Source organism: Canis lupus, chromosome 1 (assembly GCF_048164855.1).
Source record: "Canis lupus baileyi chromosome 1, mCanLup2.hap1, whole genome shotgun sequence".
NCBI lineage: Eukaryota > Metazoa > Chordata > Mammalia > Carnivora > Canidae > Canis > Canis lupus.
Genome location: NC_132838.1, coordinates 102,825,765 through 102,953,573, shown reverse-complemented (window position 1 = coordinate 102,953,573; position 127,809 = coordinate 102,825,765). Strand labels below are relative to the sequence as shown.

The window sequence follows — 127,809 nt, the reverse complement described above, 5'->3', positions numbered from 1 at the left end:
CATGATAAAGTTTAGAATAGCTGTTAACTCTGGGGGAGCTTGGGAGGGACACAGGGAGGCATTCTAGGGTACTGGAAATATTCAGGGTTGTATGGGGGCAGGGTGCATTACAGTATATGTAAAAGGCATTAAGCTGCTATAAACGCAAATAAAATAAAAAGTTAACATTATTAATTCTCACTCATGTAAAAGAGGGAAAGGACTTTCCTCATTTTTAAATTTCAGTCTTATTGAGGTATAATTTACAGAACTGTAAGATATTCAAGGTATATACTGTAGTGACTAATAATGTATACATTGTGAAGGATTCTCCCCATCAAGTGAATTAACACATCCATCTTGCTTATATTTTGTACATGTGAAAACATTCAAGTTTTACTCAGCAAATTTCAATTATACAATATGTTGTTATCAAGCGCAGTCATCATGTTTTACATTAGATCCTCAGACTTTATTCATCTTACAGCTGAAAGTTGAAGTCTTTACTATCTCCTTGCATTTTTTCCCATCCTCCAATCCCCTGCCACATGATGAACCTGGAAAACATTTTGCTAAGTGGAATAAGCTAGACAAATACTGCATGGCATCACTTACCTGTGTAATCTTAAACTTAAAAATAAGTCAAAAATAATAGAAACAAGAAGTAGACAAGTGATTGCCCCTTCCTTTCCTTAGGGCATCTCTTTAGCAAATCTGTCATTGTAAATTCTTTCTCTACCTCTTCGAGATGCATGGAAAGGTCTTAAAAATCTAACTTGCCTCTTGCTGGCATTATCCCCTCTGAGCTGTAAATGCCAAGGAAGATAGCACCCCTATCCTTTGGTCTCCGGGACACTTTAATTTAGGTCCTGGTTCCAAGTTGTGATTACCTGCCTGTCCTAGAGAAGCTACACATTCTGTTACTTTTTTGGTGAAAGACCATTGACTCACACAAATGACCACCCCAATTACCAGGTACATTTAGGATGAAACACATGTATCAAATGTTGTCAACTCTTGTGCAAGTCCTGGTACTTAAAGACTAGTTATTGTTTATCTTGAAAACATGTATGTAACTGGCTGTATCTGCCCGGCTTTATGAGAAGGGCAAAATATCTATCTGCCTTTGTGTTCTCTTCAGTGAATTGCCTGTGACACACTTTGCAGTCTGACTTAATGCTTATCAATAATAAAACTTTTTTCTCTTTTAATTTTGTGCAGCAGTTTTCTGGGTTGGCAGGAGCTTTTAATTGTTTCCCCCAATGCTGTATACTCGTGATGTCTGTGCTTTACCTTTGATGAGTAATTGGTGAAGTTAAGGGTAGAATCACTAAATTGTACACCTGAAACTAGTATTACACTGTGTGTTAACTGGAATTTAAATAAAAACCTTTAAAAAGTCTGTGCTTTATCCACATTACATTTCAATAAAGAACCAAAGAAACCCAAGATTGCAAGAAGTTTAAGATCATTGTGTGTAACTGAAGAACCACACAGTAAGTCAGGAATAGCCTTGTGCATCTGAGCTTCTCCTCTGCTTTGCAGAATTACTTAATTACCAGGCTGTACCATGTACAGGTTGCCAAGATTCCCACAATTTCATATCTACACAGACGGAAAGTTTGTAACGTTCAACCTAATATTTGAGTGCCTACTTCATGCCAGTTCTGGGAGGCAAAATAAAAGCCCTGGTGCAAGCTCTCTAGTCTACAAAGGAAAACACTAAGATTTTGTCCTGCTCACCATTTTATTGCAACAGTGCCCAATGTACTACAGGCACCCAAATATTTGTTGAACAATGGTTAACACAAGGGGGAAAATATTCAACCTAACTTAGCTTGAATAGTCAAGAAAAGTAGGCAGTTACTCTATAATGCAGCCATTCCACTCCTGGCTATCCACCCCACAGACATGAAGACAGATGCTCAAACACTTGTACACATGTTCGTAGCAGCACTACTCACAATACTCAGAACGGGGAAACAACTGTCTATCGACATGTAATGAGTGAAATGTGGTATATTCATTCAATGGAATATTATTCAATCAAAAAAAAAAAAGAAAAAAAAGAAGGTATCACGGGCAGCCCGGGTTGCTCAGCAGTTTAGCGCCGCCTTCAGCCCAGGGTGGGATCCTGGGGACCCGGGATGTAGTCCAACATTGGGCTCCCTGCATGGAGCCTGCTTCTCTCTCTGCCTCTCTGTGTAGGTGTGTCTCTCATGAATAAGTAAATAAAATCTTAAAAAAAAAAAAGGAAGGTATCAGGTTCAGATACATGCTCCCATGTGAATGAACCTCAACAAACATTATGTTCAATGAAAGAAGTCAGACATTAAAAGACTACACGTTGGGATGCCTGGGTAGTTCAGAGGTTGAGCATCTGCCTTTGGCTCAGGGTGTGATCCCCCGTCTGCAGATCAAGTCCCTGCATCGGGCTCCCCGCAGGGAGCCAGCTTCTCCTTCTGCCTGTCTCTCTCTCTAGGTCCCTCTAGGTCTATCATGAAAAAAAAAAAAAATAAGTAAAATCTTAAAAAAAAAAAAAAAAAAAAAAAAGACATGTTATATGCTTCCATTTATACAAAATACACAGAATAGGTAAATCCATACAGACAAATCAGAGGGCCTGGGGCTGCAGGATAGGAAAACATGGGGTGACTGCCTAGTGGGTTCACATTCCATTTGGGAGTGATGAACAGGTTTAGGGGACCAAGGGGGATGGTTGCACAATGGTGAATGTACTAAATACCACAGAAATGAACACATTAAAATGGTTAATTGAAAAAAAATAAATAAATAATAAAATAAAATGGTTAATTGTAGTGTGAATTTCAGTTCAATTAGAAAAAAAACTACAAGAAAAGTTTGATAGAAAGCATTTCGGATTAGACATTTAAGATGTATTAGTGGAAAAGTGGAGGGTGTGTGGAATAAGGAGGGGGTTCTAAGGCTGAAGAAATGCCCCCGGAGTAAGAATGTGCCAACAAAAGGGCGTGCAAACTACACTTGAATTTATTGAATTTAAAGGAACTTAAATTCACATGCATATTAAGATCACATGAGCAACTTTAAAAAGACAAGATTAGGGCAGCCCGGGTGGCTCAGTGGTTTAGTGCCGCTCTCAGCCCAGGGTGTGATCCTGGAGACGGGGGATCGAGCCCCATGTCAGGCTCCCTGCATGGAGCCTGCTTCTCCTTCTGCCTGTGTCTGTGCCTCTCTCATGAATAAATAAATAAAATCTTTAAAAAAAAAAATAAAAAGACAAGATTAAGGTCTGTTCTGCCCCCACATCCTCAGGAATGCAGATGAAATCGGTCAGGAATGGGGCCCTACTGACAATATTCTCAGACGTTCCCCCCATGAACCAAAGATGCTGCCAGGCCTAAGGGAAGGGCTCTTTGTTGTTCAAATATCTGCTCCCTGAGCACAGGGGAGCTGGAATCAAAAAGAACACTAGAAATGGAGAAGCCACTTGATCTACTCGTCCTCAGTGGTTCATTCCCCAGATGTGAAAAAAGAAAACCATTAGGAATTTCTAAGTCTGTCTCTACCCTGTGAAAGACCCTTGGAACACCCTGAGTAGCAAACCTCAAGGACCCTCGGCTCTGCTTAAAGTTCACTGTCATCCCCTCAACCAGATGACAACCCCTGGGATGTGCAGTGTCCCTAAGATCAGTGATCAGGAGGAAGGAGAGGAGACAAGAGATCTACACACACACACATACCTTTTGTCATTTAAGAAGCAGGCACCTATTTCTACAAGAAAACCAGTAAAATGTCGACAGTACTGGATAACCCAGGTTCCTGATAACCCAAGGACCAATAGCTTTCAACCTCCCACTTAGAACCCGGGAGAGAATTCTGGGCAAGAATAAAGACAGAAGCTCTTGTGGCAGAAGATACTAGACTAGCATTGCCAGATGCAGTAAATAAAAATACAGGACACATATTTAAATCCAAGTAAGTCTGAATTGCAGGTAAGTGAGGAAGAATACTTGGGACATACTTAAACAGAAAAAAACTTATGTGTTGTTTATCTCCAACATTAATTCCAACTGATGCTGATGGCAGTTGAATTTTCAGTTGAAATATTTTCACAAATATTTGGGATATACATACAGTAAAAAAAAATTGTTGATCTGAAATTCCAGATACTGCCAATTCCGATTAAATTTGAGAACAAATGCCTTCTGGAACATAGACAAAAATAAAATTTGTTTAGCTGAAATTCTAATTTAACTGGACATCTTGTGTTTTCTCTGGCAAACCTATGCCAGACTCATGATCTGTGCTCCCATCCCCTCCCAGAAATAAGGAAGTCATAAATACCTGATTTGTTCCCTTATTAAAATAGTTACTCTTGTCCTAGAAAAGGGAGATTCAAGACTGTACTTAAATTCATGAGGTTCACCCTAAATGTGAATTAAAAAACAACAACAACAACAACATTGAGGAGCACCTGGGTGGCTCAGTAATTGAGCTCAGAAGGGTGTGATCCCAGGGTCCTGGGATCGAGTCCCACATCGAGCTCCCTGCAGGAAGCCTGCTTCTCTCTCTGCCTATGTCTCTGCCTCTCTCTCTGGGTCTCTTATGAATAAATAAAATCTTAAAAAAACAAAAAAAACAAACATTGAAGTGAATGTCACAAAGACATTTGAGAGATGGTGGGGGATGGGAGGGAGAATAAGCAGGAAAGAAAAAAAAAAATCAATGCTCAGTTACATCTATTGTGGCCATTGAACAATCACAGTAATTAAGGTCTGCATTAATCACAACAGCCAATAAATATCTTGGAACAAAAATATCAGTGAATGAAGTGTGAGATAAATATATAGATCTATCTATCTATATATATATATATATATATACACACACACACACACGCACTGCAATATTACTCAGACTTAAGAAAATAAATAAATAAAAGGAAATCCTGCTATTTGTGAACCTGGAGAACCTTCCACTAAGTGAAATAAGCTAGACACAGAAAGACAAATACTGTGTGACCTCACTTATACATGGAATCCGAAACCGTGGAACTCAGCAGCAGAGAGTAGACTGGTGGTTTCCAGGGGCTAGGGGAGGGAGAAGGAAGGGTTGATGGTTGAAGGATACAAAGCTACAGTCATGCTGGATGAAGAAATTCTGGAGAGCTAATGTGCAGCCTAGCACCTATGGCTAACAATACTGTATTTTATGCTTACAATATGCTAAGAGAGTAGATCTTTTATTAAGACTTCTTATCACAAAAATAAGAGGGTGGGAGGAAGCTTTGGGCAATGATGGATAGGGTTATGGCCTTGACAGTGGTAATCATTTTACAGGTGTATACCTGTACCCAAACGCATTGAATTCTACATATTAACAAGTATTTACACATCAAAAAATGCCAATATACAGAACAGTGATCACAAATCCAAGCAACAAAAAATAAAGTATCAAAAAAGTAAAAAGGTTATCTATTGAGAAATCTCTCTAGTTCAATTTTGTCAATCTTATAAATGAACCCCCAAATATCTCGAAGCTTATACACATTTATGACAAAAAAAAAAAAACAAAAACAAAAAACAAAGACAGATCTACTGGTATTCCCCTCAGAGCTTGGACAGCCAGCACACTGGTTATCTTAAGCCCCAGGGAGCACTGGAGGAAACAGAAGAGGCTTGAGGCTACTGGTCTGCGGATTTGCCTCTCCCAAAAGGACATCCTTCAGAATGTTATTAAAACCCATCCCAGCAGCTCAAATTCACAGGATTAGCACTGAATGTAGCTGGAAGGAAAAGAGGGAGAAGAGAATGCTGGGAAGGAATTGGGAGCTTCTGGGGAAAAGCCCTATGAGGTATTAATAGGCAGGAGAAAGATCAGCAGGAAATCGGAGCTTTGATCAGCATCAAACTATCATCAAACACCTACCAGGAGCCAGGGGACATGCTGCTGTGAATGAGCAGATTACCCGAGTTTACAAACTCACCATGAAGATGCATGTTTGCAAAGTCTTTGTGTAACTTGTCCACTTCTCCACTAACTCTATTAAACACATACCATCTGCTGTTGTAGGTATAGTCAGTTCTCATTCACAGTCCTTGTGTTCTATAAAGTCACCAAGAACACTGAATTAGCAAATACTAAAGCATTGCTCCTGTAGCAAATACAGGTTTAGCATCCTGTAAGCCTCTAGTCATGGTATTTTTGTCAACCCATCATCATGTAGCCTTCTTTTCTTGGGTGTCTATTTAGGACACCTTATTCAACACCTACCGTTGGTTGATTTATGCTGACCTCATGGCCCACAGTACTATTCCTCATGCCTGAAGGAAAACCACCTAACACAGGTGTTTCTCTGTAGGGTACACAGCAGAGCCATCTTGAGCTGAAGAATACCAGACAGCACTTTGGCACTACACACAGAGGTTATAATAAATAGTACCGTCATCCCAAAAGAAACGCACAAAAATGCAAAAGACATGGCACCAAACAGACCTGCTAAAAGGACATCTACATTGGGGAATAAAAGCTAAAACAAAAAGGCAGAGCACTGGCTTGTCCAACTCCAGCTTGGAGCATTTCTCAAATCTTTCACCGTTCTGTGCATGTCCAAGAATGACAAGGGAAGCAAGACAGGCATTGATTTAGGGGAGGAGGATTACAAATACACTTTAGCAAGTAGGTGAATTCACAGATACAGAATCCATGAATAATGAGGACTGACTGTAATTAGTATTACAGTGTACTGAGTCTTAAACAGGATCCTACAGGGTGCCATGAGATCACACAGCCAGTAGAACAAGCGAGAGAAAAGAGAATGCTCAGTTACATCTATTGTAGTATCATATCTACTGAAGCCTCCATCCTTCAAAGGAGGCTTGGAGAATATATCAGATTGAATCAAGGAGAATGGAAGATAAGGGGCAGTGGTCAGTGAAAACCACAGAGGCAAAAGCCCCTGAAGGGAGAAGATAAAAGGATGCAGGAACCCAGTGGAAGTTCTCCAGGAAAACGAAAAGCTGGACACAGGTGCAACAGATTCCTGGTGCTGAAAAAGAAAGTGCCAGCAGCAAAATACAAATCAAAACCACAATGAGATACCACCTCACACCAGTGAGAATGATGAAAATTAACAAGACAGGAAACAACAAATGTTGGAGAGGATGTGGAGGAAGGAGAACCCTCTTGCATTGTTGGTGGGAATATGAACTGGTGCAGCCACTCTGGAAAACTATGTGGAGGTTCCTCAAAGAGTTAAAAATAGATCTGCCCTATGACCCAGCAATTGCACTGCTGGGGATTTACCCCAAAGATACAGATGCAGTGAAAATACGAGGCACCTACACTCCAATGTTTATAGCAGCAATGTCCACGATAGCCAAACTGTGGAAGGAGCCTCAGTGTCCATCGAAAGATGAATGGATAAAGAAGATGTGGTCTATATATACAATGGAATATTACTCAGCCATTAGAAACGACAAATACCCACCATTTGCTTCAACGTGGATAGAACTAGAGGGTATTATGCTAAGTGAAATAAATCAATCGGGGAAGGACAAACATTATATTATTTCATTCATTTGGGGAATATAAAAAATAGTGAAAGGGAATAAAGGGGAAAAGAGAGAAAAGGAGTGGGAAATATCAGAAAGGGTAACAGAACATGAGAGACACCTAACTCTGGGAAACAAACAAGGAGTGGTGGAAAGGAGGTGGACGGGGGGACTAGGTGACCGGCACTGAGGGAGGCACTTGACAGGATGAGCACTGGGTGCTATGCTATATGTTGGCAAATTGAACTCCAATTAAAAAAGTATACCAAAAAAAAGGACAAACATTATATGGTTTCATTCATACGGGGAATATAAAAAATAGTGAAAGGGAATAAAGGGGAAAGGAGAGAAAAGGAGTGGAAAATATCAGAGAGGGTAACAGAACATGAGAAACACCTAATTCTGGGAAATGAACAAGGGGTGGTGGAAAGGGAGGTGGGCGGGGGGACGGGGTGACTGGGTGACCGGCACTGAGGGGGGCACTTGACGGGATGAGCACTGGGTGTTATACTATATGTTGGCAAATCGGACGAACCGCAATAAAAAAAAAAAAGAAAAAGAAATTAACTATATTTTTAAGGAAAAAGAAAAAAAAGTGCCAGCAACAAACTCTACCCAGCTCCTGGTAAACCACCATTCTCATTCTAGTATCTGCTTCTGTAAGTTTGATTCTTTTAGATACTTCTTAGAAGTGGAATCACGCAGCGTTTGTCTTTCTAGGAGGGGGAGAGACACTAGAGAAGGAAAATTTTGGAGTCACAGAGAGAAGAGACATCACTTACCAATCAGACTCCTAAGCTCATGCAACTTCCCAAGTGCTCAGATTCAGGGAACCTCCAAGAAGTAGCCAGCTGCACCTCCTCCGCAGCCTGTGATAGGTCCTCAGGCCCCTCCTCAGCCTATCAGGTCTCTCTCCAAGCTCCTAGATTATGGCTCACTTCTGACTCCTTCTAGCTAGGTTGAGAAGCCACCCAGGACCCAGCTGCCACACATAATCTCTGACAACTTCTCCAGGTGTAAATCATCACTAGTTGGGAAAGGGGAGGTACAGGTGGGTTTCTAATTAAAACTCATGCTGTCTTGGGGCACCTGGGTGGCTCAGTGGTTGAGCATCTACCTTTGGGCCAGGTTGTGATCTTTGGGTCCTGGGATCAAGTCCCACATTAGGCTCCCTTTGGGGATCCTGATTCTCCCTCTGCTTATGTCTCTGCCTCTCTCTGTGTGTCTCTCATGAATAAATAAATAAAATATTTTTTAAAGTGCTATCCTGACTTGAAGGGAATCTTCCACTCTAGCCAAAGGTCATTAATGTACCTCTTCTACCACCTGAGAGATCATGCAGCACAGTGAAAGAGGAATAAAGAGCCTGGGAGGGCCTAAAATAAAACCACAGACAGAACCACATCTAGTGGTCACTTCTCCCAATGCCAAGAAAACCACCTATGACACCATTCCATCACACATGTGAAGGCTTTTCCGCTGGAGTCAGGAACACGATGGGACAGTTTTAATGCCACTGTTACTTAAGTGTCTGTGGTATTAGCAAATTGAATCAGTGATTTTAACCAACTATTTTAAATTTAAATTAGCAATTTTAAATTGGAAATTAGGAAGCACTTGTAGAAAGGTATAAGAATTGGAAAGGAACAGGTAAAACCATATGTACAGATAACTTTACTGCATATCAGAACACTCAAAAGACTCAATGGAAAAAACTACTTCCAACATATATATTTATGTCATTTTCCTACATGCTGTGTCTCTGGGTCTGTGACAGGATCTGTTGTTTTCGGACCCAAACTGGGTCCTGGAGAAACTGAGACTCCCCTTTTATTTGGTAATATTATACTCCAGGTAGAGGAGATGGAAAATGTACAACGTCATCCAATAAATTGCTCTAGATGTCTTCAAGTGGGAGGTAACATGCTGGGACTGTTTACATGCCCTCTGTGAGTTTGGGAAGCTCTCTAAAACCATAATTTTCTAAGGTTGCTTATTCTTCTGAGTCTAAGAGGTAGGGGGCTATTTCCTTCTCAGATTGAAAGCACCTTCAGGGAACAAGTCTTGTAGCCTATTACCTTGGACCTGGGATGCTAAATGCTTTCAAACCTGTGTGTTGCAGGAGGATGATAGGATGATCATGTACTAGCCAATGGGAGAGAAGATGTTAACTGCCCTGATCACCAGAGCCTATTAGCTTTGGGGGCACGGCAAACCAAGTGCTTTTCTTTCTGTTTTGGGAGGTATACTTGACAGGAAGGAGCCAGGAGCCAAGGAGCCTAATTCCCTTGGGGTGAGTTGTATTTTTTTTTTTCTCTCCTGCCCTTACCTTCTGCATCATTTCACTTTTTTTTTTTTTAATTTTTATTTATGATAGTCAGAGAGAGAGAGTGAGAGAGAGAGAGAGAGAGAGAGAGAGAGAGGCAGAGACACAGGCAGAAGCAGGCTCCATGCACCAGGAGCCCAATGTGGGATTCGATCCCGGGTCTCCAGGATCGCGCCCTGGGCCAAAGGCAAGCGCTAAACCGCTGCGCCACCCAGGGATCCCTGCATCATTTCACTTTCTACAAGGGCACACTCAAATTCACCAAGTCCTGTTGGCCCATATCTAAAATGCAAAGCAAAGCTAGAGACTCACCTTTAAAAAACGATCAGCTCTGTCATTGATAAAATCCTTACTAATCTCTGAAGCCTTCCTGTCCCTCAAGTCCCCTCAATCTTTTTTTCCCAGCTCTCAGCATCTGAGGCCAAGAGACTGTCAGAGCTAGCACAATCCTGAGACCTGAGAGAAATATCAGAGGGTGTCCAGGGGCTCCAAGGTCTACGGTGGCCATTAGCTGATAAGATTTTTAAAAAATCACTCTTGTGACATTTAAAAAACAAAGCAGATAAACATAGGGGAAGGGAAGGAAAAATAAAATAAGACAAAATCAGAGAGACAAACCATAAAAGGCTCAACTCTAGGAAACAAACTGAGGGTTGATGGAGGGGAGGTGGGTGGGGGATGGGGTAACTGGATGATGGGCGTTAAGGAGGGCCCTTGGAATGAGCACTGGGTGTTATATGCAACTGAATCACTAAATTCTACCTCAAACTAATAATATGCTATATATTTATTTTAAATTTTAAAAGTTAAAAAATCAAGAAAGCTCTCATGAAGGAGAAAGATTGAGGCAGAGGAGTACAGGAGACAGCTACAATTAAGAAATGCTCTGACGCCACTTCACTCCAAGTATTCCTTTTTGATGCAGATAATTATCAGTTCAGCCACGTGGTCAGCACACAGGGCTTGGAATGAGACATGGCTCCAACTGCTGGTCTGTGTCACAGCTTTGGCTGAATTTAGTTAACCTACATAAACTTCACTTTTCTCCTTTGTAAAATGGAGGAGTAAGGATCTATGTGATGTACTATAGTCACCATGCTGTGTGTTAGATTCCCCAGAACTTATTAATCTTAAAAAAAAAAAACAAAGATTTTATTTATTCACAAGAGACGCAGAGAGAGAGGCAGGCTCCCTCTGGGGAGCCTGATGCGGGACTCTGTCTCAGGACCCTGGGATCACGACCTGAGCCAAAGGCAGATGCTCAGCCACTGAGCCACCCAGGTGCCCCTTATAACTGAAAATTGGTACCCTTTGACCAAAATCTCCCCATTTCCCGTAACCCCAACCCCAGGTAACTCCCATTCTACTCTATGGTTTTATGAGTCCAACACTTTAGATCCCACAGATAAGTGAGATCCTACAATTTTTACCTTTCTGTATCTGGTTCATCTGTATTGTTGCAAATGGCAGGACTTCCTTCTTTTTAATGGCTGAATGATAATCCATTGTATATATACCACATTTTCTTCATTCATCCATTGATGGGCACTTAGATTGTTTCCAGATCTCGGCAATTGTCAATAATGCTGCAATGAGTACGGGGATACAGATATATCTTCAAGACACTGATTTCATTTCCTTTGGATGTGTACCCAGAAGTGGGATTGCTGGATCAGAAAGTAGTTCTATTTTTAATTTTTCAAGGAAACTCCATACTGTTCTTTATACTGGCTGTACCAATTTACATTTCCACCAACAGTGCACCAGGGTTCCCTTTTCTCCACATTGTCGCCAACATGTGTTGTCTTTTGTCTTTCTGATGATAGTCATCTTAACAGGTGTGAGATAACATCTCATAGTATTGTTAACATTTCCCTAGTGAGTAGTGATGTTGAGCATCTTCACATATCTTTTGGTCATTTGTACATCTTCTTTGGGAAAATGTCTTCTTAGGGCCTTTGCTCATCTTTTAAAGAAAAAAAGATTTTATTTATTTATTCATGGGAGACACAGAGAGATAGGCAGAGGGAGAAGCAGGCTCCCTGTAGGGAGCCCAATATGTAACCCAATCCCAGGACCCCGGGATCACACCTGGAGCTGAAGGCAGACACTCAACTGCTGAGCTATCCAGGTGTCCCACCTTTGCTCATCTTAATGGAGTTTTTGGTTGGGGTTTTTGTTGTTGCTGTTTGGTGGGTTTTTTTGTTTGTTTTTTCATGATTGAGTTGTATGCTTTCCTTATATATTTTTTATGTTAAACCTTATCACATATGTGATCTGCAAATACTTTCACCTATTCTGTAGGTTGCCTTTTTGTTTTGTCAGTTGTTACTTTGCTGCACAGAAGCTTTTTATTTAATGTAGTCCCACTCGTTTGTTTTTGCTTGCCTGAGATTTTGGTGTTATGTGCTCTAAATCATTGCCAAGATTAATATTAAGGAGACTTTCCCATATGTTTTCTTCTCAGAGCTTTACAGTTTCAGGTAATACATTTAACTGTTTAATCCATTTAGAGATAATTTTTGCCTATAATGTAAGATAAGAGTCCAATTCCATTCTTTTGCATGTGGGTATCTAATTTTCCCAACATTCATTAAAGAGATTATTCTTTCCCCATTAAATGTTCTTGGCTCCATTTTCAATTATTAATTGACCATATATGCACGGATTTATTTCTGGACTCTTGATTCTCTTCCACTGGGCTCTGGGTCTGTGTTTATACCAGTACCACACTGTTTTGATTACCATAGCTCTATAGTATAGCTTGAAATGAAGAAGTGTGATGTCTCCACTTTGTTGTTCTTTGTCAAGATTGTGTTAGCTATTTAGGATTTTTTGTGGTTCCATACAAATTTTGGTATTGTTATTTCTATTTCTGTGAAAAACACCATTGGAATTATGATAAAATTGCATTGAATCCATAGATTGCTTTGGGTAGTTTGGACATTTTAATAATATTGAGTATTCCAATCCAAGAACATGGGATCTTTTCATGTATTTGTGCTTTCAGTTTTTTTTCAATGCTTTTTCAAATGCTTTTTCTGCATCTATTTGAATAATCATATGGGTTTTACACTTCATTCTGTTGGCGTATTTTATCACGTTTATTGATTTATGTCGAACCATCATTGCATACTCAGAGATAAATCCCATTTTTTCATGGGGTATGATTGCTTTAATTTGCTGTTAAATTCAAGGGACACCTGGGTGGCTCAGTTGGTTAAGCGTCTGCTTTCAGCTCAGTTCTTTTCTTTTGGGGGAGGTTTTTGGTTGCTGATTTGATCTCTTCAGTTGTTCATGTATTCCATTTCTCCATGATTCAATCTTGGTAGTTTGTATGTTTATAGAAATGTATCTATTTCTTCATTATCCAATTTGTTGCTGTGTAATTATTGATATTGATTATCAGTTATTGTAATTGATAGTCTCTCATGATTCTTTGTATTTCTATGGTATCAGTTATAATATCTCCTCTTTTATTTCTGATTTTGAGTCTCTTGTCTTTCATGGTTAGTCTAGTGGAAGGTTTGTCAATTTGTTTATTTAAAAAAACAACAGGGCAGCCCAGGTGGCTCAGTGGTTTAGTGCCGCCTTCAGCCCAGGGTGTGATCCTGGAGACCCAGGATCGAGTCCCACGTCAGGCTCCCTGCATGGAGCCTGCTTCTCCCTCTGCCTGTGTCTCTGCCTCTCTCTCTCTCTCTAATGAATAAATAAATAAAATCTTAAAAAATAAAAAAAACAATAATAAACCAACTCTTAGTTTAATTGATCTTTTATAATGTCTTTCTGGTCTTTATTTCATTTATTTTTCTAGCTCCTTGAAGTGTAAAGTTGGGTCGAGATCTTTCTTTTTTTTCCTTAAAGTAGGGTTTTTTTTTTTGTTTTTTTGTTTTTTTTTTTTGGTTCACACATCAGGAATAACAGAATCCAAGAGTGGAGGTGAAGGTTGAGTGCTTACTTAAGTGGTGGTTGTCATCCACACACGGACCTTGCAATTATCCAAAGCATTGCAATAAGTCGAAGGAGATAAAACTTTAAGCCAGTGTCCAATACGTGATGACTTAAGGGAGGTATACAGGAAGTTCTCAGATGATGGAGATGAGAATTAAAAGATGGTAACAACAAAAAACTCAGGGAAGCAATTGTATGTGAACAGCAGGTTGACCAAAAAGTGAGACCCTCTGCTGCCAGTGACATCATTGTTTTCTTTCTTCTTCTCCACATTCCATTTCTTGCCCATGATAATCATGATGGAAGACAAAGGAAGGATGAGACAGTGGAGGGGATGGATGAAAAGGAATAATAAGCCTTTGATTCCAAGCACTTTTATAAATTCCCATTGAGTCTTTAAAATAACTGTGGTATAGATGTAAGCCCCAAATAATTGTTAGCTATGATATGCCAGGCATAGGTCCAAATGTACCTGTAGATTTGTCTCTGAGAAACCTCACACTCCCATCAACAGGTATGCTCTGATCCCAGGATCAAAGATGAGAAGAGAGGCACAAAGAGGTGCTGTGATTTGCCTATCTACCTTGCTAATACATGGCAACAATTATAGAAACGACAAAATGGATTTGAGTCCAAACACTAAGCCTGAATACTAGACAGGTCCCTTGGTTTTTCCATAAGGGAAAGAACATCATGGGGGAGGGGGGAAAGGAGCTAAAGAGAGTATCTGATACATTATATGCTATATCAAATATTAATTAAATAAATCTGTCCTCTTGGGTGAGTTTTCATTTTCTTATATCTTCATGCCTTCACAGGTCTGGTCTGTTCTCTTCTAATTGGTTGTCTTGATCACTGGCACTAAGGTTCTAGGTCTTGAGTGAAGATAAGTGAAATGAATCAGAAATCTGGCCCTTCTCCATCCGGCTCTCCTTCCAGATCTTCCTCCTGTTCTTCCTCTTGCTCTTCTTGCTCTTCTTCTTCTCCTTGTTATTTAATCTCATCCTTGATGTCCTCTGCCTCCTCCACCTCCCCTTTTGAAAATGGGGTCATGCTGTACATGGTCTATTTAAGCAAGGAGGAGCTACAAACATTCAAGCAGCTTTTAGTGGATGAGAGACCCAGACCTGGCTCTGTCCAGATCACCTGGGACCAGGTGAAGACTGCCAGATGGGGGGAGGTGGTTCATCTCTTAATGGAATACTTCCCTGGACGACTAGCTTGGGATGTGACTCATGACATCTTTGCCAAGATGAACCAGATGGAACTGTGTCTTCGGGTGCAAATGGAGCTAAATGGTGAGTAATAATCTAATATACAAAATGGGGATGGGTTTGAGTGTTAAAGAACTAAATACTTTACTGGCCACCCATGTTAGTCTCCTGAACAAGAAGGTAAATAGTAGAGTGTGATGATACCTCTGACCCCAAAAGGCAAAGACCATCATGTTAGCATGGTTTAAAAAACTTAACCAGATACTGCTTATCTGCTATCTCTATATAGTCTATCTTCATTAATTATGGATTCCATGTTTGAGAATCTGCCTATTCACTAAACCTTACTTGTAACTCCAAAATCAGTGATTGTGGCACTTTCATAGTCATTTATAGACATGAAGGGTAGAGAAAAATTGAACACAGATGTTCCCAGCTGCAATTTAACAAAGCAGTGCTCTGCCTTCTTAACTGTGCACTCATCCTATAAACAAGTGTCCTTTCCACGGTCTATTTGGTGCCACTTTTTTTTGTGTTTTTGTGTATCTTGTTGATGACATTGCTATTTAACCTGCCTCCAAGTGAAGTGGTGAAGGGCTGTTTAGTGTTGGAGGCACAAAAGAGCTATGCTATGCCTTACAGGGAAAATATATGTGTTGGGTAGGCTTCATTCAGGCCTGACTTATAGTGCTGTTGATTGTGAGTTCAGTGTTCATGAGTCAACAATATATAATGAATAAGATTTCTTTAAACGAAAACACACATGGACCATGGTTATGTATTGAAGATTTGAAAATGTAAGCAGAGGCTACAGGAACCTAACCCTGTATTCATGGGGGAGCAGAACTGGCTAATTGAATATTCACAGTAATTTTAGAGAACATAAATAACATGAGTAAGAAGAATCAATGATTACATGTGTATGTGTATACACATTATTTTCATATACATATAAATTTGCACATAAATAGATATATACATGTACACAGATATGTGCACATGCATAGATATTAAAGTCTGCATATATTTTACAAATATATATGCATGTGTGAGTTTGTATATATTGCTACCTCTGTGTCCGGATGAGCTATCAATTTGTATTATTGAATATTCAGTACATTCCTAAAAGAGCACCATTTTCTCACTTCCTAACATGATGGAGTCTAGACAATTTTCTTCTCCCTGGACTAAGGTGGTGAGAGAATGGGACTCTTGGATGGTGTGGCTGCTCCTATCCTGAAACAATCATCCCAGTGGAACAGTCTACTTTCCTGTCTATTCCAGACATTCTACCCAGCCTGGAGCTAGAGGACTCAAACCCAAGAGAAATGCCAGTGAGTTTGGAGGAAGGAGAATCTGGTATGTGCTGGCATTGTGACAAAACCTGGAAGAAAGTGGGCTGTGGGTTGGGGTGAGAAGCTCAATTCCTGAGGCAAGGCAGATTATAAATTACTATGTCAGCATCTCTTTTATGAATCAGAATTTAAGAAAAAAAAGAGTTGTTGTGGATGTACCTAACTCAGAAGTCCAGCCACCAACCCAGCTGGCAGCATCAAGTGATATCAAGACATCACTTCTGTCCTTCTCCTGGCTCCCTTTTCTTCTGTAGGACTCAGTCTTGAGTGGTCTCCCCTGCCACACTGACCATCTTGACCACCAGCTACCCTACATATACATTGTACCTGCTTAGCATCATCAGCAGAAAGAGTATTTTGTCATTTCTCTAGCATTCGTCCTAGAACTGATTCAGCTGAATGAACTGAGGTCACAAGTTCAACAATGAATGAAATGATGGAGTGCTCTGGTTGGTTAAGACTGGCCCATGCATACTTCAAAGAGAGCTTGGTGGTAGGCCAGCCATAGTTCAATTTAAAAACCAAGGCCTAGGGCAGCCCCAGTGGCTTAGCGGTTTGGCACTGTCTTTGGCCCAGGGCGTGATCCTGGAGACCAGGGATCGAGTCCCATGTCGGGCTCCCTGCATGGAGCCTGCTTCTCCCTCTGCCTGTGTCTCCGCCTCTCTTTCTCCGCCTTCTCTTTCTCTCACCTGTCTCTCTTGAATAAATAAATAAAATCTTAAAAACAAGGCCTGGCAAGGGGTAGTTCACCAAAGAATCACTGGAGTGCTATGCCAGAATGGGAATGGTTAGTAAGCAGGCAAATACAACAGATACCTTAATCCATCCTCTTCCCTGCTCTACCTCCTGGAACATCAAAAATTGGATTCTAGAAAGAACTCAAATTATGTTCATGTGAACTGAGTTTGCATTTCCCAGTCAGGTTGTGTGAAGAGATAAGGTCAAAAGGAGCCAAGAGCCCAAGGGCAACACTCAAATTTGTTGTGAAAGCACACAGGAAGTGGGATGTGGGATCCCCAGTTCCAGCCTTAGCACAGTTAGATTTCACCTGTTCAATAAATACTGGAGGGCTGATGGTTCTGACACCATAGTCTCAGCCAGAGTCATAAACCCCGCTTTATTTTGGAGATGGCAGGCTGGAGGCTTAGAGGTTCTATGACTTGCTTACCCTCATGAAGCTAATAAGTAAGTTGATCTTGAACTTGTAGTAAGCACCCTTCTACTTATCAGCTAGAGGTGGAGCAAATAAAGTTGGAGCCAGTCATCATGTCTAATTTGCAGTTTCCTGTTGAGGGGAGGGTGTAGTGGATCACAGGTTGAGATGAAGGTCATGACAGCTCCTTTTAACTCCCTACTCCATATCTCATGTGCTGACAGAATCCAATTTATTTAGGGGTAAAATTTACATGGCCCTAAGTGAAATACTTTTTTCCTAGGTTTCCTTAAAGTTGGGATTAACCATCTGATGGCTCTAGACCATCGGATATAAGTAGAAGTCTCCTGAGTGCTTCAGTTTGTACTGATGGAAGTAGACATGAGCTCTGAGCATGTCCCTCCTCCCCACTATTTCTGCTCTGAATACAAATATAACTTACTACGTAACAATAACAGAACTACAACAACAATCTCCTATTCATGAGGCAATAAGCATAAAGAACAGACTTATAGAAATGTGTTAATTTTTACATGTCCCTCCCCATATTTCTTTTTTTTTTTAAGATTTTATTTATTTATTCATATGAGAGAGAGAGAGAGGGGCAGGCTCCACTCAGGGACCCCAATGCAGGACTCGATCCTGGGACTCCAGGATCCTACCCTGAGCTGAAGGCAGGCACCCAACCACCAAGCCACCCAGGTGTCCCTTTCCTCCCCATATTTCTTAAGTCAAAAGTAGACCTTCTCTGTTTAAACCACTTCAAGCTGACTTCTCTGTTTACTCACAGCTTCTTAATTGGTGCAGAGCTGTCTGGAAAAGTGCATAATGCATGCAGGTGTGTCGTGGGGCCTAATGTAGACATCAGGGCTAGTTTTCCTTTTGTTTGACTGGTTCTTACAAATAACTCTGACACTGTACCCTGTATTTCTCCCACCTTGCTAATCTAGATAAAATACAGGAGTACAAACTGTATATGATAGATGAATATTCCATGATACGGAGCAAGACCACTTGGCCTGGGAACCATATGGACTTCTTCTACCAAGACATAGAGAGACACGAGAGATTCTTACCATGTATTTTTCTTCCCAAAAGACCTCAAGGTAGACAACCCAAGACTGTGGTCCTACAGGGAGTGTCTGGAGTTGGTAAATCAAGCTTGGCCAGAAAGGTGATGTTGGAGTGGGCAAAAAACAAGTTCTACAGCCACAAGTTCTGGTATGCTTTCTACTTCCATTGCCAGGAAGTGGCCCAGGTAGATGAGCAGAGCTTGTCAGAGCTGATTGCTCATAAATGGCCCAGGGCACAGGCTCTCATGTCCAAGATTATGTCCAAACCAGACCAACTTCTGCTCCTCTTTGATGGCTTTGAGGAAGTAACATTGACCCTCACGGATAGACCAACTGACCTGAGTGAGGACTGGAGCCAGAAATTGCCTGGGTCTGTCCTTCTGACCAGTTTGCTGAGCAAAATAATGCTTCCTGAGGCCACCCTACTGATCACCCTGAGGTTCACATCTTGGAGGAAACTTAAGCCCTTCCTAAAACATCCCTCTTTTATAACACTTACAGGGTTTAGTATGGTGGAAAAAGTCAAGTATTTCAGAACATATTTCAGAAACAAGAGGGAGGCTGATGAAGCCTTGAGTTTTGTCATGGGAAACACGATTCTCTTCTCCATGTGCCAGGTCCCTGTGATTTGCTGGATGGTGTGTTCTTGTCTGAGACAGCAGATGGAGAAAGGAGTAGATCTTGTGCAGGCGTATCCAAATGCCACAGCTGTATTCGTCCAGTATCTGTCTAGCTTATTTCCAACCAAGGCTGGAAGCCTTCCCAGTAACACTCACCAAGAACAACTGAGAGGTCTGTGTTACTTGGCTGCAGAAGGTATGTGGAACATGCGATGGGTGTTTGACATGAAAGACTTTGAGCAGGCCAAGCTGGATGAGACCGCTGTTGCTACTTTTCTCCATGTGAATATTTTTCGAAGGGTTGCAGGTGACAAAGACTACTATGCTTTTGCCGACTTGAGCTTCCAGGAGTTTTTTGCTGCCTTGTTGTATGTTCTCTGCTTCCCACAAAGACTAAGAAATTTCTGGGTGTTGGACCGTGTTCAAATCATATGCCTCATAGCATATCCTGGAAGAAAGAAAAACCATCTTGCTCAGATGGGGCTTTTCTTATTTGGCCTTTTAAATGAGAAGTGCAGTTTAGCCGCAGAGAAGTCCTTCCGATGCAAGCTGTCCTTGGGTAATAAGAAGAAACTGCTGAAAGTTGCAGCCTTGCCATATGAATGTGGCCCACCAACCCTGCACCATGGCATCCCACAGCTATTCTACTGTCTGCATGAAATCCAGGAGGAGGCATTTGTGAGTCAGATCCTAAGTGATTGTCAGAAAGCTGCTTTGATCATCAGCAGGAACAAAGACATGCAAGCATCTGCTTTTTGTCTTAAACACTGTCGACATTTGCGGAATCTAGAACTGACTATTACCCTGACCATCACTCAACTGTATGCACTCAACCCGGATCCCCTCCAGTCCACTGAGTGAGTGCTTGCATCCCTCCTTGGGCAGCCTATCCTTCCCAGGAACCTTGTCTACCATTCCCCCAGGCATCCAGGATGGCCAGCTGTCCTGAGGTAGTCCCTTACAGAGAACACTTTCAGTTTTAAAACCAGGACGGGGGGTGCTCCTAGGATACAGAGTTTCATGCTAAAGCTGGGAGAATCCTGGAAAAGCAAAATGATTTGCTTACCTTCCTTATCTCTCTTCTGCATGCCCTCCCTTCCCTTAAATGAGGGGACCTTGCTTCACTTGTCACCCCCACTTCTGTGTATCACCAGCTTGTTAGTCTCTAGGGAAGTGCTGTCCAATGGGACTTGCTGTGATGGTGGAAATCCATTAGCTACGTGTGACTGCTGAACACTTGGGAATATGGTTAGTGTGACTGAGGCACTACATTTTAAACTTTATTTAACTTTAATTAATTTAAGTTTGGATAGCCACGTATAGCTGTGGTCACCATATTGGGCAGCACAACTCCAGGGGAGCTTTCCTTTCAGTGTAAAAACATCACTTCCATCTTTAATTAGGGGGAAAAAAACTGAAAACTACATGGCCTCATGAAGGGACTATTACATCTCCCTCCTTGTTTTCCTAACAAACATCTTGAAATCACCGTTTCTGTTCACTGTTTCTTCCCTGTTCCCCATTGTGATCTGAAGTGGGTGTTCTGGCTTCCTGGGCAAGAGTTTGGTCCAGCTCTTCCAGGGACCAAACTGTGTGTCTTTGGACAATTCCTAAATTTTCTGGGTCTCTGCTTCTTCATGAGTAAATAATTTTTAAAAAATAGTACATGCCCCACAAGGTTTTTATGAAGGTTAAATAAGACCATATGTATGACACACCAAACATGTCCCAGCCTTTAGTTCCTACCAATAAATATGGCTAGAATTACTATATTATTCCCACCACCCAACTGAAACTCTCTCAGAAGATCTATACTTAAATATAGTGGATATACTTTTCTTAAGTGACAGTACTGACTACTCACTTTTTCAGACAGTTTTCATACTGGTTAATATTTGTTTAGCTTTTTCCCTGTGCCAGACACAGTGCCAGGTATGTTTACTTGATGCGAATTGTGGCTTTCAACATGGCTATTGGACACCACGAAGCACTGGAGGTCAGATAGATTCATAAGTTGTCCAAGGTCACACAGCTGGTTGAAGCTAACACTTAAACTGAAATGGGACCTCTGCTGGCTGTGATGAACAGCCAGAAAACTAGACTGACCCCTGGGATTGGAGGCATGGGAAAGAGCACACTTTTTTGCTACAAACTTAGAGTGCTCCCCTCATTCCTTCATTTCTCTGTATAAAGGAGCCACAATCTCTTCCAGCTGCATTTTTTTCCCCATGAAAGATGGCATAAGTCTTAAGCATGTTGATGGGTTGTTGTCAGGTTCCTTTGAAATGTCATACGTCAGTCTGATGTATGGCTATATAAATAAAGGGACCTCTTCTGAAGTTAGGCAACATCTCGGTTCTATGTGATGCGTCATCACATCAAACAATGCCCATCTTTCTCCAGCACATGTGAGTTTCTCCAGGGCAGAGGTAAGCAAACGCAGCTTGCTGTTCATTATTGTAAATAAATTTCAATCAGATCTCAGCCACGCTTGCTTGTGACATTGTTTCAACTGCTACCATACTGCTGTGGCCAAGTTGGGATATATCCACAAATTGTTTGATCTATGAAAGCTGAATATTTGCTAGCTGACCACTTACAGAAAAAAATTGCCTAGTGCTGTGCTAGGGTATGTTTTTAGAAAAGGAATTGCCAGATCACAAGGTGGACACATCACATCTTAACTTTGTATCACAGATAGCACCAAATTGCTCTCCAGGGATTCTTAGTATTTTATGGATGAGATGACTACATAGGACAGGCAATTCTATGTCTACTTCCAACTTATAAGAGCAGCTCCAAACAGCTCCACAACATCACATCTGACTGGCCCCTTTGCCCCTGAGTACTTTCAACTGGGGAGGAGAATGCATGCCAAGAGCTTGATATCTAACTTGCTATTATTACATATTGGTCTTCCCAACAAAGACCTCAAAAGTCTAACCATAATGTCTTGATCTAAATCTGAATTAATCCTAAAACTTAAAATTAGCAGAACTCTTAAAAGATGAGAAATTTCTTTTGTGTTGGTCAGTCTGTGTTGATAACTTCTGTGGCAGTTCTTGAAGAGAGTTGGTATGTTTAGCCCAGCTTTTTTGGAGCTATAATTGATGTATAACATTGTGTATGTTTAAGGAATACAACGTAGTGATTTTGTTTTAAGATTTTATTTATTTATTCAGAGAGAGAGAGAGGCAGAGTCACAGGCAGAGAGAGAAGCAGGCTCCATGCAGGGAGCCTGACGTGGGACTCGATCCCTGGTCTCCAGGATCACACCCCGGGCTGCAGGCGGCGCTAAACCGCTGCACCACCGGGGCTGCCCCAATGTAGTGATTTTATATATGTATACATTACAAAATGCTTACCATGATAAGGTAATTTAATATATCCATCACCTCACCTAGTTACAATCTGTGTGTCTGTGAGTGATGAGATCTTTTACTCTCAGTGACTTTCAGGTATAGTATTGTTATTGATAGTCATCCAGCTGGACATTACATCCCCAGAATCTATTCATCTATAACTGGAGGTTTGTATCCTTTGACCACCTGTATCCATTTCCCCCACTCCAAATGGAGTTGGTATTATTTTTATGTGTTTGCATTTAAAATGGGTGTGAAAAGCACATGGTTTTATTATATGGGATTTCATTTTAAACAAAAATAACATGCTAGCATAAGTATTCTGAAATTTTCCTTTTTATTCTATGTCTTAGAAATATTTTAATGCTTGTGTACACCTTCTTCAATGAGGTCTACTAAAGTCTTCTAAATATAGGTGTACTGGAGATTATGAAATCAGTTCTCCCTTCATATGCTTTTGAGTTATTTCCAACTATCTAATACAAATAGTATGAAACAAAAAAACTCATGGGAGTCTCTTGATGAGCCTCTTTGAAAAGATTGCACAGGGGAAAATCAGCAGGTGCTTCCCGAGTCAAATTATATCACATATTGGTCCAGCTGTGGATTTTTTTTTCCTGCACTCACTATGCCGAAGGAGATTAATTTTTCCCTTATTTTGCTTCTGTATAGAGTTTTTTATTTTTAATAACAATTTTATAAGCAAAGACTAAAAATATAGGCTACAGATATAATTTAATCTCTTTCCCCATATAAATCCTAAGTGATTAAAACAATTTTCTTTCTTCCAAAGTCATAAGAAAATCTAGGTGTCCTTCCCAAAGGTCATAAGTCTTCCTGAATTAAAATGAGAAATCTTGCAGTAGTTCTCCTGGGCATTTTTTTTTTCAATGGGGGAGTCTTACTGGATCATTGTGATCACAACCAGGGTCAGGAACACCAGCCCTGAGTTTCCAAGTGGATTTTCTCAAGTTTAATCTCTGATGACAAGCCATGTTCTCTTTTCTCCCTTGCACACAGACCAGGAAGCAGCAATCAGTGTTTTCTCTGGTGGCAAGACTTCTGCTCCGTGGTTAGGACCCATGAGAATTTGGAAGTCCTGGCTGTGACAAACACTGTTATGGAAGCTGATTCAGTGAAGGTCCTTTCTGCGGCTCTGAGACATCCTGGGTGTAAACTGCAAAAACTAATGTGCGAATAAAACAGACACTGGTTGGAAAGGATTCTGTGGAAATAGTCTATTTCCCATCCCGTTTTTCTACCCCCCTCTCTGCTCATGTATACTTGCAGAAAGCATCCATGTTTATCATTTCCCCTCCTTCTAGTCTTATTGAGAAAGAATAGATAAACATTACTGTGTATGTATAAGGTGTTATAGCATCATGACTTGATATACATATATTGCAAAATGATCACCTCAGTAACTTTAGCTAATATTCATCATCTCCTAGAGCTACCAAATGTTTGTCTTCCCTGTGGTGAGAAAGATCTACTCTCTTGGCAACTTTCAAATACACCATCCAGCCATGTTGACTGCAGTCCTCAGGCTATGCATCACATCCCCAGTACTTTTGCATCTTTTTTTTTTTTTTTTTTTTTACTTTACTTTTGCATCTTCTACCTGGAAGCATGTACCTCTTGACCACCCTCACCCGATTCCCATCTCCTACCTCTGATGACAAACAAAACAAAAAAACCTGATCTATTTTTCTGAGTTTGTGGGTGTTTTTTGTTTGGGTTTTTTTTTTTTTTTTAGATTCCACATATTAGGGAGATCATTTTTCCAAAGAGGACATACAGGGATGCCTGGGTGGCTCAGCAGTTGAGCATCTGCCTTTGGCCCAAGGTGTGATCCTGGAGTCCCCGGATCGAGTCCCACATCGGGCTCCCTGCATGGAGCCTGCTTCTCCCTCTGCCTGTGTCTCTGCCTCTCTGTCTCTCTCATGAATAAATTAATAAAATCTTAAAAAAAAAAAAAAACCAGAGGACATACAAATGGAGTAGGTTTCCCCATTTCATGGATGAACAAACTAGAACAAACTGGATATGCACTTAAAATACAGATTTTAACTGAACATCTTGGCTCTAGAGTCTGTTCTTAAAGCCACTCCACTATACTCTCGCTCCCTGTGGATTTTAAGATCCAGAAACCCAATAACCAAAATTCCTTGAAATAGCACACCAGACATCATGTGGCCCCCTAGCCAGTGTCTGACCTATTTTTTTCTCCTGTTATTATGGTGACTGTTATTAGCTCCCACTTGTTGGGTGACTATTGTACATCAAGCACTATGCAGAGCCAGTTATAGGTGTCCTGTACATTAATTCCCACACCCATCTTAAGGAGAAGGCATCATGCTTTCTCGTGGACTCGGAACTGAATTTTGGAAGGTAAGTGACCTACGTTAAGTCACCCAACTGGGGAGGCCAGGCTGAGCTGAGAACCCATTTTAGACCTCACAGAAAGGCTCTCATGTATTCAAAGATTAATCGAATCTAGAACTGATTAGCAAATAGGCAGATATTGGTCAAAAGATACGAACTTCCAGGTAGAAGGCGAGTAAGTTCTGGGGATCTAATATGCAGCATTGGGACTGTAGTCAACAATACTATATGGTATACTCCAAAGTTGCTGAGAGTCCATCTTCAGTGTTTCCATCACAAAAAATGATAATTTTGTAATGGGGTGAAGGTGTTACCCAATGCCTAGGCAGTAATCATTTTGCAATATACTGGAGTATCAAATCAACATGTCGTACACCTTAAACTTAGATGTTGTTATGTGTCAATCACATCTCAGTAAAGCTGGAGGACTAATTAGCCACTTTGTGGCAATGGTTTCATGGGTATATGCATATGTCCAAACTCACCAAGTTGTGATCATTAAAATGATAGATGCATTTATTGATATCTTATTTATACCTCGATTAAGCTGTTTTTGAAAAAAGAACTTATTGGCTGATGAGATCTTATCGTAACGAGGCACTGCTTACCTCTCTAGCTTTAGACGTGTGAATACTTCCATGTTGAATGAAGACTTACTCCAAGTTTTGATGGAAAACTGGTATCTGAGATGCTTGGAAATACAAGGCACAGAAGTGAGGTGTGAGGCCATGGAGTTTCTGTGCACAGCCTTAAAATACCCACAGTGCTATCTCCAGTGTCTGAGGTAAGATGGGCCTGAGATTGAGAAAAGATCCTGGCAACCAGACTGTTCTTTCAGAGGTAGGATTACATGTGCAGTCTGCCTGTTATCTTTTTTTTTTTTTTTGGTCTCATTATTGTTCATTTTATATGGCTTTTTTTAAGGTGTTAAATGTGATGATTTGATGTACATACACATTGAGAAATAATCATCACCATCAAGCTAATGAACACATATACTACCTCACGTAGTTGCCATTTATGGGGAGGAACACTTAAGACCCACTCTCTTGGCAAATTTATATATTTATATATATACTACAGTATTGTCAACCACAGCCACCAAACTGTACATCAGTTCCCCAGAATTCATGCATCTTACAACTGGAAGACCATCCTCTCACCATTTCCCCCACATTCCTGCCCTTGGCAACCACCATTCTACTCCCTGGTTCTAAATATCACCTTTTCATGCTCTACAACTTGTTTGGTTTCTTTTTAAATATTTTATTTATTTGTGAGAGACAGAGAGAGAGGGGCAGAGACACAGAGGAGAAGCAGGCTCCATGCAGGAAGCCCGATGTGGGACTGTATTCTGGGACTCCAGGATCACACCCTGAGCTGAAGGCAGGTTCCAAACCGCTGCCACCCAGGGATTTCCTTCATGCTCTACAATTTGGCTGTGTCCTAGATGTGTCTGAGATAGAGAAACTAGAGCCTCGATGGTGACCTTGACCTACCTCACACCGGCTCACAAGAAGCGATTGCTAAGAATGCAGGAGTTTGTGAGCCGATTGTCAAACAGCATTATTGAAAAGTTAAATTGTACAGACTTAAATAAACCATATGAGAAAACAAAATCTGATAGATTTTATATATATATATATATATATATATTTTTTTTTTTTTTTTAACACCTGTGTCTCCCATATCTGCTGTGTCCTGGTTTTCTTTTTTTTTTTTAATATATATATATATATATTTTATTGGAGTTCAATTTGCCAACATATAGCATAATGCCCAGTGCTCATCCTATCAAGTGCCCCCCTCAGTGCCTGATACTCAGTCACCGCATCCCTCTGCCCACCTCCCCTTCCAGTACCCCTTGTTTGTTTCCCAAAGTTAGGAGTCTCTCATGTTCTGTCACCCTCTCTGATATTTCCCACTCATTTTCTCTCCTTTTCCCTTTATTCACTTTCACTATTTTTTATATTCCCCAAATGAATGAAACCATATAATGTTTGTCCTTCTCCAATTGACTTCCTAATTTATTTTGATGCCAGGGGTGCAGCAAACTTTTTCTATGAAGGGCCAGATAAGAATTTTCAGCTCTGTGGGCTATTCAGTCTTTGTCGTGACTTTTCAATTCTGCCATTATATGGCTAAATTTTCCATCAGTATGTAAATGAACATATGTGGCTGTGTTCCGATAAAACTGTATTAATTTATTGAGCACCCACTAATAATACAACTTATTAATATCTATTATTAATAATTAAGAAATATACAATTTGTTAATAACTCTACTGTATAATTTGCTGATTTAAAAATATATATTTTATTATTTATTTGAGAGAGAGACAGAGACAGAGCACAGTGGGGGAGAGGAAGAGGAAGAAGCAGGCTCCCCATTGTGTAGGGAGCCTGATGCAGAACTCAATCCCAGGACCCTGGGATCATGACCTGAGCCAAAGGCAGATACTTAGCCAACTGAGCCACTCGGGTGCCCCTAATTTGCTGATTTTTATTATGAGCATTGGGATTTGAATTTCATTTAATTTTCATGTGCTACAAAATATTCTTCTGATTTTTTTAACCATTAAAACTTTTTTAAAGATTTTATTTATTTACTCAGGAGAAACACAAAGAGACAGAAGCAGAGACAGAGGCAGAGCGAGAAACAGGCTCCATGCAGGGAGCCAGATGTGAGACTCAATCCCAGGACCATGGGATCACACCCTGAGCCAAAGGCAGACGCTCAACCTCTGAGCCACCCAGGCATCCCCATTTAAAACATTTTTAAAATTCTTAGTTCACAGGTTATACAAAACCAGGTGCCAAACAGACTTGGCCCACAGCTATAGTTTGCCAACTTCCATTGTGTGTTCCTATAGTTGTTGCATTGGTGAGGTGCAGTGCTTCTGCTGTGCATTCAACAACCTCACATCATAAATCAACCACCGGAGGAGGATTCACACTAGACATTGGCAAACACTGCGCATCAGGGCATTCTTCTCCAGAGTCCATAAACATTTACCAGCACCCAAGTGCTTAGCATCCCCAAAGGACTTTCCGTGGGTTCCGTTGTGGCAACAAAACTTGCGCAGCCTCTTGTTCCTGCCAGCTCTGCTCCTTCACATGGGTCAGAGCTGAGTGGAGCCTGGAAGGTTCAAGTGGCCAGACCTGGAGGTGGAGCAACATGGTAGTTGGCTAAAGGTCAACTTCAGATGGAAACCTAACTTGACAAGACAATAGCTGTGACATGTGACTGAAATCTCAGTTCTTTGTCATGAAGATTGCTTGGCAGATAAATGTAAAATGAAGTTATATTTATTTCAAGGGCTGAATTGAGTTCTTGGTTCATAGTTAGAGCCCAGTTGTAAACCCATGCCAGTTGGTCATTGATACTATTGATACTTTGGGACTAAGATGCTGAATTTGATGCAAGATTACCAGCTGGAGAAGATGGAAATCTCCCCTGGAGTCATTCTTGTGTGAAGAACAAGGATGTTGGGACAGTAGATGGGATCTATGTGGCTACACAGGTACCATTTTCCCCAGGAGCTCAGGCTCGGCATTTTTATGTGGCCTCCATAGGTTGGAAGACTGCGCAGTTACCCCTAAAAGTTGGGTTGAACTTGCCAGGGATCTTGGAAGTAACAGACACTTGAAGACACTAATGCTGAGAAGTAGCTGCCTGGAGACATTTGGGGCATATTACCTGTCACTGGCCCAACTGGAAAGGCTGTTGTAAGTCTTGTTGTTGTTGTTGTTGTTGTTGTTATCATGACTTTGTTTGTTTGGTGAACTGAGTGCTTCTGGGAGGAGAGTAATAATGGAGGAAAGTGTGCCAACTTAAGTCTTGTGGCTGGTATGATTACCTAGATGGGTCCATGGAATACAATGAGCCCAATGCATCTGTCCTCCAGCTGATGACCTAGAACCTCACCAACAGTTTTCTTTCCTCATAGGTTGTAATTGATCCCTGCCCCACCCCTCACGATAGCCAGCTTAAAAGAGCATCACACAGTTTTGCATTGATTTGAATTTCACATAAGTGGCCTTAGCTAGTTCTTTTTCTGATCAACTAACATTTTCCTACTTAGTTGGTTCAGAAGCCCATTCCTTTTCACTGATGAATGATCACAGTTGTATGAATATGCAACAATGTAAGTATCCATCCTACCTGCCACTGAGGTTTAGGCTGTCTATACGCACACACATGCACGCAGCCACATGCTGTGATGAACACTCCAATAGTGGGATCTCTGAGTATAGAGAGCACCCATCTTCCATTTTACCAGCTTGTGGCCAGCATATTTTAAAAAATATTTTATTTATTTATTCACGAGACATAGAGAAAGAAAGAGAGAGGCAGAGACACAGGTAGGGGAGAAGCAGGCTCCATGCAGGGAGCCCGATGCAGGACTCGATCCTGGGACTCCAGGATCATGTCCTGGACCAAAGGCAGGTGCCAAACCACTGAGCCACCCAGGGATCCCCAGTGGCCAGCATCTTTGCACCAGTTTGCAGTCCCACCAACGGGTGGATACCAATTCCCATAACTCTGAGTCCCCATCTGGGCGTTGTTACTGGCCGTATTCTCACTACTCTTTTTGCCAGTCTACTGAACAGGTGATGGTATCTCATTATTTTAAAGTGTATTTTCTTCATTACTAGGAAAATGTTTTCATGACCTTACTATTCATTTTGGTTTCTCCACTATAAATGCCTGTTCCTGTCTTTAATGCATCTTTTTAATAGATATCTATAGATAGATAATTTGAGTCTTTATTAAGCTTGTGAAAGGCTATCTTTCTTGGGCCACCCAGATGTCTGTTATATATTCTTTAGCCTTTGGTGGTCTCTTTCCTTCTAACCCCTATAACTGTCTTCTTGACCCACATCTTCTCCACTCCCCTAGCCTCACAGGAAGGCTGCTACTTTCTTCTTTAGGACTTGGAAGCCCTAAGAGATGATAACAAGGGTGTGATGAGGCTTTGACACTGAAAAAGAAATCCCAGATGGCAATGTTCATCTCTCAGTATGAAACAAAGAAAATCTGGTCATGGGCATGAATTTAAATGCATCCCATCTGTGTGTTTCTGTCCACCAGATTGGAGAATTGTGGCCTCACGGTGCTTTCCTGTAAAAGTCTTATGTCTTCCCTCATGAGTAATAAGATGCTGACCCATCTGAGCTTGGCAGAGAATGCCTTGAAGGACGAAGGAGCAAAACAGCTTTGTAGTGCCTTACAGCATCCTATGTGTCCTCTACAGAGGCTGGTGTGAGTTCCAAAATGCCCTCTTCTTGGGGGCTCCCTAGAGTAGAATAGAGTGTTTGAGGAAACCTACTGTATGTGCATATGTGTGTGTGCGTGCGTGTACACTGATCTCTATTATGAATTCTTTATTTTTTTAAAAGATTTATTTATTCATGAGAGACACAGAGAGGCAGAGACACAGGCATAGGGAGAAGCAGGCTCCATGCAGGGAGCCCAATGTGGGACTCGATCCTGGATCCTGGGGTCATGCCCTGAGCCTAAGGCAGAAAGCAGATGGCAGACGCTCAACCACTGAGCAACCCAGGCATCCCTATTATGAATTCTTTAAATGGTTTCCCTTAGGCGTCAGGATGTGTGATATTATGATTTATAACATAAATATGTATTTGGTCTTCCTGTTTCTGGCACAGAGCTCCCTAAACCCTTGGAAATACCTAAGTGGTGAGAGCTATAAAGGTGTTTTTGTTATGTTAATGAGGTGACTTTTGGAAAGCACCCAAGATTGGGTGCTTGTAGCCCCAAGAACCAGCTTTGGGATTAAAGGGTTAGAAGTGTAAGTCCTTCCCCCTAACTTCTGGGAAGGAGACAGGGGCTGAAGATGGAGCCAATCACCCATAATCAATGATTTAATTAATCATACCTGTGTAATGAAGCTACCTATAAACTCCGAAGGACAGTATTTGAGAGCTTTTGGATGGGTAAACACATAAAGATGCAGGGAGAGCAGCTCATGTGGAGAGGACTTGGAAATTCTGTGTCTTCTCCCCATACTTGGCTCTATGCATCTTTCATCTGTTGTTCCTGAGTTCTATCCTTTTATAATAAAATGGTGAAGAGTAAATGGGTTTCCTGAGTTCTACGAGCCACTCTAGCAAATTAATGGAATCCAAGGAGGGGGTCATGAGAACCTGACTGGTGATTGGCTTCCTGGGTTGGAGGAGGCACTGGAAGCTCCAGGTTATAGAAGCACAGCCGGAGCTTGCAGCTAGTGTCTAAGGGGAGTGAGGTGGGAGGAGTCTTGTAGGACTGAGCCCTTAACCTGCACAATCTGATGATCTGTAGGTATCAGTAGAATTGAGTTGAATTCTCAGATCCTATTGGTGTCTGAGAATTGTTTCTTAGTGTGGGGGACCACCCCATTTATGATGAAACTGGTCTCAGAGCACAAATGTAAGGTGCTTTTATCTATCATTAACAGAAAATAAACTCAGATGGTTTTAAACCATAAAGTTGCTGACTCATAAAACCAGAAATGAGAAAGTGGCACAAAATATCCCCTGAAGAGAAGAAATGTGTGGGAAATATCAGAAAGGGAGACAGAACATAAAGACTCCTAACTCTGGGAAACGAACTAGGGGTGATGGAAGGGGAGGGGGGTGAATGGGTGACAGGCACTGAGGGGGGCACTTTACAGGATGAGCACTGGGTGTTATTCTGTATATTGGTAAATTGAACACCAATAAAAAATAAATTTATTATTAAAAAAAATCCCCTGAACCCATTATACTTTTAGCTTCCCAAAGTTAAGCAGGAAGTGGTCCAGGTGCTTTGGAAAACAGTCTAGCTGCTCCTTAAAAGGTTAAATGTAGACCTAACATATAAATCAGCAATTCCACTGCTAGATACATACACAACAGAAATAAAAACACTCTCACTAGAAAGTTGTACACAGATGTTCATGGCGGCATTATTTATAACAGCCAAAAAATTGGAAATACATCAAGTGTTGATAAACTGATGCATGAATGAAGAATGTGGTGTATCCATATGATGGAATATTATTCAACCATAGAAAGAGTCAATATATTGATACACACTACAATATGGATGAACCTTGAAAATATTATGGTAAATGAAAGACACCGTTTTTTTTTTTTTTAGATCTGTTTGAGATCCTGATTTCAGTTCCTTTGGATTAATATCCAAAACCAGATAGTGGTTGCTGGAGTTGGGGGTGGGCTGAGGAACAAAATTGGGAATTAGAAGAATACAGGGTTTTCATTTTGGGGGTGATGAAAATGTCCTAAAATTGTGGCAAATGTGCACCTCTGTAAATATACTAAAAGACATTGATTTGTACAATCTAAATGGACAAATGATAGGGTATGTTAGTAATATCTCTAACCCTGTTATGCCAAAAAAAAAAGGGGGGGGGCAGGAAAGGAGTAAAAATCTAAGGGTTTTTGGTTGGTTTTCTTGACACATGTTTCTTTGCAGGCTAAGAAACTGTGCCCTCACCTCGGACTGCTGTCAAGACATGGCCTCTGCTCTGGGTAAAAATAAAAATTTAAGAAGCCTGGACCTTGGCTTTAATAGCCTGAAGGATGATGGAGTTACTCTGCTCTTTGAGGCCCTCAAGAAGTCTGAGTCTGGCCTCCAGATCCTGGAGTAAGTTACTCATGCTCCTCTTGCAACAATGGTATGTAAAATTCTCTGAGCAGAATATGGGAAAGGATTTTTGCACTTCCAGGTTTTTCCCTCCATTTAGTTGGAGGACTGGATAGTTTCAGTGCAGTGGTTCAGAAAGTGGTTCCTCAGATTGGGAACTTCTTTCTCCCAGGAGTTGTTAGAGATGCAAATTACTGCAGTGTTTGCCTTTCTATGTCTAGCTTATTTCATTCAGCATAATGCCCTCAAGATGCATTTATGATGTCACAAATGGCAGGATTTCCTTCTTTCTTACAACTGGATAATATTCCATTGTGTGTAAATACGTTTTCTTTATCCATTCATCTGCTGTGGGCATGAAAGCTGTTTCTGTGTGGTAGCTATGGGGGTAATGCTGTGGGGAATAAGAGTGCAGGTGTCTCTTGGAGATCCTGGTTCCAGTTCCTTGTATGGGGACACAAAGGTGGTGCTGCTGGGTCATGTGGTGCTCTAGGGGTGAGCCCACAGACCACTCAACCTGCATGTCCAGGTGGCTCCCATGTATGCTGCACTTGAGGACTACAGTTCTAGGGAAGAGTCTTCCATTCAGTAAAAGACAGAAGAGTTTATTTGTTAGCTATGGAATGATGACTGAGATAGCTGGTCTTCTGAAATAGATGTTTGTACTTAGGGATTCTTTTTTACATATAATTTTCTTCTTCTTCTCCTAAATGGTCTCTATGCCAACATGTATGCTAGCCAGCAATTTGAGAAGCATCATCCTATTTTTAATTCATATTATGGTTTCATTGAGTATTTGGGAAAGATTTGGAAACAGCTCTGGATGTTGTGGATCCAACATGTGTGGATGAAATGGTTTTGCCTCTTTTCTGCCCACATTTTCTCCTCTCTATTAGTATAATCTGGGTTTGAAGTCTAGGTAATTAAAATCATTGCTTTATGTTACATCTCTAATTTCTTAGGATTAGTCTTGATAATGGACTTAATTTTTGTTGATAATTAGCTAGTCCAAGGAAATTTAGTGTTCATTATAATCCATGGTTGGTTGGTTGGTTGGTTTGTTTGTTTGTTTGTTTGTTTGTTTGTTTGTTTTTTAAGGCACCTGGCTGACTCAGTCAGTTAAGCACCCAAATCTTGATTTCAGCTCAGGTCATGATCTCAGAGTCATGAGATCAAGCCCCATGTCAGGCTCCATGCTGGGTATGGAGCCTGCTTGAGATTCTCTCTCCCTCTCCATCTGTCCCTCCTTACATGCTCTCTCTCTCTAAAAAATATCTTTAAAAAAGAATTTTTATTTTAAATAATCTCTACACTCAACATGGGGCTCAAACCCATAACCCTGAGATCAAGAGTCACATACTCTACCAGTTGCGCCAGCTAGGAGCCCGAGCTCCTAATTCTTTTTCTCCAGAAATTTAATCTTGGCTTTAAACATTGATTTATCTCTTAGACTGAGCAAAATATATTTTCAAGAATTAAACAAATTTCCAGATGAGAATTTATGTAGTGTTCTGAAAGCCTTTGCATGTGTGAGACTACTTTTTTTAAATCTACTTTCACAGATGAGCAGCAACTTGGCTGAGTATAAAATTCATGGACCACCCCATCCCAAACTTCTTAATCTAAAAATCCCCTAGATTTAATTCTGTGGCATTAATATCTTTATTTTTCCCAAGAAGAACCCAGACTTCTATTGCTTATTCTCTTCATTAAAAAAAAAAGTCCTCACATACCTGTGAGTCTTATTTATAATTAGAATTATTTTAGAACAACTCTCCTTCTATTGTTGAAAGGAAATTATTTATGTCACTGTAACCAAGGTTAAGGAATGTTTTGGTTGGTGCACTAAGGGAGCACCAGGTGCCTCCCTGATGAAAACAGCATCGGTATTTTATAAACCAATGCAAAGCTGAATGCATGCCCTTGTACTTTTGGCTTGAACAGCAGTTTCCAGCTTGTCATTTATCAGCTAGTGGAAGTTCACAGGGCAGGGGAGGCAAGCCATCAGAAAGAAAACAGAGGATGCACAGGTAGGAGACATAGGGCCCCCCATGGCTCTCTGTCCTGTCTCTTTTGCCTTGCTCCAGGGGAGATTCTACTCTTCATTCAAAATTGGGACCCTGGGAGGCCTGGGTGGCTCAGCGGTTTGGCGCCTGCCTTTGGCCTAGGGCGTGATCCTGGAGACCTGGGATCGGGTCCTGTGTCAGGCTCCCTGCATGAAGCTTCTCTCTGCCTGTGTCTCTGCCTCTGTCTTTCATGAATAAATAAATAAAATCTTTTTAAAAAATGGGACCCTGGGGCTCAGTCAGTTAAGCATCTGACTTCAGCTCAGATCATGATCCCAGGGTCCTGGGATCAAGCCCCCCATCAGGCTCCCTGCTCAGTGGGGAGTCTGCTTTTTCCTCTCCCTCTGCCCCTCCCCCTGCTTGTGCTCTGGCTCTCTCTCTCAAATAAAAAATTTTTTAAAAATGGGACCCAAGGGCAGCCCCGATGGCCCAGCCTTTTGGCACCACCTTCAGTCCAGGGTATGATCCTACAGTTCCGGGATTGAGTCCCATGTCAGGCTCCCCGCATGGAGCCTGCTTCTCCCTCTGCCTGTGTCTCTGCCTCTGTGTGTGTGTGTGTGTGTGTGTGTGTGTGTGTGTGTGTGTGTGTCTGTCATGAATAAATAAATAAAATCTTTAAAAATAAAAAAATAAAAATGGGACCCCCAAATCACCCCCTTTCTGCACCTTTTGCTCACCTACACAGTACTACTTCTTTTATGCCTGTTCTAAATTTATGATAGGCATCCCTTCTATGATGCAGCTCCTTTCTAGAACTTCCTCTCCAGCTTTGCCATAAACACTGTGGGGGCAGAGGGATCTATTTATGGAGGAACCAGAATGCTGGCACACTGAAATAGTGAAACCATGCTCTTCTTTTTTTTTTTTTTTTTTTTTAATTTTTATTTATTTTTTTTTTTTTTTTTTTTTTTTTTTTTAAAGATTTTATTTATTTATTCATGACAGTCACAGAGAGAGAGAGAGAGGCAGAGACACAGGCAGAGGGAGAAGCAGGCTCCATGCACCGGGAGCCCGATGTGGGATTCGATCCCGGGTCTCCAGGATCGCGCCCTGGGCCAAAGGCAGGCGCCAAACCGCTGCGCCACCCAGGGATCCCCTTTTTTTTTTTTTTTTTTAAAGATTTTATTTATTTATTCATGACAGTCACAGAGAGAGAGAGAGAGGCAGAGACACAGGCAGAGGGAGAAGCAGGCTCCATGCACCGGGAGCCCGACGTGGGATTCGATCCCAGGTCTCCAGGATCGTGCCCTGGGCCAAAGGCAGGCGCCAAACCGCTGCGCCACCCAGGGATCCCAACCATGCTCTTCAAATACATTTATTTGGGGACTTGCCTCCTCCCCTATCCCCAATCGACTATGAGTACCAGGAAGCCAGAGATGCTGTCTTCCTCAGTGTTGTGTCAACAATGCCCAGGGCAGTGCCTGGTACACAGGTGGTGCTAAATAAATAGTGTTTGAATGAACAAAGCTAATCCACTGTGACAATCCGTTTCTGAAAGAGGTTATATATCTCATAACTTCTTAGAGTTAGGACCTACAGCCTACCCTGGACAGTCGCCTGAAATGACACAAAGAATCTGATGCACACATAGCAGGTTCTTAAAAACATGTTTAGAATAAAATGCCTCATTCCAGTGGGTACGATTTCTGGGGTTAGGATTGGCTGAGCTCTCCGGTGTGGGGCATGGTGACTTGTCTCCTGTCTGCTTCCACCCTGCAGGCTGGAAAGGTGCCTATTCACCTCTCTCTGCTGCCAGGCTATGGCTTCCATGCTCCTCCACAACCAGAGCCTGAGGTACCTAGACGTGAGCAAGAATGACATTGGGCTCAGGGGCATATTGCTCCTGCGGGAGGCCTTCCAGCAGCACAAGTGGAAAAAGAAGGTTGTTTTGTAAGTTTCTACTGAATTCCCATGCAGAAACAGCAGCCCAAGCAAGGCTTTTTGTAAAGAGGGAGACTCTAGACCCAAAAAGCAAGTGCAGATATTGCTAATGTCCATCTCTCATTTCCTGAGGACTTATACTCACCTTAATGTGACTGATCATACCCCTAGGCCCTGCCTGTGCCTAATGGGAAAACTGACCTAGAGTCTCCCATCTGATTTTAACTTCTTTCTATCCTTCACCTTCTACCCCGGTTCTAACTGATTAATCACCACTTACCAGCTGTATGACTGTGAACAAGTTCTCTTACCTTGTTGAGTCTGTTTCCCCATCTGTGAAATGGGATGGCAGCTTCCTCCATGGAGGTGTTATGAGGATAGAAGGAAGTTTGTCTGTGAGGACGTGGCACAGTGCCTGACACCACGATGTCCTTGGTCAGCAGTGGGTTCTGGGTGGAGGTTGTAATATGAATTTCTTTATAAAATTTCTGAAGGTCAGAAATCTGGGAGCAGCTTGGCTGGCTCTAGTTCATGGTCTCTCCTGAGGCAGACCAGAGAGAATGCCTCAGACCTGAGGCAGAGAATGGCCACTCATCAGATGAACCACCAACTAGAGTTTGACGGAGACTAGATCGGTTTCGATGCTGAAACCATGTGGCTGTTGGCAGGTCACCCCAATGCTCCCTGTAGAGCTGCTTATGACAGAGCACCTGGCTTTCTCCGAGAGAGAGAGAGAACCCAAAAAAGACTCCCTAGTCTTTGATTACTTCGTGTAGAAAGTGGCATCTACCACTTCTGCCTTACTCTCTTGGTCACGTAGACCAACCATAGTGAGGGAGAAGACTCCACCAGAGTATGAGTAACAGGGCACAGAATCACTGGGCTGGTTGAGGCTTCATACCACACTCAGTAAGTGGTTGAACTGCAGCCCTCGGACTCCATCTGTGACTCCCAGGAGCAGCACCATTGATCTCAGTCTGCTGTATGGGACCAGAGTAGTCTCCAGGGTGGGGAATTTCTGTCCTCGAGGTTCTACATAATTCTCTAGAACCTCAGAAGAAAACCAAACATGAGAGAACAAAACCTAACTCTTACTATTCACAGGGAGACGAAACAGAATTATGCCCCAGACATGGTGATGAGGCTGGAGGGCCCAGCTGTGAAGAATGAAAGCCTGAGGATCATACAAGACTGGAGTGCTGACTGCTGGGATGAAGCAAGATGGATGGAGTGATCTGGTGCCCCCCTGGCTGTTTTATTCCTTGGGAAATGTTGGCGTATTGTGGACCATTCTCAGTCTGGAATGGCCCAGTTGGTTCTGGAAAATGGTTGGGGCATGACCTCTAAGCATCTCTCTGAGATGTTGAGGCCATGTGTTAGGTGCAGATTAGTTATTGAGTTGGGAGCGCCAGCCCATCTCCATCCCTGGCTTCCAGATATCTCTGAATCTGTCATGCTAATATTGTCTCTGGGAAATATCTGACTGGCCTATGAAGATATTGGAATAATTTAATTAAAAATGTATACATGAATGCAATCTGAAAACTTTTCAAGTGTTATTTATTTACCTGTAGACTAGTATATCAAACTGTTTAGAAGGAAGGATCTCAGGGGCACCAGGCTGGCTCCATTGGTGGAATATGCAACTCATGATCTCAGGGTTGTGGGTTTGAGCCCCATGTTGGGTGTAGAGATTACTAAAATCTTAAAAAAAAAAAAAAAAAAAAAAGAACTCTGTTCCTTGTCTGAAAAAAGTGTCCAGGGGACATTTCCAAGGAAGATACTACAGCAAGAAATGGAAAAGGAAAAGCACCTCATTTTTTAAAAAGATTTTATTTACTTCCTGAGGGAGAGAGAGTGCACTTGAGGGAAAGAATCTGAAGCAAGCTCTGTGCTGAGTGCAAAGCCTGACGGGGCTCAGTTTCATCACCCCAAGATCACGGTCTTAGCCAAAACCAAGATTTGGCCATTCAACCAACTGAGCCATCCAGGTACCCCTCATTTCATATTTAAAGAACTCTCTTTAAAAATTAAATATGACTCCTAGCTTTTTTTTAATGAGTTTAGTGCATTAATGCAATAGAATAAGTTCAAGGAGAGGTTTCTTGGACACACAGGAGGCTGAACTAGAGCCTTGCTATGGAGATTGGTCCACGGGATGTCAAGAAGCTATAGGAACATGCAAGTGATCTCCCCTCCAACCTCATGGGGAGGGATTGTACATCACAGACTAAACTCTTTCAGGTCTAAACTATGCCATTCATGATTGAAGTAGTTAGAACAGCATTTGGAACTCAAAGATCTAGAAGCAGTCATATAATCATTTTTCTTTTGAAAAATCATCTTTTTCTATGCTGTATAATGATCAGGTATCACCTGTGTTGGTTTATCTGCTCTCCAAAAGGGTTTCATTACAAAAGTCAGAGCAGTTGGGATCCTCAACCCCTCACCCATCCCTATGTCAGGAGTAGAGAAAAATAAAGGTCCATCAATGTCAAACAGCTGGAGCCAATGGTGAGCTACCACCACTACAGTCTACAGTGAATGAGGCTCAGAGATGGGCAATAGAAAGCCAGAGAATCCACTCACTGACACGTACCCCATAAGGCCCTGGAGACACTCCTTTGCTAAAGCAATAGGGGAATGTACCTTGGGAAGAGCCGGGCTTGAAGGTATGACAGTGTCCCCAGGCTTTGTGGTACGGTACAGTGTCTTAGCTGGGGAATGGGGGCTTCACACCTCCAGACTCAATTGGAATAGTGTGTGGCTTAGGCAACGGGTTTTAAAAATTCCCCCTGGGATTCTAACCTGGGGTGAAGTTTGGGAACAGCTGAAGTAGGAGCTATCTGTTAGCATAGCTGGGAATCACTTTGCAATGAATCAATGTCTCAATATATTCTCTAGCTTAAACTTACAGTGTTGTCAATCATATCTCAATAAAGCTGCGGGGGAGAGGAAAAACTCTAGGAGACCACCATTAATGTGGAGACTCATGGCACAAAGTGGCTCATATTTCTGTCACCCAAGATGGACACTTTTGAAGGCAAGAACATTGTTTCAGAAAACGTTATTCTGACAACAGACAGGAATGCTTACTATGAGTTCACAGGGAATCCAGATAAAAGTTCTATGGAGAAAGTAGATTAAACAAAAAATGGCAGTGTGGCATCAGACTGTGGTCAGTAAATGCAGACTGTGTAAAATAAGGACACACGCACAATTATCATTGTGGGACAGCCTGCTGAAGGCTGGGCGCAGGTGTGCTACGGGGAGGCAGCATCTTCACCAGTAGCATAAAGATAGGCACAGAAAGCAGCTGTTCCACATTGTACGCTGGGCCTGGCCATTCCAAGCCCAGGGCAGCCAATGGGAAGCAACAACGTCACTGGCCCAGGATTCCCAAAAGACCATCACTAGCTTGTGGTTGCCCATGAGCCAGGGAGCAGGCTCTGGTTTGGGAGGCAACTCGGTGAGTTGGTGAGTATTTTATCCCATCTTGTTTCTAGTGCCTTCCTCTCTCCTTTCCCTGTGACTGATTAGGATCTATTATTTGAGCTTTGCTCTGTTCCCCCACACTCACCATTTTGACTAGCCAGAGCCCAAGGACCAAAGACCCTTTTTGAAAGAATGATGTGTCCCATTGCACCCATTTGAATAAAGTGTTTTTCACATTTGCTTATGGTACGTTCCTCAATCCTTTCCAGTCTCTAGGTCTAAAATAAAGAACAGAGTCAAGAATGCTATGGTTTCAAGTTCAAGACTGGCTGATGTCTGGGGGGACACCTGGGTGGCTCAGCAATTGAGCAACTGCCTTCAGCTCAAGGCGTGATCCTAGGTTCAGGGATCAAGTCCCACATCAGGCTCCCTGCGGGTAGCCTGCTTCTCACTCTGTCTGTGTCTCTGCCTCTCTGTGTGTGTGTCTCTCATGAATAAACAAAATCTTTTTAAAAAGTCTGGCTGAGGGATCCCTGGGTGGCGCAGTGGTTTGGCGCCTGCCTTTGACCCAGGGCGTGATCCTGGAGACCCGGGATCGAATCCCACGTCGGGCTCCCGGTGCATGGAGCCTGCTTCTCCCTCTGCCTGTGTGCCTCTCCCTCTCTCTGTGTGACTATCATAAATAAATTTTTAAAAAAATTAAAAAAAAAAGTCTGGCTGATGTCTGGACTTGGGGAAGTTCAGGGGTATTGCTGTGTTCATCGTGCTAATTCTGTGTTATAGGTTATGGTTATTGAAATGCTATACGGTCCTTATGATCTTTGTCAAGTGAGGAAACTGAGTCACAGATTAATTAAATGGCTTTGCCTGGGGTAGCAAGGGAGGAATTCCTATTCAGGACTGCATGTGACTAATCCCCAGCCCTGTAATCTTGACTGCTTCTATGGCATCATTCAAGACCCCTGTGCAGAAAGCTATTGCAGGTAGAGGTTATAAAAGATAGAGACTAGAGGGCGAGCACTTTGGTTAGTCTTTCATTTCCAGAAAATAACCTTAACCACCACTCTTAATTTACAACCTTCCAACCTACAATCTTGCCTCTCTGAGAATAATGTCCTTACCTTCTCCCCAAACCCTCTTCAGGTTTATAGGAGAAGGTGTCCATCTGCCTATCCGAGGCGAGTCCTTCCAGCTGGGCTCCTCCCTACTCAGTTGGGTTTGATTATCAGCTCCCTCTCTGGGGTGTATTGGAAGAGGTGGAGCATTATGATCAGGTGTGCATTAGGACGCTTTTTCCTAACAGCTGTTCAATTTTACAGAACCTCAGCTTTCAACTCTGTAAAGCGAACGTAATAATACTCTTGGTATGTTGACATTACTTATGGGAAGTTCAAAGGAGTTGCTATGAGGTATCTAAGAACGGATTTAGGGAAGTACTCATTTAATTTTTTGGTTTGCGACTTGTAGTTTTACTTACTCTTTGCTCTGAACATATAAACTTTGTCAGTCATCTCATCCTAAAGATAATCTTCCTGAGACCACTGTGATTTTTGTGGATGTTTTTTACAACCTTGATTCTCTTGTTTATCTAATCCCTCTAGTGATTGCTTTGTGCCATATAGCAAATGTTGAATTCAAATTGTGTCTGTATCAGTGTTCAAGTATGGCAATCTGAAGTTCATTCTCTTTTCATTGAGCTTCCCATATTCATTTAATCATTTAACCAAACAGTTGGGAGATTTGGGGTGGGGGGTTATTTTGTTTGGTTTTCAATCCCTATGTATCCAGGTTGTTTTATGTTGGGAGGGAAAACTAGGAATTTTTTGTTTAAAATTGCAATTTCTCTGTGGTTAGGATGTAACTGTTTTTTAAGGATTTATCTATTTGAGAGATCACCCCTGAGCAGGAAGGAGGGGCAGGGAGAAGCAACTCCTCACTGAGCCTGGAGCCCCAAGAAGCGGGGGGGAGAGGCTCCATCCAAGGACCCTAGGATCGTGACCTGAAATCAAAGGCAGACACTTAACCGACTGAGCCATGCAGGCACCCCAGGATGTAACCTCTTTAGCATGTTCTTAGAAATAAGTATTTTTCCCTTTTTCCACCAATATGGTCAGTATTCTTCATAAATATTATATACGAATGTGCAGAAAAGTGGATGTTCTTTAAAGTAATCACATAAACTTCTCCCATTGTCAGTAATGTTTACCTGGCTCACTCTCTCCCTAGTCTTTTTTTTTTTTTTTTTTCTTTTTTGGCCCTTCATAGATGGGTTATGGTAAGAACTGTGTTGTTAAAATACATTTCTACTAGCTTCTAAAATTCTTTTTTTTGGGATCCCTGGGTGGCGCAGCGGTTTGGCGCCTGCCTTTGGCCCAGGGCGCGATCCTGGAGACCCGGGATCGAATCCCACGTCGGGCTCCCGGTGCATGGAGCCTGCTTCTCCTTCTGCCTATGTCTCTGCCTCTCTCTCTCTCTCTCTCTCTCTGTGTGTGTGACTATCATAAATAAATAAAAATTAAAAAATAAAATAAAATTCTTTTTTTTCTAAAATTATTTCTAATGGTGGTAGTATTTTGAAAATGCAAACCGTATGAGAAGGCATAAAGTGACAGGTTTAGGGTTTTTTAATGAGCTTTTTTGCAGAACTATCTTAGCAATCAGACTGTGGTGAGTCATGTCAATCAGAGCTTTAGTGACGTATCTACCTATTAGGTTACTGTCTACATGCTGATGGTCTTTTTTTAAAATAATTTATTTTTATTGGTGTTCAATTTGCCAACATACAGTGCGCATCCCGTCAAGTGCCCCCTTCAGTGCCCGTCACCCATTCACCCCCACCCCCCCGGCCCTCCTCTCCTTCCACCACCCCTAGTCCGTTTCCCAGAGTTAGGAGTCTTTATGTTCTGTCTCCCTTTCTGATATTTCCCACACACTTCTTCTCCCTTCCCTTATATTCCCTTTCACTATTATTTATATTCCCCAAATGAATGAGAACATATAATGTTTGTCCTTCTCCGATTGACTTACTTCACTCAGCATAATACCCTCCAGTTCCATCCACGTTGAAGCAAATGGTGGGTATTTGTCATTTCTAATGGCTGCGTAATATTCCATTGTATACATAAACCACATCTTCTTTATCCATTCATCTTTCGATGGACATCGAGGCTGCTTCCACAGTTTGGCTATTGTGGACATTGCTGCTATAAACATTGGGATGCAGGTGTCCTGGCGTTTCATTGCATCTGTATCTTTGGGGTAAATCCCCAGCAGTGCAATTACTGGGTCGTAGGGCAGGTCTATTTTTAACTCTTTGAGGAACCTCCACACAGTTCTCCAGAGTGGCTGCACCAGTTCACATTCCCACCAACAGTGTAAGAGGGTTCCCTTTTCTCCGCATCCTCTCTAACATAACATTTGTGGTTTCCTGCCTTGTTAATTTTCCCCATTCTCACGGGTGTGAGGTGGTATCTCATTGTGGTTTTGATTTGTATTTCCCTGATGGCAAGTGATGCAGAGCATTTTCTCATATGCATGTTGGCCATGTCTATGTCTTCCTCTGTGAGATTTCTGCTCATGTCTTTGGCCCATTTCATGATTGGATTGTTTGTTTCTTTGCTGTTGAGTTTAATAAGTTCTTTATAGATCTTGGAAACTAGCCCTTTATCTGATACGTCATTTGCAAATATCTTCTCCCATTCTGTAGGTTGTCTTTTGGTTTTGTTGACTGTATCCTTTGCTGTGCAAAAACTTCTTATCTTGATGAAGTCCCAATAGTTCATTTTTGCTTTTGCTTCTTTTGCCTTCGTGGATGTATCTTGCAAGAAGTTACTGTGGCCGAGTTCAAAAAGGGTGTTGCCTGTGTTCTCCTCTAGGATTTTGATGGAATCTTGTCTCACATTTAGATGTTTCATCCATTTTGAGTTTATCTTTGTGTATGGTGTAAGAGTTGTCTAGTTTCATTCTTCTGCATGTGGATGTCCAATTTTCCCAGCACCATTTATTGAAGAGACTGTCTTCCAGTGGATAGTCTTTCCTCCTTTATCGAATATTAGTTGACCATAAAGTTGAGGGTCCACTTCTGGATTCTCTATTCTGTTCCACTGATCTATGTGTCTGTTTTTGTGCCAGTACCACACTGTTTTGATGACCACAGCTTTGTAGTACAACCTGAAATCTGGCATTGTGATGCCCCCAGCTATGGTTTTCTTTTTTAAAATTCCCCTGGCTATTCGGAGTCTTTTCTGATTCCACACAAATCTTAAAACGATTTGTTCTAACTCTCTGAAGAAAGTCCATAGTATTTTGATAGGGATTGCATTAAACGTGTAAATTGCCCTGGGTAGCATGGACATTTTCACAATGTTAATTCTTCCAATCCGTGAGCATGGAATATTTTTCCATCTCTTTGTGTCTTCCTCAATCTCTTTCAGAAGTGTTCTGTAGTTTTTAGGGTATAGATCCTTTACCTCTTTGGTTAGGTTTATTCCTAGGTATCTTATGCTTTTGGGTGCAATTGTAAATGGCATTGACTCCTTAATTTCTCTTTCTTCAGTCTCATTGTTAGTGTATATAAATACCACTGACTTCTGGGCATTGATTTTTGTATCCTGCCACGCTGCCAAATTGCTGTATGAGTTCTAGCAATCTTGGGGTGGAGGCTTTTGGGTTTTCTATGTAGAGTATCATGTCAGCTGATGGTCAGTTTTGGCTGACCTCTGGGGGCTTATGTCTTAAGTGCTCCTTCCCCATGATAGTGACAAATGCTTTGTGGTTGACTTGTCTTAATTTAGGACATTTTGCAAGAAGTCATTTTTGCAAAGGCTATAAAGCCATGTTAGTGAAGTCCTGTCTAAGCTGCAAAACAGGATGTCAGTGCTGTTTTAGCTGTCCTGAATCCCACATTTACTTGTTGGGGAACCCTGGCCCTGACTACCGAACTGTCCACCTAATTCCTAACACTTCCCATGATCCGGTGAGATTACCCTCCCCAGCACAACGCACTTTCTGCTCATCCCCCAAAATCCTGTGTGTGGATTGTGTTAATGTCCTACAGACCAGGGCACCATTTTGTGCTGACTGAGCATTTTTAAGGATGCAGAAAGCTTAATTGCTTAAATTAACCCACCTGTTATGGATCAGTGGTCTTTGGTCTTGCTGTTACAAGCCTTTGTCTACTAACATTTGCATTTAAAAAATAAAAATCAAAAAATGCACAGATCTTGCCAAATTGTCCCCCCAGAGAGATGGCTCAAGTTTATACTTCCACCAAAAATGTAGGAGTACCTTTTTCCTACACTGTATGGAAGCAGTGCAATGATGAAACATTATGGGCACTGCCATAACGTCAAACATGGGACAACATTGAAATTTTTATTGATCATATTATACCATTGATTTCAAGTACATTTAAAAGCCATATCCAGTTTTTTAAGCTATTCATATCCTTTGCTCATTTTTAATAAATTGAGCTATTGATCATTTCCACTGACCAGAGAGCACTCTCTATAGAAACACATGACAATGGTTTCTTTGTCATGTGTTTCATATTTATTTATACCAGTTCATTTCTTAGATGAGCTTTAAAATGGCTTTTTTCACTGAGTGTCATAGGTAATTGATGAATTATTGAAAACTACATCTGAAACTAATATGTTGGCTAACTGAATTTAAAATAACCAAGTGGCTTTTTGGTGGGGGGGGGGTAGGGAGGTAAGTGAGTTGAATGAATTTTTGTCATCTTATTTGTCTTATTTTTACTCTTAAGAACTTCTGTTCCATCTGCAAATTATTTTGTTTTAGGAATTCACAAACCTATACATTTTAAGATGTAGCATAACTTGTACTGTCTTAGACCTTAGGAAACCATAACCTCTCATGGAGGTCCCCACCTAGCTGAGACATCAATGAAGTAATTTTCCCCAAAAATGTTCTTATCCATTTTTGGCTGCTTCTAAGAACTTTAATGAGTGTCTATTACCATAAATATATCAGAACTTCTGGGGTGATATATTGATGACTTTCAGAAGTGGTATTCTGAAAATATACAGTCTGTCTTTTCCCATCAAGGGTTTTATCATGAACATGCTAAAGCTTTCAAAACAGACACTTCACTTTCCTAAATAATACTCGTTTTTATCTCTGTAGCTAATCTGATGGTTCATTGTTTCCTGACTGGCTATTAAGATTAGGATGAGGTTCTAGTGCTCCTTCAATAGCACATACACTAAAAATAGGATTAGGGTGGGGATTTATATCTCGGATTGAATACCAACTCAATTCAATGATATGATTTATGGTGGTTTTTCAACCCACCTGCAATGGTTACTATTTTACCTTTCTTTGCCACTTTTATACTTCCGTAGCAAAGCAATTGGATAAAGAAAGGAGAATATAGTAAATGCTAGGGGAGAGTAGAAAACTGAGGAGAAATGCTCAATCTCCCTCCCTGGGAATCAGTGAACTGCATGCCACCTGAGAGCCAAATCCAGCCCATCACCTGTTTTATTGGAAACAGCTTTCCCACTTATCTATCGTCAATGGCAGCCAAACTGAGTGATTGAGACCGAGAGCTAATGGCCCACAAAGCCAAAAAGAGCCAGCCCTTTGCAGAAAGTCTGCTGACTTCTGCTCTGACTTTTTAGGTTTCACCAATAATATTTGCTGGAGCTTTTACTAGCAGAAAATAGTTTGAAGGATGTCTAGTTCTAGTTTGCAAAGTGTGTCTTCATACTACTTATGCATTTACGAGACCATGTGATTTTTGCTGCTTAATTGCTTAATTTTTCTGGGAATGTGGAACTCTGTTGTTAAACTAACATTATCGCTCAGTTTCATCAGGATTGAGCTTCGTTCGCCTATGTTTGGCTCTTTGTCTCTACTCTGCCCTAAATAGAATCTGTTTTCGAGTGCATGTGTGTGGTGGGTTTTTTATCCTTTTTCCAAATCCTAATTCTCACTACTCATGCTCACCCCTTTATAGAATAAAGCCTTTCTACTAGGGGATGATAGTTGATTTCCCCAAATAAAGGAGTGTTTTCCTCATGCCACAAAATACTGGTAAAAATTGATTACAGTGTAAAGAGATGCTACAAATATTTCAAACCTGAGGTTGCTCAGATATGCGAAGAGTGGTACAAACACAAATGAAACTTCCTTAGTAAAAACTGTAGGATATTGGGCATCTGTTGGCCACCCATATCTTTGGAGAAATGTCTGTTCAGGTCTTCTGCCATTTTTTAATTGGATTATTTGGAATTTTTTTGTGTTGAGTTGTATCAGTTCTTTATATATTTTGGATACTAACCCTTTATCTGATGTCATTTTCAAATATCTTCTCCATTCCTAGGTTAGTCTTTTAGTTTTGCTGATTGTTTCCTTTGCTGTGCAGAAACTTAACTATACTGAAATTAAAATTTAAAACAAACTGTAGGCATTTATTCTGTCTATAGAACTAAGGTTTCTGTTCCAGACTAGGAAAGGGAGTGATTACTAATCACTCTTATAAAGGTTTTAATTGTGTGAATAACAAACATAGTAGCACAAAAAAAAATTTTCCCCAGAAGGTAAGTAGGTTAATAGAAATCTTGCCTCATTTGACAAAATCAGGAATTCCAAAGACTGGATTAGAGTAGCCTTAAGTGTCCTATGTCCTAATCTCTAGACATTCTGAAATTACCAAAGGATAAAGCTATTTTAGCCTCACTCACATGCACAAATAAACAATTAAATCCTAAATCTAACTGCCCTGAGCAGTTGTTAACATATACTACTTTGTTGGGGACGTCTTGTTCCCAGCATGGGATAATTAGAGCAGATGGTACTCAGGATTTCAGCGCATGCTCTTGGCTGGTCCTTATGCTGACTCCCCACTTGTGTCACTTCACAGAAACACCCAGGAATATGGGTACCAATTCCTATCTTCCAGGGGAGACAGTAACCACTCTGAGGCTGTTACTTGCCCCAGGAGACACCTCATGAATGTCATGGAAGCAGAAATTAAAGTTGGAGCTCTCACTTCATCTGGGAGCCTGTACTCATAATCACAGAAGTATACACTTTTTAAAAAAATATTCATGAGAGACAGCAAGAGAGAGGGGTACAGAGACACAGGCAGAGGGAGAAGCAGGCTCCATGCAGGGATCCCGATGTGGGACTTGATCCTAGGACTCCAGGATCATGCCCTGGGCCGAAGGCAGGCGCTAAACCGCCGAGCCACCCAGGGATCCCCCAAGTAATCACACTCTTAACATCTAATTACCTACATGGACTCTTCCTCATCTTTATGGAGATATGAACAAATTAAAATTATATATCTAAGTTATCTAATGTTTTAATACAGTATACATTGTACAATAATCACCAAAATCAAACTGATTAACCTATCCATCACCTGTGTGTGGTGAGAACATTTAAGATCTAATCTCAGCAAATTTCTATTCTACAATACAGCACTGGTATCTATCATTACCATGATGTGCATTAGATTCCCCAGGACTTATTCACCCTGTAGCTGGAAGTTTGCCCTCTGCAAACCACCACATTTCCCCCACACCCAGCTGCTGGCAACCACCTCTCTACTCTGCTTCTGTGAGTTCTGCTTTCTTTCTTTCTTAAGATTTTATTTGCCATCACAAGCAGGGAGAGTGGCTGACAGAAGGAAAGGAATAAGTAGGCTCCCCACTGAGCAAGGAGCCCGATGCACACTTGATCCCAGGAGCTGAAGGCAGATGCTTCACTGACTGAGCCACCCAGGCACCCTGAGTCCTACTTCCTTAGATGCTTCCTCTGTGCCAGCTGACCCTTCAGACTTGGCACACGAATATACAGATCTAGTCAAGTCCATTAGCTGCCCTCTGCCACAATATTATCATTAGCAATTCATCGTAGCAGAACTCTCTCTGGGATATAAAGGGAAAATTGGAGAATGCAAGAGGGGAAAACCTGTATTAGCTTCTCTAGGCAGCTGGTCAATTCATGATAATGGTCTGAGGGGTGCTACCTCTGAACTGTTTTTGAGAGGCACTTCCCATAAATCGGGCATTTGTGATAACCTATCTCCTGTATACTGAGGAAAAGCTTGTGCCCATGTAGGCCACTTCATCTCTGAAAGCAGTGTTTGAAATACTCAAGAAATCTAAATTGTCACAATGGCATCTCTATGTCCCCCTCTTCCACCAGCACAGAGCCCTTCTGAGTTTCCTTCCATGTATTTTACAATCTTCAATTTCTTTAACCTCTCTCACACAGTAAATTGAAATAATCTTAGCAACCCCTCCCTTAAAATTACATGTAGAAAACAGCAGGTGGAGGGACAGAGAGGAACTAATTACCAGGAACCAGTGTGTGGGTCAAAGGAGCAAAGAGCAGATGCCCTTATTCTTTCACAGGCACCATTTGCTCCATATTTTAAAGAATCCACTCTTCCATCAAAACTCGAGCCCTCAGCCTTGTACTAAGATGAGAGAAGCCAAATTACCCTGTTTTTCCAACTACGGACTGCAGTGGTATTTCAAGCAGCTAAGCAAGGAAGAGTTTCAGACATTTAAGGAATTGCTCATGGAAAAAGCTTCAGAATTGGCAGTGTGCTCCTTTCCATGGGTTGAAGTGAGCAACGCCAATGTGGAACATCTAGCCTCCCTCTTGCATGAGCATTATAAAGAATCTCTTGCCTGGAAAATATCCATTCACATCTTTGAAGAGATGAACCTGTCCACGCTCTCTGAGAAGGCAAGGAAAGAAATGAAAAGTGAGTAAGATTGGGGGCAAATATGGGGGTGGGAAAGAAGGGAGGTGACTTCAAGTTTACATGGGAATGGGGAAGTTATCCTTGTTCCCTAGTTGGGTCCACTTCCATGGCATGAGTCTGAAATGTGAGAAGTCACTTGTTTGTTTTCCTTCCTGGCTGGAAATTAGAGTAGTCTCCAGCCTGTGGAACAGTGAAGGAGAAGAAATGAGTAGATGGACCCTCTACCTGGACAAAATTTCATTGAAGTTTGCAGACAGAATTTGGAGTCATAAGTGCTAAGCTTGAGCTCTGGACTTCAACTTGTTCTATGTGTGACTTTGGGCAAATCCCTTTTTACTCTGACCCTCGGATCCATATCTTAGAACAGTAACTGTGATGCTTACCTGTGCTGTTGCAGAGGTTCAGTAAAATAATGTATATAAAGTGGTTAACAAAACTTCATTCGTTTATTGAGAATACTATGGTGGTTGTATGGTGGGTGTCTCCCATATTTCTCACCCCAGCTCAAGGAACCCTTCTAAAGACTGACCTGGGGAAGTAAGAGCCGCGGGTGGGGAACATGTCGATTCAGAGCTCGGCAGGAAGTGGGACTGGTGCATGGCGGATGCAGTCATGAAGATAGGCACTGGTTTTGGATTAGGACTTGTTTTCTCACTTACCTTCTTTAAAGAAGAATGTGGCCATTAGCCTTTGGTTCTGGCATGGGATTGGGAATGGCCTACTCCAACTGTCAGCATGATTTCCAGGCTCCATATCTTCTACATGGAAAATATGTCAAAGAGCAGGAGCAGTGACTTACACCTGAGAACATCCTAGTGGGAGGAAAAGAAAAATCCTGTTTATTACTCAGGAATACTGAAGTACCCTGGAGTAAGCTGACATTCTTCTGTAACAATGTTATCAGTAATGCTTTAAACTCCAGAACATTGTTTATGTATTTGAAATGAAGTCTGTTTCTTTTTTAAAAATTTTTTTTATTTATTTATGATAGAGAGAGAGAGCCCCACGTGGGATTCGATCCTGGGTCTCTAGGATTGCGCCCTGGGCCAAAGGCAGGCGCCAAACCGCTGCGCCACCCAGGGATCCCCCGAAGTCTGTTTCTTGTTTTGTATTTTCTCTCTGGAAATTGCAAGGAGGTGGTCTTAAAGGAAATAAAAATAGGCAGCCCCCCCCCCCAAAAAAAGACTGATCTTGTCAGACTGCCGGTGTCCCTATTATAGCAATGTACTCAGATCAAATTGGGTATGTGATGAGCTTAGGGTAAGTAGGAGAAAGGTAGTGTGGGGAAAATAGCTCTCTTTTATCAGGAGAAATTCTCCTGTTCAACTGTGGACAGAAAATTTAGAGTCCCAAGGGTGAGCAGTCAGACTGGCCCCAAAGACTACAGGTATGACATTCCTAGATGTAACTCAGCATCTACAGCTGCAAGGGACCATAAGAGAAGCCATCTCTTCTGAGCTTTTTTTTTTTTTTTAAAAAAAAAAAAAAAAAAAAAAACCTGTATGGGGAACATGTTGATATTACTCACAGGAAATGAGGGTTATAAAATTAAAATGATAGCTGATATTTACTGAGTCAGTACTCTAGGTGAGGTACTATGTTGAAACTGCTGCAATGAAGTCCCAAACCCAGCCAATGAAATAGGTTCCCTACGGCAGAACTAAAACAGAGGCTCTACCAAGTTATAAAACTTAACCAAGTTCATGAGCTAGTGGGTGACAAAGATGAGATTCACTATTTAACATATATTTACATTTTCATGGGTAATGTACCAAAGATTTCTAGCTCCCAGTGCAGAAGGGAAGAGGGATTGATGGCAATTTTCTTTTTAAATGGTGTAGATAAACAATTTCCTCTTTAAGTGGTCCCTATTCCAGACCAGAGTGAAGACTAGACTCCCTTTCTAGAAGAAGTGAAGTTCAATCGAACAAATATTAAACAAAGAAGCTAGCCATGCTAACTGGACATGGTAGAGAATAACATGATGAGCAGCAGAAATAGCTTTATGAAGGCTTTTAGCAGAGAGTATGGTTAGACCATGGAGAACAGGAGGGAACAAGTCAAGAGATTTTTTTTGGGGGGGGGGGGACTACAAAGCCAACAACACAGAATCTTAATAACTTTAATAGAAAAGGATAAACAATTCATTTAAAAAGGGGTGGGGGATAAAAATAATCTAGTTGGCATTTCAGCATTGTTGCTGAAGTGCTGTGTGGTCCAGAAAGAGTCTTGAGTAGAAGTGAAAAGACAAGCTATGAAGCCATTCTAGTATCCCACGGAGAAATAGAGGTGTCTTGGGCCAGGGTGGCAGTGGCCATTAGAAATGTAATTGGAATAGGTTTCAAAAGCAGACACAACAGTTTTATAGGACTTAATGCAGAGAGAGGATAGACCATCAGCGATGGCGCCCGTGATTCTGGCATGAAAAACTGGGTGGATGAGGTTCTACTATCTCACCCCAGGAAATACAGGAAGAAATGTTTTGCAACAACTAGACGAGAGAAAGAATGATTAGTGTTAGAACTCATGAGTTGAACACCTCTATTTGGATAATTCACAGGCCTCTAGTGAGTACTTAACTAGTTGAAGTTCCAAGAAAGGCACTGAGAATGACTCTTGAAAATGAACTCCTGATAACTGTAATATACTGCCTCGTCATGTGAATTACCCAAGGTCATATAGCAAAAATGGGACTAGAATTTACCAGTTCAAGCTCCAAGCACACTTTATGACAAATCTTTGCTGCTTCTCTGTACTGATGGTACTGGAGGATCTGACTCTACTCTCTCCATTATCAGCTAGTCATGGAATTAACTGTGCGATCCTGAGGCTTTCTTGATTCCCCTCAGTAATTTGGCCAGGAGATGTTCTCATCCCTAGTCTCAGTAACTGTTACGCCTTTATTGAGACTAATATGTCCTCTCCTTGTTTTTGCAGAATATTCACTGACTGAAATACCAGAAAATTCTACACCAAAGAAGAATGACCAAGAACCAAACATGAAAGAAGGGCCAGGTCAGTGTGAATGCGTTGGAAAAATGGATGTGTTGAAAGCCACATGGGACTAGTTAGTGACATGTCCAGGACTGGAACTTGACACCTGATAATCCAGTGTTCTTTCTAGTTTAGCATCCTGTTGTTAGCTGGTTGTATGGGTTCTGAGTACCTAGTAATCAGTCTTTCTTATTCTAAGTCCAAGAGAGTTCTGTGATCTTAAAGCTTTCTTACAACTTTGGGTTCCCATCTTCAGTTTGGGCATCTTCAAGACCTTAAAACTTATACTTCAGTGGAAGAAAAGGGAGAGCAACAAAAGGGGTCAAAGCAGTGAAGCCAAAACATAGAAGGAAAGATGTAGGTTTGCATAGTCGGCATGCATTCCCCACTGTTACTCACGCTACCGCTTGTATATTGCTAATCTTCCGGCATGGGCATTGACCATGAAGTCTAATACCTCAAAAGAATCAGGGTCAACTTTGTGTTGGGCAGCTTGGTCCAGGCTGTGGATAGGATATTTTCTTTCTCTACTTTCCAGGCTATTTCAAAACTAAAGTCTGAAATAGCCAAACTGTGGAAGAAGCCTTGGTGTCCATCGAAAGATGAATGGATAAAGATGTGGTCTATATATACAATGGAATATTACTCAGCCATTAGAAACAACAAATACCCACCATTTGCTTCAATGTGGATAGAACTGGAGGGTATTATGCTGAGTAAAGTAAATCAATTGGAGAAGGACAAATATTATATGGTCTCATTCATTTGGGGAATATAAAAAATAGTGAAAGGGAATAAAGGGGAAAGGAGAGAAAATGAGTGGGAAATATCAGAGAGAGCGACAGAACATGAGAGACTCCTAAGTCTGGGAAATGAACAAGGGGTAGTGGAAGGGGAGGTGGGCGGGAAGATGGGGTGACTGGGTGACGGGCACTGAGGGGGGCACTTGACAGGATGAACACTGGGTGTTATGCTTTATGTTGGTAAATCAAACTCCAATAAAAAATATACAAAAAAATAAAGTCTGAGAAATTGATGAGTCAGTCTCATACTACCAGAAGTTATAAATTGTTCCAATTTTAATGTAAATGTGGGCTTAGCGGGGTAGTCCTATATATCATCTTTCCGTGGATACAATTATGTCTTATGCATTTATAGATCACTAAATAGGAATGTAGCAAAGGTATGAAATAAAGACACTGCCCGGCTAATCTTGGTAGTAGGACCAAAACTGACAACAGCAGGGGTCTTACCCTGCCACATTGGGGAAACTCCTCTAAATTACCATTGTACACAAGAACTACCACTTGTAGAGACCTTATGGGTCAAGCATAGTGCCATATGCTTTAATCTCCTAAATCTCTGGTGTGATGAGCACTGGGTACTATACTATATGTTGGGTAATTGAATTAAAGAAAAAAAGAATAATCTCAGAAATCTCATCAGGATCCTGTGTGGTAGTAACTGTAATTCCAATTGTCCAGCAACAAAACAGATCCAGAGGCTAAAGAATATGCCCAAACCCTATGGGTGTAGACACACTAAGCACTGCTTTATCTGTATGCCAGAAGTTTTGGGATGTTGTTAAATCCTCACATTATGTCTTGTGGCCCATCTTGGAGAAAGTTACATGTGCGTTCCAGGAGACCATGCATTTTTGTGTTATTGGTGTTATTGGTTTTCTATATCTGTTTTCAATATTTTCTATTTCAGTAAATGGCACTGTTATCCACTGGGTTATTCATTCCAAAAGCCTAGTCCCTTTTTAATCTGACTTAGACTTTTTCTTTCTCTACTTTCCATCCAATGAATCAAAATCCTATAGCTCTACATCTAAAGTATGACCCATTTCTATGCTTTTCTATCCATATCCTGTATGCAAGAATCATTACCTTTGAAGCTCTTATCTGTTTCTGCTCTGCTTATATGCAATCCATTTGCCACACAATAACCAAAGTGATCTTTTAGAAATTTACATCTAATAACTTCTTTGCTTCAAAATGCTTAAGTCGTTTTCTGTTATATTTTTGTTCATTTATTGTTCATTTATTGTATTATTTTTTTTAATTTGCAACAAACACCACCTTATGACTATTCCTTAAATACCATAAGGTCATTCTCACATCCCCTAAGTCAAATATGTACTTAGTCATGTTAAGGAACTAATTTTTATTTTTTATTTATTTATTTATTTTAATAATAAATTTCTTTTTTTTATTGGTGTTCAATTTGCCAACATACAGGATAACACCCAGTACTCATCCCGTCAAGTGCCCACTTCAGTTTCTGTCACCCATTCACACCTACCCCCCGCCCTCCTCCCTTTCTACCACCCCTAGGTCGTTTCCCAGAGTTAGGAGTCTTTATGTTCTGTCTCCCTTTCTGATATTTTCTACCCATTTCTTCTCCCTTCCCTTATATTCCCTTTCACTATTATTTATATTCCCCAAATGAATGAGAACTAATTTTTAATAAGCAGACACCATGGTTATTCTTGATAAGTTGTACACACCAGAGGCTGTGCTGTTTCTCTACCAAAACACCCAATTTTATCTTCAAAGCAACTCCACAACATAAGAACCATTATCCCAGTTTTATAGATGAACATACAGAAGCCTGTAAACTCAGCAAGTTAACTAAGACCTCACAAGCAGAAAGCGACAGAATTCCCACTTAAATCCTGTGTCTAACTCCAGACCCTTGGTTCTTATCCACCACGTTCTATCCCTCATTTTAATGACTGCCTAAAGGTCTCCAAAGAATTAAAAGCAAAAATGAGACCAGAACCTCATATCTTCTGACTTTTGAATCAAGTGCTCATTTTATAGTTAATCTCTCTAGCTGAGCCAGCGACTGCCATGTTTCAAACTGGTCCTGAGATGTGGGTCTGTACCATCTCTGATTCACATACTCCTATATGAGTGGGGGAGTTTATTCTTCCCTCTCTTCTTTACAGAAATTTCTCAAGCTATAGAACAAGATGGTGCCAGAGCAGCAGAGACAAAAGAACAAGGTAAAGAAAACTGATTCACTTTGTTTTTTTTCATCCTGGAATAGAACTTGGTGAAAACCAGTCTATGGAGTTTGCCTGGCAGAGGAGTCCACTGCCCCTTTGCTAATCCACATTTGTCTCTGATGCATCAGCCTCTTCCCCAAGAGCTCCTAGAATCATCACCAAGGACAGAGTCATGTATGCTCACTGTGATCATCTACAGTCACTGGGTATGAAGATAAATTCCAAAGACCTGTGATTCCAGTGAACTTGGGCATCAAGCACAAGCTCATTTGATAGGCACTAAATATAGAGATGAGTAGTCAAGCACTTTGTTCAAAATTACTTGGCTAGTGGTGATCTTTTTTTCTCCATTCTGTCAACCTTTGTTTCGTGAATACGTACCATTTAAAGAACTGTGACAGGAACACAGTGGTAAAATATCTATATATGGCCATGTAGAATTATATGTTAACTAAAAATACAAAATGAAGATGAGATACCAGGTGCCATGATTATATGACATGGCAAACAGCCTGTCAAGGAGGTGACAGTAGGCTTTCCTGAGGAATATTACTTGTGTCTTTTTTATTGAGCTATAATTCATGTTCCAAAAAGCTCACCCTTTTAAAGTGTACAGTGGGGTTTTTTTTGTATGTTCACATAGTTATGCAACTATCATCATTCTCTTATTCTCTTCCCAAATAAGAAATTCCAAATTTTTCTCTTCCTGAAAGAAATTCAAAACCCATTATCACTTTACATCTCTAATTCCCCAAGCCTATGCAACCACTAATAGACTTTCTGCCTCTACAAATTGGCCTAATCTGGACTTTTATATATGGATGATAGATAGATGATAGATAGATGGCATCCTACAAATGTGGCCTTTCATGACTGGCTCCTTTCATTTAGTATAATGTTCATCCATGTTGTAGCGCATACCAGCACTTGGCTCATTTCTACTATCCTATTGTGTAGATAGACCACATTTTCTTTATCTGTGCATCAGACAATGGACATTTAGGCTCTCTCTGCTCTCTGGCTATCATGAATAATGCCACTATGAACATTCATGTACAAGGAAGTGCTGATGGACAGAAGTGCTTTGATTTCATTTTTTAAAAATTTTATTTATTCATGAGAGACAGAGAGAGAGAGGTAGAGACATAGTCAGAGGGAGAAGCAGGCTCCAGGCAGTGAGCTCGATGTGGGACTTGATCCAAGAACTCCAGGATCTCACCCTAAGCTGCAGGCAGACGCTCAACCACTGAGCCACCCAGGCATCCCTAGTGCTTTGATTTCTGAGATATTTAATACAAGTTGGTGTTTGGGGTTTCAGAGGGGGAAAAAAGGTTCAGGAATGCTTCCTGCCCTTCTAATTAGACAACCTGAAGGATGGTGATGCCCAGAGTCAGTGATTTATGTGCCTTTCAAGCTAGGCTTTTATTCTACCTCTACGACCCAACCTATGTTAGCCTTAGGTGTGTTATGTAATCTTTCACTGGACAAAAGCTTGAAGACCTAGTGGTTGCCAGAATTGTCCATTTTCATTTGGGATGAGTAATAATAAATGCCAGTATTAACGACCTCTCAAGAATAATTGCCACAGACCAGGTGCTGTTCTCCACATCTTACAACTATGCTGTGGCATCCTACAGCAGTCTCATAGGGGAGGTATTAATATCCCCATTTTGTAGATGAACAAACCACCATTGAGGGCGAGATGGGGCTAAAATTAGGCTTATGGAGAAAGCAATAAGCAAACATCAGTTCAAAGGAAGTTCATGAAGAGAAACTTTTGTAATTATCACTTATAGGAAATGTATAAGAAGGAGTTTCTGGTTGGAGGTAAAACATGAGTTTTTGATGCATTGAATTTGAGGTTCCTGTGACATGTTAAGGTGATGAGTTTGACACATGAGCCTGGGACCTTGGGAAAGAAGTCAGCACCACAGACAGAGATTTGAAACTCTTGGTCACAGGTGTGACACTTGAGTCCGTGGGAGGAGAAGTGGCCAAGGAAGACCTGAATTCAACTGCAGGCTTACCTTTCTGGGGCTGCCTTACCTCTCTGAAAACCCACAGCCCAGGAACATAGTCTGTCCTTTGAGGGTAATGTATTGGTTTGAGCTCAGCAAAAAGAAGTTGTTCATATCTCAAGATCTTCTTCCTGTGGTTTTGATACAGGTCTCTTAATATCTGTCTCTGATACAGGATAATGGAGTTTAAGATTTAGAACTTCTCTGTAGAGATTTTATGTACAGATAGCAATTGCCTTATACACAAGAGAATCTTGCTGACTTTTAAAATATATATATATTAATAGTACTACCAGCAAATGTAAGGACCCAGGATTGGAGGGTTGGGTTTTTTTTTTCCCCCATATTATTGAGTACCTAGCAGATGTCAGAGATTATTGAAGAGAGGCTGGAGGTATGGAGGTAAAGTGCTTTCATAGGACTTAAATCACAATCTAGGAACTAGACAATAATATGCATAAAAGAATTACTGTTTATGACAAGTGCTATGATTAAAATAATGTGAAAGAATTATGGTTTGTAATGACGATAGTGGCTATTGATCATTTTTGCTAGGCCCCATGCTAATGAATTTTGAAGGCACATTCTCCCTTAAAGGTTTATGGCAACACTTTAAGATATGATGTTAATCCCATCTCAGAGACAGGGAAACTGAGGCTCAACTGACCCTGTACAGTAGAACTTGGAATTTCAAGTAGGATCTGGCTGACTTAAAAGGCCAGGATTGCCTTTTTATGCAGAGCTGGATTCCCCATGACTGGAGGTGTTTCTCCACAGCAGCCTAGAGATGCCCACCTGTCCTGCAAGCCTAGAATTCAGGGCCACAGTGCACACATCCTCAGCTTCCCTAAGCCTATCTGTCTTTCAGAGACCACATAGGAGTGTTTGTTATATATTATTCATTTAACAAATACTGGAGTGTCCACAGAGTGCCAGGCATTATCATAAATAATGAAGACATGACAGTAAATAACAAAGTCCCTGCATAGTCTACTGAGGGGAGTAGGATAGTAAGCCAAAAAAAATGTAATGTGTCAAGTAGGTAGTAAATGCTGAGAATAAAGATCAGGCTAAAGTGACAAATACTTATTTTGTAGGATATTCATAAGCATTGCGGAAGTGACCTTTGAAGGATGGAACTTGTTATCAGTACATTGCTAGGAAGGAACAAAAGAACCATGTGGGTAGCCTGTCTGACTTAGGATCCTCTGATTCTACATCCAGGATTTGGGGTTTGTTCTGTTTGGGTTTTTTTCCCTAAATTCCAGACTTTCTTCAAACATTGTCTCCTGTTTTTCTTCTCCCTTCCCCTGTCCAACTTGGGCCGTGGAGGTAACACATGGAACTACAAGGACTATGTGATGACAAAATTTGCTACAAAGTTAGATGAATACCATGGTTCTGAAAACTTTGCCTCAGACTATCCAGAAATGCAAACATTGCTTGGTGCTTTTAATCCAGACCAGAGGGGCTTCCAGCCTCGCACTGTGGTTTTGCACGGAAAATCAGGAATTGGGAAATCAGATTTGGCCAGAAGGGTCCTGCTGTCCTGGGCACAGGGTAAACTCTACCAGGGCATGTTTTCCTATGTCTTCTTCCTCGGTGCCAGAGAAATGCATTGCATGAAGGAGGGCAGTTTTGCAGAGTTGATTTCCAGGGAATGGCCAGACTACCAGGTCCCAATGATGGATATCATGTCCCAACCAGAAAGGCTCTTGTTTGTTGTTGATGGCTTTGATGACCTGGACTTTGCCTTCAAAGACAATGACCCGAATCTCTGTGAAGACTGGACAGACAAACAACCCACATCTGTTCTGATGCATAGTCTGCTGAAGAAAGTCTTGCTCCCGGAGTCCTCCCTGATGATCACTGTCAGAGACACGGGCATAGAGAAGTTAAAATCCATGCTCACATCCCCCCGTTACCTATTAGTCAGGGGCATCTCAGTGGAGAAAAGGATTCAGTTGCTTTGTCAGCACACAAAGAATGAGCATCTAAAGACACAAGTCTTGCATTCAGTGGTAGACAACCATCTGCTATTTGAGGAGTGCCAGGCTCCCATCTTGGGGTCACTCATCTGTGAGGCTCTGAATCTGCAGGAGGCATCAGGAAAGAGCCTTCCCCCTACCTGCCAAACTCTCACGGGCTTGTATGCCACTTTTGTGTTCCATCAGCTCACTCCACGAGATGCATCCCGGCGCTGTCTCAACCAGGAAGAGAGGGCCATCTTGAAGAACCTGTGCCTAATGGCTATGCGGGGAGTGTGGAATAGGAAGTTTGTGTTTTACAGAGATGACCTGAGTGTTCACAGGCTCAGGAAGTCGGAGCTCTCTGCTCTGTTTCAGACAAACATCCTCCTCCAAGATGGCAGCCATGAAAGGTGCTACACGTTCCTGCATGTCAGCCTCCAAGACTTCTGTGCTGCCCTGTACTATATTCTAGAAGGACTAGAAACGGAGTGGGATCCCTACCCTGTGTTCATGGAGAACATGAGGAGTTTGGTGGAGCTCAAACAGATCAGCTCCAATGCCCACTTGTTCCAGATGAAGCGTTTCTTGTTTGGCCTCATGAGCAAAGAGGTGATGGGAGCCCTAGAGGTCCTGCTTGGATGTCCTGTCCCCCTGGTGATGAAGCAGGGGCTTCTGTGCTGGATCTCTTTACTGGGTCAGCAGGCCAGCACTGCCACCCCACCAGACTCCCTAGATGCCTTCCACTGTCTTTTTGAGACTCAGGATGATGAATTTGTTCTCTTGGCATTGAACAGCTTCCAGGAAGTGTGGCTTCCAATAAACCGGCGTATGGACTTGATGGTGTCCTCTTTCTGCCTTCAGCGTTGCCAGTATTTGCAGAAAATTCGGATGGATGTCTGTGAAAGCTTCTTAAAGGATGAATTCACTGAGGCACATCCCCTAGCTCCCCAAGGGTGAGTCCTTTACCTCTGTCATTTTATTCTTTTTTCTTCCCGTCTTTATGGAGTTATAATCAAATAAAAACTACGTATTTAAGATGTACAACTTGGTAAAAACAATCCCCACGATTAAGCTAATTAGCATATCCATCACCTCACCTACACCTCACATTTTCGTGTGTGTTGCTAGTACTTAAGACCTATCCTTCTAGCAAATCATAAATATACGATACAGGATTGTTAACTGCAATCACATTGCTGTACATTAGATAACCATCTTGAGTAACTGAAACTCTGTACCCTTTGACCAACATTGCTGCTTTCCTGCTTCCCAGCCACGGGCAAACCACTGTCTTCTGCCTCCATGAGTTGGCCTATTTTAGATTCTGTGAGATCATATGCGTCTTCGTGTTACTGGCTTATTTCACTTAGTATAATGTCCTTTAGGTTCATTCATGCTGTTTCAAATGGCAGGATTTCCTTATTTTTAAAGCTGAGTATGGGCAGCCCGGGTGGCTCAGTGGTTTAGTGCTGCCTTCATCCCAGGGTGTGATCCTGGAGACCCAGGATCGAGTCCCATGTCAGGCTCCCTGCATGGAGCCTGTTTCTCCCTCTGTGTCTTTGCCTCCGTGTGTGTGTGTGTGTGTGTGTGTGTGTGTGTGTGTGTCTCATGAATAAATAAATAAAATCTTTTTAAAAAGAAAGCTGAGTAATATTTGCTGACATGTGTGTGTCACATTTTCCTTATTCACGCTTTAGCCATCAGTGGACACTTAGGTTGTTTCCATATCTTGGCTGTTGTGAATGACAGTGCACACATCTCTTCAGGATCCTGATTTCAGTTCTTTTGTATAAATGCAATTATTAGATCCTGTGGTAGCCCTATTTTTAATTTTTTGAGGAACTTCCATACTGTTTTCTATAGTGGCTGCACCATTTTACATTCAAGGGAGAGCTAGAATTGCAAGGCAAACCTGATCCAAGAGCTGGTGGCTCTATATCATCTTCATACATTCCCCCTGGCATAAAAAAAAATATTCAGGAGACAAGGTGGGTGTGAGAGTGCACAGTCCCAGCACAAAGCGACAATATTAAATTGTCCGGAGAACCTCTAAAGCCATCCCTATCTTGCCATAATAGACTTATTTTTCTCTTCTGACACTGCTACGGCAGTTGCTTCTGTTAAACTCCATCCTGTGGAAGTGTTTTTCCTTCTCCAATATAGGATGCCGATTAAGACCCTTGCTGATGAGTGGTGGGAAAGTCTCTGCTTGGTGCTTAGCACCCACCCGAGTCTGCAGCAGCTCGACCTGAGTGGCAGCACCCTGAATGAATGGGCCATGAAGACCCTCTGCATCAAGCTGAGACAGCCAACCTGTAAAATACAGAATCTGATGTAAGGCTGCCCTGGTACATGCCCCTTTGCATGGCTATGTTACCACGGTCCTCTCCCAACTATGAGAAAATATCCATCTAAGCATTTGGAATCAGAGGGGATAAGTGCTGTGGAAGATACAGGAGATAAATTCCCAAAAGCATGCAATAGGGAGTAACCAAAGACCCTGTGAAGGGATTATTGAGGTGGGTTCATTTACTCTAGGTATTGAAGGATGAATAGGAGTGCTAGCAGGGTTTTACTCTGGGTATTGAAGGATGAATAGGAGTGCTAGTAGGGGCAAAGGTAAGGGGGGCTCATTACAGGCAAATGGGTAGAGCATGAAGCCATTGCAAGATCAAAGTGCTAGACTTTGGCTTTAAATCAGTTCTTAATGCTTTCTGGTTCATTAACGTAACAAATATTTGAATTCACAGTAGGTGCCTGGGTCTGTGAGAGACCTCAGGAGTAGATGAAGGGCTAGTTCTGCAGACAAAGCTTCTATTCTGGACTCTTTCCTACAAGACCAAGAGAGAAGCACATGTGACACCCAAGACTAGGGCAAGTCAACTTCTCCATGCAAACATCTTCCCTTTCTTGCCACTTCCATCTCCTAAGTAGTTTTCATAAGCTGCACCGTGCCAGGGAGCCTGGCAAGGCCAGAGTCTTTGCAATGTTCTGTTCTCCTCCATCCTGCCCCAAACCCCTCTGTCGGCTTTACCTTAGCATTTCCCCCCAGGAACCCCCCTTCCCATCAGCTGTCCCTGCTCTCAGCTCCTGCTACACAGTGAGGAAACTGAGTCTGTGTCATCACTATATCGTAATACAGCAGTAAGGCATCATAATGGTCACAAGATTCGGACATTGTAAGGGTTTTAAGTAAATTCTCTAATGCCTCTTCAACTTCCTAAACTTCCTATTTCCCTAATTAGCTTTCACATCTCCTAAACTTTCCATGCCATTATATCTATATATTGGCAAATAACTTTTTTTTCCATCCAAGTGGTGTTACATTATACACAGTCTTCTGACATTTGACTTTCTTCAGCCTGAACTTAACCACATCTGTTTATAGTTCTGTTTTTTTTTTTTTTTTTTTTTTTTTTTTTAGTTCTGTTATTTTTTTTTAAGTAATCTCTACACTCAGCATTGGGCTCAAACTCATGACCCCTGAGATCAAGAGTTGCATGCCTGGGGCATCTGGGTGGCTCAGTGGTTGAGTATCTGTCTTTGGCTTAGGCCATGATCCCTGGATCCTGGGATGGAGTCCTGCATCAGGCTTCCCACAGGGAGCCTGCTTCTCCTTCTGCCCATGTCTCTGCCTCTCTCTCTCTCTGTGTCCCTCATGAATAAATAAATATATTTTTAAAAAGTTGCATGCTCTTCAGAATGAGCCAGCCAGGTGCCCCTATAACTCTGTTCTTAATGGACTGACCATATTTCATTCTCCAGCATAACTTTCTTATTCAGCTCTTTAAGTGTCTCCCCATAAGATCAGGCTCTATGAGAATATGTAGCATCAGTGTCACTTAATACTATTTCCAGTGCCTGATGCATCATAGATGCTCAAGTATTTGTTGCTTTAAAATTAAATAACTGTAGAGTGTCTGGCTGGCTCAGTTGGTGGAGCATGCAACTCTTGATCTCGGGGTCATGGGTTTGAGCCCCCATGTTGGGTGTAAAGATCACTTTCAAAATTTTTAAAAATCTTTAAATAAATGGGGGATCCCTGGGTGGTGCAGCGGTTTGGCGCCTGCCTTTGGCCCAGGGCGCGATCCTGGAGACCCGGGATCAAATCCCACGTCAGGCTCCCGGTGCATGGAGCCTGCTTCTCCCTCTGCCTATGTCCCTGCCTCTCTCTCTCTCTCTCTCTCTCTCTCTCTCTCTGTATGACTATCATAAATAAATAAAAATTTTTAAAAATCTTTAAATAAATGCAAATAGTGAAAATAAGAGATTTGGGATGGGAGAAGAGGGGAAAAGAAAAAACTGGGATACAGCTATCACCTGTGTCTCATGCATATTTTCTGCTTTCTCTTGTGTAGATTTAAAGGTGCACAGGTTACCCTGGGTCTTCGTCATCTCTGGATGACTCTCATCACCAACCGCAATATTAAATGCCTTAACTTGGAAAGCACTCACCTAAAGGATGAAGATCTGATGATGGTGTGTGAAGCATTAAGACACCCAAACTGCTTGCTGGAATCTCTGAGGTATGTTCTGCTTATGGCTTTTATGGCTTTGGTTTTTCCTTTCTTGTCTTTCCTTTTTAAAGAATTGTTCACAGCAAGTTGCAAATGTATCAGAGAAGAGGACAATCTGGAGATGGTGGTGGTGGTTGTACAGCAGCGTGTATGTACTTCATGCCACCCTTCTGGGTACTTATAAATGATCAAGGTGGTAAACTTTGTTATGCATATTTTACTACAAAAAAAGTAAATTTCAAAAAGGTATTCAAATTGGCAAAGAAGAAGTCAAACTCTCCCTCTCCACAGATGACATAATACTGTATGTAGAATACCCAAAAGACTCCACCCCAAGATTGCTAGAACTCATACAGCAATTCGGCAATATGGCAGGATACAAAATCAATGCCCAGAAATCAGTAGCATTTCTATACACTAACAATGAGACTGAAGAAAGAGAAATTAAGGAGTCAATGCCATTTACAATTGCACCCAGAACCATAAGATACCTAGGAATAGACCTAACTAAAGAGGTAAAGGATCTATACCCTAAAAACTACAGAACACTTCTGAAAGAGATTGAGGAAGACACAAAGAGATGGAAAAATATTCCATGCCTATGGTTGGAGGAATTAATATTGTGAAAATGTCTATGCTACCCAGGGCAATTTACACATTCAATGCAATCTCTATCAAAATATCATGGACTTTCTTCAAAGAGTTGGAACAAATCACCTTAAGATTTGTGTGAAATCAGAAAAGACCCTGAATAGTCAGGAAAATATTGAAAAAGAGAACCAGAGCCAGGGGCATCACAATGCTGGATTTCAAGTTATACTACAAAGCTGTGGTCATCAAGACAGTGTGGTCCTGGCACAAAAACAGACACATAAATCAATGAAACAGAATAGAGAACCCAGAAATGGGCCCTCAACTCTATGGTCAACTAATATTCGACAAAGCAGGAAAGACTATCCACTGGAAAAAGGACAGTCTCTTCAATAAATGGTGCTGGGAAAATTGGACAACCACGTGCAGAAGAATGAAACTGGACCGTTCCCTTACACCATACACAAAGATAAACTCAAAATGGATGAAATACTAAATGTGAGACAAGAATCCATCAAAATAAAAAACAAACAAAAAAGAATCCATCAAAATCCTAGAGGAGAACACAGGCAACACCCTTCTTGAACTTGGCCACAACAACTTCTTGCAAGAAACATCTATGAAGGCAAGGGAAACAAAAGCAAAAGTGAACTATTGGGACTTCATCAAGATAAGAAGCTACTGCACAGCAAAAGAAACAGTCAACAAAACTAAAAGACAACCTACAGAATGGGAGAAGATATTTGCAAATGACATATCAGATAAAGGGCTAGTATCTAAGATCTATAAAGAACTTGTTAAACTCAACAGCAAAGAAACAATCCAGTCATGAAATGGGCAGAAGACATGAACAGAAATTTCACAGAGGAAGACATAGACATGACAACAAGCACATGAGAAAATGCTCTGCACCACTTGCCATCAGGGAAATACAAATAAAAACCACAAGGGGTAGTGGAAAGGGAGGTGGGCGGTGGATTGGGGTGACTGAGTGATGGGCACTGAGCGGAGGGCACTTGGCGGGATGAGCACTGAGTGTTATGCTAAATGTTGGCAAATTGAACTCCAATAAAAAAATTTAAAAACACACACAATGAGATATCACCTCACACCAGTGAGAATGGGGAAAATTAACAAGACGGGAACCAAGAAACGTTGGAGAGGATGTGAGGAAAGGGGAACCCTCTTGCACTGTTGATGGGAATGTGAACTGGTACAGCCACTCTGGAAAATTGTGTGGAGGTTCCTCAAAGAGTTAAAAATAGACCTGCCCTACAACCCAGCAATTGCACTGCTGGGGATTTACCCCAAATATACAGATGCAGTGAAAAGCCAAGACACCTGCACCCCAATGTTTATAGCAGTAATGTCCACAATAGCCAAACTGTGGATGGAGCCTCAGTGTCCATCGAAAGATGAATGGATAAAGAAGATGTGGTCTATGTATACAATGGAATATTACTCAGCCATTAGAAATGACAAATACCCATCATTTGCTTCGACACGGATGGAACTGGAGGGTATTATGCTGAGTGAAGTAAGTCAATCGGAGAAGGACAAACATTATTTGGTTTCACTCATATGGGGAATATAAAACATAGTGAAAGGGATTATAGGGAAAGGAGAGAAAATGGGGAAAATCAGAGAGGATGACAGAACATGAGAGACTCCTAACTCTGGGAAACGAATAAGGGGTAGTGGAAGGGGAGGTGGGCAGGGGGAATGGAGTGACTGGGTGATGGGCACTTGATGGGATGAGCACTGGGTGTTACTATATGTTGACAAATCGAACTCCAATAATGGAGTGTAATGGACAGTATATGTAACTATAGTATAGTGTCAAACTGTGGACACTAACCAACATGTGGATGTCCTCCTGTGTCGTTTATCACATGTGCAGGTTCATAAAAGCATGCCATCCCCAAGATCCAGAAGTGCCACCACTCTGTTCCCTTTTCCAGCCACACCATCCCTAATCACTGAAAGTAACTGAGGTTTCCCATCTCCATAATTTTGTCATGTGGACAATGCTTTATCAGTGGAATCACACAGTATGTCACTACCCTCAGATTGGCTTGTTTCCCTTTTTATTTTTTTTAAGATTTTATTTATCTGACAGTACAAAAAGGGGAGCAGCAGGCAGAGGGAGAAGGAGAAGCAGGCTCCCCAGTGATCAAGGAGCCTGACTCAAGGCCCGACTTGAGCCAAAGGCAGATGCTTAACCTACTCAACCACCCAGGTGCCCCTCTCTATTTTTTTTAATTTGTATTTTTTGAGAGAGCACAGCAGGAATGGGGGGAAGTGAGGGAAAGGGAGAGAATCTTAAGCAGAGTCCATGCTTAGTGTGGAGCCTGACATGGAGCTCAATCTCATGACCCTAAGGGCATGACCTGAGCCAAAGAGTCAGATGCTTAACAAACTGAGCCACCCAGACACCATGAGATTGGCGGTTTTCAATCAGCAAATGCCCTCAGATCTATCATCTGTCCTGTTCTGTGTATCACATTCATTTTTAGTGCTGAGTACTATTCAATAGGACGGATACACCACATTTGGTATAGCCATTCACCTGTCCAGGGATGTTTTGGTCCTTTCCAGTTTGGGGCTATTACCACAGTTCTGTAGATCCTAAGCATGTGTTTTGCCAATTAGATTAACTTGGGCTAAAGACACTGCTACTGGATGCTTTTGGTATGCTGAGACAGAGAAACATGAGCTCTGTTTTAAGCTTTAATTGACACACAGCAACTGTGGAAGAGTATTTTGCTTTGCACCACATGAATATTTTTGCTCTGTAACCTGTGAGCTGCCATCCCAAGCCAGGTGCCTACCCTCATCGAGATGACAAGATGACTTTCTAGAGAACAAAACAAATACCATATGGCCTCACATACGGAATTAAAAAAAAAAAAAGCTGAACTCATGCCTGGGTGGCTCAATTGGTTAAGCATCTGCCTTCAGCTCAGGTCATGGTCCCAGGGCCCTGGGGATTGAGCCCCACGTCAGGCTCCCGGCTCAGTGAGGAGCCTGCTCCTCCCTTTCTATCTGCTTCCCTCCCCGCTGCTCCTTGCTTGTGATCTCACTCTCTGTCTCTCTCATTCTCTCTGTCTCTCAAAATTTTTAAAAAGCTAAACTCAAAAACAGTAAAATGGTGGTTATCTGGGACTAGAGGAGTGGGGGAAAATAGAAATATACTGTTGAAAGGTACAAACTTGCAACTAGTAGGTAAATAGATCCTGGAGACCTAGCACACAGTATATATATAGACAAAGATACTGTGTTACAAAACTCAAACTTGCTAAGAAACTAGATCTTAATTATTCCCACCACAAAAAAGAAATAATTATGTGACCCAATAGAGGTGCTTGAGAATACTACAATGGCGATCATACTGCAGTATATAAATGTTTCAAATCAATGTGCTTATACCTTAAATGTATACAGTTTATAGGTCAGATATATTTCAAGTTTTTAAGTGCAAATGTGTGAAATATTGGCTGGTGATCATTGTTATGCATAAAATAATGCTGGAGACCATTGCTACGCACAAAATAACGCTGGAGGAACACATGTACAAGGGAAATTCATGCCTTGTTTTTAGGCAGATAGGGATTTGGGTAAAATGGGGGTGGGGCAGGCACAGTTAGGTAAGGTTTTGAGACTGGCTAACTCAGAAGAGGGGATGTTCCAGAGACTTAAATGAAAAACTGAACCACATAAAGATATGGGGCTGGGGATGAGGAGGGATGTTACAAACAGAACAACTAGCAAATGCTCAGACCTTGAGCCTGGAGCAGTGTCCAGAAATCAGCAAAAGGGCCAGAGTAGCTGGAGCACAGGGAAATGGGTTGCTCTGGGGAAGAGAGGAGAATGTATTTCACATTGTTTATCTCTGCAGGTTGGATCACTGTGGACTAACCCCAGCTTGTTGCCTGGTGATCTCCCAAATCCTTGTTACATCCATCAGCCTAAAATCTCTCAGCCTGGTAGGAAATAAGGTGACAAACCAGGGCATAAAGCCTCTCTGTGACGCCTTGACAGCCTCACAGTGCACGCTGCAGAAAATGATGTGAGTTGCACTTCTTTCCACCCAGGGTTCCTTTCTCTTAACTGACATGGTCCAAGTGGTGGGGAAGGAGAGAGTGGAATCATTGGGTACCTAAGCCAAGGGTTAGAACGGGAGTTCTGACCCTATGGGAGTACCCCAATATTGAGGCATAAAAAAAGACCAGTAAATAACATCTGTGTCTTTGCTACCAAACTCTGAACAATATATAAAAGTCTAGGAGAGAACCCAAACTCATAGAACCAGAGAGTAGAATGGTGGCTGCCAGGGGCTGGCAGTTAGGAAAAGAAATAGGGAGAAGTTGGTTAAAGGGTACAGATGTACAGTTAAAGAACTCCTGGGGATCTAATATACAGCATTCTGCTTATAGTTAGCAATGCTGTGTTGTATACTGGAAAGTTTCACCAATGCCCAAATCCCGGAGAGTCTTAGCTTATGGTTGGAGTTGCCATCCCTGGCGTCCTTGAGCACCAAGCTCTGTGCTGTTTATTCCCATTAATGCCAACTTTACAAACAACCTGCTAGGTAGGAATTATTTTTACCTCATTTTCTGATAAGGAAAACAGAATCCAGAAGAAAGGAAATCTCTTATCTAAGGCCATATAGGGAATAAGAGACAAAGCTAAAATATGACCCCTGGCTTGATAACTAAGGCTTAGAAATCTCCCCCTTGATGACCTACAATCTGGGCAAAGTTGCTTCCCCCACTATTCCCAAAACGTGTCTTGTCAATAACCTACCTCTTTCATGAGGAGTTTGATTCTAAAGTCATAACAAAAATTGAAAACAAAATGGCACAAATTACCCTTTAAAGTCCTGAGGTGGAGGGTTGGAGGCAGGAAATCGCATTAGAAGCCAACATATCTTCTCTCCCTCAGTCTATAGGAGAGGGGGAAAACTTTCCCTCTATCCTCTTAGGTTAAATATCTGAGGCCTGCAAATTAAATTGATGATTGACAGGAGAAAAGGCACACATATTTTATGGGTACTACTTTTTTTTTTTTTTTAATGCATGGAAGCTTCACAGAAAAGATGTGAGAAACCCTAAAAGTGGTTAGAATCAAGCTTCTATATCATTTTAACAAAGTTATGCTAAACTGTGGAGAAGTAACTAGACAAAAGGAGTTTGAGGCTTTTAGGGACTGATAAATTGTGGGTAGGCAACTAGGAAATATGAGGGGTAAAAGTTATATGCTAATTCATCTCCATGTCATGTCCATTTCCAGTGACAAAAGTCATTCTCTTGTACCAAAGGGGGGGATACATGTACAAGGGTAGTTCATGCCCTGTTTTTAGACAGATGGGAAAAAGCAGAGAGCCCTTCCTGTGTCTGTTTTTCCTTAGTTGCTTTCAGCTCAAGATAATCCTTACACTAAAATGGCGTATTTCGGGCTTACATATCCTGACCCCCTTCTAATCTGACCCAGCCAGTATTTCTTCATCCAAACATCTCCATCAGTAAATGGAGTAAATGGTTGCTATATGCACTTCTCTATGCACTTAGATGGAGTTAATTTATTTAACTTTGTCACAATGAGAGTAGTACTATTAGGCTCTTAATTTCAAGTGCTATTGCATATTAATCTTTGAAAAACAGGTGGAAGGTCACCTTCTAAATAGGAAGGTCCCTAATCTTGGCAACACCTCACACCATAGTACACACGAGGAGCAAAGATACCTGGATGGAGAACAGGTTGACTTTGTCCATGTGTTTCCCATTATGGGTGATGGCTAATCTAGTCACCTACACCATTTAGACTATTAGGGTTGGGTTTGCAAGTTCAATGCAGACACAGTGTGACCTCAGCATATGTCTGCAAGACCATGGTCAGCCATGGGGGTGGTATTTCTTTCCCGTCCTTACAAGGAGGGAGGGGTAGAACCTTAGGAATAGACCTTCATCCTTTCTTTCCTGGGGGCTCTCTCCTTGCAGACTGGGGAAGTGTGGCCTCAAGGCTCCCGACTGCCAGGACCTGGCCTCAGCCCTCATCAGCAACCAGAGTTTGACACACCTGTGCCTGTCAAGCAACAGCCTGGGGAGCGAAGGCATGAATCTGTTGGGTCGAGCCATAAAATTCCCCAACTGTGGACTACAGAGGCTGATGTGAGTCCAGCTCACTTCCCTGGGTGGACTGCATTGTTTTGTTACAAACAGTATGTACCACTTGCCACACACAAAGTAGCAGGAACAAAGCTGTCATGATGAAGGTAGCTGATAGGAGCTGCATTTTGTCCCCGCCCATTTCTTCCTTCCGTGGAAAATTCTATCTCTGTTCCCATCTTCTTACAGTGAGAAGTCATCCTTCATCCAGATACAGACGTTTCTCGTTGTTTCCTGCAGTTATGTTCTGTAAAGTCACCACAAACACTGAACCACTTCTCCCTGGGTAAACACAGCATTAGGTTCCTGTGAGCCCCTGGTCACATTTTCAACCAACCAGAACCTAATCTTACTTTGTGCGTTTCTGTTTAAAGACTCCGTATTTAATACATAGTGTTGATTTATTGACATTGAACTCGCGGCCAACAGCACCACGACTCATGCCTGAATGAAGCTCATCTATGACGGATCTTCTCCATCTACACAGCACTGCCTTCTTGCACATGGAAACACTGGACAGCACTCCAGCTCTGCACATTAGTGCCACATTTTATTTTTATTTATTTATGATAGACACACACACACACACACACACACACACACACACAGAGGCAGAGACACAGGCAGAGGGAGAAGCAGGCTCCATGCACATGGGACGTGGGACTCGATCCCGGGTCTCCAGGATCGCACCCTGGGCCAAAGGCAGGCGCCAAACGGCTGCGCCACCCAGGGATCCCTAGCGCCACATTTTAAACAGCAAAGTCATCAACAAAAACCACAAAAATGCAGAAAACGTGGCAATAACTGGACCATGAAAAGGATACTTATTTATGATGAATTTGAAATGAGGCCAGCCTCAGCTGGGAACGTGTGCATTGGGGAGCTCAAATATTTCTCTGCTCTGCCCGTGCACGCATGTCCATGAACAGTCATGAGCACAAGTATGGATTTGGAGGGCAGCAAATAAATTTTAGCAAGCAGACAAATGTGCAAACACAGAATCCATGAATGAGGATCAACCATACTCACTGAACACCTAATGTAGGCAAACACATAGTTGGTAGGGATGCACAGGCAACCAATGTGGTCTCTGAGTTTACAGAGCTTAGGTTTTGGTAGGGAGAGCTGGGTAATTGAGATTTTTAGATGATGGTAATGGTGACACAGGGTTGGTAGCCACAGGGGTGATGCTCCACTACTCCAGACAGTACCATGCACATGGCTAGGGGATGCTGTGTACTCTAGCATACAGCAAGATGTTTCAGTAAGTTCTTTAAAAGTACCCCATCGCCAGATTACCCTTCTAGCCTACATCTTTCATCTTTCATCTGAGATCAAAGGATTATTACATCTGTTCCACACTGTCAGCTTGCCTTGCTGGGGCCACTTTGCTTTCAGCCATTTTACCCCGTTGACCAATTAGTTCACCAATAACCCTATAAATAATTTTTAAAATCAACATATGTTAATGGTATACCTGTAGCCAGAAATTCTGTTAAAGAATATAACTTTAATATACATGTCTACTTTGTGAGTTGCAAGGTGCCTCAGTGAATAAGTGATGAGAAGAGTCTGAACTCTTCCTCCTTCCCACTTTGGGGAGGGAGTATAGTGAACCCTCCCCAAAATGTTCATGTCCTAATCCCTGTAAATATGTAAACTCACATGGCAAAAGGGACTTTGCAGGTGTGATCAAGTTAAGGATCTTGAGATGGGGAAATTATCTTGGATTATCTGAGTAGTCCTAATGTAATGAAAGGGGGCATTATAAGGGAAAGAGAAGCAGGAGAGGAGGTGTGATAACAGAGGGTAGATATAATTGCTGACTGAAGACCAGGAGTTAAAGACTATGCGCTGCCTACTATAAAAGCTAGAAAAGGCAAGAAAACCAATTCTCCCCTGGAGCCTCCAGAAGGAACACAACACTGCTGACCTTTTGATTTTTACCCCAGTAAGATACTGAACTCCATAACAGTAAGATCATAAATGTGTATCTTAAGCCACTAAGTTTGTGGTATTTGTTACAGCAGGAATAGGAAAATAACACCTCAAATATGAAGAAAAATTAAAAAGTGACAATATCCTTTTCATGGTCCAGTTAGTATCACATTTTCCACATTCTTTGGTTTTCATTGGTGATCTTGCTGTTTAGCACATTTTTTTTTAGCACGATATTTTAATGTGTAGAGCTGTAGCGCTGTCCAGTGTTCCAATGCACAAGAAAGCCATGCTGTGTGGGTAGAGAAGATGCTTCATAAATGAGCTTCATTCAGGGACAAGTTATGGTGCTATTGACCCCAAGTTCAATGTTAATGAATCAACAATATGTATTGAATAAAGAAATGCATAAAGCAAGGTTAGGTACTGAACAGCATTCAGCCACGTGCATTATGTCAGGCATTGTGCTAAGCACTCCATGGTTGTCCTATTACCCAAGCCAAAACCTTCTTAAAGTCCTCCTTAAATAATCCTCTCCCAAAGGAGGAGCAAACTGAAGCTAGCAGAAGTGGCTTACCTGAGGTTACACCAAGTCATGAATATGACCTCTTTCCCTTGTGTGTGCCCCACAGACTAAACGAATGCAACCTGGATGTTGCTGGCTGTGGCTTTCTTGCATTTGCACTTATGGGCAACAGACATCTGACACATCTGAGCCTTAGCATGAATCCCTTGGAAGATGATGGGATGAACCTTCTGTGTGAAGTCATCATGGAACCATCTTGTCACCTCCAGGACCTAGAGTAAGTTTCAATGGTTGTTGGGGGTCAGCTCTACTATATAGGGGTTTGGAGTTCCTAGAAAATCCAGAGATGTGAGCAGGAAGACTGGTACCCAAGATTAGTTCTTAGGTCAGATGATGCTCGTGTTTTCCAGGGGACACTGCAATGAGTGTGGGTAGAACACGAAATGAGTCCACACAGGAGCCCCGTGGCAGGATTTTTGGAGCTTAGGTCACTCTTGATTTCTAAAACCTGTTCACTTCTCAGAAGACCTCTTTTTGCCCTGAGTTACTCTTCAGCTGTTCATTCTATACAGAATGAGGGTAGAGATGGAGGGGCGCTTTCCTGACACCTTTTCCCTCTGAGGCTCAAATTTCTTTACCTTTTATTGGACTGTTCTACTCAATAAGAGTATTCCATCATTGAACAGACTATAGGAAAGTTAACAAATATCAATGAGCAGAAATAAATCTCCAATCTAACAACCAATCCATAAATGCTGTTAATACTTTGACAAATTCCTCCTGCAGTTCCACTGAAAGCATTCTTGCCACATGGCAGGCACAGGACTTTAAATATTTTACACGTTTAGACTCATGTAGTTCCCTACCAATCATTTCCAGGGGAAACCAGAACTCCCTAGAACCCAAAACCTTGCCTTTGGTCTCACGTTCTGTCCCTTAAGGATCGCAGACCATAACAGTAAACAAAGTATGGCATGGTATTCCACTTAATGATGCATGGTAACTTTAAAAATCCCCTAAAACTAGACACTGAGCTTGTGCCCAATGGTTTGGTCATGTGTACCTTGTAAATATTTGTGTACTTGGTACCCCAAACCCATCTAGCATTTCAGCACCTTCTGTCATCTTTCCTCACCCTCTCAGGAACTCTATCAACTTCTCTCGTGTGTGTGTGTGTGTGTGTGTGTGTGTGTGTGTGTGTGTTTCTTTCTGTTCGTCCACTAAGGAGAATCTTTATCCCATCTCCAGGTGGGAAGCAAGCTCTGATGTGCTTATTTCTTTTTCTAAAGATACCTCCAGCCACATCACATGCTTTCCCCACCTACCACTATCATCCCTCCTCACCTGAACCACTGGATGCTGCACAGCCTAAGCCATTCCCAGGGATAGACAAAAAGGTTATCAGTGAGGAAAGAGTCAAGGAAAGCCCCACCGATGTTTCTGGGCACCATCCCCCTCTGGCACTCTCCTCAAATGACACAGGTTCTCCTCTTGCAGATTGGTTAAGTGTCATCTCACTGCCGGCTGCTGCAAGAAACTGTCCCATGTGATTGTGAGGAACAAACACCTGAAGAGCCTGGATCTGGCCGTGAATGCCCTGGGTGATGATGGCGTCACAGCCCTGTGTGAGGGGCTGAAGCACAGGAAGGCTTCTCTGAAGAGGCTTGGGTGAGTTCCCGGGGTCCCCTGTATGAGGCCTGGGTGACAAGGGAGATCAGAGCATGAAGTTGCTGAACAAAACAGCGTTCCAACTCTCACACCTCCATTTGAACCTGCCTTTGTTCCTCCTGGTGCTTAAGAAAGGACCTCCCCCCCCGCCCCCGCCCCACTTCTAATCAACCTTAAGACATTGCATAGGATAGCTCTGGGCTTTCTACTGTGAAACCACTTATATATTCCTTCTGAATATTCCCTTCCTTCTGAAACAATAAAGGAAGAATCCCTACATCTATCAGATTAACCTCATTCATGTTGGGAATCTATGAACTGCCTTACACTATCACTGAATTACTTCCCCTTGCCTCTTTCCACAGCCTCCCTAATAGAGACTTCCTGTTTTCATAGATGCTTAGATATTATTTTAGAAGCAAAACCAATAATAATGTTTATTCAATCCCACCTTACCACCTAACTATAGGCAGTTATACCTACTTGAGCTATGTCCCACGACTTTTTACTCTATCACAAGAAATTCCCAAATACACAAAATCTAGAACAATTGGGGCACTGAAAATCTTATGCTTACCACCAGGTTTAAATGATTCTCAATATTTTGCTCTATGGCGTGAACCATTTCATAGTGAGTTATAGTTGTTCTGCCTCTGAATACCTCAACATGCATCTCCAACATAGGGGAACATGGCTACCATCCAATTACTACATCTAACAATATTGTTTCGCCCTCAGTGCTCTTAGGCTAAAATCCTAAATCTTAATGTGACCTAAAGTGGCTAGCCTCCTCTCACATGATGGCCTCTGGCTCCCCTGTAGCCATCTGGTTCACTCTCCGTGTCTCATATATGACCCACTCTTCCTTCCACAAGAGCCAAGTACGTGCAATTTCCTAAGCCCTCCTTGCTACTTCCTGCCCTGGTTCCTTTTTCTCTTGGGTTTCGGGTGAAATGCAGGTTCTCAGCAAGTCTTCCTCCATGTGCCTTCTCTTGTTCCCTGGTTACAGGCTCTCTCACCTTTGATCTTTTATTCTTTTCACAACTGGAATTAAGTTACCCAGCAGCTCTTAACAGGAGAACCAGCAGCAGTGGTAGCACCATCCTTTGGGAATCTGTTAGAAATGCAAATGTCCTGGTTCCTCCCCAGAATTGCTGAACCAGAAATGCCAGGGGTAGAGCCCACCACTCCATTTTAAGCATTAATGTGAAAGTCCAATGAGTTGAGGGGTCAGTCACTGAACTTTGGAGGCATTTCTTGTGTTGACCCTGCAGGTTGGAGGCATGTGGACTGACTTCCGGCTGCTGTGAGGTCCTTGCCTCGGCTCTCCTCTGCAGCCAGCGCCTGACCAGCCTGAATCTGATGCGGAATGATTTCAGCCCCATGGGAATGACGAAGCTGTGCCCAGCCTTTGCACAACCCACATCCAACCTGCAAATAATCGGGTGAGTACCTGGCGATTGTCTTCCAAGATGCAAACCACCTTCTGCTACAGGCATGCTGGTTGGTGGAGAAACCCAGAAGCTGATATGGTGGCTTAGCAACTAGGTCCTTGTTTCAACCACTAAGTGCCCACTGTGCTCCGGGCACTGTGCTGGGGATACAGGGATAGAGATGGAGGTGTGAGGTTCCTGATATCATGGGGCTTACTTTTGGATGGATTTAGGAAGAATGGAGAGACCACATACACATCAGATGTTTATCCTTAAAAAGCTAATAATAGAATTGCTATATAATCCAACAATTCTACTTCTGGGTACCTACCCAAAAGAATGGAAACCAGGATCTAGAAGAATTATTTGTAGACCTGTGTTTATAGCAGCACTATTCACAGTAGTCAAAAAGTAGAAGCAACCTAGGCATCTGTTGTCAGGTGAAAGGGTAAATGAAATGTGGTATATCCACACAGTCCAATCTCATTCAGCATTGGAACAAAAGGAAGTTCTGATACATGTTACAACCTGGATGAACCTTAAGGACGGTTATGCTCAGTGAAGTAAGTCTGATGCAAGAAGACAAATACTGTGATTCTACTTAAGTGGGGTTCCTAGAGCATCCAAATACATACAGACAGAAGGTAGATGGTGTGGCACCAGGTGCTGTGGGAGAGGGATGGGAAGTTGGTGTTTAATGGGCAGAGTCTTAGTTGGGAAAGATGAAAAGTTTACAAGGATAGATGGTGGAGGTGGCTGCACAGCAGTGTGAGTATGATAAATGCCACCAAACTACACACTGAAAAACGGTTAAGACGGACAGCACATTGAGGTTGGTTTTCCCATATTTATTTCAATAGCAAACTTCCCTGAGAAACTCTTCTATGTGACCCAGCTTCCAGTGGTTGGGTTTGTGCAGGAGCCAAGTGTCAGTATATAGATGTAACAGGGTGGTTGTAGTGTGGGATCTGAGGAGCAAAATGGATTGGAAGGCATGGCTCAGTGGATTTGGAGATCCCAACATGGCCAAGGAGAACTGTCACAGTGATCTATTTTGCAAATGAGCTAGAAGGGCAGAAGATTGGGTTGAAAGAGCATGTTTGGACAAGTTCAGCCTGTGACCATGGAACTTAGCACTTGAACCTGCAAAGAGGAATCAGACCTTGATTTTACTAATGGACCTTTCAGAAGCCTATTTCCCTATCCACAAAATGGAGATGATTCTGTGTATCTATTTGAATACCTGTTTCTCTCTCTTGTCCTAGAATATAAGCTTCATGAGGTTTAGGGACTTTGGCTTGCTCATCACTGCCTCAAAACACTATTATAGGGCCTGGCACAAAGTAGGTTCTCAGGAAAGAGTTCATGGATAGATGAATTATCACACCTGCCTTTTAGGACCATGGTGAGGGGCAGATGCCTATAAAAGCTCAGTGTAGCACCTAATACATCTAAGCGTGCTTTTACAGGTAGGGATTTACTCTTATTCTATGGAGCACCTCAAGAGTACAAGAAGAGGTTTTAGATCCTTGATGCACTAAGGAAATTTTAAGGAAAGGAGAAGTAGTCAGAAGCAAATTCCCAGAGTAATGTATCTCTCTTCTCCAGGCTGTGGAAATGGGAGTATCCCACTCAAATAAGGAAGCTGCTGAAGGAAGTCCAGCTAGTCAAGCCACAGATTGTCATTGGTGATGATTGGTATTCTTTTGACGAAGATGACCGGTACTGGTGGAAAAGCTGAAGACTCCTCCCACCCCACCCACTCTGATGGAAGAACATTAAAAATAGTCTTCTGGGGTAAGCTGTCCCAGAAACTCCCTCTTGGGGATAGAATATTAGTTCTGGTTCTCACAAAGCCCTCAGTGACATAGGCTGTGACTTTCAAATCCTAGGATCTCAGTATCTGTGAAATGTCTGTCCTATCTTGGAGCATATAGAGAAAATTGAATAAACATGGAGAGCATTCAAGGAATAATTACAATGTGACCTTCTTGGGTAGTTCCAAGAGAAGAGTGGGAGGGCTTAGTCCTAAAAGTGGCCCCCAAATGTTGATGACACAACTCTGCTGGTGTTAAAAAAAAAAAAATCAAAGTACAATCTGAAAGTCAAAGGATGGTGTGACTATCATTATCTAAATATAAACACAGGGATAGGGATCCCTGGGTGGCGCAGCGGTTTGGCGCCTGCCTTTGGCCCAGGGCGCGATCCTGGAGACCCGGGATCGAATCCCACGTCGGGCTCCCGGTGCATGGAGCCTGCTTCTCCCTCTGCCTGTGTCTCTGCCTCTCTCTCTCTCTGTGACTATCATAAATAAATAAATTAAAAAAAATAAATAAATAAACACAGGGATACCTGGGTGGCTCAGTGGTTGAACCTTTGGCTCAGGTCCTGATCCTGGGGGCCTGGGATTGAGCCCTGCATCAGGCTCCCCCACGAGAAGCCTGCTTCTCCCTCTGCCTATGTCTCTGCCTCTCTGTGTGTCTCTCATAAAAAAATATTTAAAACATGTATAGAAACACAAACTGAACATGTTTCTTAGTGTAGTTAATGAACTGCTCTACCACCATCGCTGAGAAGAGCAGACTGCTGATCTTATGTAGGTAGGGATGTGGGAGAAGCATGGAGTTCAGGGATTGGTGAATCTTCGGAATGAGTTGATCTGTAGTCTCTTCAGTAAGGCTGCTTAGCAGTCACAGGTGTGTTTACTGGGGTGAATCTCTTCCTGATTGGCTGAATCTCAGAAGCTGAGGGGAGTCCTTCGTTGGCTTGTCAAAGCATGTTCACTGGGGTAAATTGTCTTGGATCCAGTTCATGGGTTTACACCTGGTTGGTTAACTACTCTTTACTATGACTACAGAACCATCAGTCTCCTTCTAGGAAAGAGGGAACACAAATTCTTGTGTTCTCACCAATGTGTACTTTTTATTAGTCCTTCCATTTATTTCTCTAGTCTATGATAATGATAGCTAACACCGCCCTTACTGTGTGCCAGGCTCTACTCTAAGCACAATCTACAAATTAACTCACTTGGACTTCAAATTAAAGCATTTTTCAAACCTGGAAATGTTTTCATTCTCTGATCTGCCTGCCTCCTCTTTACCCCTGTAATGTGCTGCTTGAAAAGTTTATGCCAGGCATGGGGAAATGCCAGCCCTGTAGTTTCATTGGCCTTATGTTACTAGCATCATCTTCAATCTTTGGTGTCTCTGAAGGAATACTTTTTTAAACCCATGTTCTGGGAGTATTCACCTTACATAATGCTTGTGCATTGGACCAGTGGGGCATGGTGTGTGTGATGTGAATGGGGCAGAGGTGTCACAGTTACACCTCCTAAATTAGAGATCTCAGTCTTCAGAATACCTGTTCTCTGGACAGCCTGGGTGGCTCAGTAGTTTAGCGCTGCCTTCGGCCCAGGGTGTGATCCTGGAGACCCAGGATCGAGTCGCAGGTTGGGCTCCCTGCATGGAGCCTACTTCTCCCTCTGCCTCTCCCTCATGTGTGTCTCTCATGAATAAATAAAATCTTTAAAAAAAAAAAAAAAACTGTTCTCCCACATGGGGCACATGACCATCTGGTCCGGTGAGGCAGCACCACTGATGTGTGTGTTAAATACTAATAAAGCATTACTATTTTAGTCTTTTTAAAAGGATATCACCTTACATAGAGCTAAAAATACCTAATCCCTTCCTTCTGTGTTTCATGGAGTCTCTTGAACACTACATGTCCCCCATCTCCCCTGACAGTACATATGTCCCATTTTGGAAAATTGCTGCCTGAAAAGGAAGATCAAAGAGAAGGCACTGTCTTTTTTATTCAGATCGGTTGGTGTCCTGGCCCTCTTAAATGATTTTTATGTGACATGAGACAAATGTCAACCTCCATCAGCCTTTATTTCCTTATCTGTAAAATAAGGAAAATACCTACTTCTTATGGGCAGTTTGAAAAGATGAATTCCTGGAAAGCTCTCAAAGCTAGAATATTCATTCCACAAATATGTTCTTGGATACCTATTTATCTGTGGCAGTCCACGATATTGACACAAACTCAGCAACTTAAAACACATTCCCTCACAGTTTCTGTGGGTCAGGAGTCTGGGTGCGGTTTAGCTGGGTCCTCCACCTCAGTGTCTCACAAAGTCACGATGTGTCCTGTAGGGCCATGGTCTCATTGGGGATTCAACTGGGGGAAAGAACCTCTTTCAAACTCGTGGTTCCTGGAACCGTTCATTTCTTTGCAGGCTATTAGATGGAGGGCTTCAGATTCTTGTCGGTTGTCAGCCAGAGGGTATTCCCAGCTACTTGTGCTGCCGCTCTATATAACAGGTTGCTTCTTCAAAGCTAGCAAGAAAGAGAGTCTCACTGCAAAGCAAACTTACAACTCCATGTTACACAGAAGTGAGATCCCACCATCTTTGCCATATTCTATTTGGCTGTAAGTCACAAGTCCTGCTCACATTTGAGGGGAGTAGACCCCACAAGCGCATGAACACCAGGATGAAGGGATCATGGGGCCACGTTATAGTCTGATGCTCTGCTCTGAGCTCTAGCTCTAGAGGGAAACTTCTCTCAACTCCTCCATGTTGGAAAGGGCAGCTAATGTCTTGTTCCCCCAGCTATCTCCAAGCCTACAAAAGAATTTACCAAGTTGATGAGGCCAGAAGGAAGACCCCAGGCCTGTGTGGCTTAGCGCCTCTGGGCACTCCTTCTAAGCAGCCTATCCTTAGGACATGTGTACTCTTTCCTCCTCCATGCCACATGCTTCCTGGGGCTCTGATGAAGGCAAAGTGTTAGGAATCTGCAAATACAAGGGCACCTGGGTGACTCAGTGGGCTAAACTACTGCCTTCAGCTCAGGTCATGATCTCAGGGTCCTGGAATCCAACCCCACGTCAGGCTCCCTGCTCAGAGGGGAGTCTGCTTCTCCCTCTACCCTCCCCTCTGCTTCTTGCTCTCTCAAAATCTTTATTTAAAAAAAAAAGGAACCTGCAAATACAGGCCATAGGACCAATGAAGCTTTGAGTAATAGAGGCAACATCTTGATCTATATCTAACTCCTGATTTCTCATTTGATTCCAAGTTCCAAAAGGAGGCGATGAGGTGCTTATTATTCTTAGAAATGTGCAGCCCCCATGCACTGGCTGCTGGGCCAGAGCTGACAGTTCAGCACACAACACCATATGTTGGCAAATTAACTTTTTTATTAAATTCAATCTAAAGAAGAAAAAAAAAATGCCCAGCCCTTGCCAGGCCAGAGCTGGCAGTTCAACAGCACACAAGACCAGCAATGTCCTTGCTCTCTCAGAGCTTATTACATTCTTGTGGTGGGGTGGTTTCAAGTACGAGCTGCAAATGTCCAGTCAATACATCCTACAAAGAGTATGTTAGCAAGAGAGGGCCAGCTGCTTTTAAATTTGGAGCATGAGAAGGCTACGTTTTTTCTGCATCGTTTGTAATTTTCAAGTTGGTTCTCAGATATGATTTACATACAGTAAAAATTTCCCTTTGTTCAGTGTACAGTTCTGAGTTTTGACAAGCAGTTGGATAGCCATCACCAAAATATACAGAACACTTCGTCCTCCAAAACAAAATCCCTCATGCCCATTTGTACCCCCACACTTCTTCCCCACAACCTCCCGGCATTGCTGAATTCACTAAACATGAATTAGCTAACCGCCAAGTCATTATTGAGTGCATCCTAAAGCATCACAATGGATACAGCTTGGGGTGGGGATGCCCCACCTGCCTTTCTGCGGCTGTGCAATGCCCTCCAATGTCCCTCTGATGCTCACTAGATGGCAGTAGAGCACCATCCTTTCCTTTATACAGCTAAACCAGCCAGTAGGATCTGCTCACACCTCCCAATACTGCATTTTCATCCTCAGTATTGTTAGCGTTGTTGTGGGAGAGGGAGCTGTCCTGTGCATGCTAGCATGTTGAGCAGCATCCCTGGCATCTACCCACTAAGACGTCAGGAGAACCCGCCTGCCCCCCAGTCATGACAACTAAAAATGGCTCCAGACACTGCCAGATGTCACCTGGGGCACAAATGCCCTCATCTGAAGACCACCACTCTACATTACACAGGGAAACCTCCTTCATTGGCATCCCCTGAACCCCGATGCATCTGACTGATCCATAGGCAATCCAATGTCAGCATGCAGTGCCGAGACTACCACCACTTTTGGCTGCTTCTATCAGAGAGGGACAGCCATGGACTGGACACCCAAGAGGGCAGCTGCATTATCCACAGTTGCCAAAACTGCAGAAGCAATCAAGATGCCCTTCAGGAGTTAAATGCATAAATGAACTGTGGTTGGTCCAGATAATGGAATATTCTCAGCACCAGAAAAAAAAAAAAAAAAAAAAGCTATCAAGCCAAGACTTAGAGGAAACTTAAATGCCTTCACTATTCTGTGTGAGGCTAGAATGATAGATACATTATATGTTTGCCAAAACCAGTAGAATATAAATACCAAGAATGGACCCTAATGTAACCTATAGGCTTGGATGATAATGATGTGTCTTGCAGGTTCATCAAAGGTGACAAATGTACCACTCTGGGAGGGGGGATGTTGGTAGTGGAGAAGGCTGTGCATGTGAGCAGGTCAGGCAGTAAGTGGGAAATCTATGCCTTCCACAAATTGTGTGAACCCAAAACTGGGTTCACAGGGATCCCTGTGATCACAACCTAAGCTAAGGCAGACGCTCAACCACTGAGCCACCCAGGTGTCCCAAGAGACTCTTAATCATAGGTAACAAACTGAGGGTTGCTGGAGGGGTGAGGTGTGGGAGATGGGGTAACTGGGTGATGGGCATGAAGGAAGGCACCTGATGGAATAAGCATTGGAGGTTGTATAAGACATGAATCGCTGAACTCTACATCTGAAATCAATAATACATTACATATTAATTGAATTTAAATAAAATTTTAAAATAAAAGATTTTTTTTAAGTTGAAGGGAGAGAGGAGAGACAAAAATCCAGAAAACTTTTTATTAAAAAAAAAAAGAACTTCTATAGCTGTTATGGACTGAATGTCTAGGTCCTCCCCACCCAAATTCAGATGTTGAAACTCCCAATGTGATGGTATTAGGAGGTGGGGTCTTGGGAGGTGATTAGGATATATGAGGTTATGATGAGGTCATGTACACATTTTATAAAGTGAAATTAATATGGTTTAGGATATTTTGTTCATCTTTTGGTTAAACAATTTTACCAAGTTTTAGAAAATTGGTTAGTTTTGGGTTATGTGCATTTTGCCTCAATAAACCAAACAAGGTCCGTCTAACTCAGACTCATGCATTTAAATGATGTGACATAGGGGCGCCTGGGTGGTTCAGCTGGTTAAGCCTCTGATTCTTGATTTTGGCTCAGGTCATGATCTCAGGGTCGTGATCTCAGGGTCATGAGATCCAACCCCATATCAAGCCCCAGGTTGGGTTCCCCACTCAGCAGGAAGTCTGCTTGATATCTTCTCTCTCCCTCTGACCTCCCTCCCCATCCCCCATCATGCTCTCTCTTGCTCTAAAACAAATAAATCTTTTTTAAAAATCAAAAAATAGGGCAGCCCCAGTGGCTTAGCTGTTTGGTGCCACCTTCAGCCCAGGGCGTGATCCTGGAGACCTGGGATCGAGTCCCATGTCGGGGCTCCCTGCATGGAGCCTGCTTCTCCCTCTGCCTGTGACTCTGCCTCTCTCTCTCTAATAAATAATAAAATCTTTTTTAAAAATCAAAAAATAAATGATGTGACATAAAATAACACTCTACTGCTCTTCATCCTGGAGCCCATCTTTTCATTATTTCACAGACACTGTGCTGTTCTCAAGAATCCAGACAGTGGCAGCAGAGACCAGCGTTTTCCTCGAGGACCCTAGGAAGCCTTGCCAGATTGCGCAGAGCATTTCTGCAGTGTGGAAGCCTATTGTTAAATTGTTCTGAGGGCGCCAGGGTGGCTCACTCCATTAAGCATCAGAGCCTTGGTCTGGCTCAGGTCATGATCTCCCAGTTGTGGGATAGAGCCCACCCTCATACCCCCTACCCAGGCCAGGGCTCCGTGCTCAGCCAGAGTCGGCTTCAGATTCTCTCTTTTCCTCTGCCCCTCCTCGCCTGCTGCCCCTCCCCCCTCTCGCGCAGTGTTCTCTCCCCCTCTCTCTCTTTCTCTCTCTCGCTCTCTCGCTCTCTCCAATAAATAAATAAAAATCAATTGTTCTGGATTTATTCACAGCAGTGATCGCAGCTAAGAAGAAGGAGGAGCCTCTGAGGTCCAGGACAAGAGGGGCAGGATGGAGGAAGCTGCCAAACTAGGTGGAGTTCTGGGCAGTATTTCCACCCCACCGGGAATGATAATGGATCACCAGATCTTGGACCAGTGGATTCACTTAACAGTAACAAAATCTAGCTGCGTCTGTGTGGGGCATGGCAGAACCCAGTGACTGACACCCAGTGTTACTACGTCTCCTTATAAATTTTAGGATATGTCACCTTACCTCTCTGAGGCTGCTTCTCTGTCAAGTGGAAAAACTAGCTCCTGCTTCCTAGTGTCCCTGTGAACATTAGGCAAGATGATACCTAAGAAGCACCAGTTGCACAGTAGGTGCACCTGAAATTGTATCTCCCTAGTATCTCTCAGATAATGGCCATCTCTAAACCCTCACCCATGTGTTCCCTTGATGAGGGAGGAGAAGGCCAATTGAGGGCCAAGCACAAGCTGACACCCCCACAAACCACCCCCCTGGCCCTCAGGGATGTGTGTGACGTTCCTCAGGCACTCCTGGCTGCCCTAAAACTAAGGGAAGAAAAAAAAAAACAAATGGTTAACTCATAGAGATCACTATCCTGTAGGACAAGAGTCTCCATCAGTTTACAAATGTCTTAGTGATTTACAAGAAAAAAAGCATTCTTACCACTAGCCTAACTTCCCATAGAAACCCATAGACTCCATTTCTTGGAGCCCTTACATCACCTGCCTCTCCATAGTGATGTAAGAAACAAAGACAGAAAGGAATGTAAATAAAACTAAATTCCCTTAAAACCTGCAGCCCATTGATAAATACTTGAGATAGGCAGAGTATAACATTCCTCCAGGAAACTCCCGACTGTCTCAATGCCTTATTAGAGGGAAAAACAACCTTCTTTTGATCATAACCAGGCCTCCAGTATCCGGCAAGTCTCTAGCATGTCAAAGTCCTCTTGGACACCTCCTCCATCTCCCAATGTATAATCAGTCACCCCTCACACTTATAACGCAGCTCTTTCAGTCCATGGGTCCTGTCCCTGTGCTTTAATAAAACCACCTTTTTTTTTTGCATCAAAAACCTCTTAGGAGTTCTTTCTTGGTGATTGGCTCTGGACCCCAACATCCCAAACCACATCACCCTTACTGGGGAGGGCAGGCAGAAAGAGTCACTTGGTACACTGTTGAGGACACAATCATCAAACCTCTGAGGGGACGCTGCAGCTGACAAAATTCACACATTCCCCTTCATGCTATTCCTGGATGTCAGGAGAGGAGAAGTGACTTTTGCTGGCACATTGTTATAGCAGAAGACAAGAGACACTCTAACTGAACTACTAGGTAATAAAATGTGAAAATATTGAAAGGAATGAGATGATCTATATAGGCCTCTCTGGAACAATCTTGGATACATAGGTAGGTAGGTAGTAGTGGATAGATAGATGACAGACACATACATACATAGATATATAGATACAAGGATAGATACATAGCTGATAGAAACATAGATACACGGAGTAGATGCATAGGTAGAAAGATATATCATTTATACATACATAGGCAAGTGGCATAATAGTATGCATGATGTGCTCCCATTTCATAAAATATTTTTTAAACATTTGTATATTCATTGAGTATCCCAGAAAATAATATAGGAAAGGAATGAGGAATCTAGGAATTGGTGTAAAAGAGACTTGTGGGGGCAGTGCCTGGATGGCTCAGCTGGTTAAGCATCTGCCTTCAGCTCAGACCATGACCTCTGGGTCCTGGGATTGAGCCCCACGTCGAGGTCACTGATCAGTGGGGAACCTGCTTCTCCCTCTTCCTCTGCCACTCCCCTGCTTGTGTGCTTGCTTGCTCTCAAATAAATAAAAACTTTAAAAAATAATAAAGACACTTGCTATTTTTCCTCCAAGTATCCATTTTTTTAAAGATTTTGTGATCAAACATATATCAATTCCTGACCCAAATTCCTTAGGTGTAGCCCCCAGTAGCCATAACTGCCCATCGACATATTCATTGCTTTGCTAGCTGATGACCACATCTATTTCACAAATATTGCATGAAGTATAGATCACTGTGAGTATGGGTATTCAATTTGGACTAGTAAGTTCTGCTACTTACTAGCTGGGAGAGTCTGGGTAAAATACCCCCCTGAACCTCTCCTTATCTGTAAAATGGGAATGATACTTCCTCATTAGGTGGTTAGGAAGCCTGAGGAGATGATGCATGTGGATTAAGCTGAGCTCCAACACCCTAGACCCGCAATGGGGCCCTGTCCGTGGTGCTGAAGGATCTAGCCGAGAGATAACAATGAGGTTTTGTGGATAGACTTCTTTGTCCTTTGAGGCCGGAGAGGAGGCGAAATCGATGCAGTCAGAAACAATCCCCTCCCACCTATAGCCCCTTTGGAAGGTAAGTGGAAGAGAAAAGATGAGGGACACCTGGGTGCCTCAGCAGTTGAGCGTCTCCTTCGGCTCAGGGCGTGATCCCAGAGTTCCGGGATCAAGTCCCACATTGGGCTACCTGTGAGGAGCCTGCTTCTCCCTCTGCCTATGTCTCTGCCTTCTCTCTGTATCTCTCATGAATAAATAAATAAAAAAAAAGAAAAGATGAGTGGATGTATGTATGATACACACACAAATACATAGAGACACAGACACATACAGATACACAAACACACATGCATATACAATAACACACACAATGACACAGACATGCAGAGATAAAGACACACAAGGACACACATACATGTGCATATACACGCACACACTTACACACAGCACCCACCTCTCTAACGATGGCTTGGAGCACACTAGCCCCCAAGATGCTCTATTAGTGGAAGGTTTCATGATCAAACATGTTCAGAAAAGACAGCATAGCACCTACCATGTACCCAGCACTGCTCTATGTGTTAGAAAATTCAAATACTGGGGCACCTGGGGGGCTCAGTCCATTAAGCGTCTGACACTTGATTTCGGCTCAGGTCATGATCTCAGGGTTCTGGCATTGAGCCCCATAGTCTCTCCTCTCCACAGGGAGTCTGCTTGTCTCCCTCTCCTCTGCCCCTTCCCCACCTCTCTCTCTCTCGTTCTCTAAAATAGATAAATCTTTTTTTAAAATTCAAATACAACATTTTCCTGAATTACTTGAACATAGGATCCTGTTTTCTCCAAACACCTCATCAACATTCCCTGGAACCTATTCCCCAGGGCACATTTTGGAAAGGGTGGTTCCAGACCTTAGCTAAGACTGGTCCATGAAATTGTTGCCTCAGCATCCCTTCTGTGTAGCCACGTGGCCTGTGGGAGCAAACCTGACATTCGCCCCTCCCTTGAGCACATGTCCTAGTGTCATACGCAAAGGCAAGTCCTGGTAACTCCCACAACCACCCTTGTGAGTAAGTCTCCCCGGCCTCCTAGCACTTATATCCCTTATATACCCCCTCGGTTAAGACCCCTGGGGGGCTCCCCAAAACCCTACTCCTTTGGTTTGAATTGGCCACTCCAGCCCCAGCCCAGGAACCCCAGGGCACTCCACCCACAGACACCAATAAAGGCAAATGCCCCAGGTCCTGCCTCTGCACTCTGCCTTGACCTCCCCATGTGGCCCCTTCAGGAATGCGTTATCCTTCCTCCAGGACCCGTAAGTAATAAACTTCTCTATTTCAGTTTGTCTTGTGATCTGTTGAGTCACAGCTCACCTTCTGTGCTCAACTTAATAAATATTCATGTAACAGTCCTGATGTAGGGATACATGGAGCACACATTCCCAGATCATTGCATTCACAGAGGGAAGTTGGACATAGTCATCTCATAATAGTCTGACTTCCACATGTTGAGACCTCACCTCTCCAGACAGCCTCCTATTCCACCTTCCTGACCCCAGGACCTTCTCCACATCAATCCTTGCCTGTGTGTCACTCCCCTCCCCACCACACACATACTAGAAGGTAGCTCCGAGGGGCAGAGTGTGCCTGTCACATTCACTGACAAGGCTCCAGCGTTTGGCAGGGTCCCAGACAAGGAATAAGTGCTCGGAAAACATGAACAAGGAAGGAGACATGGACACAGTAGGAGTGTGAAGTTTGGGGCTTTGGGCTCAGATCTCAGTTATACTGCTTTACAGACCATGATCTGGTAGCAGTTCCATCACCAACAAGGGAGAAGTAATCCCAACCACATGGGCCTTTGTGAGGATTGGGTTAAGTGAAGGACAGGAAGTCAGCCTTGCACCAAAGTGGGTGCTAAACTACATGGTAGCAAATGTGATTTGAACCCACTAGGGTTCATGTGATTGGAAAGGCTGCCCAAATTCACCTGCCCCTGATTTCTTCAACTTTGCCGTGGGTGAATGGCTGCAATGTAGGCTTAGCGTGAGGACTACATGGCAAGACCCATGAGAAGAGAACAGGCATTTCTTTCTTTACCCGAGCACCCAAAGCAGTGCCTGACAGTTTTGGTAAATACTTTCTGGGTAAGTGAAGGGGTGAGTAAATACATGCGTGCACTGACAGATAGATAAGCAGCACAACTGGCGTGAAAGCATAGGTCAGGTGCCCGGTGCTGGGGAGGCCAATGCCACCCACCGATTTGGCTGGAAATCCAGGACTTGTGGGTTATCAAGCCCTGGGGTGCAGACACTGAATACAAACCCCCAGGGACAGGTCCCAGGCATCTGCCTGATCAGCAACACCCCTCCACACCATACGCCTGTCAAAGCTCAAGGACAGCAGACACAGACAAAGACAAGTGTTCCTTCCCAGTGGAGAATGTCTGAGTTTCTTCTGGGGCAGGCAGCTTCCCTACTAGGGCAGCCATCAAAAGCACCCACAAAGCTCATTAAGCACAGTCCCGGGGCAACATGGCCACCATAGCTGTCCCCAGTTGCAATGCAGAGTGTTTAACCCAGAGTCAAAATCTTTGATCTCCAGAACCAATTCCACTGGCTCAAAAGGAAACTGAAACATATGGGTCAGTACACTATAAGGACCTGCCCAGGGATCCAGTGACCAAGCACAAAGGCTGTCCCTAACCCTGGGTTTTGGGTGTGCAAAGGTGTGTATCATACACACACTACACATATACCCACACCTCCAGCCAACCATCTCCACACAACATTAAGACCTGGTGTTGCCAGAACTTCCAAGAGAAGCCAGAAAGCCATTGTTTTTACATGATATGTTCCAATTTAAAATTCTGGCTCAAGATCATGAAAAACGAGACAAAGGTTGCTGATATAGGACTCCAAAATCTTAATTCCCCCTTAAAAAAATTTGTTTCCAGCTCTTAGGTAAAATTGACAAGTTGTAAGATGTTTGAAGTGTGCATCCTGATTTGATACACATGTACACTGTCAAAGAGTTCCCACCACCTCTTAACACATCCCTCACCTCTCCCGGTTACCTCTTTTTTGTTTGGGGGCTTGTTTTGTTTTGTGTTTGGTGAGAACTAAATTCTTTTGAGTCGATGCTAAAGAGAGGATTAGAAACTGAAGCCTTTAAACCCAAATTGGCCACCAATGTTTTTAGGTTGGTTTACGCTGGGTTTTATTTTTTTTAATTAGTTGCTAACATTTAAAAAAAATGGAGTTCCCTTTTTAAAAAATCCTAATTCTGATCTCTCCTGGAAAATCAGGCCTGGCCAAGCCAGATCCACATTCCACAGGGCACATGCCAGCTGAGCTGAGAGGCGGCTGCCCACTCTGGACTGGGGACAGGCTCTCTGGGGGACTGTCTTCCCAAAGCCCTTTCTCACTTCTGTCCCCTGCCTGGCCCCTACAAGAATCTTGGCCCCTACAAGAATCTAAGCTTGCAGCTCGCAGGTGAACCTTTTAGGAGACTAGGAGAATGGAAACACACTGGCCCTAGCATGACCTGAAGCCGAGACATCAAGCATGTGGTACAAGAGGCAAGAAAGGCAGTGTTGGCTGCAGGAAAGAAGGGGGTGGAGTGTTCCCTCCATGGGAGGAAAAAGCTGCTAAGGGCTGTGAGGTTTCTTTAATTCAGTGATTTTCAACAAGGGATGACTGTGCCCCACAACCAGAGGACCTCTGGCAATGTCTAGAGGTATGTTTCACTGACACAGGTAGGGGGAGCTACCGGCATCGATTGGGTGGAGCCCAGAGAGGCTGCTCAACACCCTACAGGGCACGAGACGGCCCCACCACAAAGCATGCCCCCAAAAAACAAAATGTCATCAGTGCCAAAGCTGAGAGGGCCTGATCCACTTGGTGCAGGGCATTAGTTCTCCACATGGGCAGAGCTACACCAGTGTTCACATCTGACAGAGCGTGTGCACACGGAACAGATGAGGGTGACATGAATGAGCACTTACATTGTCTTTTGGGATGAACAGACGTTGAACCAATGGCTTGAGATGCAGCCCTCAACCGCTGAGCCACCCAGGTGCCCTGATGATAATATCAATATCGAAGGGACACATGTCTAAGTACATAGTCATGTTAGCTCACCAAGTTTGGCATTAAGTAAAAAGAGTGGAGTCTCAGAGCAAAGCAAGTAACATTCCTAGGGAGAACCCAGATGTGAACCTTGGCTTCTAGACATTGCAGTAAGCTCCTTTCCAGGAAAGGTACTGTCAGTGAGTCTGCACCAGGCTTGGACAGATGCCCCCAGGTATCCCTTCCAGTGAGACAGTCAAGATCTTTGCAGAGGAACCGGAGGGTCAGAGTTCACTTGCCCAGGGTCACACGGCCTGTAGGTGACAGAGTGGAAACTAACGTTTAATTTTTCTTGCCCTAGGTGTCAGCTCCTGCCCCACCTCCTGGGGTAGGGAGCAGAAGAGGCAGGCCCGAGAGGATAATACCTACCCTAAACTGGTACAAGAAACTCAACTGCTGGGAGGTCTGGGTGGCTCAGGGGTTGAGTGACTCAGAGTGTCACCCCTGAGTGGGGTGCTCAGGTAGTGATCCCGCTCAGATGGAGTCCCGCTCAGGCTCCCCACAGGGAGCCTGATTCTCCTCTGCCTATGTCTCTGCCTCTCTGTCTCTCATGAATAAATAGATTAAATCTAAAAAAAAAAAAAAAAAAAAGGAAGGAAGGAAGAAACCCAACTGCTTACCTCCACCCGAGTGACGGGGCACCTGCCACCACTCAGGCTCCCACAGCTCCTTTCCCTCCCACCCCTGCCTCCCAAGGCACCCAAGGTTAGCACCTCACAGAAGGGACCCAAGAGCGTTAGGCAATGTTTTCTCAACTCTGCTTATGTATGTGCTCTCTGAACAAACAAGAGCTTCACACCTCTCCCTCTTAAAGTGATCTGAGATTTCAAACCAAATTGAACCACATTAACCAATTTCCAAGGAAACGCCACTTGAGAACATGCTCATCTGACCTGCAATCACAACCAAGAAGGTCTAAAGGATCCTCCCAGGAGGAAGATTCCCACATCCATGACCTTGGTTTTGCACCCCTCATCCTCCAGATAAGGACCTGAGGCTGGGGTGGGGTGTGGAGGAGCATGACCTGCTCAAGGACAGGGGAGCACCTAGTGGCAGACTGAAGGCAGATTTCACACTGGAAACCTCGCTTCCTCCTTCAGCTCCCTGATGCTAATAAGCTCTTTCCCCAGAGGTAAAAGGACAGAGTCCAGCCGTGGCCAAACAGCCAGGCCAAAAATACCCCTTGGTGGGGATCTTTCTTCCTCAGGAACCCCCCTGCAGCCTCTCACAAACCCAGGGACAGGGGCACCCAGGACTCTGGCCATGGATCCCAGGAAACAGGAGCTGGCATTGGGGACCCTATCCTGATGGGCCGCCTCCCAGCAGGCCTCACCTCACAAGACTGTTGCAATGATTCTGTCTAGTGTCTGTCAGTGCCTAGGGCGTGGGAAGCACCCCAAAACTGTCAATATCCTGGTCTTCATCCACCCAGCCCCTCAGCTGGCTCCTGTACATGGACCCCCATAGGCAAGACAGTTACCCACCAGTCCCTCTTCCACCCCCCACAGTAGAGTTCTGTCACTGGGAAGTAGTGGTCTGGCCAGGGACATTTCCAGCCTCCTCTGCAGTGGGACATGACCCTGTGACGCCCCCTCCCCCACCCCGCCCACACACACACACACACATATACATACACTCAATGAGATATGAGCAGGGGAAGACATGTGTCATCTCCAGACCAAGTTTTCCAAGAAGCTGGATGCAGGAAGGGGCTTCAGGTGCTGGTGGCAGAAGCCACAGTTGGAGCACCGGCACCTCATTTGCTGTGTAAGACCACCCACCATCCCAGGAGTGCAGAACGGCCCTGTTACCCAAGACAATGAGATTCCTCCTAAAAACAGCAGGAAGCAGGTCCTGCCCTGAGCCACCCCCCCAGTTCCTCACAAGCTGGTGGAACATTCCCAGTGTGGTGATCTTCTGTCTGGAAAGCCCACAGCCCATGCAGGTGACCAAGTGGGGTCACTCTTTAGGACCACACCATCTACACCCTGGCGAGGGGTGGGAGGCTGCTCAGCCCCAAGCGGCTCTCCTGGGGCCCAGCCCAGGGCTGGTGTCCCCTCCAGGACTGCAGGGTGGGGGCCCTGCATTCTTGCTCTAGCCAATCTCCCTCCCAACTCAAGAAACACGCATAGCAGAGATAGTCAGATAGTGCCATTTATTGCCCCCACACCCTTCCTTGGCAGAGTCCAGGCCAGGAACAGACAGGACCCCAGTCTCCAAGGGGTACACTAGAACTCCTCCATGACCCCAAATCCAGGGAAGGGCAAGGACGAGGGCCACGAAAAATAACAGGACCCGCAGGAAGAAGACAAAATAATGGAAAGGTGCAGTCGGGAGGTGGTGTGATTAAAAGAAAACTCTAAAGGAGAAAGGGCTGTCTCCCCCTCCCTCCCTGCAGCCCTCCTAAAGAAGAGCCAGGCTGCTCATTCCTCCCAAGCACCCAGGGTGGGCGGCAAGAGAAAAGGGGGCCGGAGGCCGGTCTCTCAGTTGTGGGCTCCGTCCTCTCTCTGGCTCCCCGAGGCTCTCCAAGAACCAGGGGGGCAGGCCAGGCCAAGGACAGGGGGCAGGGGTATGGCGGGGCGCAGGAGGGCCCCGGCGGGCCGCCGCCTCTGCACCTCGCGGACCATGGGAACCATGTGGCGGCGCAGGGGAGATGATGAGGCCGGCACCGGCCGTCGTGCCCCTGTCCGTCCCTCTCTGGGTCTCTCTGGTCCGGGTCTCTCTGGTCCAAGTCTCTCCGGCGTCAGGGTCCTGCGCCATCCTCCCCGCCAAGCCCGAGGGGCCCTGCCCGCACCCCCCCCCCCCGGGCCTCCGCCCCTACCGGCCCTCTCCACCGCGGCATTCGCTGCAGCGCCCACCAGCTGCCTCATCATCATCGTCCTTGTCGTCCTCCCCGCCTGCCCCCGCCCGGTAGTAGCTCTGTCCGCAGTGGCTGCAGACCGACGGCGCGCCCACGGCGTGCACCTTCTTGTGTCTCCGCAGCGCCGCGCCCTGCACGAAGCCCTCGCCGCATTCCACACAGATATGTGCGGGCTCCTCGCCCCCCGCCGCCCCAAGCCCGTCCCCGTGCTGGGCGCGCTGGTGGGCCAAGAGCCCCGCCCCATGCCCGAAGCCCTTCCCGCACTCCACGCACACGTACGGCTTGGGGGCCGGGGCACGCCGCGAGCGGGGCCCCGGAGCCTTGGCCCCCGTGCCCGCCATGGCTGCAGCTGCCGCGGCCCCCTCACCTGGTGCGCCCACCACAATGATGCCCTCGCCATCGCCCACCGGGATGGCAATATCGCCGTCCGCCGCCGCCGCCTCCTCGGGCGCCTTGGCCCGGCGCACGCTGGCCGCCAGCACCTTGGCCGCCACACCAGGGCCCGACAGCTCAGGGTGCAGCCGCAGGTGGCGCGCCAGGCTCTTGGGTTGGCTGAAGCCGCGGCCACAGCGCGGGCACACGAAGGGCTTGAGGCCGCTATGCGAGCGCCGGTGCTTGGCCAGACTCTTGCTCTGCGTGAAGCTGCGGCCGCAGTCGGGGCAGGCATACGGCTTCTCACCCGTGTGGATGCGCTGGTGCTGCATGAGGTTGGAGCTCCAGCTGAAACGCTTGCCGCATTCGGAGCAGGCGTAGGGCTTCTCGCCCGTGTGGATGCGCCGGTGCTGCACCAGGTGCGAGCTCTGTGAGAAGGTCTTGCCGCAGTCGGCGCACGCGTTGGGCCGCTCGCCCGTGTGCGTGCGTTGGTGCCGCGTCAGCTTGGACCAGTGACTGAAGCTCTTGCCACACTCGTTGCAGATGTAAGGTGCCGGTGGCCTAGGCCGGGGTGGGGGGCCAGCCGGGGGCGCCGACTGGGGCGGGGACAGCTTGGTTGGGGGCCAGCTGGGGACGTCGTCATCATCCATGATGAGGATGTCCACTAGAAGGCAAAAGGGCAGGAGAGGAGGAGAGTCAGAGAAGCCCTGGCTGCACACAGTGCCAGGAGCTTTGAGCCAGCCCTGCCACTTGTCACCTGCCACATTCCACAGGGTGTGTGCACAAAGCCTTGGGCATCTCACACAGCCCTGCCCCCTTAGGGTCCCCTGTGGCACCCACCTAGGAGGACAGCTAGGTCGGGTCAGCGTGAAGCCCTTACACAGACAGGCAGTCTGCAGATGCACCTGTCTCTCCATCTCTTCACCTGCCCCGTTTTCCTCAAAGCATTGCTCACTCCCTGGCATTTTACTGAACATTCATGTGGTCATTACCCACCCCTCAAGACTTTTTCCTACCCAGATGCTGCCCCCCACACCTGTTACAATGCCTGGGACATAGCAGGGACTCCAAAAATGTCTGGGAAATAAACAGCATCAACATAAATGAACACAACACAGATGCGAGCTTAGGAAAGCTTGGAGCCCAAGGCACCAGGGTGGGGCAGGGAGGGTCCAGGGAGAACTCCACTGGTGGGGACAGGCCGCTCACACCCTGGCCCAGGAGCAAAGACAAGCCCAGGAGTGATGGCATCACACCTGGGCTCCAGAAAGGCTATCTTAGTGCAGGTGGAGAGGAGGAGAGGAAGGAGGAATGGGACTCGTTAATGGGATCACCGGCTGGCACTGGATCCCACCTGCCCCAATAACTGGGAGTGCGACCCCCACATTGTGGAGCCTCTGTTACAGACATCCTCAAACCTGTCCCTGGTCCCTGTCTGCCCAGTGCAGATAACAGAGGATCATGTGGCCCAGTCTCACCAGCTATGAGATGAGGATTCAGCCACATGCTGGCTGCCCTCAAAGCCTGTCCGGCATCTGCACCACACTTGGCCCTAAGTCATCTCCCAGGGTAAATGAGCGACGCACTGCCCCCCAGCCTACTCAGCTCAGACTAGCCTGTGTGCACCTGGCTCCCCCAATCTGGCAGGGCCTGAGCCTCAGCTGGGAACTGCTTCATGTTGCCCAACGGCCCAGGGTGGCCCCCCATGGGTGCCCACAGCTTCCCTTCAACACATGCAGAAGCCAGGCCCAAAACACTCACACTGACCCAGGTAACACAAATACGCAGAGGTGTTAGGATGTGCACCAAGGTTGGCACTGAGTAGTTAAGCCTCAATGTGTTTACATCCTGTCAGAGTGGTGCTTTGGAACTCGGGTCTTTACAGCACAGAACCCCAGGCACCAGAAGATGAATCACAACCTGGGAGAGGCAAAGCCATGAGCTACACAGCAGTATGGGTCTCAAACCAGCCACCCCGAGCCACCCCACAGCACCTTACACTAACGGAACACTCCTCCAAGAGGCCCAACCATCAGCATCAGAATCCTCAGGGAACTTGGAAACGCTCTTGCTTGGCTCCCCAGACCCATCCAGTCAGTAGCTCTAGGGCCGGAGACCAGGACTCATAAGAACCACCACTCAGAGGGAAGACTACTGAAGAGTGGCCTGTACTGGATATGGAATCACCTGGAGCAAAACTACACGGGGAGGAAATCAGGCAGGTGCAGGGCTTCGGAGGAACTGGCTTGGAGCCCATCTGGGGTCAGCATAAACCAAGAAAGCAAAGAGAAAAATAAAACAGACCTGGAAAGTGATATGCCCTGGGTGGCAGGGTAGGGAAATAAGCCTCATCACCCCACTCACCACCAGTGCTCACACTCCTTTCATGAAAATAGTTTTGTTGAGGATCCCTGAGTGGCTCAGTGGTTTAGTGCCTGCCTTTGGCCCAGGGCATGATCCTGGAGTCCTGGGATCAAGTCCCACATCAGGCTCCTTGCATGAAGCCTGCTTCTCCCTCTGCCTGTGTCCCTGCCTCCTCATTCCTCCTCTCTCTCTCTCTCTCTGTGTGTCTCTCGTGAATAAATAAATAAAATATTTTAAAAAGAAAATAGTTTTGTTTTCAAAGTTGTCAAGAAAATTAACAACAGACTGTGTTCACTACCACTTGTCAGCCAGGAAGAACATTTACACAGTTGCCATGTGAAGTGGTACCACCAAAGCTCCAGAGACCCAGGGAACCCATTCAGGGCACATCCTCCCCTCCACCCCAACCCCCACAGCAGCAAATGGCTGCATCACTTGGAGCCAGAGGCCTGGGTGCCTGGTCTAGGATCAGGGAGAGGGATCCAGACAGGTGATGGGAACTGCCTGGGGTAGGGGGGCAGCTGGGCTGGGGACACCTCATGCTATTCCACCAGGCCTGTGTCTGGTCCACCATGTGTACTACTACTTTTTAAGCAGGTGCTACACAAACTGCTAAGTGGAGGTGGTTTCCTGGCCCTCCACAGACCTTCAGGGCTCCAGGTCTCTGCTTCCAAGCACTGGTTGGCTCTGGGCTTGGTGGAGATGGAGAAGGGCCGGCCTCCTGCTCAGGCAGGCAGGCAGTCAGCAGCTTCCCTGTGGCCGGCCCCTTCCTCACAGGGGAGACAAGGCTAGGGACCTTTCTGCCTCACGGTGTTAGCACTCAAAGGGTTCAAGGAACTGCTGCAGAGAGGAGCCCAGTGACCATGAGCACAAAGCCTTGACTCAACAGAAACAAGAGTAACTGCCCTTCAAGGAGGAGGGAGGGGGTCCCCTGGCACTCTCATGCTGGGCAGGAGGGGCTCCCCACCGCACTCTCACTGTCCTCTCACTCAGGGTGGGCCCAGCTCCAGGGTTCCCACCACAGAGCCCCTCGAGCTGAACTTCTGAAGCTAAACAGGAATATGGTTTAATTCCACGTTAGCCCTTCTGTTGCAAAATACATGACAGGTTCAGAAAGCCCCAGGTGGAATGCAAAGCCGGCCGTGGTAAATAGAATCCACCCAGATGGAGACCCAGAACCTAACCACCCACCAGGTAGCCCCTCCTCCCATCCACCCTCCCTCCCCCCGCCACCCTGCACGCCCCTTCCCTGGGTTCTGGTGCCCACAGGCACACCCCCAGATGCTACGGGGTGGCCCTGGTCCGTTACTTTTTCATTCAGGGTGTCTGAAAGTCTCTTTTCATCCAGATTTCCCTGTGCCTTGCCAGTCCACCTGGCCTCTGCCCGCTGCATGTGGTTTGGGGGATGCCTCTGTGTCCGCACCGGCAGCCAGTGTGCAGCTGGGCCTCAAGGCAACATCAGGCTCTTGCTCCATCGATGGGACACACATGGTGGCCATCATGCCTCTTTCCGTGGTGCTTACGCTGGCTGATCCCAAGGGGCGCAGGACGGAGCTGCCCATGGCCCTGGCAGCTGGAAGGGTCCCCAAACACTCCCCATCACCACAGCAAACACATGTGGCCATGGCAGAATACACGCTCACTTCCCCTCATGGGTCCAGTTTTCAAAATAATGAACTGGTCCTCTATCATACTCCAAATACTGTCCCCTTTCTTAACATCGCTCTGAACTCCTGGATTTAAACATATTTGGTGGGTCTCGGTCCACTGCTGTCATTATGGTTACTGGAGCTGCAGGGGTCCCATCACTTCCATTTCAGGCCCCCCTCTGCCCTCCGCATCCTTGGGGCAGGACCCTGGTGCTCCTGGAGGCTTCCCCACTATCCAGCCTCAGGATGCTCCAGGTGCACCTACATGGGCTGCCCAGACGTGCAATCACCCCTTCCAGGAGGCCCTGGTTTCTTCTGGTAAAAAGTACTTCAAGACCAAAATCTGGAAATGGTCACTGTTTTTTTTATTATTATTATTAATAAAATTGCTCCAAGTTCACTCTGACACTTCCCAGACAAATCCAGGCCTACAGGTTTTTTCTTGAGTCCTTTGTATGTGACGTCTGCCATCTCCCCTCTAGGAAAGGAAGAGAATTTGAATACCCTGTAATTATTCATCTGCGGACTCCCGTAACAGGTTTGAGATAAGCACCCTAACACCACGACTGCCAGCTACAATTTCTGAAAACACAAAGCATGGCTTTGTGCACGCTTTGCATGCACTAGTCCATTCACTGCAGGACCCCCACGGGCTGCATGCAGTCTAACCTATGGAATCTCCCGTGGCCCCACAAGGCCCCACTCTGCTCACCCACTAACAGACCCCTGGGAATGATTAATGTGCCCCGATCACCCCCTCTCCTGGCATTAAGCATGGCTGACACCATGTCTGCCTACTTGCCCCAAAGATCGGCTTCCTTCCTCACTGTCCAGTGACCCGGACAAAACATGGCTTGTTCATCTGAGATATTTTCATTGGTGATTTGCTCTTTCAAGACCTAATTTTTACATTTCAGGAAGGTCTTTTTGGCATGGAGTGTTTACTGTTTGTTCTCCTCCTTTGCTCTGGATTTCTTGCAAGGGCTTCCCGGTCTACATGGAAAAAAAACTTGAAAAAAAATTTAACTCTGTTTTAACCTTTCTTTCATTTCTTTTTGATTTTATTTTATTTTTTTTTTCTTTTTGATTTTAAACATCCCTCCTTGATACCTCCAACTTTCCTTAGGGAATGTGTTCTTTTTATTCCCTCTGGAATTTTTGCCTTCAGCTTTCACTGGAAAGTGACTTTGCTCCAATTTTTGCTGAGCCCCACACACCCTAGCTCCTTGCTGTGCTGCTTCTGTGCTCCCTCCCTCTCTCTGACCTGGCCTCCCTGTTGGGGGTAGCTGTTATCTGCCCATTTTCTCTTTTATTCTAATAGCTTTCAGGGTGGGGGAACACGGTGTCGAGCAAGCTTGTTCCTGTTGCTTGGTTTCGTGGGCAAGTGATCCCCAGTTCCCGGGGCACAAGGTTTGCAGAGCTCCCTCCTTGACATTCTCACATCATAGCTGAGAGTCCGTGACACTCTCCCAAGAATCCTGGCTCTGCAGCCACTCTGTTTTTATCTGTACCTGCTCCTTCCTTCCTCCCTGTGGTCAAGGACAGGGGTCCCATTCAGTTTGGAGTTCCCTCCTGGAAGATTTTGCTCAGAGTGTGTCCTGTCCTGGCAGAACGCTTGACCTGGTTGGCACCAGAGCCCACTCCAGCCCCAGATCTTCCTGTGGCCCTAAGCTCCCTGCTCCCAGTCTGGACAGAACACCTCCAATCTCAGACGGTGGCCTCAGTGGGAACCTCAAGTGAACCCGAGGGCTATTTGGGTCTCTTCTTGCTTCCTTCCCTCCAGCACAATGCCAACACCACAGAGGCCTGTGGCCATTGGTTTGTCCCCATCCGACTGTATCTTGGGGTCACAGGGGCACCATCACACCTACAGTGTATGGTCATCCGTGTGGCCCTAGGGATCTGGGTTTTTACATAGGGATCTGGGGAGGTTTAAGGGCTGCCATCATTCTGGATGAGTTCTCCATAATGACTTGAGAGCCAGAGCCTGGCAGAGGGAGGTCAGAACCCTGTCCTCCAGGGAGTGACTTCCAGGACCCCAGCTGACTATTTCCTGTGGGGAGAGCTACCTCCTGAGCATCACGATGTCATTTTTATTTATGTATTAATTTTTTGGATTGCTTCCCTTTCAGAGTACCCTGTACCTAAAGCCCCAACACAGGCCTAGATAGCTCTCCCACCTCGCCACCGCCTGACCCCAGGCCTCTGACCGCTCCATCTGGCCGGCCAGCCTGGGGCCGTCAGGAGCCACACACAGCAGGGTGGGAAGGGCCACCCTTGCCTGGGGACAGTGCAGAGCCTGGCTGTCCTCCCACAGCCACCTTGGCCCATATGGGTGGCCTGGCCTCTCCACTCCAGCTCTCTGACCGGCAACCCAGCCGCACAGGATGGCCCAGTGGCTGGAGAGGAGCATGGGGCAGCCAGGAAGTGCTTCTGAAGCACCCGCCACTGCCAACAGCAGCACCAGCTCGGTTTGCACACCATTCCCCAAAACATCCAAGCACAGGGGGAAAATGAGAAAGTTCCTGAGGTTTCACAAAGGCACTGGAAAGGAAACATGACTCTCTGGGTCTCTTTAGTCCCAGGTATGTAGAGCCACCTGCTCTCTGCAGCCGCGTGCTTCCCACTGGGTCACAGCCTGGCAGGGTCAGTTCGCCACAGAGGAGGCAGGGCAGTTGCCAAACCAACAGGCAGCAGAAGCAACCACAGAGCAGGTGCTGCCAGCAGGGACAATGGGTCTGAGACTTTGACCTCAGTCCCCCATAACACATGCGGGGCAGGGGGCATATTAGTGACAATGCAGGCCCTGATAGCAGTCAGAAAACAGGTCACCCTCTGCCATATGTCTCAGGGTATGTCTTCATCGTGGGGTGGCAGGAAGGCTAATGCTCAGGGGACAGAGAGGGCTGGAGTGTCCGTTAGACAACATCCTATACCAGGGCCCACCACCCAACCTGTGCAGTCCACGGGACTCAGGGAAGGAAGGAGCCTCGGGCCACAGCCACCAGAGCTTCTAGGAGTTCGCTGCCTCAGGGAAACAGAGTGCCACGGGGCTTGGGGCTACTGCCCCCATAACAGGCCCCAGAAAGCTTTCCAACATACCCGAGCCCCAAAGGAACGCTTTGTCCCTGGGGTGACATTGCCGGGGGCTGCCCAGTCAGTGCCCTCTCCCTCGCCAGAAAATCCCAAGCACAGGACTGAGCTGGGACACAGCAGACATGGTGAGCCTGAAGCCACCTCCTACATCATACGCCCCCAACCAGGCCAGCAGGACCCAAACACAGCTGCCAGGCAGAAACGCCAGAGGAGCCAGTTTGGCCTCAGCCCCACCCCCTTCCCTGACCTGCAATCCCTGGCAGGTGCCTGGGAGGACTCAAGGGCCAGAGCGGATATACCACCTCAGGAGTGCAGGGATGGCCAGGACAGCACACAGAAGGCCACCAAGAACCAGAAGGTTGGTGGCTCACAGAGAAATGGCTGCACTAACCAGCCCTGGAACCACCATGCCTGCAGCCCGCTGTCCCAGGTAAGGCTGCTGTCAAGAGGGCTCTTCTAGTCCAGCCTCACTGCCCCAGCCCCTGCCTCCAGCTGTCCACAGGGCCCCTGCTCCACAGCCAGCTGCCCTCAGTGGGCAGGCCCTTCCTTGGTGAAGCCAGCCCTGCCCCCATCAGACAGGCCCTCTGGCAAGGTGGTCTCTAATGGAGTCCTCTCCATGACAACTGGCAGCCTACGGGCCTCATGGAGGCAGGGACCTCAGGCATACAGTCCTAGCCCCCAATCTAGCCCCCCCACCAACAGAAGCGGTGACCCAGGGGCACCTGAACAGAGCTGAATGCAAGGCGGGAGCAGCTATGGGAAGAAGGCTCTGGGGCAAGGGCATGAGGCAGGCTCCCAGAGGGCATAGCTTGCATCCGCGCTGCAGACGGCGGGCCAGCTAACTCCAGGCAATGTATGTGGTGCAGGATGTGGGACCACTCTGGGCAAGCCAGGACCTCACATCCATCTCAAGAAGTTGGTGGCTGTGGACAAGGAGGGATGCAGGAACCATGTGGAGGTCAGTGGCAATCCAGGTGCCAGGCAGTGGTGGTGGTTGTGACTGCTAGGGCCGGGAAGGCTCTGTGGCCACATCCAGAATGTATTTTGTGAGTGGGTGCTCAACACACCAAAAGTCAAAAAGGGGATGGGGCAGACCCTAGGGAGCCTCCATGGTCGCCTGTGCCATGTGGATGCAAGTCAGGGCTCCAAAAGCACCTTCTGTCCGCCATCTTCAGACCCTGGGTCAGGTGGATAAGCCCATCCTGCCTGCCTCCCCACTCTGCCCCACTCTCAGGGGGTCAGCACAGACATCAGCCCTTGCCCTGCAGGCCAGAGCTACCAGGGCATCAGCCCAGGGTCCCAGGGCAGGAGTCTAGCACAGTCACCCCACAGGCAGGCAGGACCTACAGTGGCAGGCCCAGAACAACGGGACACACAGCAGCTTAGAAGCTCCAGGCACACAGCCTGTGAACCGAGTGAAGGGGTGTCACCATGTGGTGGCTCCACAGCAGTGGTGGCTGGAGCAGGAACTTCCAGTAGATTCCCATGAGGAAGAACAGGTCAGGACAGTGGGCTGGACAAAGAGGCCATGAGCACTCACCCATACATTTTACAGGTTTTCTAAAGAGAACAAGTTAGCAGAGGACTCGTTAAGATTAAACCTGACTTACTCCATGGCAGATGTATGTTTTGAAGAAAACTGGGGTTGTTAAGGTAGCCTGGATGTTTTGTTGGGTGAAGTAATAAGCATTTTGTAGTTGTTGTTTCGTGTGGAGGACCTAGGAGTACAATGACACAAATCTGAGATGTTCTTTAAACTCTCTGGGAGGAGAAGAAGGCATGAGTGGGAAGGAGGACTGGTGAGGTGTCTCTAACCCCAAAGCTGAGGGCAGAATCATGACATTACCGAGGTCTGACATTCCCACAATGACACAGGATTTTAAGTTAATTCTAAAAGGCCTGGGAGGCCAAGGACGTGTGTCAGAGGGAGGGGATAGCGGGAGCAGCAGGGAAGGACGGTCATGGTCCCCCTGCACAAAGCCCTCAGTTCTCAGTTCCCTCCTCTGTAACCAAGGCTTCATAAACTACCCCCATCACCATGCAGATCCCATGGGCCTTCTTAAGGAGGACTATGGCATGCTGGCCTTGGGGCTGAACCCAGCAACTGTTCTGTACGTCAATTTTTGCTGGCACATGGTCGCACCCATTCACTTCCATCCTGTCTGGCTGCCTTCCTGCTGTAAGGGCACATGGTCTGCAAACCAGAAGTATCTCCCTTCTGGCCCCTTACAAAAAAAAAAAAATGTGCTGATTCCATACTGGCATAATGCCTGGCACAAAAACACACCAAGAGCAGCATGAAAGCCAAGTCCATGCTTTATTTCTCGAGTGCCATATGGGAAAGTAGAGTCTCGGCAAGCAAACCCCGGCCCCATGAGATAAAGGTGAATTTTATTTAGCCCAAGGAATGCTTTATTCAACCCAAGGAATGCTTTATTCAACAAAACAGAGCACCAATACTTAAAATGTGAAAGATTTCCCCTGAAAACCCAGATGCAGGCTTTCCCCACAAAACTGGCACATGCATGGGCAGCCCCGGTGGCCCAGCGGTTTAGCGCTGCCTTCAGCCCAGGGCGTGATCCTGGAGACCCGGGATCGAGTCCCACGTCGGGCTCCCTGCATGGAGCCTGCTTCTCCCTCTGCCTGTGTCTCTGCCTCTCTCTCTCTCTGTCTCTCATGAATAAATAAATAAAATCTTTAAAAAAAAAAAAAAAAACTGGCACATGCCACACCGTCCTATCGTGCTGTCTCCCCAGCCCTGGGATGCCCACCCCACTCTATGGCTTCTTGCTTGAGAATGCGGACTGCCTAGAAATAGGGCAGGGGGCCCAGGACGCTGGGGAGCGAGGGCCTGGGCCAGGAGTTGGGGGAACAGAGAGACAGAAGCGACCCCCAAGGGCACCCACAACCCTCTGGAGGAAGGACACATCAACCCTGAGCCATGGGACAGGGAGGAGAAGCAAGCTGGGGTCCAGGGCTATGGGATCAGCTAAGCCCCGCCGCCCAAGGTCACCTCACCTGGGTTCTCATGACTGGCCATCTGCTGGTCCTCAGAGTCCAGCGGCCCCGGAGACCAGGCCTCCTCCCGCAGCTCCATGTCTGGGTCCCTGTTAGAACGGGAGGAAATGGAAATACAGAGTTTATAGGATGCCAGACTCAACGGAGGGCCCCAGGAAGGCAGGTCCCACGTTGGCAACCATCGGTGCCCAAGCTCCGAGCTCCCAGCTTGGCCCTGGTAGGCAGACGGTCATGGCAGGTACCTGAGGGACAAAGGCGAAATGGCCCTCACCTTCCCCCTGGATGGGGGACCAGCCCAAGGTCATGCACAGTCTGGGCAAGGAGAAAGCACTGGGGAGCAGCCACCCAGGTATGGATCCTAGCTAGAGCCCGGGGAGAGACTCCATGTCCCTGCCTCATCTTCCACAGCCACCGCCTGGCACCTGGATTGTCCGATGTGCCATGAGATCGAACAACAAAGCACAGCAGCAGCTCCAGCCCCGGAGCAAGGAAACCGACCCAGCTCCTCCTGCCAGTGCCCTGGAAGCCCACCCCCACGGAATGATGCAGCAGACAGACAGGCACACAGGTCACCTATGGGGTTCACGCTTTCAGGTCTCCTCAAGCATGCGTGAACTGAACAATTCCCTGAATCAGGGTCCTGGGGGACAAAGGCGCTGATCGCTGACCCTCCAGAGTGCCTGTACAAAAGGGGTGGCCAGACAACCCTGGCATTTGGGGATGGAGGGCCATCCATTCTGCTCTCTGCAATCCTGGCCCTCTCACTGTCTCTAAGGGGCTGCCCATTCTGGAGGTCTCGTTACCGGCACACTACATTCCTGGGGGCCGTGTCTGCGTCTTCTCTCCCTCAGCGTAACGTTTTCAAGGCTCGTCCACACCTTGGCATGTGTCCAAGCTTCCTTCCTTCTCGTGGCTGAACAACACTCCACCATACGGAAGGATCGAACACCTTGTATGCCAGCCCACCAGCCGACACTGACAGGCGTCTGGATTGGGGCCAAGGAGTAAAGCCACAATGTGCATCTGAGGGCATGTACTGTAGGGGACGTGTTTTCACCTTGCCCAGAGAGGAGCTGTTGCACAGCCCACACTCACCCCATGCCTACCCCATGCTCACCCCATGCAACAGGCCATGCTGGGGAGAAATCCTCCACCTCCTGACTGGCCTCCATCCACTCTGCCCCATGTTTGGAGTCGGCTGGCAGGGGAGGGAGAACCGGGCAGGCCCTGGGCCCAGGCGGGCTCGTCAGTCCTGTGCTGCACCAACACCCAGCACTGGGGGAACCTGTCCCTTGGTGGGACAGCACTCCCTGACAGGAAGCCTGCAGGTGGGCCAGATTTCTGACAGGAGGTGGTGCAGACTTCTGATAGGAGGTGGTGCGACCTGGTCCCCCTGCCCTATTTCTAGGCCTCACACTATCAACCTGGTCCCTTGAGTTGAGTGCTTACAGCTCTAAGCAAATCTCCAGAGTCCCTCCCCCCTCACTGCATATGTGGACCTCACCATAGCACCTGTGAATCATGGCCAACTGCCCCCTGGCACAACATGCCAAGCCCACTTCTCTTGAATCCCCCAATGAGAGGGGGTCACCACCATCCAGGGACCAAATGGAACCCATTCCACTGCTGGGAAGCATGAGGCCGCCCCTCCATAATCTCTACTAACCTCTGTGAGGAACTCCAAGAACCCATGAAAAGTTAACAAACATTTGCAGATACAGTAAGCAGTTCCTTCAGCCAACATTCCCCGGGTCTAGACCCTGCTCTACGTGGTTTAGATGCCATTACCGTAGCCTTCGATTCTGGCACAGCCCTCTGAGCGGGCGATATTGTCACTCAGGCTCCAATCACCTTCTGTCTTCTGCCCTAGCCTCACCCTGCATTACCCTGCACTGACATGCTCTGAACGGCCCCCATGTCACAGCAGAGGACATGAGGTCATCAAGGAGCAGGGATAGGACACCAACGGTGTCACTGCAGAGTCCTCACTCCCAAACGCTCTGCCATCCTGACACCTAACAAGGACACAACCAAAGACAAAGACTAGGGGATCCCTGGGTGGCGCAGCGGTTTAGCGCCTGCCTTTGGCCCAGGGCGCGATCCTGGAGACCCAGGATCGAATCCCACGTCGGGCTCCCGGTGCATGGAGCCTGCTTCTCCCTCTGCCTGTGTCTCTGCCTCTCTCTCTCTCTGTGACTATCATAAGTAAATAAATAAAAATTTAAAAAAAAAAAAAAAAAGGCCAAAGACTAGCCTGTCTAGGGGGCCAGGAGGCCAAGATGGGGTACACTGAACAGGAGATGGAAAGCGGCCATCTCAGAGGCGCTGCTGAGTGGACTGGAGGAAAGCAGGGCTGGGGGGGGAAGGCTGGCTGGAGGCTACAGCCAAGGCCAGGTCTCCTCACCACCCACCCTGCCACCAACCTCAGCAGGGAGCTACCACGGGGTCAGGCCAGGTCAGTGAGGAAAGCATGCAGAGGGTGCCCTGTGCAGGTTCTCACTCACAGACATCATCACAGCACCCGCTATGAAATGGAAGTACCCACCACATCACAAGCTCCCCCTCTACACATGGCCCCTGTCTCACTGGATCCTCACTTGGCCTAACGAGAAGATAAGGCAGGAATGTCAGCAGCTGCCCAGGTGCTGGTGTGTGCTCAATGGCACACGCCTTTCCTCCCCACCTGCCCCCGTCACCGGTACCCCACAGGCGTGGGTCTCCCCAAGGGGCAGATGTTGCTCTGACACGGGCGGATGTTATAGTGAATGGCCACAGCTCCAGCCACATAGGAGAGCCCTGCCAGTGATGAATGAGCACCTGAATGAAAAAGGTGATTTCAGACAATGAATTCTGTGAAGATTCGTGTGGGGGGTGAGGGGGGAGCCAGAGATCTCCCAGGAGGAGGAGCCACAGGAACCAAGAGTGGCCCTCATGAGAAGTGTGGAGAGGGAAGGATGCAGGCAGCAGGGAGAGCAAGTGCAAAGGCCCTGAGGAGAGGCTAGAGATGCAGGAGTGGGAGGGCTCTCTTGCAGGGCTTCTAAGGCCAGACCTAGCATTGAGGAGTTGTCTGAAATGCGGTGACCTCTTTGAGGTGGGCCCCAACACAACACATGTTTTATAGAGGACATGGGCTCACAAACATGGGTGAGGCCACATCCTAGAGGGGCCCAGCACCAACAGCAAGGCGCATCGGATAGCAGCAGCAATGGCGGGCAGCCGCAGCAACGCCCAGAAGCTAGGAGGGCAGAGCAGTCTTCATCTCTGTCTGCCTGAGGCATCACCCCCTCAGAGGCCTCCCAGCCCCCAATCAGCCTGACCCTGGGACCACTAGGTACACAGCACCCACACCAGCGCTCAGCACCCACAGGGCCTATGATGGGCATGTGATGCCTGCATGAAGGGTCTGAACAGAACAGCGGCTCAAGAGATAAATGCAACGCAACTCTGTCCCCCCTGCCCACCCACACTTTCGGACCCCCAGGAAGCCCGAAGAGCCCCAAGCCACAAGGTGGTGCCACACACAGTCCACACAGAACCTGACAGCCCGGGCTACTCAGGCACAATCTGGCCACACAGTTGTGGAGCCGCAAACAGGTGCTCAGGGCTCTGACCAGGCCACCCCCTTCTCCAGAAGCTCATCTGAGGGGAAACCCAAACCTCAGAAAATATTTCTTATGGGAAAAAAAGAAGTTCATCACAGCCAGATTTAGAGCAGGGAAAAAACTGGAAAGAAGCCGTCAGCACCACGTGGTAGAAAGCCTAAGAAAATCCCACAGAAGCGACAGCCTCAGAAACAGGGGTCATAACGCCCCCTGCTGATAGCAGGAAGAATGCTTTTAACTTTTCTTCTCGTTTATCCTCATTTTCTCAACTTATTAATTTTTCAGAATAAGTAATTACTTCTGTAATAAGGGAAAAAAGACTACACGTTGATTCTTTCTTGGATCGCCATAAGGACTGTGCACTGCGATGGGAAAATCACTGTGTTAAGGGGGCAAGGCAGGGACACCATCATTTGGCCCTCGGGTCACACACAGTAACCGTGAGGCACAGAACCCCCAGTGCACAGCTGACGAGCATGTGGAACGAGCCGAGCAGCCGCGGCTTCTCACACGATAAACAGACCTACCTTGTGACCCGGGAATCCACTCCCAGGTACACAGCCAAGGGACATGTACCCAAGAACAAGTGTCCACAAACAGGTTCAATCTCGAATGTTTCCAGCAGAGCTGCTCACAGTGCAAACACCAGAGGGAGAAGGCAGTCACAAAGGGCCGCAGAGAGCAGATTCCATCTCTGTGAAACGTCCAGAAACGTCCAGGACAGAGACGGTGGCTGCCAGGGGCTAGAAGAGGGGATGGTGAGGGACTGCAAATGGGTGCGGAGGTTCTTTTGGAACAATGAGAGTATCATGGGATCAGATGGTGGTGATAGTTGCACAACGTTGTTGATGTGTTAAAAACCACTAAATTGAACACGTTAAGAGAGTGGACCTCACGACATGTAAGTTACATCTCAATTAAAAAGTAAACAGACGGGGATCCCTGGGTGGCTCAGCGGCTTAGTGCCTGCCTTCGGCCCAGGTGTGATCCTGGAGTTCCCAGATCAAGTCCCACATCAGGCTCCCTGCATAGAGCCTGCTTCTCCCTCTGCCTGTGTCTCTGCCTCTCTCTCTCTCTGTGTCTCTCATGAATAAATAAATAAAATATTAAAAAAGAATAAAGGTAGAATGCTTTAAAAAAGATACAAGTAAATTAAAAAAACTGACTTAAAAAAAAGTAAACAGACTTTAAAAAATTGCATGGGGGCCCTCTGATTACAAGGCCACCAACACTGAAAATGAGGTGCGTTCCCCCATTCCCCCACTTAATAGAGCCAATTACATCTTCAAGGAAAACAAGAAGTGCCTGGACGGCTCAGTCGGTGAAGCATCTGGCTTCAGCTCTGGGTCCTGGGATGGAGCCCCATGTGGGGCTCCATGCTCAGTAGGGAGCCTGCTTCTCCATCTGCCCCTCCCCCACTCATGCACACATTCTCTCAAATATAAAAAACTTTTAAAAGAAAAAAAAAAGGAGACAGTGCTAACAGGGCTGTGGGACAGCGGGGCTAAGGAGGTGTGCTGGGAAAGCTGGCTCCCCTACCCTCCTCTGCGTGCGGAAACTTGTTTGCCAAGTGGGTGTGCTGTGCTTCCCCCACGGACATGGAAGTCACCGGACATGGAAGTCACCGAAAGCAGGGACTTCCCAGACCCGAGTCTCCAGCTCAGACCAGTTTCCTGCAGGAGGGCCTTGGCCTTCACTCCATCACCACCACCCCCTTGTCCCTGTCCTCTCCTCAAAACACCCATGGCCAGGAGGCGGGGTGCAGGGGCACTCCTTAAACATCTGCAGCCAATGAGATTCCCACGTACCCAGCCTACCCAGCCGGCAGCTAACAACAGCCCCTACAGAGGCAAGTGAGAGGGCCCATGGCTGCAGAGCAGTGCCCGGTCTCTCTCAGGTCGCCTTTCTTCCTGAGAGCACATGAGAGCCACACAGCACAGGGCCCTCCCTGGACCTGGAGAAAGCCGCCTGCATGAACAGACCATCTCCTGTAGAGCCCCCAGGCCGCATCCACTTCACACTCCAGGTCAGAAGGGTCAGAAGCACTTCGTGAAGGTCTCTCTTGCTCAGGCTCCCATGTTTGTGGAAATACAATCTGTGTGCTTCCCTCCTGTTAATCTGTTTTAGTCAGTCCCAGCCGGAAACCCGAAGAGGGCACAGGAAAACCTGCCCTCCCCTCTGGGAACCAGCTGGAGCTGTGTAAGCCACCTCTGCTCAGAATCGGTTTCACCTGTGTGTTTAAACGGTCACACTTTAAAAGATAACTAAGTAGCTACACTAGATCCTCCGTTTTGCCCCCAGGCCCCTAAGGCCCAAAATACTTGCCTCCTGGCCTGTTACAGAAAACATATGCTGACCCTAACATAAAGCAGGAAGGGCTGCCAAGATGCAGGGGAAATGTCCCAGGCCAAGCAGACAGGAAAACCTGGAGGTGCTGAGCCTCCAATGGGCAGGAAGGGAGCAGAAGGAGCATGCACGGGGGTGGTGGGGGCCACAGCAGGGATGCCAGTCAGGAGGCAGCCCTGAGCCTGGGGGTCGGTGCCCTGCAGTCACCTCCTGAAACTCCCAGTAAAGTGACCTTCCATCTGTGTTCTGCACACAAAGTGTGACAGGACAAGGGGGCAGGCAGCGGGGCCTGGTGCCCAGCCATGCACAGTCCTTCCTCCCCCAGCATATGGCTCCCAGTACCTGAGCAGAGAGGGCCAGTGGCTCCATGGCAACCCTGGGGGCAGCCCCGCACCAACAAACCACAACATGAAACACTAAGCAAAATCACCCTAAAAAGATCACAAGAGACCCCAAAAGAAGAAAAGGGTTTTTTTCTTTCTTTTTGCACAAGGTGCTCACCTCTTCATTTTGCAGAGTCCGAAAAAATGAAGGCCCTGCGGGTCACAAATGAGGCGTAAGAGGCACTGGGTCCAGAGCACAAGGTCACAGAGGGCCCTGGCCAGAGTCTGCACGTGACTCCAAACACAGTGGCACTTTACAGAGGCCTTGGAAAGGCAGAGATGCATCCTTTCCTGTTTTGACCCTCGATGGGTCAGCAGGGTCTCCCACCAGAGCTACCAGGCAGGGGCCAGGTGGCATAGGGCACACTACCAGGTTACAGCACCTCCCAGGGAGATTTAAACCAACCATCTTGGTGAGACCTGCCCACAGCAGAGCTACCCTGGTTTGGAAGCTGGGCTCTGGCTTGGCAGTGGCTCCCCACAAAGCCCAGCAAGTACCAGGGCCCAGGGCCAGGGGACAGTCAGGAGAGCACTCTGGTCAGGGGTTAACCAGGGTCCTGATGAAGAGTTGGGAAGAGTGTTCCCAAAATGTTTCCCAGGTCCCTTCCTGTCCCATTACTCATTCACCACTCAAGAAGCTGCTGAGGCCTCCAGGCTAGCCCTGTGGGCCTCTGGGCCTTGCACCCAGGATCTCTGAGTTGTGGGGGAAGCACTGCAGGCCCCACTCCACAGAGGTGCGTGCAGAGAGGAAGCACAGTGGGGTGTGGCCTCAGACAGGCCCCCAACCATCTCCCACAACCAGGAGGCCCCATACTTGCTCTGGACCAAGCCTGACTTTCCATCCTACACATTCAGAGGCCCTACCTCCCCCCATCTTCCCTCCTGGCTCCTCCCCACCCTCCCCCCCACCTCACCCAGCTCTGACCTCCAGACCCCGAGATGAAGGGCAGGCCTCCCTCAGCCCACCCCAGCCAGGCCCTTGAGCGATCCAATTAGCAGAGGAGCTGACAAGGCCCGGCTGCTATTAAGCTGGAGACAAATTATTGTTATTATTGTTGTTATTAGATCCCGCCCACCTCCTCTGGATGCCAGCCCACCAATTAGCCCCTCTTTCTTCTGCTGCCAATCTCACTGCCTCCCCTCCCCCGCACCAGCAGCCAGATGCTCCAACAACTCCTGCAGAACAAAGGCCTCTCCTGAGCCCCTGCCCTAGGCCCTTCCCTCTAGGACACCCCTCCACGCTCTCTCTGCTCTGCCTAACTTCACCGTCGTGTCCTGTCCTGTCCTCTTCCCTCAGAGCTGAGCCTGTGCCTTCCACCTCCTGCCCTTACCTCCCACCCAGGCTCCAACTCCCCCCATCAAGCTCTTGATCACCCAGGGGTCTTTAATGCTGGCAGGAGTAGAGTCCAGCACACACTCCCCTCCCCGCCCACCCTTACTCTGCCTTCCTGTGCCCACCCCCTCCCAACAACCTCTGTAAAGTCTGTTCCCCACATCGCAGACCAACTCATCTCAAGTCACTCAATTTAAACAGCCCAACTAAAGATGGGCAAAGGATCAGAACAGACATTTCTCTAAAGAAAAGCTGATAAGCATGTACCAAGTTTCTTGACCTCATCTGCCATCAGGGAAATGTACGTCAAAACCACAATGAGATCCAGGGTATCAGGACGCATATAACAGAAAATACGAAACAGCACTGGCAAGGATGTGGAGAAAGTGAAACACCCATGTACTGCTGGTGGGGATGTGAAGTGGGGTGGCCACTGTGCAAGAGAGATGGCAGCTCCCCAGAAGGTCAAGTACAGAATCATCGTGGGACCCAACAACTCCACTTGTGGCTGTGTACCCAAGACAAATGAACACATGCCCGCGCAGATATCTGTACACACGTTCAGAGGCGTAAATCACCATAGCCAGAAACTGGAGACAACCCAAATGCCTATCAAATGGACAGACATATACATTGGCCCGATCATCGGACAGAATGTTACTCTGTCACACAGGGGATGAAACATGGACTCATGCCACATGGTGGACAAGCCCTGAGAACATCACACTGCATGAAATCAGACAGAGACAGAGACCGCATCAAGCATGACTCTGCATGAAATATTCAGAACGGCAAAGCCACAGAAACGAAATATAGATGAGTGACTCCCAGGGGCTAGGGGCAGGGAAGGGCAGTGGGTGCAGTCTATTCTGGGGGTGCTGCCAATATTCTTTGAGCACATCAACCACAGCTCCACATGCACTCTGAAGGGGGTGCTGTAGGCTAGGGGACTCACACCACCACCCTGCTGAACCCCAAATCCACACCCACTCTTATAACTTGTCCAGGCCCTCAATCCCACTGCCCACTTCTGACCTGCGGCCTATCCTCCAGCTGCCTAGTAGCACTTTCTCACCTGTCAAGGGTCCACTTACCTATCACACTCACCTATCACCTCAATGGCCCAGCTTCCTTCCTCCCCAGCACATATTGCCACCCAGCACCCACAGCTCACTAAAGGGAAGCAGCCTGGTGCCTGCAGGCTTGACTGGACAGGGGCCACTTAGACCTCAGACCCTTCTTTGGCCCACCGGGGTTGCAGGCAGACACCCGCCCCCTCCTCAGCAGCTTCTACCCACTTCCCTTTCTGTGGATGGCTTCATCCCTTGCTCCAGGCCTGAACACCCATCCGTTCCTTGCTCTGCTCCCCACCCAGACCATGTCCCGCACCCACAGCTGGTCCTGCCAGCTCTCACCTGTGCTTTCGACACTGAGGGCCAGTCTGCAACGCCATTGGAAGCTTAAGCCCTTTCTCAGGGGGGAAGGGGAGCCCTTTGTCAACTTATCTCACGTCTTCCATAATGATAGTGTGTTCAGATCTTTTCCATCTTACTGGGAGTCAGGTGGGTGGGTCATACCTCCCCAGAATGCAACCTATGCCTCACTCAGATTTTCCAGTGCACTGAAAAAGCTGAGCAAAGCAGTCCCTTATGATCCTGCTTCCCTGTGCCCCCAACCCCACTTTTCTTCCTCTTTTCCTTGACTAGGCTGCCTCAAAGTAAGCCTACTTCCTAACTTTCACTCTTCTGGCTGCCTCCCACCTGGCCAGGCATGCCTCAGCCACCCTCACCCTAGCCTCAGGGGCACTGCCCTCCTCCAGAGCCCAGGAGGTGGCAAACCTTAGACCCCACTCCCTGCCATCTCCAAGAGAAGCCAGTTTCTATAATTCCTGGAACCTCCCTATACTGTTATGGCTAAGGCATGGTGGACAGCGGGAAGACCACCTGCCACCATCCAGAAACACCCAGTGTCCAGATCTTCAGAGATGTCTGTGAAAACTCCCAATTCTTAAGTCTTGGCAAGTAACCGAAAATTGCTTCAACAAGCAAAAATATCCTCCAGGCCAAAAAAAAAAAACAGATGAAAGAACTCCTACAGGCCATCTACAGGTCACCCCTCAATCAGATCAACGGGCCAGACCCTCATTCAATGGTAGGTGTGTTCCCATCCTTCCACCTTGCCCATTCTCCCTGTAGACTTGCTGCCAGGGCCCAGTGAAAGTAGCACTTCCCCTAGGAAGCCTTCCCGACTTCTCCCTTCCCTCAGCTCAACTGTCCTCTTTTCAAATTAGTAACAGATCCCATTCATCAAGCACAGGCTACATCTCAGCCCCACGCATAGGGTGCCATGGCTTCATAATCCACACCCCCACAACCTCCGCCAGAGAAGAGAGGACAAGCTCTCTGGGCAGGCTGCCAGAGCCCAACTCAGCCCCACCACCCAGCAGCCATGTGACTTTGGACAAGGTGCTCTGGCCTTGGTGTCTCTTCACCCTCACGGGTCTGGCGTCACGATCAAAGGGCCAGCGCGTGTGTCCAGCAGAAGCCAGGCACCCAGAACAGGCCTGGTGACCCCTGATGAGGACTGTCAAAGCTGGGGCTCTGACAAGTTCGGTGGCTGACCCAACATCACAAAGCCACCCAGTAGATGAGCAGAGCCTCCAGCCAGGTCGGCCAGTCTCCAAGGTCGTTTCTTTCCTCCTCTCTTAGGATGCTGGCACTGGCACCCTAACTGCCATCATTACAGACCAGTCCTGCAGCCCCAGGGGCTGGGTGGAGCAGCACAGGGCCCTGATCCACCCACCCAGGCCCTGCTCGGCTGGCTGCTCTGTGATTATGAGGTCAGAGCTCTCTGCACTACAACAAAGCTACTGACACTATTAGCACGAGTCACACCTGAAATGAAAGGCTGGGTCTTAGAGCACCCCAAACCAATGACCCTTCATGACAATGCACCCCAAGCCGGGGGTGGGGGGGGCTCCAAGTCCCAAACCCAATGACAGACACCAAAGAGGCCTTCACAATAATTCCCATCTCCTCCCCACCCCTGGCCTTGACCAAAAGAAAGAAGTCAACAGAGACTGTGGCATTATGGCAAAGGGCCAAGCTCTGAAATCACATGCAGGCCCGTGTCCTCTGTACAGCTATGGGTTCTGGGGCTCAATGCCATGCCCCTGAACTGGGGGGTAACCACCCCGATCCCAGGACCTCTGAGAGCTCAGGACAGTGAAGACCAGGCACAGGACCAAGTGCTCAGGAAGCAAATGCCATCAAATTTATAGTCTGTAAGAACGCCTGGGTGGCTCAGCAGTTGGGTGCCTGCCTTTGGCCCAGGGCATGATCCTGGAGTCAAGATTGAGTCCCACATCACGCTCCCCACAGGGAGCCTGCTTTTCCCTCTGCCTGTGTCTCTGCTCTCTCTGTGTCTCTCATGAATGAATTAAAAAAAAGAAGAAGAAAAAGTCTTTTTTTTTTTTAAGATTATTTATTTATTTATTCATGAGAGACACACAGAGGCAGAGACACAGGCAGAAGGAGAAGCAGGCTCCATGCAGGGAGCCCGACGTGGGACTCGATCCTGGATCTCCAGGATCACACCCCGGGCTGCAGGCAGCGCTAAACCGCTGCGCCACCGGGGCTGCCCAAGAAGAAGAAGTCTTAAAAAAAAATCTAGTCTGTCACCACCAAGAGGCCAGAGCCACAGCTGACTCTCAGAGTCATGCAAGGCTTTGGGCAGCACAGAGAACAACTGAGCGAGGTCTGGGGGCTGAGACGTGTCTGACCACAGGTGCCCTGAGAGCTGTGTGCCCAGCAGTGACTCCTAAGGATCTTGGGCCAGCCAGACCATTGCTGGAGGCCACGGGCCAGAACTGCGAGTCACCCTCATCCTCCCCCACCTAGGCCCAGGGTCCTCTTAGCCAATCCTTCCCTGTCCTTTAAGACTCAGGACACACACACACACACACACCCAGGGACATGCTTCCGGGCTCCTATAGTCCCCGGAGGCTGTTCTGGAAATCCCCCCAGCCCTCTGCCTGGTGCTTCTGTGTGTATCTCCCCAACAGCCCTCCAAGCTGCTGCAGGATAGGAACTGCCACCCAGTGTTGCCCAGCTCTGAGTCTGGCCCAGAGGAGCCTCAAGAAACATGTGTCAAGAGACCCTCCTCTCACACCCCATGGCAGGGAACTGAGCCTGTGGGCCCAGCACATGGTAGGGAATGCTGGCTGTGCTCTCCACCTTAGGAGACTGAGGAGGAAAAGGGGAAGTGACAAGTCCAAGGTCACCATGCTGGAAGAGACAGGAGGCAAGGCCTGGCCTAGGAATGCTTGGCTACAGAGCCCTTCCCATATACCTTTGCTCACCTCTCTGAGACATGGTCTGGCTTTAAAAGCAAAGCATTAAGAGTTTCCCTACCAAGTCAAAACTATCATATTGTTCCATTTTACCCAGGCAAAAACGGAGATATCATGCTCATTTGTGCTGTAAGATCACAAAGTACCAGGTATGGAGCTTGGATCTGAATTCGATTCTGTCTGACCCCAGACACTCCACACTAACACACCACAGTGCTGCTCATGGGGCAGCATGGAGAATAGCCCTTAGAGTTCTGTGGCTCCTTAGCTCAACTGGGGTTGGGGTGGGAGTTAGATCTGGAAGGCCTCTAAGGGGGAAAAAAACTATGACAAGAAACAACGAAATAGGAATCTGATCTGAACGCTCTGGGGGCTGAGGCAGAAGCAGGAAGACCAGAGTAGGGTGCAGCAAGGGCAGCTGAATGCCAGCTGTACTCAGCCAAAGAGGCTTACACTCTCAGAGAGGAGATAAGCCCGGATCAACAGCAACTGTGCTTCCCCAGGGAGGAGGCCAGCTCCTTCCCAACTGGACCCGCGTCTGAAGCCCTCTGGACTGGGCTGTGTAGGGATGTCTTTCTTGGGCTCCCACAGTTTCCTGACCTCTGCACAAGGGCTCTGGGGGAGGGGAGGGGCTCTAGTGTCTGGGTCCGCATCTCTGCGCGCCTGCTCCGGGACTCTGCTCACGGGCGGGGCACAGGGAGAGCCTGCGAAGCCACCATCCGGAGCCTGCCTGACCCCCATCTACACGAACTGGGGGGTCCCCCCCTGGCGGCCAGGAATGGGAGCAGCCTCAGGTGGCCTTGGGGCCCGTCCGCCGTCGCCGTCCCGTACCCCCCCCGCCCCCCGCGGCCTCGGGCCAAGCGGCGTCCGACCTTGGCCGAGTCACTCCTCCCTTCTCCCCCAGCCCCGCCCGGCGCACGCGCTTCCTGCCCGCAGCCCGCGCCGCGGCGAATGAATGAGCCTCCCGCCGACCCAAAGCCAGTCCTCGGCGGCCGGATGAAAGGCCGCACGCAGCCCGCCCGGGACGGCAGCGGAACCCGGGCTCCTCTGGAAAGGGGAAGGAGCGCTAAGGTTAGGGGGAGCAGGCCAGGAAACCAGACGCGCCCCCCAGGCCGCCGTTTCCGGCCAAGCCAGCCCTGCCCGCCTGTCCCTTTCCCCCACTGGGGCCTCAACTTCCCCCGGGAATCGCCACCACTTCCGGCCACGACCTGCCAGAAGACTGCGGCGGCCCCACCCCCGAGCCCCTGGCCCGAGCCCCAGCGCTGCGCACGCGCGCTCCCTCCCTGGCGCGGCCGCGCCGCGGCGCCGCGCACGCGCGCTCCCCGCGACTCCGCCTGGCGCGCCCTCGCCCGCCCGCGTCACCGGCCGCGCGCCCACTCACGCCCCCCCAGCACGCGCACGCGCACTCGCCCGCCCAGTCGCGCTCGCCCGCCCGCCTCCCCGCCCGCCCCCCGCCCGCAGCCGGGCTCCCCGAGGCGCGCACCCACCCCGGCCCCGTGTTCACGCCCCCCCGCCTCCGCGCCCTCCCCTCACCTCCTCGGCCCCGGGGCCGCCGCGCCGCACTCCTCCTCTTTCCTCCCTCGCGGATGGTGGCAGCGGCGGCAGCGGCGACTCAGACCCTGGGGTCAGGGGGACGGGCGCCCAGGCCGGAAGTGACCTTCCTGGCCGCTTCCGCCCGCGCTGCTCCCCCCTCCCCTTCTCACAGCCCCCCGGCCAGCCTCCACCCCGTCCTCGCCGCTCTAGGACGGCAAGCCCGGCGACCCCCTAGCCACCGCCCCCCCAGCTCTATGGTGCGGAGCGGGCGCCCCTGGGAGCTACTTCCGGACGCCTCTAGGACATAGGTCCTCCGTGCCCGCTCTATGGCGCCGCGCGCCGAGGGGCTTCGGGCCCCGCCCCCTTCCAGGACAGGAGGCGCGGGCCCGGCCCGTTAGGCGGAGACTTCCGGGTGTCTCGAGAAGTCCCCCACCCCGCGCCCGGCGCCCGGCGCTCGCGCCTGCGCGGTCAACGCTCCGCGCCAGCCTGAGGCGGAAAGGTGTGGGGGAGAGTGGCGGCGAGCGCCGCTCGTGCCACCTCAGGTCCTCCGGTCGTCTCTATCACCATAACCCCTTCGGTGCCGGGGCCCGTGGTGGGTGCGGCTTCCGCGCTCAGAGGCGACTCCGGGGCACAGCCCCGAGGAGCCCTGCCGGGTCCCGGAGTGAACTTTGAGGACGGGGATCCTGCCGCCCCCGAGGCAAGCCCCACAAGTGCCCTAGCCTGCTGCACCTGCCACCTGCCCTGCCGAACGGCCAGCCCCCTTCTGCCCTGGGTCCCTTCCCTCTAGGTCGGAGAGGGTCAAAGCCAGCCCTGGAGCTGGGAAGGCTCCCTGTCCCCGGGCCCCGAACAGAGCGAGTGCACCTCGGGCACTGACTCTCGGCCTCAGTGCTCTCCTTTTTCAGCAGGTAGTAGCATTTTGTGCACTTGCGAGGGCTTTGCATGCTCGAGGTCCCATTAATAACACATTCCCGGTTTGCAGATAACAAGGTACAGAAAGCTCAGCCCTTGCCGAAAGTCACACGCCCAGAACGCAGAGCCTGGACTCCAAGCGGTGGCTCCCTCCCGAGTCCTGTATTTGGCCACTGCCCCCCATCCGAGACCACTGATCCTAGCAGCTGGGGATTCACCTGCTTCCCTCCTGTGAGGCAGGCACCTGGGAAGCACTCCTGGAATGTTAGCTTTTATTTCAGTGTTCTCATAGAAAGTAGATATAATTGTTATTTACACCATAGTGACCTGAAAGGTTAAGTCCCTCCAGTCATTGCCCCTGTGCAGGTGACTGGCTCTCAGGTAAGTGGCAGATAACTTACCCTGATTATTCATCACCGTTTTATTATCGTCCTCATTGAAACGGTCACCAATAATAAATATAAACGATGCATTAAAAAAAGAATAGTCACCGAGTTTGGGAGTCAGGATGATGGGATGTACAATTCACTTGTTGAATGACACCTCTCAACCTTCAATTTAGTAAGATAATCTGTGCAAATTTGATTCATTCAGGACCTGACTTCTAGGAAGGTCTCAATAAAAGTGCTAGTAATTAGTACGACTTATTAGTGTTATTACTTCTGCTCTGACTGCTGTATACACTCACATCTCAGTCTGCATCCATCATGAGATGTGCATTGTTGATCTAATAATATCCTTTCAGGAAAAAAAAAAAAAAAAACGGGGCACCTAGGTGGCTCAGTGGTTGAGCATCTGCCTTCAGGGCCCTGGGATCGAGTATCGCCTCAGGCTCCCCATAGAGAGCCTGCTTCTTTCTCTGCCTGTGTCTCTGCCTCTCTGTGTCACTCATGAATAAATAAAATATTTAACAACAACAGAAAAAAGTAAAAGTGTACATGTAAATATAAATATAAAGTGTACATGTAAATACTAAGATATGCCTGTGTCTCCCCTTCAGAAATATCACAAAGGTAAATTTTTGAAACTAATTATTATTATTATAGGTATAAACTTTGCATCATGAACCCTGAGTGTAAGACGCATCTATGCTCCTCTGACTCCGATCATTCAGTGAGCGAGTGAGCTAGCGTGTGTCTGCAATGGCCTGGTAGAGCTTCCTCCCTCTCCCCTTTCAGCCCTCCCAGCTGGCCAAATTGGTGAGATCTGGAGCAGCTATCTTGGATCACCAGACCAAAGAATCCTCTTGAGGATGGTGGAGCAACAAGCTAGGAGGGGCAAGACAGACACTTTTCACACTTTGTGTAAAACAGGTTCTGTGCCAGCTGAGCTATTATGTGAGAAAAACTACCTTCTCTCTGATTGAAACCATTGATAATTCTGAGTCTCTCTGAAGACAGCCAAACCAATCATGGGATATTCCCAAAACATATGATGAGGTTGCAGTAGAGATGGCTAATTAATCACAGAAACCTGTCCTTCCCTTTCAAAGTATAGAATTACCCCTGGAATGCTTCTTCCTGTCCAGGGACTGCAGGTCCCAGTCTTGGTATCTGAGTGTGGCCTCGTGATTGGTTCTTATCACTAGGATGGGGGCAGAGGAACACAGACCATTTCTGAGGCACCGCTCTGTGCTCTCTTCCCTCCTGCTGACTGGATACAGAATATAACTAGGTCCTAGGGCATGGTAGAGCCCCAAGAAAACCAGGTCCCTCAGCAGCCATTTCACCCAGTGCCCAATACCCACCCAAGATTGTTCTATCATCAAGAAGCCAATATCTCATTTGTACACCCGTGTTTATAGCAGCATTAGTCACAAAACATGAAAACAAGTGGCTGACAAATAAAACAAATGTGGTTTATACATTCAGTGAAATATTATTCAGCCTTAGAGAGGAAGGAAATTGTGACACACACTACAATATGGATGAGCCTTGAGGATGTTATGCCAAGTGAAATAAGACAAATGCTGTATAATTCCACTTCTAGGGGATCCCTGGGTGGCGCAGCGGTTTAGCGCCTGCCTTTGGCCCAAGGCGCAATCCTCGACACCGGGGATCGAATCCCACGTCGGGCTCCCGGTGCATGGAGCCTGCTTCTCCCTCTGCCTGTGCCTCTGCCTCTCTCTCTCTGTGTGACTATCATAAATAAATACAAAAAAAATTTTAAAAAAATAATAATTCCACTTCTATGAAGTACCTAGAGTAGTCAAGTTCACAGAGACAGAAAATAAGCATGATGGGGCACGTGGGTGGCTCACATGGCTGAGCGTCTGCCTTCGGTTCTGGTAGCGATCCCAGGGTCCTTGGCTCAAGTTCTGCATTGGGCTCTCTACTCAGCGGGGAGTCTACTTCTCCCTCTGTCTCTGCCTCTCCCCCTGCTTGTTCTCTCTCTGTACTCTGCCTCTCAAATAAATAAATTAAATTTAAAAATAGAATGGTGATTTCCAGGGGCTAGAAGCAAGGGGGAAGATGGAGTTAGTTTCACGAGTATGGAGATTGAGCTTTGCAAGATGAAAAGAGTTCTGGAAATGAATAGCGATAGTTGCACAACAATGGGAACCAAAGAATGGTTGAAATGGTAAATTTTATGCTATGTATTTTGTATCACACTTAAAAATTTTCTGAGTAGGGGCACCTGGGTGGCTAAGTGGGTTGGGCATCTGCCTTTGGCTCACATCATGATCTCAGGGTCCTGGGATTGAGTCCCATGTTGGACTCCCTGCTGAGTGGGGAGTCTGCTTCTCCCTTTCCCTTTGCCCCTCCCCCCGCTCATTCTCTCTCTCTCTCTCTCTCTAAAATAAATAAATAGAATCTTTTTTTTTAAAGATTTTATTTGTTTATTTCTGAGAATACACAGAGAGGAGAGAGAGAGAAGCAGAGACACAGGCAGAGGGAGAAGCAGGCTCCATGCAAGGAGCCTGACGTGGGACTCGATCCCGGGTCTCCAGGATCAGGCCCTGGGCCAAAGGCGGCACTAAACCGCTTGAGCCACCCGGGCTGCCCAATAAATAGAATCTTTAAAAAAAACTTTTTTTTCAAGTAAAGAAAAAAGAAGTGCCTAATAGGAAGTGCCATCATAATGTACCCAGCTGTAGCCTGGATATTTATGTTCCCCAGAATTCATGTCGAGGTGTAACCCCCCAAAATGATATCAGGATATCAATATTAGGATATTGTTAACAGATGGTGCCTTTGGGATAGAATTAGATCACAAGGATGGAGCCCTCATGAACAAGATTATCGCCCTTAGAAGAGACTCCAGAGAGATCTCTAACCCTTTCCACCACATGACAATGCAGTGAGAAGCCAACTATGAACCAGGAAGGGACCAAGGTGACCATGCTGGTGCCTAGATCTTGGACCTCACAGCCTCCAGAACTGTGAGCGATAACTTTCCAAAGTTCATAAGCATCCCTAGTCACCATATATATTACAGACCAAACCATGTGTTTCTTTCTTATGGAAGGTTCCACAACCCTAACCAGCATGGGGCCCTCAGATGTCAGCCAGTGCTCCTCCTCAGGGATGCCTCAGCATCTAGATGGAATTAAAAGGCACTGTACTGAATCAGGTGGTGCGGGAGGGGAGAAAGAGAGAGAACAGGGCATGCTTGCAGAGAAGGAAACAGACAGTGGCCAATCCATGCCCTAACTTGGGAGTCTTCTCTCAGATGGATCTGGCAGCCTTGCTTCCCACCATGTGGAGGAAGCCGGTCTGCAGAAGGAGAAAATACCCTACCCTGAGAGATGAGAGGTGGGGATGGAAGGAGCTGACTGAACTCAGTTGCTCCCAGGACCGCCTAACCTTCCTGACCTGTGGTTGTTCAGCTCTGCCTTCCACTGAGTCCCTCCAGACTCCTTCCAGGAAATCCCCATTTTGGCCACTTGAGTTTGTGTTGCTGAGACTGAACACGATGCACACACAAGCCTCACTCGGGGGTTGGAATGAGAGAATGAAGGCGGGCAGGACGAGGTGACACCATTGTGCTTGCAGAAATGTTGGGGTGCAGGAGCCCAACACCAGCTGCCACTCTGGGGCCCCTCACACCTCCGCCTGAGTTCCCCTGATGATCCTCCTCCACCGCGGAGTGGTCAGAACAGCTGCAGCGTGCAGAGTGGACAGAGTTTGCAGTTTTGTACAATCACTGAGGAGCCCGAGTCACAGAAACACACACACACACAGTCACACTTCTATGTTGCTCATTGTTATGATGATGAGCAACCTTCTAGAGTCTTCTTCCTGGGCTGGAGTGCTTTGTTCCAATCCCCTGTGCTTCTTCTTCATCTCATCCCCCTGAGGTAGTGCAGTGTCCTCAAAGTGTGGGCCTCAGGGTTCCACACTGCATCCCTGGAGGCCCTGTGAGAAATGCAGAATCCCAGGCCTTGCTCCCACTCACCGAAGCAGAATGTGCATTTTAACCTGGTCCATGAGCAATTCTCACCCACAAGAAAGTTTGCAAAGACTTAGTCCCAAATAAAACACAGGACACCCAATTAAATTTGAATTCCAGGTAAACGATGTTATTTTTTAGTATACTAAAAGTGTGCTGATACTTATCCAAAAAAATTATTTATAGCTATCCTTTTTCTTTAAAGATTGTGCTTATTTATTCATGAGAGATGCAGAGAGAGGCTGAGACACAGGCAGAGGGAGAAGCAGGTTCCCTGTGGGGGTCTGATGTTGGACTCGATCCCAGGACCCCAGGATCACAACCTGAGCCAAAGGCAGATGCTCAACCACTGAGCCACCCAGGTACCCCTATTTATGTTTTTTTTTTTTAAGATTTTATTTATTTATTCATGAGAGACACAGAGAGAGAGGCAGAGACACAGGCAGAGGGAGGAACAGGCTCAATGCAGGGAGCCTGATGTGGGACTTGATCCCCGGGACTCCAGGATCACGCCCTGGGCCAAAGGCAGGCACTAAACCACTGAGCCACCCAGGGATCCCCCTATTTATGGTTTATCTTAAATACAAATGGAACTGTGCATACTATATTTTTATTTGCTGAATCTGGTGGACCTGCATAGAGAATACTGTAGGTGCTTTTATAACAGCAGACACCTTCCTCACTGAGGGTTTCCCCAGATTTCCACACCTCCTCCTGCATCTCAGGTGCTGGGGTGCAGGAATGTGCATGGAAAGCAGGGGAACAGCTCCACCCCTGGATTTTAAAAAGTGGAAGTAACACTGGCCTTAGGTCCAAGCTAATCAAAGCAAATTCCTATCCTGTGGCCTCTATCTTTTGGGTAGGATGTAGCCCAACATGGGCCAGTGTGATAACAAATAAGTTTACCCAGGCTCTCTTCCTGGATGGCAGAATACAGGATGTGATGCTTGGAATGAGGGATGATGAGAGATAGAGGCAGAAAAATGTTCACCTTTAGCCCAGAAGGTTGACCTAATGCCTGCATGGTTCCCATAAGGATCAAGTACGTGCTACTTGCTATGTTCTTAAAGGGTCTCATGACTGTCTGTACATCTCACTGGTAGTAAATATCAGACTGAATGATAAGCACTGGAGAAACCTCGTGAAGGTAGTTTTATGAGTAGAAATTTGAAGGAGACATCTACAATCAGATTCTCCCTACATCCCCTCTTAGTTGAGCTTATAACCACCATCTTCATGCAGCCAACGTTCAGTTCTTCTGCCCATGGTTCCTGATCTTGTGCTGGAATAAAAACATCCTCTTGAGCCAAAAACATCTCAAGAATTCTCTCTTGACCATTCACTCATGGCCCCACATCAAGGGATACCAGTTTGAGGACAAGTCAACACCACAGGCAGCAGAGCAGAGAATAGAAAAGAAGACAAGCCCCTCATGACAGTTTTAAGTGACTGAATCAAAGTGACCCTGCAACTGGTCTCCTCAGGACTTTCCTGCTGGCTGATAAATCATCCCTTGCATTTAGGCAAGTTGGAATCAAGTTTCCAGGACGTTAGCTGGACACATCTCATCTAAGAGAGATAGAAACTATCATTACTTCCATTTCATGCAGGAAAAACGTGGTGACAGGAGGGGAGCTGGCATGCCCAAAGCCACCCTGCTGCCTTACTAATTCTAGCTTTGTCTGACTCCCAAGGCCATGCTGGTAGCTGTTTCCCTGTTCACCTAGTTTGGGGAAGTGCTGTGCTAATGGAGGTGCTCTAGACTTTCATGTGTTCAAAGACGTTCATTTTCAAACTCACAGTGCTGCTTGAAGGGGGTAGGAGAGATTCTTGTCTGAGCTCCAGACAAAGAAGCTGGGACTCAGAGATGTCGAATAATGTGATCAAGAGCACGTGGCAGGTGGGAACTGGGATCTGAGAGCAGCTGCTGAGCCCTTCCTTAGCTCCTGGACCTCTACTCCAGGCTCTGTCCTGTCCTCCCAGCCTCCAGCCTCCCCTCACACTCGCTGAAGTGGAACTGGCTTTACACCGTGCTTTGTTTTCCTAAAACTCTTGACACCCAGAGAGGAAAAAGATGACCAAAACAAAACACAACACACACACACACACACACACAAACCAAATAAAAACATGAAGACCTCCATAAAGCCAAAAAGCTTTAATAAACTTGATTTTTAAAATGTGTGATGACCTTATTTTAATAAGAAAAAGATATTATGATCCTCTAGGTTTCATCCATTTCAGGTAAAACCTGCTTGAAGAGAAAATTAACAAGGGGTGATGAGTGGTATCACTTGGTATAAACAACTGTAAAACCTGTTCACTTTCCTCTCCTGGCTGCGAATTGTTCTGAGAGCCATAAAAGTTCATCATAAATACCAAGTGCATAAGGTTATGAGAAACACTTTGTGTTGCTGCAGGATTCATGTTTTAAGTAACGGTGTATTTATATGGGGCAGTTTTTCCTGGTATTATTACAGAACATCAAATATTTTGAGTTGCTGGTTCCACATTTGATCTCACATCTTCCTGGGGCCAGAGGTGGGCGGGGCCTAGTTTCTGAAGATGAGGAGCACTGCCCCCCCCCAGACTGCCTCTGGACCGAAACTTCAGCCCTCCCCTTGAGGCTGCAGACGTGTTAGAGAGGGCCTTTCAACCTCCACAGGCCTCTGCAGAATGGCACAGAACAGCACACGAGGCCCTCAGCACTCCAGGGTGAGTGGCATTGGGGAAAGACCACATCACACAGCAACCTGCATTTCATATTTATACAAGAATGTTATTTTCAAGCTTGGTTGTAATTCTCTCTTGAAAAAATGAAACTAATAATTATTTCCAAAAAAATGTCGATCCTCATTCTATATGGATTTTGTACCTGAGGATTTGCCTATTTGTGAAAATGTGTTACCTCCAAATCAGTGCTTGTAAGACCCTGCTGACACCCTGATCTTGGACTTCCAGCTGCCAGCACTGAAAGGAAATAAATCTCTGCTGCTTAAGCCCCCAGGTCTGCACTATCTTGCTGTGGCAGCTCCAGCAGACCAATGCACCATGACAGCAGAAATCGTGCATTCCCCCTCAGCATGAATGACTCCCTGACCACCCTGCCCTGCACTAACCTTCTCTGGGACCAGTTCCCCAGAACATTCAATCTTCAAATGAAGACGGTTCTGGTGGCGTTGATCGGCTTTCCAACCCATGTCCCAGTACATCTAACTGACTTCACCCCCAGAGCCCTAGCCGCAGGGAGGCAGGGAAGGCAGTTTTCACTTCCAACCTCTCTCGGCCAGTGGAAGACGTGTCACCTGGGCCAACAAGGACCATGAAATGGAAAAGAGTCTCACCACACCAGTGCTGGTTGTGAAACTTCCGTCTCATGCCTCTCTCTCACTCTGTCTCTTGGGGAAAGGCCTCACTTGTCCCAGCTGTAAAATAGGCTGATGCTTTGATCTGCTCTGCAGTCCCACAGAGAGGGCATAGTGCAGAATAACATAATAGGCAGTGTGTGCCCGTCATTAAGCAATTCATTCATAATTTAACTATTCATTCCCAAGTGCTTCCTGAGGCCTGGGGAAGGTGACTCACACTCACAATCCAGCCCCCAAAAGCCCTTGTTGTGGGGTTCCAGACTGACTGGCTCACTCTGTACTCACTCATCCATCACCCGTTTATCCAATAAACATTACCTGAGCCTCCGGGTGCCAGGGACTGGACACCTAGGGATGAACCAAATCCCCTCCCCACCCTGGAGGATCTCCCTGCTTTAAAGCACCATACAAAGGAGAAAATGTTAATTATTATTTTAAGCAATAATTATAGCAGTGCTACAAGGAGCCCAGAAGCTTTGGTAGGATATGGGCCAAATTTGCTGCCAAAAGAATTTTTGCCCTCAGGCCTGGGAAGTAAGGTAAGAACCACTTTCCTTCAATGTTTATTTACTCATTCACAGGCAGGCCCCAAGCTGGGAGCTGGCAACAGCTGGGTGTCTGTTCCTGAGCTGCTCACCAGAGCATGAACAGGGCAGATACAAAAAGTAGTCCAAGCACAAGATGGAGAGGCCAGGGGTGGGGGGTGGGGGGAGGTGAGGGGGTTGGATGTAGAAGCTCAGATGAGGCACTTCACCCAGATTTATTGGGGTGGGAGTGGTCTGGGAAGGCTTCCTGGAGGAGGAAGCAACTGAATGGATTGCTGAGGAGTGTAGGATGTTACCAGGTGAAGAATTGGAAGGAAGACATCTTGGGAGTCATTCCTTCTTTCTATTCCTCAGCAATATTTATGGTACACTCGAATGCTAGAGAAACAGCTGTGTGTGTGGACACTGACATGAATCGCTACTTAAT

General features: G+C 45.9%; 3 protein-coding genes across 21 annotated transcripts; 2 read left to right on the top strand and 1 right to left on the bottom strand.

Annotated features, from left to right (window-relative positions):
* The first annotated feature begins 14,800 nt into the window (after positions 1 to 14,800).
* NLRP8 (NLR family pyrin domain containing 8) lies at positions 14,801 to 38,071 on the top strand. Its single transcript, XM_072781193.1, has 10 exons — positions 14,801 to 15,089; positions 16,290 to 16,364; positions 18,464 to 20,063; positions 23,589 to 23,759; positions 25,570 to 25,737; positions 28,530 to 28,682; positions 30,049 to 30,219; positions 32,434 to 32,604; positions 36,390 to 36,560; positions 37,656 to 38,071. The coding sequence occupies exons 1-10, from the start codon at positions 14,801 to 14,803 to the stop codon at positions 37,783 to 37,785; spliced, it is 3,099 nt and encodes a 1,032-aa protein (XP_072637294.1). The 3' UTR covers positions 37,786 to 38,071.
* A 1,507-nt stretch (positions 38,072 to 39,578) lies between these two features.
* On the top strand, positions 39,579 to 78,496 carry NLRP5 (NLR family pyrin domain containing 5). Its single transcript, XM_072781069.1, has 15 exons — positions 39,579 to 39,689; positions 40,770 to 40,814; positions 49,401 to 49,734; positions 52,672 to 52,749; positions 55,685 to 55,741; positions 58,148 to 58,156; positions 59,095 to 60,685; positions 61,896 to 62,066; positions 64,091 to 64,258; positions 68,739 to 68,909; positions 70,840 to 71,010; positions 73,578 to 73,748; positions 74,969 to 75,139; positions 76,414 to 76,584; positions 78,181 to 78,496. The coding sequence occupies exons 1-15, from the start codon at positions 39,579 to 39,581 to the stop codon at positions 78,311 to 78,313; spliced, it is 3,552 nt and encodes a 1,183-aa protein (XP_072637170.1). The 3' UTR covers positions 78,314 to 78,496.
* Positions 78,497 to 93,397: 14,901 nt separating this feature from the next.
* Positions 93,398 to 119,740, bottom strand: ZNF787 (zinc finger protein 787). 19 transcript variants are annotated; one of them, XM_072843187.1, is made up of 5 exons: positions 118,169 to 118,656; positions 107,166 to 107,222; positions 104,621 to 104,709; positions 103,213 to 103,320; positions 93,398 to 95,157 (listed from the first exon to the last, which is right to left on the bottom strand). In XM_072843187.1, exons 2-5 carry the CDS (start codon positions 107,168 to 107,170, stop codon positions 94,079 to 94,081), a joined length of 1,281 nt encoding a protein of 426 aa, XP_072699288.1. In that variant the 5' UTR covers positions 107,171 to 107,222; positions 118,169 to 118,656; the 3' UTR covers positions 93,398 to 94,078. The 19 variants fall into 19 exon arrangements, with proteins under 19 accessions (XP_072699288.1, XP_072699318.1, XP_072699309.1 ...); XM_072843217.1 differs by lacking the exon at positions 107,166 to 107,222 and adding an exon at positions 105,424 to 105,606; XM_072843208.1 differs by lacking the exons at positions 107,166 to 107,222; positions 118,169 to 118,656 and adding exons at positions 105,424 to 105,606; positions 113,700 to 114,753.
* Positions 119,741 to 127,809: the final 8,069 nt, after the last annotated feature.

Coding starts and splice junctions, on each gene's coding strand:
- NLRP8 (XM_072781193.1), top strand. CDS start 14,801: ATGTCCTCTGCCTCCTCCACCTCCCCTTTTGAAAATGGGGTCATGCTG. Junction 25,738..28,529: donor TGCTATCTCCAGTGTCTGAG/GTAAGATGGGCC, acceptor TGGCCTCCATAG/GTTGGAAGACTGCGCAGTTA. Junction 36,561..37,655: donor TGGAAAAAGAAGGTTGTTTT/GTAAGTTTCTAC, acceptor TACTATTCACAG/GGAGACGAAACAGAATTATG.
- NLRP5 (XM_072781069.1), top strand. CDS start 39,579: ATGGACACTTTTGAAGGCAAGAACATTGTTTCAGAAAACGTTATTCTG. Junction 49,735..52,671: donor GGCAAGGAAAGAAATGAAAA/GTGAGTAAGATT, acceptor TTGTTTTTGCAG/AATATTCACTGACTGAAATA. Junction 64,259..68,738: donor TGCTTGCTGGAATCTCTGAG/GTATGTTCTGCT, acceptor TTATCTCTGCAG/GTTGGATCACTGTGGACTAA.
- ZNF787 (XM_072843160.1), bottom strand. CDS start 111,236: ATGCATCTCTGCCTTTCCAAGGCCTCTGTAAAGTGCCACTGTGTTTGG. Junction 104,710..111,069: donor GGACTCTGCAAAATGAAGAG/GTGAGCACCTTG, acceptor CCGTTCTAACAG/GGACCCAGACATGGAGCTGC. Junction 103,321..104,620: donor GGCCAGTCATGAGAACCCAG/GTGAGGTGACCT, acceptor TTGTACTCCTAG/GTCCTCCACACGAAACAACA.